This window comes from Macaca fascicularis, chromosome 4, assembly GCF_037993035.2.
Source record: "Macaca fascicularis isolate 582-1 chromosome 4, T2T-MFA8v1.1".
In the NCBI taxonomy this organism is placed as follows: Eukaryota; Metazoa; Chordata; class Mammalia; order Primates; family Cercopithecidae; genus Macaca; species Macaca fascicularis.
The window spans coordinates 124,633,636-124,753,925 of record NC_088378.1 but is presented as its reverse complement, the minus strand read 5'-3'; the positions used below and the strand labels follow the sequence as shown (position 1 = coordinate 124,753,925).

General features: G+C 42.0%; 1 protein-coding gene across 10 annotated transcripts; it reads right to left on the bottom strand.

Annotated features, from left to right (window-relative positions):
- Nucleotides 1-11,648: 11,648 nt before the first annotated feature.
- Nucleotides 11,649-114,197, bottom strand: ADGRF5 (adhesion G protein-coupled receptor F5). 10 transcript variants are annotated; one of them, XM_074039047.1, is made up of 23 exons: nt 113,988-114,197; nt 65,493-65,618; nt 58,807-58,861; nt 47,753-47,914; nt 43,167-43,343; nt 42,628-42,734; nt 41,149-41,207; nt 40,556-40,698; nt 38,907-39,128; nt 37,318-37,521; nt 31,146-31,316; nt 27,967-28,086; nt 27,596-27,805; nt 25,645-25,857; nt 23,764-23,919; nt 21,466-21,674; nt 19,302-19,481; nt 16,727-18,121; nt 15,468-15,509; nt 15,319-15,378; nt 14,579-14,663; nt 13,568-13,634; nt 11,649-12,922 (listed from the first exon to the last, which is right to left on the bottom strand). In XM_074039047.1, exons 2-22 carry the CDS (start codon nt 65,592-65,594, stop codon nt 13,570-13,572), a joined length of 4,137 nt encoding a protein of 1,378 aa, XP_073895148.1. In that variant the 5' UTR covers nt 65,595-65,618; nt 113,988-114,197; the 3' UTR covers nt 11,649-12,922; nt 13,568-13,569. The 10 variants fall into 10 exon arrangements, with proteins under 10 accessions (XP_073895148.1, XP_065400002.1, XP_005552852.3 ...); XM_065543930.2 differs by lacking the exon at nt 113,988-114,197 and adding an exon at nt 80,391-80,628; XM_005552795.5 differs by lacking the exon at nt 13,568-13,634.
- Between the last annotated feature and the right edge of the window lie 6,093 nt (nt 114,198-120,290).

The window sequence follows — 120,290 nt, the reverse complement described above, 5'->3', positions numbered from 1 at the left end:
CAAAATGAGAGATTAACAAGAGTTTCTTTAATGCAAAGGTATAAGAACAGTTTCTAGCAAGTGAAAACAGCACCCCTGAGGGCAATAACTCTCAAACTTGAGGTACATCCATATCCCAGGGAGGGCTGAGTAAAACAGATTACAGGGCCCCATCCCCAGAGTTTCTGGGTCAGTAGATCTAGGGTGGGATCTAATAATGCGCATTCTTAAATGTGCCAGGATCTAACAAGATATAAGAATGTGCCAGAATCTAATAAGTTCCTGGGCCATGCTGCTACTGCTACTGACTGCCCCACAACCCCCACCTCACAGACACCTTGAGAACCACTGCTCTAATGGATAGAAAACAGGTCTAGAAGCCAAGCGTCCTGGCTGCAGGCTTGGATTGCCCATCCAGCTAGCTGGGTAATTTTAGTAAGAAATCATTTAAGCTCTTGATCTTAGTTTACTAACTTGTCAAATGGAAATAATAGCTGACTATCTCCTTCCACATGACTTTACTACCTACAGAGTAGCAGAGTAATACAATGGGATAATGAATATGAACCTATCTCAGAGTTCAATATGCATGAAAATATTACTATTCAATGTTCAGACTAGATAGGAAGCTATCCTGTCACCAGCCCAATTGTATTATCTCCAAAGACCAGCTTGGAAATGGATTCCAGCTTTGTTTCTTGCTGTGCTTCACATTCCTGCAAACCCTCCACTAACCTCACAGTTAGGCCTAAAGAAAGCCGTGCCTTTAACACTCTGCTCAGTATCTGACCTCAGAAGTGAACTCTAGGCTTTGTTGCTGCTGCTGCTGTTATTTTCCTTTTGTTTTATTAAAAGGAGCATGCTGTGGTCCATCTCATGTGGAAAGGCCCCAAACCCAAACCAACGACAACATTTCTTAAATACATGAGTTTCTCTCTGGAGGTAGCAGAAGCTCAAATTTCAAAGACAACGTAGTATTTTCATCTAGTACTGCAAATTAAAACCGCTAGGTCAAAATAATGATAAGGAGGTACCAGAATGGGGGGAAAGCATTTTGATATTTATTTCTCTCTAGATTCTCATCCAGCACCATGCCTACTATCTATGTTCATCAGTTTTGGTGATTAATGGTCACCTCTGTTGATTGATTAATGATCTGGCTCACCATAAATCTGATATGGTATTCAGCTTTTCTTTGAGCCCAAAGCCGTCAGTCATTCCAGAAGGACTAGCAGATACTTTATTCTTTTAAGGTGTTGGCATGGTGATGGCAGAGTGGGCATGTAGGATGTGGAGTGGGTAGAAATTAAGCATTTCATAATCTGTAGGCAGTGTGGAATTCGGGATTTAGATGAGCAACATGAAACATGTGGGAAATCCTCCCTGCATCTGAGTTCTGACTTCTATAACCTTACATAATGAGAATAAGTCATAGTGGCTTCAAATTTTGAAAATGTCTCATGCTTCCACCACGATATCCTTAATACATCCCTATCTGTATCTTTTCCTCCTGTGAACTGACTTGAGCCAATCTGGCCATTCACAAATGTCAGGTTCTTTCAGTAATATCTGGAGCCTCTGATAATTAGAAGTGGGTGGGAACTCTAACCCCCTCTCTAATGATGTTAAAATGAATCAAGATTTGAACTAAATTCTGCTACACATTCATATTTGTTAACCATCAAGCACACAAATAGCCATCCAATCTGTTTCATATGTGTAGGGAAGCCTCTGCTCTGTCCTTTTAAGTGCTCCACCACCAAGCCTCTTGGTTTAAAGATTCATTCTAGACACATGCAGCCAAATAATCTGAAGACCAGCATCAGTCAACTCTCTACCTTAGGGTTTCCAAACCTCAGCCCTGGTGATATTTTGAGCTGGATATTCTTTTCTGTGAGGGCTGTTCTGTGCATTGTGATCTGTTTAGCGGCATCCCTGGCCTCTACTTACTGGATGCTTGTAGCACACTTCCCCAGTAGTGACAACCCCAAATCTCTAAGACATTGACATATGTCCACCTGAGGGGCAAAATCATTACTGATTGGGAGTCACTGGTCTAGTTGGGTCAGCCAATGAAACCTTGTATTAAGTAAGGGAAAACTAGGACCAAATAGAGTTCTAGTCTAAGGTTCTACCCCAAAAGTTAGTTCACTGGGGCCCTGCCAGAGTATTGTACCTATAGCTATCTTGATAATTGTATTTAACCAATGCAAAAATTATTTCAAGCGTCCTTTATACTAATAACAAACCCTCTGGTATGGCTTGCTATATAAATATTTAAAGTTTTGCAACAGATATTTCTCCAGTAGAGACTTTTGATTAGGATCTTTCAAATACTAACTAACTGCTCTTGGAGTGTGTGTTCCTTTTCAGAATACTTTGCATACTATTTAACCTCCCCAGGGTATGGATTGTAGTCCCCCTGCATGCTGTATACAGTGTAATACCTATATGGAGGCATTTACAAGCAAATTATAGATGATCTTACACCTTCCCTTCTTGATCTCCTCCTTTCTCATGAATTATATCATTTGTTTTATGGCTTGATGAAATTTTTGAGATTCCGTATTTGAGTAATCTTGTATTTGGGTAAACTGAGGCAATTCTGGAGAGGATAAGTTGCAGAGCCACTTAATAGCAGAATATATTATTCTTGTTTGACTACAGAAAAGCTTAATAAGATCAGAGGTTTGGAAGGTGCTATAAAATATAGGCTAAACTATATCGAACACTATGTAAAAGTCTTTTTTACTTGGTTTTCCTTATTAGAGATATCAGTTTTATGGATGATTGGTCACCTACTCAAATTTCTATGGGTTTATAAATATGGCTAAAACACCTTTCTTATGTCAGTTTTAATATAAATATGTTTTTCAAAAGTCTCTAAGCAAACAAAAGTTTGAAAGGATTTATAGTTATCCTGTTGCTGTGACTATCATTTAGAAAACTCTTGAAAACCCTCATGCATGGGGGATAGGAGATAATGGAGTCAGGTGCCAGTGACCTCTAATGAGTACTGATGTGAAAAAATTCAATAGGAAAGATTTTATATGGGTAGGGCAGCCCAATAGGATGTATGTGTGGATGTGTGTGTGTGTGTTTGTGTGTGTTTGTACGTGTGTAAGAGCTGCAGCTAACAGTGATATCAGAGTAAAGACAGGACCCATCTCTCTTTGCCTTCCACAGTTTTGCCAAGGACTAGTCCTGGAATCCCAGAATGGATTGAGACATGGGCCTCATCTGGGTCACAGCATCCCTTAGGGCTTAGACAAATTTAGGACAAATTGACCCCATGTGTGGCTCACCAACTCAATGAAAATCATTAAAAGCATTTAAAGATCCTATCTGGTCAAGAGTATAAAAGGAGAATACAAAAATGGGGTCTTAAGAAAGGTATGAGAAGAGAGCAGGAGGTACAGGAGATGTTCAGATGATTAGCCCCCAACAAAAATGGTCACCAACATCCATTCTTCTTTTCTCAGTAGTAGAATCTCCAAACTCCAACTGGTCAAATGGCTACTCAGAGTCTGGTTTACATTCTCCTGCTTCCTTTGCAAGTAGATGGGTGATATGGTTTGTCACCGTGTCCCCACCCAAGTCTCATCTTGAATTGTAATCCCCATATGTGGAGGGAGGGAACTGGTGAGAGGTGATTGGATCATGGGGGTGGTTTCACCTATGCTATTCTTGCGACGGTAAGCGAGTTCTCATGAGAGCCGATGGTTTTAAAGTGTGGCACACCTCCTTGCTCTCTCACTTTCAAGTCTTGCTGCCATGTAAGATGTGCCTTGCTTCCCCTTTGCCTTCCACTATGATTGTAAGTTTCTTGAGGCTTCCCCCGCTTTGCGGAACTGCTAGTCAATTAAACCTCTTTCCTTTACAAATTACCCAGTCTCAGGTAGTTCTTTATAGTAGTGTGAAAATGGACTGATACAGTGAGGTAGTGTGACCAAATTCATGCCAATGGAATGGAAGCAGGAATGTTGCATGTGAGCTTCTGGGAACCTTTCCTAAAGGAGTCTTTGTGCACACCTGCAGTCCCTTCCTCTATCCTAATGACTGATAAGGTGACGTAATGGCCAGAGTGAGAGCTGCCAAATGGGGCCATGCTGTGACCTTGGGAAAAGCAGATTAAAATATAGAAAGTATCTGGATTTCTGAGAACTGCATTGGGCCAGGCTGCCACACCAGTCTTGGGCTGCTTATCTGTGTTAGCGAAATAAACTTCTACTTTAAGTTACTGTTATTTTGAATGTCTGGTACTCATAGAAAACATTATCCTAATGGATATAATTATTTCTATGGGGCCAGCATATGGCTCAGACTACGCCAATCATGATACCCTGTACTGCCATATATACATGTACATTTGGAGAAGAAAAGGGTTGGTCTTCTTTTTAAACTTCAATCTATGGGTCTAAGGACCTCATAAATTTCTCTCCCTGAAGATCTACCTTGGAATGACATAAATACACAAAGAGAGACAACAACCCAAAAGGAAGAGCCAGAACTCTGAGAACACTGTTTGGGCACCTGAATTTAGCTGTACCTGAAGGTATACTAATCTAGTATCTTTCCCTATTATATGGTAAGTGCCTACTTTTGCTTAAATGAGTTTGAGTGTGGTTCTGTTACCTGTAACTGAGAAAGCCTTAATTAGTACCACTGCTATAGTGCATAATTGGTTCATCTGTAAAGAAAAGAAATAACAAAATTAGTTTGAGGATTAAATAAAATTATGTAATATGTAAGATCACCAAAACTGATTTGAAATGCAGACATGAGGAAGTTAACCAGGCTCACACACTTGTTATGTGAATTATTCACCAATTCTGGCTTCATAATGAGCAAGATTTAAACTCAAACTTTGGTAAAGTTATGATTGAGGATATCATATACCTTTGACGTTATTCTCAAAAGCTCTTAACCATGAATTAAATGTGACAATGTGAAAGGCATATGTAGTTTGATTCTGAATAGAGCTGGTGTCTAAATCTGAGTTCTATCAAGATCTATCATGTATTCTGAGTGTTGGATATTATTTAGACACATAGGAAGAAAATATGACTTCTCAGAAATGAAATGTGATTCTGAGACTGTCTTTAAACATATCAAGTGGAGAATTGAGATATTTGCCCTAATAAATTTGGCCAAGTTGTGATGCATGTTGTATATATGTGTGTATGATGCATATCTACTGTAATGTTTATGCATATACAGTATGATGTAAAATAATAAAGACTAAGTTTATTCATCAATAATTGCATGCCAGATATGATTTTGTAGGCTTTATAAGAATTTTATAACAACCCATGGAGCCTGTGCCATTATTATCTCCTTTCACATAGTGCAAATTGAGGCAGAAAGAGTTATTTTACCAAAAGTCAAACTAAGAAGTGGTGAACCTACAATTGAAAAGCACACAGTTTGGCTCTAGAACCAATGCTCTTAACCACCATACCACATTTGCCGAACTGGCTGTCAATCAATGCTGAAGAACAGCCCAATACACCTGTCCATGCAAACTGAAGCAAAGAATGCAAAGCATTCAAGTAGCAAATCAGCTGCTGTTTCAGTCTGCATGTCATAAGGAAAATCATGACTTAGCTAAACGTAATAGGGCAAATGCTCCAATTCTCCACTTGATGTGTTTAAACGTAGCCTCAGAATCACTCTTCATTTCTGGGAAGCCATATTTTCTTCCTACGTATCTAAATGCCATCCAACACTCCCAGAATTCTTGATAGATCCGAGACGTAAATAAAAACAACAACAGTGGTGATTGAGACCTTACAGGAAGCTCACTTAAATGAAGACTGAAGCTGGGGGGTCCACTAGATAGCTAAGTTGATATCTACCTTTAATAAAGCAGCACAGCAGGAATTCTTTGATGCTTCATCAGAGACTTAAAAAGGAAGTAGGCGCACTCTGAAGTTTGCTCAGAGCATTGGTCATTATGTCCTGGGCTGACCCAAGGTAGAATTATAAAGCGAGATGAAGCCTTAACTCCTCCACCCTCTCTGTCACTGTTGTCTTCCCTCTCATTTTGTGCATTTGAAACTCTTCCTGCTATGGAAGCCTACTTTTAAGAAAGTAACTGGCATCAGGTTGCACAGAGAAGCAGTATAAGGTGGTGGATACATGTCCATGTTCTAGGTCAGACACTGCATTTAGATCCTGGTTCTACTGGTCCTCAGCTGTGTGACTGTGGGCAAGTTATTTACCTTTCTGTGCTCAATTTTTTTCCTCTAAAAATGCAAAGAAAAAGAATCTTTAGTTACTTTTGGTTTGGTATACTGTTTAAATGAGATTATATGCATAAAAATCTTAGAACAGCATCAGGTACACAGCAAGAGCTCAAAAAATGTTGGTTAACATAGTTACATAGTTACCAGTCATTTTCATTCGATGGTAAATTTAAGTTACTGTGTTTCTCACCCAGAAGTATATTTGCGTACATTTTCTCTCTTTGAGATTAACCTGAGATTAACCTTGTTAATCTTATCTGTCCTTGAGATTTCGGTTTTTGTAAAAGGAATGTCCAACATGAGGGAGAAGGTGTGAGAGCTATTTCGAGGGGATAGGAGCAACAGGCCAAGGTGTGTGACATCCCCCTCAAACTGGGAAGCTGTCTGCCTCATTACTTAAGGCCAGTTCAGTTTGTCCCTCTACTCCAAGGACCAGCCCTGCTGGCAGTTGGCCCTGTTGACTTCTCCTGGGTCTTCTCGGATCACATGTTAGCAATGTGTGCTCAGAGGCTAGGGTAGGAACTTGCCATCCAGCCTCAGCTGCCGGCTGGACTGTCAGATAGCCCTGGGATAGCTGCAGATTCATCTGCAGATTCTTCATAGATTGAAAATGAAAATCCAGGCCAGCAGTGGCTTTCAATGGATGAATTAGGAAAGGGAATAGGAGACCACCTATGTTAATCCTTTTGCAGCTGCCTTGATGGAAAAACTATTAGGTTCCCATGAAACATGGAAGGCACCCATTTTTCTTCCTCAAACGACCTTCCAGCAGCCTATCTGGAATGGGTGAACTAGATCATTTTCGGGGCTTTCAGCTTTGCTGTTAGTGCCATAAATGAGAGTCAATCAGTGAGGGGGGACAGAGAAAGGAAGGAGCTATCCCAGTGAGTATGCCTCAGAAATGTATGCCTGCCTGTGGATGTGCTAGGCACACTTGTAAACCAGTCTCTGAGACAGGTCTCAATCAACTTAGAAGTTTATTTTGCCAAAGTTAAGAACAAGCCTGGAATAAAGGAACACAGAATCACAGAGACAGTCTGTGGTCTGTGTCTTTCTGCAAAGATATTTTGAGGGATTCAGTATTTAAAGGGGAAAAGTGGAGACGAAAGAGGGAGGGTATGGTCACATCGCTGAATCTATGCCTTGTAGGAGAAAAGGAGCAGCTAGGGGAACAGCCAGTGATCTATTCATCTCAGTAAATTGGCACTTTACATAAAAGGTGAACCTACTGTAGCCATCTGTGGAGATATCTGGCCTTTCATCTAATAGCTATTTGCTTAGCAACAGAAGGAAAAAGCTGTTTCTTGCTTGACTCAGCTTCCATCTTAATTTTTTTCCTTTTTGCATAGTGAACTGGGGGCCCTAAATTTCCTTCGCCTTTCACACACTGAAACTACGTGTGTGAAACTCCCTCCACATTCCTACGTGGCTTTCTGACTACCCTTTCCTCTGCAAGGATCATAATATAAAAGTATTAGGAGGCGGGAGTGAAAGAGATTTTTTTCATTCCTGGTTTCTGTTATCCACTATGCCTTGACCTTCGCTCTGTCCATGTGATCATACTACTTCCTGAACGTAGCTCATTGGGCGCGTCATCCGCGGGACTGATTCGGCCTCCCACGCGCTTCCTGAGGCCGGACGGCAGCGGGGACACCTCCTTTCAAGCCCACCAGGGGGCGCGCGAGCCTCAGGAGACGCAGGCGGTGGTTGTGGCGCTGCAGTGCTGGAGGCCAGCTGTCACTCCGGCCCAGCTGGAGATTCCTGTCGGGAATGCTTGGGATAGGACAGCTGTGAGGGAGCCCCTGGGGCATGGGAAAACCCTCACAGTTCCAGGAAAAAATAAATAAATAAAACAGAAAACGCGTGCACAGTTTTTCTCGGTTAATCAAAGTCAAATTCCTCTTCCCACAACTGCTGCGGTGCCGGCTGGCTGGCAGGATGGAAGACTCAGGATGGCACCAATCAAAATCCGAAAAAGGCAGGGCCCAAAGTCATTCCTGGGTTTTGTTGTTTAATGTCGTCAGAAGTGGGCCGTGACAGCAATCTGCCCACCACTTGCCCAATCAGGTCCTCTTGCCTTTCATGCTGAGAATAAAGCCATTTCCCCCTGTCCAGGATCCTGGGTTTGTTCTGTTTAGGCTTCAATAGTCACTGGCATCCTTCACTTGGCTCTGCATGAGAGAATAAAAACCCTGGGGTGGGAACAGGCTCATGTATCTCCTAACCATGCCCGATGTGTGCGGAGGGACCTGTTGTGGACACTGGTGGCTTTTCAATGTCGTCTCAAAGTTTACAGGTTAAAAGAGAAGGATGCGTGTGTATAAAATCATTTAAGAATAGACAGGACGGCTGTGTCTGAATCGTAGGACACCACGACCAAGGCCCCCACGCCCACCCTTAACACATACAGATGGTATTTGGAGATAAGAACTGGTGTCTGGCACAGAGCGGGCTTCGGGAGTTGTCCCATCTCCCTTCTCTTCTTCTTCTGTCCACTCCATATTCACTAAGAGTGGGAAACTTGGTTTCCATCGAGAATGTGCTAGAGGATAAATAGAGCCCTCACATCCTGTATATTCATCTGTAGGAAATGAGGGCTCTATTTTCAGCTGTCAATGAAAATTCCAAGCCATCCACACACAAATGTTGGAACAGGCATCTCTTTGTTTGCCAGACAATTTGTTTCTGAAAACTTTACTTCAAGGACCCTTGTTTAAACCTTCTATAACGTGATGGATCTTTGCACACGGCTTGGAAGTGCAGATGGCGTGAGGGAAGCCATCAGCCCTGCCAGCCAGTTGAGTTCAGCAGCGAGCTGCTGGCCTCCTCCATGCCTGGAAGATGGAAAGGATAGTTTGCTGTTTGGAAAATGGAGCTGCATTCTGGGTGACATGCAGAAGACTGAGCAGGGCAGCACCACATTGCAAGGAGACACACAATTACTACAAAGATAGCTCAAGAGATCTCATTAGATATTTCATTGTTATAGTATGGAAAGGAAGCATAGCTGTGTGCTGGCATACATGATGCAATTTTAAATCCCAAGTCATAATTTTAGAAACCAATAGAACCTAATATTAACGCTAAACTACCGGGCTCTTGAAATGATGAAACACTATTCCAATTGCCCTTTTAAAAACACAATCAGAAGGTATGTGCCCGGTAAGTTCCACCTTCATTTTGGACACTTGAAGAATCACACTTTTACTGGCCTGGGTCACTGGGTTTCCTCTTTGAGATGAGGAGGCCTTATTTGACTTCACCATCACATGACACAAAATAAATGCATTCCACCTACCTGGCATTTCTAGGACCACCTATTTCTTTTTGTCTTCAAATGATTGTGATTTCCTGCTCCATTCACCTCAATAACTCGCCCACACCTCCTTTCTATATGTACTAATTGCTGTAATCTTTCTCATCTCCATATAACTTTTTTTTTCTGAAGCATTCCAACATGGATCTTTTTGAAATTCTCTATACAAACCACAAAAGGCTGTGACTTCCCACAGTCTTTCTTAATTTCTGACCTTAGCAACCTACATCCTGAAAACCCCACGGACATTTATTTAACTGTTTCCCCATGTAAACAATAAGAAATGGGGGAGGAGGATGGCAGACATCTGGCTTACTCAAGAAATGATGTGTTAGTCTGGACTTAGAATATTCCCAGAGAATATTCCTGTAATCTGTATTAACTGCTCATTTGTGAATGTTCTAACCTCACAGACTCTGACGCATTAGGACAGAGCCCTTTGCAAGAAACTGACTTAATGGAAAGCTCCTAATGCAAGAAAGTTTAGGCCCAGGGAATGGACTTTATACACTGAGAGATGTCAGAAACACAGGGAAGCACTGGGCACCTTACAAACAAAGTAGATCGCACAACTCAATGTGCCTTCATTCTCAGAAATCTGCTACTAATAGCCTTGTAATCATTGCTGATTGAGAGATGGCAACCTCAGGGCCGAGCAAGGTTCCTGCATTCATAAAATTCTCAGCTTCATAGCTGCTCTTCTACAATTTTGAATTCTACTGTTCATTTTAGGGTGTTCTTGAGAAAGAGTAGTGGCTGGGCTAATGCGTATTGCAGTGGGCAGAAAACCAGCAAGTGTTTCTCCAATTATTTGCTTTCATAGCTTTTCTGGAATTTGGACCCAGTGCTGTGGCTTGAAAGGGTGAAAGCACATGCATGTATGTATGTGCACATGTGCGCATGTGTGTATTTGTGTGTGCTGGGGATAAGGGAATATGCCCCAGTTAACGAGTGGAGCAGTGGGGCAGATCCACATCCTGTGTAACTCCCACAGGCTCCTGCTATAATGAAAGTTCCCTTCAGAGGGTTGAACACAGTGATTCCCCGAGGGATCTTGGCTGAAGTGGGTGGAAATTCAGCGTTTCTTGTCCCACTGAATTTTTGAGCATGACAACCACATCCTGCTCCCAATACTGTGTGCTTTCCTTGATTGATCATGTCAAGATAGCCCTGCTAACATTGGGCTCCAAGCCTGGCTCGATTCTTCTTGATATAACTTCAGGAACCAAATCAGTCAAAGGCCTTCTTTCTCTAATTCTAATTCTAATTCTAATTCAAGGGATTTCTCCCAACCCAACCTCTGTCTCCATCTTCTTAGTACCAAGCTCTGCCCAAAGTTGATCATTCCTGAAGAATGTGGCATGCACTTACAGCATAACAATGATTTCCTTTAGGGACTTTTGGTAATGCACCATTCATTTGGGACAGGGATGCGACAATTCTCAGGCAAATGTGGGAGTAGATGTCTATGTCATTTGTGAATATGTAGAAATAAAGAATTCATTTACGTTAACTGTCCCACCTCTGCCCCATGCCTCTCCTTCTCTATGAAGAAAAGAGAGGCAGAAGCAGAATTTAAGTAGAATTTAAAATTAAAAATAAAAAGAAGATATGTTAAAGGATTAAAATATTAAAAGAAAACTCCTTTGAACCTCAATAAAGAAATGGCTGTTGAATCTCAGCCTCTTTTGCCCCATCTTCCTAATGGCTGTGCCCATTTATGTTGCCACACAGCCCACATATCCTGAGTAGTCCCACATCTCTATTTTTGTCTCATTTTCCTTTTGGGATAGGACTTCTATTTGCAATGTAGGGTTGCTGTATCAATAGCACATGGTTATTCACTCTAATATGGATGCTATTAACTCTAATATGAGTTAACTCTAATATGGATGCTATTTTCATAAATATTTATATTTTTTAATGAAATACATACACACCAAAAAAAAAAGCACACATGCAGATAATTCACAATCAAATCCTTGGGAAAGGTTCTGCCATTTGTTCAACAAGGTCAAGTGTCATTAGGAGCACAGAACAGCCAAATGTAAAATTTCTTTCCAGGAGCTTTCTGAGTGGTTGGAATAAACACAACTTAGACCATGCAAAGCTCTTAATGTATATTGGTCTGGGAACTTAAAGATGGAAACAGAGAATACATAGGGAGCTATACAACACACCAAGGGCCATTATCCACAGTAACAATAACAGTGACAACAGCAATAATAATGTACAATGCTATAAGATTATTAAAATCTATACTGCACAGAGAAGTACCTGCTTAAAGCCATTAACTATATGACAGGGTCTGTCTTCAGTGCAATGTATCAAATTTGGCAATTGAAGGGTATGTAAAAAATACATTTTTTGCTTTCAAAATGTGGAACAAATATATAAGGCTTTTCTGATAAACTATAAAAATGTAATCTGCACTTGGATCTAATGACGTATCTTTATAATACTTCCTCCGCAGATACATTCACTTAGTTCAAACTTTAACATACAAAGTATATATGCATGTGTTTAGCGTCAGGAGAATCATATTTCCTTCCATTCATTTCTTATAAATATTATTATCCACTTGAAGTGGTTCTGATGAAGGAATTTCCTCCCTATTTTTTCAGCCTTTTTTCCCTCCTCTTAGCTAAGAAGACATCAGGAAGACACTGCCCAAAGCATTCATTCCCTGTGGCTGACTTTCAGTTTCCATTTTTGGGCCATTAAAAAAATTCTCAGTGTTGCACTATCTGAGTGATTATATTAGATCATTAACATGGAAATCTTAAAATGTGGCCCTTAATGTTGTCTTTATTTGTTCCTATTTTCATCTTTCTCTTTTTCTTCTTTTTCCCTTTCTCCCTCTTTCCCTCCCTTCCTTCCTTCCTTTCTTCCTTCCTTCCTTCTTAGAATTCACTGAAGTATTTTCTAGGTAGCCTTTTACTTACTACGTTCATCAAAGCTTATCTTTGTGCCCAATGTGTAAAAAGTGAAAATGTCTCTTTGAAATTCTATATTACAATATAGACAGAGAAGTTGGGCCTTGGGGGGCTTGAGTTTCACTTAAATACTATACACATGTGGTATCACACAAGGGGGAGGGGGAGGGAACAAACATAAACATAACAATTACTTTTAGTCTGTCTTTACAAAAGAAAGCCTCTTCTCTCTGAAAAAGTCTTTTTGGCATCTGCTCCCGGAAACCTGCCCCAAGAACACGTTCCCCATTGCTTTGCCAGGATCTCTTTTTAAAAGCACATCCACTGTCCCCAGGAGGTCACGTAGGTTGGATTATCCTGTTCTTAGTTGAGCAACGAATAAGCACTGGATGAGTTTTCCAGGGATGAGCTGGTTGTTTCTGGGGTGGAAACATTATACGTTCCTGAAAAACAGAGCAGCAACTCAGCCTTGAAGACAAGCTGTCATGAACTTTGGGCTGTGAACATCTCCTAAGGGACCCAGGGGAGCAGTGGTCCAGGCACCAGGTAAGCTCGGCCATGCCTGGAAACCAACCCATACCTGCCCTCCTCCCATGACCCAGAAATGCCAGAGAACTAACAGAGCTGTCGTTCTCATGCATGCGTGGCAGCCAACAAGCAGTCACTACTTCACATCACACCAGCAGCCAGGTTTCTACAGAGGACAGGAAGATCTCAAGGTGGGAAGCCCTCCACATGCCATCACATGCATGGTCTGGGAACATCTGCATGATGGAATCTCCCTGGTCCACTTGGGTTGTGGTGACTTGGGGAAGCTCTTGGGAGGGACCTGGACGCTCTACCAAAGGTGGAGGTTTGTATAGAGAGTAAAGGGAAAGAAAAGAGAAAATTATAGCGGGAGAAAAGGCAGGACCAGAAAAGAAGCAGGAGTCAGGAATGTCAACAGAACTGCTGAGAGTCAGTGCAGCAAGGAAGGCAGCCCCGGAGCAAGTGCACAGGCTTGTGTCTGCTGGGAGGTGGGGACTGTGCACGGGGAGTGGGTGGAGAGTGGGTGTCGGGCGAGAGAAGGGTTGAAGTGCCCACCCTACCATCAGATTGCTGAACTGCCACCGCTAACAAGGTTTCCATCATGGCCTGGGGGGATCTTAGAGGCTGCTGACAACATAAACCAAAGTGACAGTGCTTACAGAGCCCCCAAACAGGCCCCATTGGGACTTTCATAATCAGAAGTGAAGGTCCACTAGTTTCATGAGTAATTCATCAAACTGAAGCGGAAAAAAACTCAAGTCCTCTGGAGTTTTAACAGTTATAGGCATTCACAAAATTTGCTTGCATATGAAAAGCCTTCATCTGGAATATTGACACATTTCTCAACTCTGCATTTGTGAAATCTATTCAGTTTCAAAAAGCTAGAAGAAATCCTGGGGCTTATTTTCCTGCGGGGGAGGGATGGTGGCCTGGGACAGGGGTTTCAATTTCCTAGAATAGCTGAGATCTGTTGCCCAAAGTTATTAGTTCATTCATTTCATATCTCCAAGGTAGAAATTTAACCATGAATATTTCTAATAGAATAGCTAACTTGGGTGATCTCTTACGTAACACATGCACAGTTCTATGCTTCAATGTTTAACATAAGCCCACTTTATAAAAAGAACAAAAAAGGAAAACAAACCTACATAGTGAGATCCTGTAGTAAGATTTTCTAAATATATTATTTGCTGCCCTATAACCCTGAAACATGACCTATCTACTCTTATTTAACATAATTTGAGAAGAACTCTGTGTTTGACAAGGTCAGCAATTTACAGTTCTTATTTTGATGGATGAAATTTTGACAGACAGCTCTCCAAATCATTGTCTAGATTCTCCAAATCTTATTCCTTATGAGTTATTAAAAGTTGCCCAACAAAGGCAGCTGCCCTCTACACCCACTTTTTGGTGATTTGTGAAAAGGTAAGTTCCTCTATTTAACTTCTACCCCAAAAGAGGACATTTCAGGTAAATGCCATGAGCTGGGTGAAGGAGTAGGGGTGTTGAGGCTCCCCATTTGAGCAAATGTGTTCTGGGTGAACAGGGAGAACCTAGAGGCCACTACTCACCTGTTTTACCAAACAAATTGTTAAATCTCCTTGATATTGGAGAACTCATAGAAAACACAGGTGTGGATGAACCCAAGGATGTTGACTAGAAGAGAGAAAAAGAGGGACAATCACAAGGCAAATTTGTGGGACCAAAGTTGTTTCTATCTCTAGGAGGATTGATTTTCCACCCTCTGTGGTCACTGGCGGCATCTCTAGTCCCACTCCCAGAGGTCACATTAAAATACTGGAATCTTATCATCTGTATTAGAACAATAACTGTCAAATACAAGTTTTATTGTTTGTTAGGCTTCTAGTATTTTCTGACATGTGAAAGACAGTCAAATATTCCAAAGGCAATAGTTGTGTTCGAAAATGAACTATAGAAAATTCTATCCATTATTATTCTTCAATTTGTTTTCTCTAATACCTTGAATCCCCCCAGAAGATTGCTTCTCATTGAACATTTGATTTCAACCTTAAGTTTAGATCATACATTATTTTAAACCCTATTTAAATATGTGGAGTAGCATCTCAACGACAGCTCTGTGGCTCTGTTTAATAGGCAGAATGACTTGAGAAGCAAAAACAATGGAATGATCTATGCCTAACATAGCTGTTGAGGGAGACGGGATTGAGGATGCAATATATTTAGCCTAATTTATCAAAATCCCAAAGAAATAATTTAGTACTCTATACTTCATAATGCTAGTGGAATACATGAGGTTACAAAATGAAAAGTCTGCAGAGAAAAGGTATACCTTTGAGTGCTGTGAAGACCATCGTGACAATGAAAACTTATTCAGCAAAGCTTCCTGTACCTGCAATGTTTAAAAGAAGCTATCGTAACTTCAACATGCCACAAGCACCTCAGGCTTTTCTAGAAACAAGAAACTGTCATTGCTCTTACCTTCAGATCCCAGAGGCATCCAAAGAGTAAAATGAATAATCCCTGAGAAAAAAAGATTAAAAAGAAGTACATTTTAATTATAGTCTATTGTCCAGCAAAAGAGAAAGTACTGTTAACCTAGTGCTAAATTTGTATGACTTCTTTTTCCATCTGAGTTCATGGAATGAGTCCAGTACATGATACTGCTCAAAGAGGCAGTTGGTTCACACCAAAGGACTCTAAATGTTATGATGTTAGGAGGATATTTTCTATTTTCCCATTTTCCTTTAGTTGAGAACTGGAGGTCCTGTTGGTTATGCTATTAGTACACCTCTTGTGTCTACAATATTCCTCACATAGTTATGATAAGAATCTGGGCTGTGGGGTGGGATAACTAGTTCCTTCCAAATGAGGCATATCATGAAGGTCATTACATATGAACTTTATAGCTTAGAGACACAGGCCCAGTAGCAGAAATCAAGGTTCATATGTTCTTGGCACAAGCATCCTGAAAGCAGTATCTCAAATGCACCTCCAGCCTCGGCCTCTTCACAAGCTCACAGTGGCCTCAATCCTTGGGCAGGTTTTTTCCTATGCTTACCACTTCTCCAATGGGTGAAACAGAATTAATCACTTCTTTCCTTGTCCTTTAAAGGCTTGCTAACTATACCTCTGTTATAGTTCTTCTATCAAACTGGCCTGTATTATAATTAGCTGTGTGCTGCATGAGAGCGAAGAAGATGTTTTTTCATTATAGTATAATCAAGCAGATTGTCTGGCATTCAAAGGACATTCATTCTTTGATTTTTGATGTTTCCAGAGAAGCTGCTATGTGATACATAGGATTTATTTCATTCAAACGATTATTGAGAACCTACTCTGTACCAAGGTCTCTATCAGGCATAGGGGTATAGTGATGAATAAGAAAGGGGCAATCCCTGTCCTCACAAAGACAGGATTTTCATCTAGGAGATAATAGACTGCATCAAGATAATCTTAGACAAATGGGGATTTTCCTTTTACTAGTGTAATCAGGGTATCTAGCAGAGACTGGCAAATGACACTAGGTTATAATGTAGGAGATAAAAAGTATGAGGTTCCATAGGATCAGAAGAATGTGTCCTTTCCAACTCATTGAGTTCTCATTATTACTGCTCTTTAGGGCTGAGGCTTCCTCTGGACTGAAATCCTTCCCCATTCCTACTCTTGTTTGTGTTTATATCATTAATTTGTCCTACAGGAATAGAATCTTCCTGAAAGCCCTGCACTGTAAAACTCACCTGGAAGACATTGAGGACGGCAAATATGATATGGAACACAAGGTTGGTCCCTGGGAACACAGTGGTGAGACCAAAACCCCAAGTAAGGCCCAAGAGTGGCGTGAGAACCCCAATGCTCTTGCTGATCTGAAACAAGCTGCTCTTCTCCTGCTTGCATGGCTTGTCTCCAATGGAAGGCCTCAGGATCTTGGTGATGACCACAATAGTGATGGTTATGTTCACCACCACGATGATTAGTGCTGGGATGGCGAAAGCCAGCAGGGCCTTGGTGTCCTCCCAGTTGAGCCAACAGACATTCTTCCTCGTGTAGACTTCTCGGGGCTGGGTGGCTCCCAGCGTGATGACCGAGATGGCAAGCGGGCAACCATAGCCAAGACAGAAGGCAATGGCTTTCTGAGTGGACCTGCTTGTTTCGTGCAGAATGAAAACCAGGCGATAGAACAGCATGAGGCCCAGTGTCAGCATCCAGAAGAAGACGCTGAGGTAGAAGAAGTGGATGAAGAAGGTGGCAGCCACACAGGCTGTCTTGCAGAGTATGTAGTGATTGCCCTGGATGGCAGCGACCACAATGAACCAGGTGTTGGCGATCAGAAGGGAGGCAGCAATATTCACTATGCAGGTGTGGCGCATATAGGAAGTCCGGTTCTTGGTCACTGACTTCCACACCACAGCTTCCACAACTAGACAGGCCGCCAAGCTCAAGATGGAAAAGCCCACCCCGACATAAGAAATAATATCCAGTAGTATTCCCAGGAGAGAACTAGGGTCTGGGGAGTCAGGAGACATGAGGATGGAGAATGACGTTAGGTGGTCACAGATACAGGTGACATTGTCCCCATCACCTTCTTCAACATAGCACCCATTGCTGTCCCACCCTCCTGTGTTGTCGGCAAGCCGGAAGTTCCAGAAGACACACTGTGTTTTGCCACCTGAAGGGCTGTTGTTCTTAAAAGTCATTGAAATCCTGAATGGCATAGTTATATTGTGGTTGACAGTGGTCGTCATCACTAAGCTATCTGCAAAGTTATTTTCCTGGATATCCTGGGCAAGGATGGCTTGGAGAGTTGGGAAAGCCATGGTGACAATAGATGAATCCGACTGCAACTTTTCTAGATAGCTCTTGTCAATGACCACATTGCCCCAGAGGTCAAAGTGTGGGAAAACAAACCTCTGTTGATAGGTTTTTGGGTGGCTGGACTTGATCACCATGCTGCTCATCTGCACATTAGTTCGGAAGAAGGACAAAGGAGGGCTATCTCCTGACTGCAATGCCTGGGAAAATCTTTCCACTGAATGTAGTAGCTGTGAACTCTGATTGGTCCATCGCTGTTGTAAAACCTTCCATGTGTTCAAGACAGGCTTTCCAAGGATGACATTAACCGTAGAGAGCACGTGCTGAAAGTGAAATGGTATAGGGTCAAACTAATCAAATTCTTTCAGTCATAAAAAAGAAAAAAACAACACCTTCCTAGAAACTGACTGTATAAAGGTAAGAGGAAAAGAGAAGACAAAAATGAGACATCACAGGTGGTGGGGATTTATGACCTTCTTACGACAGACTTTAGCAGAGGATGGGTCCCCAAGACTGAAAGATGTCAGTAAATGTTTAGCAATGGTGACAGTGAGAGTCACACCCACTACACACCCTACTCTGTAAGGTCAATTCAGCAGGCTGGCAGGGATATTTACTATTGTATTTTATTTTAAATCTTAAGTTTGTATTTTTAGTAGAGATGGGGTTTCATCATGTTGGCCAGGCTGGTCTTGAACTCCTGACCTCAGGTGATCCATCAGCTTCGGCCTCCCAAAGTGCCTGTAATCCCAGCTACTTGGGAGGCTGTAGCAGGAGAATCGCTTGAACCTGGGAGGCAGAGATACATTTTTCCTGGTGCTCACTGCTCTCCCCGCTCCAGTCCCCTTTGTCCTCAGCACATGTCTGGTTATAGCTCTGGCCTTCCAAGACTATAGCTCCTGCTGACTGGTCCCACCTCTAAGGCTTCAGTTCTCACTGGGCTCTGTTTGCACTATTTCCTCTTTTACCTAAGGGGTGATAATGGCTTCTAAATGTTGCTGGTCTCTGAGTGCTTCACCACCCCTTGTTTATTTGTTTGTTTGTTAACCCTGTCTTTACCTCTGTAGGTATCCCTTCATTAAAGCCTCTACATTTGAACTCTTGCGGGTGAATTCTCTATTCTCCCAGAACTGCTACGCTTCCAGAACCTATCCTCCCACGATTGCTTTAAAGTTCACATTTAGTGCTAGACCTTCGAGAATCTCATCTTGTATATTCTGAAAACATTTAATTCCTAGTTTTTCTGGAAAGCAAGTACAAATTTATTCCATTTTAATGAAGAAAATAAAGCAGAGATTCACTAAGAAATATTCCTAAGGTCGCAAAATGAATACTGGAAACATTTCCTAATATCCTAAAAGCTGTAGCTGGCAGAACTATCCTGAGCATTGCTCTGGAAAAGACAGAGAAGCTGCAATGGGGAGGAATTATGTTTCTTGAACACAAATTCTGAGGGGTGAAAAGGTAAGACCCAAAACTCCTGCAAAGGTTAGGCAAACTCACCATCATCGTTTCTGAATTTACTTCGGTTGGAACTGTCGAGAGCAGATCAAGGATGTTAATAATCGCTCCCAGACTCCCAGGAGAAGAGCTGATTTCATGTTCCGCTTTGTCTATGCTAATAGAAAGATCCTTCAGGTATGTAGGGAGCTTCTCATCCTGAGAGGGGCTCTTGATCAAAGCCTAGTAAAACAAAAGTCAACACAAAAAAATTTACCAGTCAGTTCAGCTATCGAATCCCGCTGATCCACCCCTGGCAAAATCTCTCACATCTGTAGTTTCCTTTTTGCTCCATTTCCATCAATATGTCCCGTAAGATGATGCGCTTATCTCTTAAGCACTCCATGCACGCTCTTCAGAACAGAATATGACATAAGGCCACACAGAGAAGGGGAACAAACCTATGTCAACCTGATAGCTAACTAAAACAAAAAAGGGAAGCTAGATGTGATTGCTAGAGAAGTAGGTTAAGGTTGAGTGCAACGGTCACTTGGATAGTTGGCATGGAAGCACAGTTGCCACTCTTTGGTTTTCCTCATATCGGTTACCCTGCCAGCCATTAAAGTGACTGACCCTTCCAATTTTCCAGGGACTGGTCTGGTTTATACCTTTTCTGCTAGTGTAATTATTAAGAGTGCCCTCTTATATTCTCAAAATGTGTCCCAACTTGGATGATAGATTATATGGTCACCCTACCTATAATGATTACACTTCTGCTTTCCAACTCTCTCTTCCTTATATGCATAGAATAGCTCAAATTCTGTCTTTTATGAAAAGCATTTGTTGAAAGTTCCAACCCAGGAAAGTTCCTTCCTCTGAATGCATAAGTATTGGTTTTATATAACATACTTTCATTTGTGGCATCTCTAGTAGTGTCATCTTGTGTTCTAATTTCAATATTGCTCCAATTAAATTATAAGCTCCTTAACAACATGAACCATGTGCTACATTTCTTTGCATTCTTCTCATTCCCATAATTCCTAACATAGTACAAGTCATATATCTCAGCACACAGTAAGTACCCAGTAAGTATATGCTGAATGGATAAATCAAAAGAAGCATGATAGAGCAGCATGATCCTTTTCCATTGAAAATGTGTGTAGGTATCTAGAATTGGGACTTGGGCCGACATCGAGTTCAGATTACAATTTCTATCTTTCTTTATTGGGATAATTTATAGCCCTCATGCCTCATCCATCAAGGTCCAGCTCTGATGCCTTTTTTTCTTTTCAAGCAGATCTTCCTAATGTATCTTAGCCAAATTAATGTGTATGTAACTACCCAATTCGATTATATTCTTTATCAAATCAGAGACCAAGATCTGATTTGGCCCATTTACCTTGACAGCACCTATAATCATGCTTTGCACATAGTAGATATTTTAATAAATTTGGTGTGAGATAAGAGGCGAGATAGAAGTTAATTAGACAAAACACAAATAAGTATTACCCTTTTTTTTCCAATTATTTTCCTAGTGGTGAGAGGATTTGGAATTGGTTGTCTGAAGATGTCATCATTGGCTATAACATCACCAGTTGTATCACCAGAATTTTTTAAATGTAATTCATGGAATTTTAGAAGTCTAACAGCAAATCAAGTGTGGAGGTACCATTTATTTATGTTGACGGAAAGAAAGTAACTTCTCCCCTGTTACATAGCGGTAACCTCTATAGTAGGTAAGAGAGGCAGGGTAGTTGCTTCTTCAAAAGTACAAGTTATTTCCAAGTAGTGAGAAAATCTCATACCTGTAAGAGCATCAAGTCCAGCTATTTTTTTTTTTTTAAGAAATTGATGAAGTTTGTTTTTTTATATTGCTTCTTTTCCTGAAAGGATTATAGCAATTTTCTTGATACCAAAACTACCCAAAGGAGAGCAATAAGAGAGAGGATAATACTGCTGCCCCCTGGAGGTATGGAACACGTGGTACTGAGAAGTCAAGGTTAAGGTATCTAGCAGGTCTGAGAGCAGAACACATACTTAGTTGTCTTAGTATTTGAATCGAGGCATTTTGTCGTGTGTGTGTGCATTTTATTTGGAAATACACAAATAAACGTAGTTTCGGAGCAACACAAAGCAGCACCAAACCCATTTTCCTAAGTGCTGAGAAATATGATCAGCCAGACAGATTGCCCCACCAAGAGCTCAGAGTAGAAGCTTTTAGGATCACCTTAGCCATCTGGAGCAGACTGTTTACTGGGGCAAAGATGCAGTCATTTCTCTTCTCCTCCCACTGGGAGCCTACACATTTGTAAGTGATGATCCCACCAACAGGACTGTCAGGGCTGCTGGGAATGTTCGAGAACCGGCATAGCTTCTGGATGACTTTCCCGGGCTCTCCGACACCTATTATGGGATCTTGGCATGTGATGTTTTCCCCTGTGTTGGAAACATTGAAATAAAAGGGATAATTGCAAGGAAGAGACAAGATAGTAGAAATACGGTCAGGCCAAGGTCAAATTTTGATGTTTGAATTCATATTTCTCTTTACTTTCAGTCACCTTTTCAGAGCCACCCAATTTCTTAATTTTGCCCCTGATTTTCCAAAGCCCCTCTCTGCTTTCCACGTGAACCTGACTTCTCTAATCTGAATTTGCTTTTCCTAATAGAATTTTATACCTTAATCTGGAGATTCTCAACTGTGTCATATTAGAATCAGTGGGGGAGCTTTTGAAAACACCAGTGTCCGGGCTAAGTAAATCAGAATTGTCAAGGCTGGGATTTAGGCATCAGCAGGTTTTTAAGCCTCCCTGGTGATTCCAGTGTGCTGTCAAAGTTGAGAATCACTGCCATAATCCAAAGACATAATTGGTAGTAGGAACACCAGGTACCCATAACCTGAATATTCTAATCTATATGTTTAAGCATTTGTTCCTTCTGGTTTCCCTTAAAGGTGATTCTATTTCATCTCTTCTTATGACCAGGCAAGGATGGGGAAATGACACTTGCTGTGGAATCTCTCACGTCCAGTGGACCCCATGTGGAATCTCTCACGTCCAGTGGACCCTGACACTGATGAGACCCCTCCCTCACCAACTTTTTTTTTTTTTAACATTAATTAAGATCTTAACCACTCTATACAAATCTTAAATAAGTAATGTTCTACAAGGAAAAAGAAGCAAAACCATATCTGGTATATAGAAAGAGGAGAAGAACAAAGATAAGTGAGTAAAATGTGTTGGCTAAGATGAGTGAGGGGGAAAAGAAGAGGTGACCTTTGTTGCACCCTGGAGGGGCTGTACTTGTGCAAGGCAAGGTCGGGGGATAGTGACTGTAAATGGTTTCCCGTTTTGGTGTCCAGGGGATAGTTGCCAACATATGAGAATGACCACAAACCATTCAGTAAACTCAAACAAACTTGGTGATAATGATCCTTTGTCTATCACAAGTCCTATTACTGGGATGATTTAGGAGCATGAGGAGTTGCTTATGGTAGAAGCCCAGGAACATCATTTATCCCTTGCCTTAACATAAGATCCTCCCTGAAGATGACCTTATATTAGGATGATCTATCCCTCTCTGCTGCTGAGGGGAGCTCCCCAGCATGGGCTAGCATAGCAATGACTCCATAAATCATGACCTTTCACCTCAAAGATACTATGCGATGTCAAGTTGACACAGTGGTGGCAAAGGATGGGAAAGGCAGTCGCCTATTCTTGAGATCAATTGGTTTTATGTAGCCCTGTCTCAGAAATAAAAGAAAAGAAAATAAGCCATGTCCCCTGACCTCAAGGGGACACCTTCCCTTTACTGAAACTTCAGAGGATCTCAACCATGTCCAGATACTGTCCACTGCTATCTGCCTGGTGAACTCCTTAGCCTCCTGACTCAGCTGAAGTCTCATTTCACCTGCAATGCTTTCCTGATCCCTTTTTCCCCACCTGCCTTCAGCAGAGTTAAGCCACCCACAACATTTATATTTAGCTTTTACCATATTACATGTAAGAATATATATATATATAGAGAGAGAGAGAGAGACAAAATCTCTCTGTCGCCCAGGCTGGAGTGCAGTGGCACGATCTTGGCTCACTGTAACCTCCACCTCTTGGGTTCAAGCGATTCTCCTGCCTCAGCCTCCCGAGCAGCTGGGACCACAGATGCATGCTACCATGCCTGGCTAATTTTTTGTAGTTTTAGTAGAGACGAGGTTTCACCATATTAGCCAAGATGGTCTTGATCTCCTGACCTCGTGATCTGCCCATCTTGGCCTCCCAAAGTGCTGGGATTATAGGCGTGAGCCACAGCACCCAGCCAATAACATTTTTTATCACATAGATTTCTCCCCCAGGCTTGAGGTCAGGGGACATGGCTTATTTCTTTTCTTTTAAATACCCCCATGGTGAGCCTAGGGCCTACCACAGTGAGGGTATTTAACATGTTTATTGAATGGGGATGAATGAGGGAGTGAATAAATAAATAAATCCCTGCCCTGACTATAACATCTTAAAGTAATTTAAAACGTTCTTACCAGGAACCAGATTCAGCTTCATAGATGGGCTCCAGACTGAATTATTAGCAGCATTGGTAAAGTGACAATACACATCAACAGTTTTTGAACACCAGGAAACTGAGTTTGCGCTGAAATTGTGTTTGTAGCACACTTGTTTTTTGTTAACTTCTTTTTCTAAAGACAGAATTATTGAAAGAATTAAGTCACAACATGAGTCTCTAATGCACAAATTGTGTTAAGATAACCTAATATGAATAAACCTGCCCAAGCTTTCCCCAGGAATGTGCCACATTCATTTTAACAGGTTTTACCTCTGACTCTTAGAAGTATGTAAGCCCACCTTTGCATGTGTGCTAGCCAAAACTTCTCTACTCTTCATGACTCCAAGTCACACATTTTTGACATTCAGAATGACTTTTCAGCATCCCACAAATCCTTCTTTCTATCTAAATTTCATCATGCTCTGAGTATTTATCCTATTCTGCCTTTACCATATTGGTACATAGTCACCTATTCGTGAGTTTGTCTTCTCTACTAGACCACAAGCTCCTGGAGAGAAAATACCTTGTCATATTTATCTTTCCATCTCCTGGTGCTCAGCTCAGTATCTGACACATAGAAAGCACTGAATGTATGCATATTAAACACAGAATGTTGAAATGTTGCATATGTCAAAATCCAGATTGATTATATCCCTCTACCATGCAGCCTTCTTTAAAGACTACAGTGTTTATTGAGTCCCCACTTTTCTGAACTTCCACTGTTTTTTCAGTCTGTATTATTCTGTTTGGATATTTTATATTATATGCATTGCCTTTTATGGCATGGGCCCTTCTAGATATTAAAATATGTGCCCCACTTCTTTTTTCTCCCTTTCATTGCCTACTATGGTGTCTTGCGTTGAGTAACTCCTCCAGAATAGTTATTGAAAGAATGAATGAGCTTGTAAATCCCTCAAGAAGTTGTCTGTGTTTTGAGATTTTGGGTTGTGAGCTCATACTGGTTGACTTTAATCTCTGGGAATCCCTGGGGATCTGGATTAAGGTCTCCATCTACCAGAGAGACTTTGATTTTTTTTTTCTTCTTTAGCTAGTTGACATAGGGTGCTACCAATGGACAACTTTAAACTTAGGTTGGCACTCATGAACCACATAGGAAATATAAATTCAAAGCCCAAACCCGGGTGATGGCAGGACAACTATATTTCTGGGGGGAAATCTTTTGTCCACCCAGAGATGAGGCCAAGGTCTCAACTCTGGCAGATGAATTTTGTTTTCCTAGCTTAGTCTTTTACTGAACATGTCATTTTTGAAGGTCTTGACATTGTGTCAATGGGGTGGGAGTGCCCAGGTGCTGTTTAGGGAGCACAGTCTTTATTTTTATGCCCTCTGGAGCCTTAAAATCCAAGGTTCTGGGTTTCTGACATTGGCAAATGCCCACAGGGAAGCTCCAGCATTAAAGCATCATTTCTATTTTATTTTCCTTTACTTTTTTGGCACTTGGTTATTTCTCATACTTTCTTACATGCTCAATTATGCCTTTAAAAGGATTTTCATGGCAGTTTTGTGGCATGCAACTTTACAGCATGGAGGAAAAGACTGTCAGAATATCTAGTCTGCCATATTCCTTAGAAGGTATCTCAATACTTTTTTCAACTTCTCCCAGTTAAAAAAAAAAGGGGGGGGCTCCACCATTGCAAACTCCCAAGACTGTACTACAAACCAATGAACCACCAGCCACATAGCAAAACAGAAGATAACAAAGACTCATGGGATTCTACTCTGTTAATTCTATCTCTGATACAGTCATATGTCTCTTGATCCCTATTTTAAGAGTAAATTTTTAGACTCCACATATGTGAAATAATATACTCTAACAATTCAGCAATCAGCATCTTACCAGCAGGAAGGGACAAGGAACCCATATGGAAAGTAACTTTGTAGTCTCCATCCTCCTCTATGCAGCACTTGATGTGATGGGAACCACTGCATAAAACTGTAGCTTCCAAAGGATCAACCATGATGTTCAGCTCTAGAGGCAGCGGGTGAACAACGACGTCTTTGGTTGCAATACTGTATGAATTCTTATATCTAAATATGCAGTGATAGGTTCCTGAGTAGAAGACAGCAAAAATGAGACGGAATGAAATAATCGCCCTTCAGGCGATTTGCTGGGAAGGTTAAGAAGAGCCTTAATTTTCCCTCTCAAGCTTTAGTAAAGGAATACCATACCTTCCTGGACACTGGAGGAAAAAATGCTTGATTGACTCCTCTCCTGGATTCTCCATGCATTTGAAGGACTAACCAATGACCACATAAATATGCACTTACTTTCAAATAAAATTAAGCAGCTTATTCAAGGCCAAACAGCCTGTTAGCGGCAAAATTGGATTTCAAACCAGGTTTTCAATTACTACTCTAAGGCTTTTCTACCAACCGAAGGAATAAATGGGAGTTTTGGTGTGTGCAGGGGTGGGGACTTTTTTGAAAATAATTGTTAATCTGATGGAACACTGTGGTGTTATGACGCCCCTGTCTCCCATCTCTAAGTGAGCAGGCCCCTGCTCATCATGGCCCCAGAGGACAAGTCATCATTTGGGCAGCTGCCATGGAGACACACAGCAAGATTACAGGGCACCTACAGTTAAGTAAGGCCCTTCAATTTTCTTTACATTGCTTCCCTTTGCCCCAGCTCTGGAAAAGTCAGAAGCAGCAGCTAACCAGAAGGCGAACAAGGAAAGAAAGAAAACTCCTTTTAATTTCTGCTGGAGGGAAGAGGGAATTTCAATTGAATATAAAATGACAGTATAGTAGATTTAGGAGAGAATATGACTTTTCAGTAACTGATTGTGGGATTGTTGAATAGATCAATGTGACTGGAGAAACTAAAATTATTCGTGGGTTATTGGCTTTTAGTAGGAAAGAGTAATTGGACAGAGCAGGATTGAGTCAGTCTGGAAGAAAAGTACTTCCATTTCCTGACTGTATACTATCAAGTCCAGCCCAAACAATAACTAGCTATTTCTACAATGTTGCCTCGGCCTTATATGAAAATATAAAGAAGACACAGGACTCACGGAATCTAGACTGATTAATCTCATAGTTAATGAAAGGCTTCAGAGTGGAGTGGCTAAGAGTTGGCCGCTAGAGCTAGTCAATCTGAGTTTGCATCCTGGCTCTGCCACTTGCCAGATGTATAACCTTGGGTAATTTACTTAACTTTACTGAATCTCAGTTTCCTCATCTGTAAAATGGGGTTAATAATAACAGTATCCTCTAGGTTTATTTTTCCACATGAATTAACACATTTAAATACTTTGCATAGTGCCTATCACATAGTTAAGTGCTCAATAAATATGACCTATTATTGTAGCAGTTTTGTCTACCAATTTCTCTTTGCTTTCAAAGATTTGCTTTTCCTCACAAAACAAACAATGGATAGAGGTAAACAGGAAATTAAAATGTGTTCCTTTTTTGGGAACCAGACTTATAAAATCTTTACCTAGCCATCCTAAAGCACAGTTGGGTCAAACACTCACAAGTGTCTAGTGAAAGTACTTTTAAAAACAATCCTCATAACTTCATGGCAAGAGCCCAGGGTCTGGAATTAGAGACACTAGTTCCATTCCTGGCTCTACAACTTAAGTTGTTTGATCATATTTACTTCATCTGTAAATATGGAAATAATGGCATCTTCCCTCAAAGGACAGTTGCATTAAGCGTGAAGACATATTGAATTTAAAGTGACTGGCATAGGCATGTCTCAGAGCAGACCCCACACAGATGGTAACTATTATTGCGTGTTTCCAAGAGCCCAGGCAGCACAATACGGTTTCCGGCCTTCCACTCACCATTCCACTCCCTGGTCGAGGTCTTGACTGTCAGTACTGATTCTGCTCCATCAGGATACCTCCTCGTGGTATAAAATCTTTGGTATATTTTAATTCCAGCAGAAGTATTCCAATAAACCTCATCATAGTTACTCACATCACTGATGCATTTTATAGAAAAGTTTTGTCCCTCAGAAACAGAAATTGTGTCCGGGGTCATTGTTAGATTGGCTAAAAAAAGGCAAACAATACAGACAAAAGAACACTGACAACGAGTTCAATGTGTAGTATCTCTGGGGACATTAACACATGAGTGAAACTTCAGAGAGGGACAGAAAAAAAAAAAAAAATGAACCATCCTGACTCTACTCATGTCAAGGTAGGATTGGTACCTTGCTGCTCCTGGGCTTTACTTGTTTCTAGGCTGTTCCTGGTGGTGCTCTGCACTGTACTCATTTCCATCACATGCCTTAGGACCTCGTGCACTTCACTTTTGTGGCTGGAATTATCTCCTGATGATTAGCAGGGTAAAAGGTTGCAAACTTAGGAGTGTCGCCTTATCCCAAGCTTCCCTCCAACCTCCTCTGTAACATCTCAAGGGAGAACAAATGGCCGGGTTCCTCTAATAATCTCAACCTCTACTCTTTTAAAATACTTTTTAATAATGCCACATTGTGTATTATTTTCTCTCTTTTAATATCTCTCCTCCATAAAAATGTGAGCCCTCAAGGGCAGACCTGTAGCCTCTGTGTCTTTGCATCTCCAGTACTCAATACTGGGTCTAGTACACAGTCAGTGCTTAATAAGTGAAAGAGTGGGCCGGGCGCCGTGGCTCACGCCTGTAATCCCAGCACTTTGGGAGGCTGAGGTGGGTGGATCACGAGGTCAGGAGATCGAGACCATCCTGGCTAACACGGTGAAATCCCGTCTCTACTAAAAACAAAAAATTAGCCGGGCGTGTGGCGGACGCCTGTAGTCCCAGCTACTTGGGAGACTGAGGCAGGAGAATGGCGTGAATCCGGGAGGTGGAGCTTGCAGTGAGTGGAGATCGGAGATCACGCCACTGGACTCCAGCCTGGGCGACAGGGCGAGACTCCATCTCAAAAAAAAAAAAAAAAGTGAAAGTGAATTCTGGAACTACATTTTAAGTACAAGAATCATAGAGCGTATTGCCCAAATATAAGTTGGTTGAAAAGTAATGGCTAAGAACACAATTACTTTTGCACTAACCTAATAATTACACCTGCACTGTCTCAGGTAAACTGGGATGTATGGGTACGTTAATTATAACTATAACTACAGTAATATAAGTCTTTATATGTAATTAATTTCACTATATATATACTCCTCTAAGAAGCTTCTCACAGGTTCATGGAAAATTACTAATCAAAAATATTAATAAGACTATTACAAACATAAAACCTTATATGAGCCTCCCACTATTTTAGTCTAACTGTCCACTTCTCTTTGAGTATATCTTTACATGGTTGATATTTCAAAACACCATTCACTTCAGTCTTCTGTAAGTCGAAAGCTTCATTTTGTGAGCCCACTGCTGCTGGCCTACTTTCCCAGTCAGTGTGAAATCTTATTATTAATATTATTATTATTATTTTCTTTTTTGAGACAGGGTCTCATTCTGTCACCCAGGTTGGCACAATCATGGCTCACTGTAGCCTCAACCTTCTGGGCTTAATTGATCCTCCTGCTTCAGCCTTCCAAGAAGCTGGGACTACAGGCACACACCACCATGCCTGGCTAATTTTATTTTTATTTTTCATTGGTAGAGACAGGGCTTTGCCATGTTGCTAGGGCTAATCTCAAACTCCTAGGCTTAAGTCATCTGCTCACCTTGGCCCTCAAAGTGCTGGGATTACAGGCACGAGCCACCATGACTGGCCTAAAAATCTTATTCTTAATCATAATCCAATGACATCAGGGCTTTTCACAGTTACCATCAGAAGCTGGGATTCAAATGTTCAGAGACAGCCCAAAGCCACTCAAAGAAGGCGTAATGTGTCCCTGCATTGCCTTTCCCAGCCATAGGCATCTTGAGATGGCTCTCTAAGGCTTAGCTATTTCTGTGAGTAAAAAGAAGAAGGCTCATGGAACCATGAATTTGGTCCTCTTGACTCTCTGATGAGATTCCAAAGGACCAGACCAGTGATTTTCAGTAAAGGCTTAACACGTCCCTAAGACAGGCCCCAGTTTTGTGGATAGAGGTAAAGTTATGTTAAATAATTTGGAGAAAGATTAGTTTTATCTGAAAGCATTATTTCCCTAGAAGAGCTCATGAGTATTTTGAGCAATTTGCAGTTTTCTATAGTGAGAACAGTTTTGATTATTTGAACATAACACAACTCTTTGTGTTAAAACTAGGAATGCAAAACTGTTCTACCTGTAGATATATGATTATTATATAGCTATATATTATATATCATAGATATATATTAGATAGATAGATAGATTATGCCCACATAAACATAATCTTGATCTTTGTAAAAATGCTAAGTCACAATAGCAGAAAACAGTTAAGTATTGCTTATATCAGTCCTTTCTCTAAACTTGTTCAAAAAGGGCCTAATGATTAATCTAAATTGTTGATTTTTTGTAAGACAGGTGGAAAAACAAGTCTGAATGTCCTCTTTTTACACGTGGGGTGAAATCATAATGCTTTGATATAAGGAGAAATGACAATTTTAAGAAGCCTACCTAAACAATTAATTTAGAGACTAACAAATCATTCATTCCAACCACAAAATAACCAGAAAGAATCAGATTACTATCCCAGCACTCTGGGAGGCCGAGGAGGGTGGATCACGAGGTGAGGAGATCGAGACCATCTTGGCTAACACGGTGAAACCCCGTCTCTACTAAAAATACAAAAAAAAAAAAATTAGCCGGGCGAGGTGGCGGGCGCCTGTAGTCCCAGCTACTCGGGAGGCTGAGGCAAGAGAATGGCGTGAACCTTGGAGGCGGAGCTTGCAGTGAGCCGAGATCGCGCCACTGCACTCCAGCCTGGGCGACAGAGCGAGACTCCATCTCAAAAAAAAAAAAAAAAAAAAAAAAAAAATCAGATTACTAAGGCTTTCTGCAGCATTGTCTCTGGAACAGGTGAAATGGGAGAGGAGGAATGAGGGAGGGTGTTGAGGGGTAGCGGGGAGTAAGCCAGGATGTTGGAATTCAAGAATGGGAGAACCAGGTAATGAGGGAAAAGGGGAAAATTAGAGACATTATCCTCATTACACATTCAATGATAATAGGGATAACCTGAGTGAGAAACCCTACTTCCCACTCCACCTCCTGCCTTACTCAGAGAATGCCCTGGGGTTCCTTCCTGGGAACCACTGTGTCCTACCACAACCATCCCCAATTGTTAAAACACTCCCTCTGAATTTAAATGGCAGAGAGGGAAATCCTTTTCTATCTCCCATTGTGTGATTTGCCCTAACCACACTACCTCTCTGTCCGTTATTTTACTCATAGATATTTCCATAGCTCATAGTTCAGTGGCAGCACTTATTTAAGGTGGGACTTATTCGTGGCTAAAAATTCTAGGGAGAGTCCTTACCCACAGAGATGAATGTCACTTTTATGTTTGCACTGCCTCTGGCTCCGTAGGCACTGATGAACTCGCAAGTGTAGACGACTGTTGTTCCAGAAGACCCGCTTGGGCACTGGGTTCCATCAGCCTTGAGAGTGTATCTGCTGCAGCTAGAATCTATGTCTGTCTCAGGGGTTCCTGTAATGAGAAGCAAATTGTTGCCATCCCAGCGGGCTAACTCCTTTATTTAGTAGCAAAGAGGTCAAATCATTTTTTTCACAAAAGGAGTTACTATTTAAATAGATTTCTTCTCTGAATGGAGAGGAGGGGTTTATGGTGATTAGGTCTGCAGACTGTATCCAGGTTGCCTGGCTTCAGATCCCAAACTCCATCACTTACTAGCAAGATATTGTTGAGACAGTCACTTAACCACCTTGTGCTTCAGTTCTCCAGATATAAAATGAGGATTAATAATATCACTTACTTCCCAGGACCACCGTAAGGTTAAATGAGATAATATACATAAACTCTTAGAAAAGTACCTGACTGAGTGCTGCTCTAACAAAGACCATGAGCGATGGTTTTTGGAATGTGAACAATGAAAAAGAGAAGCAAGCTGTTTGGGTGTGATTTAACTGGAAGAACACATGACAGATTATTTAGAGTACTATGATCATTAAAAAGAGGAAGAAGCAATACTGGGGCACCTGATATTCATATTATTTGAGCTTTTTTCACAGCATGTTCCCTGTTTAAATCTCTATGTTTTAGTGAAATCTTCAACTTCAACTTCATGCATTCTCAGTTACCAGCAGTTTCCCCTTCAAAATAGCTCCCTTTCCATACCCTTCTTTCCTTTCGCAGAAATACCATGCCCTCCATGCCATCTTTCCTCTTGCCTCAGGTTCTACAACACCTTGTGGCTGATTTTTCCTACTCTAGTCCCTTTACTCTCCCTCCTCCCACCTTGCCTGCAGTCATGCACTCCTAAGGCAATCTTCAAACACTATCAATTCTTCTGAAAATGAAGGAAAAAGAATAAGCCTTTTGATTAGTTCCAACGTAAATGTGTCTTTTTCAGCCCTGGCTGATCAATTATATTTGACATATTTTGATCAACATGTAACTAGATTTTCTCCCTAGACCCCAGAAAGGTTGTTTGAAACACCAAACTGATTTCCCTCTTTATCTATCTTGACTAAAGTACCTCCTAGCTCACAGACACGAGTGTCTGTGCCCATCTCTAAGGCTCACCCCTCCACTTATCTTTTGAAAATCCACTTCTTCCAATTCTTCCAGGACATCCCTTCATCCTTTGCCCTTCCTCACCCCGTGTCTTTAATCTTTCCTCCCAGATTTCCTCCACTTCAACCCCCAGATACACGCAAGTCTCCCTTCCTGAAATGTTCTTTCCCCAGTCTGAATGCTCCCTAGCCACCACTGCATTTCTTCCTCTCTTCATACCACGATGCTTCTGCATTTTCCACCTCCAATTTTTCACTCCCATTTCTCATCAAGTCTTTGCAATTGGCCTTCTTCACCCTCTCCTCTACCAAAAGTGTTCCTTTAAGGCCAACAGTGGCCTCCCCTCATGCTACTTTGACTGCAGCATCCCATTCTGCTGACCCCTTCTCTCTGATTTGGCGTGCTTGAGTCCTAGATGTCTCCTGCCCCTCTTTTCTCCTCATCCCTCCTTCTGGGTCTCCCTCTCAGGCTCTTTTCCTTCATCCCCTTCTTAAGGTTGCCCCTTTCCTCATCTTTTTCTCTACCGTCTCTCCAGGCAATCTCATCTATACCTATTGCTTCTAGAATAGCCCAAATTTGGATGACTCCTACTCTATTTCTAAGAGCAGCACTCTTGTTGGAAACTTTAGAAGCAAATTCCCAAGTGTTGCTCTGACATCTTAGGTACCTTCAACTCAATTGGTCCATTTAAGAACTCATCTTTTTTCTCCCCAGATAAAACCTGTACATCTTCCAACGTGTCCTTTCTTTGCTCTTGGCATTTCCCCAAATAAAAATTTTAAATTACTTGCATGCACTCACCTTTTACCCCTACTCAATTGTAAGAAACTTTTAGATTACTCTTCTGAAATATCTCACTATTGTCTTACCCACTCCTACCCACGGTAACTTGCTCAGGCCCCATTATCTGTTGTCTGCCTATTGCACATGATTGTAGCTGGGTCTCTATTTTCAGTTATTTGCCCCTGCAATCTATTGGCTATAAGACCTTAAAACTTATTTTTCCTAAGTTCGGCTCTCATCATCTGATGTCCTCTACTTTTGAAACCTTACCATTGCCTACAGAATACAGTAAAATCCCTCTTCGCCTGGTATATTCAATTATTCACAGTGTGATTCCAATCTGCTTCTCTTCTCTTTATCTTCTTCTATAGCTCTCTCTGAAAAATTAGATCATCTCCTGGGCCTTGAACACGCCCTGTAGCTTTGTGCCTCTATACCTGTATTCACACCTGAAATATTCTCCTTCCCTCTTCCTCCTGCTGACTCTTACTGATCCTTAAAAACCCATCTATCTCACCAAACTAATGTGCAGGACAATGATCTGTGCAAGAAGGAGTGTATAAAGAGATGTACAGAAATAATGATAGTGTGCAGTGGTTAGGTTCCATGAGAGAGAAGTCAATATATTATGTGGATTAAAGGAGGGATGTTTTAGTTGAGAGATTAGGGAAGATTTCAGAGAAGAGGAAGATTTGCTCTAGGCCTTAACAGACATTTAGGATTTTAATAGATAGAAATGGGGGCTGTAGTTCTGGTATGTGGTTGTATGTGGGTTGTGTGTGAGTAAATCCGTACTCCTTGGAAAACTTGGCATTCCATCAAGCTGCTTCAGGGGCTGGTACTGTGTTGGGCGGTGGAAGGATAATAAACTGTGTAGGCTCCAATCCCTTCACCCTTCTTCTAACGAGAGCAGCTCCACTTTGGTCTGCTCTACACATTAGATGTGCTGTCAACGACAGGCAATTTTGCCTCCCTGGAGGACATTCGGCAAGGTTTGGAGACATTTTTGGTTGTTGCAACTGAAGATGTTACTGGCATCTTGTAGGTACAGGCCGGGGATACTGCTAAATATCCTACAATGCACAGAACAGTTCCACCAGCAAAGAATTGTCTGACCCAAAATGTCAATAGTGCTGAGTTGAGAAGACTTGCATTAGACAGCCATGCAAGATTCTGCTTGAAAAATGGATTCTATTGTTAACTCAGAAAACCACTGCTATAAGCAAAAACACAGAAGCAGCAGCATGCAGGTCTTGTTCAGAGAACAGTAACTACTTCTGTTATGCTGAGATTCAGAGAAAGAGTGGAGAAAGGCTCCAAAGAGATGGTAAACTCAGAAAACACAACCAGGACTTCCAAATTGGCATCACTCACATCGTGTTTCCTACAACACCCTGGGGCTCTGCAACCAGGGGCCCTGCATGGGAGGTACTGAATATAGCTAATAAGTTGGCACTTTGCTTTCTGGAGAAGAGAAGGTATGCAATTACAATTTTGTTATTCAAAGTTAGATGACATCCCAGACCTTCCTCTATAACATGGTGGTGATGGTACCTACTTTGCAAGACTTTGGGTGGGGAGTGGAGAAAAACCAAGATGATAAATGTAAACATTGAAAACAGAGTTGAGGCCAGGTGTGGGGGCTCACACCTGTAATCCCAGCACTTTAGGAGGCCAAGATGGGCGGAGGTCAGGGGTTCGAGACCAGCTGGGCCAACATGGTGAAACCCCATCTCTACTAAAAATATAAAAATTAGCCGGGTATGGTGGCAGGCACCTATAATCCCAGCTACTCAGGAGGCTGAGGCAGGAGAATCTCCTGAACCCCGGGAGTGGAGGTTGCAGTGAGTCGAGATCGTGCCACTGCACTCCAGCCTGGGTGACAAAAGCAAGGCTCTGTCTCAAAAAACAAACACACAAACAAAAAACAAAACAAAACAAAATAAAAAACAGAGTTTAATACATTGAATCTGCCACAATAACTATTTTGTGATCATGGTGATACCCTTAAAGAATACTCCTTCGCTTTTTTCCCATGTGGGAGGAAATCTTCACTGAATTTTAGTCTCTTAAAGTTAGAAATTCTGCCATTGTTGATTATTTCCTTTCTGTGTCATCCTTTTCCAGAGTGCTTTGAATATGCAACGATTTCTGAGAGGTCACTCATTCAGTTCCAAATGCTTTGGGTAAATTCTTTTGCTTGATTGTGTTCTACAGACCTGGAAGAATGGTTGTTAGTAGAACTTGTGGAATTTGGAGAAGATAGTTGCAGAGAGGAAGCAGCAAGGGCAGGAGAAAGAAGGGCAGGGTGCCAGGGCAGAGGCTAAATTCATCAGAGAAGCCAGGTCCCCAGGCGGACAGCCCTGAGGCAGGAAATCCATTGTTCTGCAGTCATTCATCCCGCTCTAAGCATCTGTGCCACAGACTTCCTGGTTCCTTTGCCAGAAGGCCAGGTTTTTCACCTTTCGGGGTTGAAAGCTTCTGAGCCAGTACCACAGGAATTGTGCAAGGTCTTTCTTCCATCTGGCAGTTCCTTCAGGATACCTACACCTCCTCTTCCTTAGAAATCAGGGAAGTGACTGCATGTATCATGGGTTAATATTTTCAACAGTTACCACGTGCCTTTCTTCTGAGTACTTTAAAGTCTAATACAAATGCTTGCAGGTGAAACGCCTTTGGAAATCACATGTGCTTAGGAAAATTTGCCTGTAAATTGATAGTTTCGTTGTTGTTGTTGTTGCTGTTGTTGTTTGAGACAGTCTCACTCTGTCACCCAGGCTGTAGTGCAGTGGCATGATCTCCACTCACTGCAACGTCGGCTTCTCGGGTTCAAGTGATTCTCCTGCCTCAGCCTCCCGAGTAGCTGGGACTACAGGTGCACACCACCACACCTAGCTAATTTTTTGTATTTTTAGTAGAGATGGGGTTTCACCGTGTTAGCCAGGCTCATCTCGAATGCTCAACCTCAGATGATCCATCTGCTTTGGCCTCTGAAAGTGCTGGGATTACAGGCGTGAGCCACCACCCCTGTTCTGATAATTTTTTAAAAATAATTTAATCTATTTAAATAGCTAAGGCTTTGTAAAATGAAGGTTCCCCACACTAATGTATTTCATGGGTAAAGCTACATTTTACATTAAAGACTTTTTCTTTACAGATAAGCACATTATACTGTTGCTTCTTAGGAGAAGAGTTGGATCTTGCTCTATGCAGTTTCTAGGTAGAATACTGTGCAAACTCTGCCTGACTAGCTCATTCCAGTGCTGGCCCACCAGGCATGCACAATATAGTTTGGCCAAGACGACACTGGTTTTGTGAAACAAGACCTTTGGTGAGTCCTAATTCTTTCTTTCTTCTTCTTCTTTTTTTTTTTTTTTTTCATATTTTGACAACCTTGGATAAGTCATATAATCTGAACCTCAATTTCCTTATTTGAAAATTGGAAGTAAAATGTTTCAAATTTGTGGTCAAGCATTTAAAAAGCAGTAACATATTTTTTAAAGGGTTAATCATAAACTGTTACACAAAACAGAGTGAGTATTGCTGTTTTAATTTATTACTATTATTATTATTCATCAATATAAACTGGAGGGTAGGGAACTTTAGGTAAAATTTCAGGTTGAAAACAAAAGCTAATAGGATCAGAAATCATATGAAATGACTGAGAGACAAACAGATCTGCAGAGAGAAAGGGATAAAGCTGGAGGCACAGAGATAGAAAATATTGAGGCATGTATAGATACAAAGGCAGAGAAGTGAGAAGGACCAGACACCAGGAGAAGACACACAGAAAGGAGAAGCTCCAAGTCAGACCTCAATGACAAGTGACCTCATCCTTAGCTCTTTGCTGAGGATGAAAGGAAGGTGAGCACAAGCTTTTCTTGTCTTTTTTTTTTTTAGATCCAAAAATGCCAGGATCCTTCTGTCTTGGGTCTTCTGCTGCTGGGATCTCATCTACAACCAAAGCATGACACTTGTGTGCATATGTTTTTGGAGTCTTGCTCTAGAGTGGCTAAGCTGGAGCTGGCATCAAACCTAATGCCTTTTCACAGTCTGAAATCCAGAAAATAGCAGCCATCTGACATTTCCCGTTCCACACACCACATCTCCCATTTCTACTTGGCCAAGAGGCAAAAACCTATTTACAAAAGGGCTTATCTAACATTCTCACCTGGAATACTTATTTTTCCTTCCTGCTTCCATTCTACTTTGCTCCAATTAACATTACTCTGACTGCAGCAGTTCAAAGATACAGGATTGTTGTCACACATCACCTTCATTTCTTCATTTGCCAAAATTTGGATGGGCATAACATCTATTTTCTTCTTGCCCTCATATTCAAAAATATCTAGTATCAGTTTGCAAACATATTCACCTGCATAAAATACATGAAATCATGCATTATTACAACATATGTGTATTTTCTTAGAGGAATGGTACCCTAATTTCATGGATCATGACAGTAATGACAGGCTTGATGAAGCATCATTTTCAAAAGCATCTGAGACTTAGTCTAAAAATGCCTAAATAACCATTCAGGAATTCAGGAAGTGCAGATATTTTTGATGCCACAAAGTGGAGTACAGAGATGTTCTAAGGAAATAGTAGAAATCTTAGGGACTTTGCTAATAAGGAAGTAGGAAAGAAAAATTGAAAAGCCTTGGAGAATTAGAAGAAGATAGATAATATTGCCATAGTATTTAACCATGTGGTAAATCAAAATCAACAACTATGTGATAGGAGCCATATGTCTATAGCCCACCTCATCATGTAGAGAAAAGGAGATGGCCCCATTGGCATCTGAGTTACAATGCAGTTATTACATTCCAGAATATGTCAGGTACACCACTAGTCTTAGGGAAGAATTAAGCTTTATGCTTGCTTTTGTAGTTGCTTGGGGTGGGCAAGAGGACAGGAGAAAGCTGAAGGGAGGGATAATAGTGGAGAACCAGAAAATTTGGTGAGGGCAGGGAGAATGATGGATATGTTCACTCTCCTGACTGTAGTAATGATTTCACAGCTGTACATGGGTCAAGACTTTTTAAATATGTACAGTTTATTATATATCAATTCCTTCCTCAACAAAGCTATTTTAAATTTTTTTTAAATCAGTTGAAAATTAAATTAATAATAAAGTAATATTATATACTAAAACAAAATAATGACAATAATTATATACTATGATAAAACAATGAAAATAATTAACTTTAAAATTAACAATTACTACCATGGTGATATGGTTTGGCTCTGTGTCCCCTCCCAAATCTCATGTCGAATTGTAATCCCCACGTGTTCAGGGAGGGCCCTGGTGGTAGGTGATTCTCTCATGGGGGCAGTTCCCCCATGCTGTTCTCATGATAGGGAGTGAGTTCTCATGAGATCCGATGGTTTAAAATCAGATGTTTGACAATTCCCTAGACCCTCTCTCCCTCTCCTGCTGCCATGTAAGATGTGCCTTGCTTCCCCTTTGCCTTCTGCCATGATTGTAAGTTTCCTAAGGCCTCCCCAACCATGCAGAACTGTGAGTCAATTAAATCTTTTTTCTTCATAAATTACTCAATCTCAGGTAGTTCTTTATAGCAGTATAAAAATAGACTAATATACATGGGATTAATTTTCAGTTTTGAAAGGCTGAAGCAGGAGACTTCTTTGGGAAGAGAAAAACACTATCTACATGTCTACATAAAACACTATTACATATTTGCTTCTTTACAAGCTCTTCATTCCATTCCTCACACAAGTTATTGAATGGAGACCTACCTGCATCACCCGGAGTGATGTTGCGGATGGTGAGCTTGGACACCGAAGTCATGTTGTTGAACACGGCAGTGTAAATCGAGAATTTACTGCTGTTCTGGATTTCCAACTGCTGTTCTTCATAGCGCCAAGACACATTGGAGGACAAAAGTTCGTTTTCACACACCAGACTGACTGTGTCCCCTTCAAAGATGATTTCTGGTGTGACAGAGAACTTAGTTTCATCTGGAAACCCGAAGAAAAGGTAATAAGATCCCAAAGCGAATAAATGTCATTGATGCTACTCACCAGACACAACCACCACAGAGCTCTCGGAGGTCTTGACAGCATCTGTGGTGCTGAACTGGCTGAGGCAATGTGTCTCCTCACTCAATCCCCATGCAGCTGGCGTCTGAGCCCTGAGGAAGTGTGTCCTGCCACATACGAGGGACAGGGTTTCCTGATTGGGGTCTTTGCCCTGTGGCTCCTTAATGGCAGTAATGGAAATTTTAAAGCTATTTTCAATATTTCAAACAGTGTGGTAGAAAATTGCACATTTACTTATGAAAAAAAAAAAACACAAACTAACTTAAATACAAAGTTTCTGTGCTACAGACTGGAATCATATCAACTGCTTCTTATCAATAACTGATATCTCATGCTTATTGAAAGCTCTGACCTAAGTCTTGAATGATTTAGAAAAGTAAAAACAAATTAATTAATTATAATAAAGTCTGCTTGAGAAATAAGAATTTCCTAATGCTCATGGACCTCTGTAGGAGTGGGAGCTTCATAGATAGTAAGTTTGGATTTGAATCCTGGTTCTGTCCCAACTGTAACTGTGTGGCCCTGAGGAACTTGCTTAGACTGGCTGGGCCCTTAGTTCCCCTGTCTGGAAAACAGGAGCAGTGAGAGTTACATTTGGGAGGTAACTTGGAGAAACTGTAGCTATTATTATTGTTTTGGCAGTAAAAATCCATGGGATCACTGCCTTATCATTTCACAAATAAAAATAAAAACACAGCCAGGCATGGTGACTCATGCCTGTAATCCCAACACTTTGGAAGGCTAGGTGGGAGGATTGCTTGGGGCCAGGAGTATGAGACCAGCCTGGGCCATGTAGTGAAATCCCATCTCTAAAAAAAAAGATAAATAAAAAGTAAAAAATGTTAGCCGAGTATGGAGGTGTGCACCTGTGGCTCCAGCTACCCCAGAGGCTGAAGCAGGAGGATCACTTGAGCAAGGAAAATAGAGGCTGCAGAGAGCCATGATTATACTACTGCACTCCAGCCTGGATGACAGAGGGCTACACTCTGAGGCCTACTGCTCTAAAGTGATGGCCTTCTATTTCTTATTGGTGCATTTTATGAATATTTAAACCTCCACTGCAATATTGGTTTTACTTTTTTAACTTAGTTTTGGATCTGTTAATTTAGAAAATACACAAACCCAGATGGCTCTGTGACCCCCTTGTGCCCCTCTTCCACAGACCCCAGGTACAGTGGCATTAGTCAGATTGGGAGGCGCTGGCATAAGAGGAGGAGGTGGTACAGAACCCCCTGTGCCAGGAAGTGGAGTGTCTAGCTTCCCAGAGGACATTGTAACATAAGCTAATTTCCTAGGTTTACGCATAACCGTAAATAACATGACCATATCTAAACAATTTCACTTACTGCTAGTAAGTGCTTGAAAGGAGTTGTAGTCCATTTTGTAGGTCTGATTGAGGCTCTGTACAACTTGTTCATTGGCTTTATGTATTAACTCAAGTGATGGTGCTGTAGTCTTGACTTCATATGTCACAACCACACTTCCAGACCTGGACGGAGAACACTCAGTTCAGTAAAACAATAACTAACCTGGAAGAGTCTAGATATTTATGGCTTATTTGCTTAGGAAACAAAATGGCACAAACTGCCTGTTGCAGCATGAAAATCTATGGTCCTCATTGGCCAGCAGGATCTTCCAGTAGAAAGACATCATTGCATGGCATTATTTCATTTCTATATTTCTGAACTATTTGGACTACAAACTTATCCCTTATCTTTGCTTCCAAAATTTTTGCACATGTATAGAATGAACACAAGTCTTTTTCTCTTTTTCTTTTAAACAGGTGCATCTGTAAGGGGTGAGATACTTTTTTCTCCTCTACCAAACTGCTCCTGCTGAGAATTCCACATGAACAATGCCTCTCTAGGGGGTTTACCTCCTTCACTACCATATGGATCCCAGCCACAAAGTAGAAATGACCAAATTAAAGTATTCTTACTTGAACCCTGTCACAGTCACGCCCTTGAAGCCTGGTAAAATTCCGTAACCCTTCCGGAACTGAAAAATAAAGCAAGATGAGTGTCATATATCAAAGTCTAGAAATAGGTGTATCAAAAGATCTGAAGCAGAGTAAAAACCACATATTCCTAATCACAGTAGGTAAAATTATCTTCCATTTTGTTAACTGTAGGCATTAGATTTCTGAAGAAATAATTCCTATCTATGTCAGTCTGGGTCCTCCAAGAAGTAGACACTAGATGAAATGGGCAAAAAATTTACTCAGGAAAATGCCTAGGAAAGAAAACGTGGAGGGAGCAGGGAAGATAGAGAGAGCCATCAGACCCCCAAATGAAAGAGAGGGAAGGAAGGTTGGATAAAAGCACCCTAGCCCGAACCTGGAAAGGTTCAATAAAGCCTTCCAAGGAGTCCCAGTATCTGCCAGACACAGATGTGCTGTGCCCCTTCATTGGTAGGGAGCAGCAGTGATGGTCGTGGATTTCAGAAGCAGCAGCTGCAACCCTTGCTCCATTACATGACCTGTACTTGGAGGTCTTGGAGGGGCATCCTCATGGCTGCCATACTGCAGGATTGGTTGGTGTGCCAGGTACCTAGGTGGTTGCTATGTAACTCTCTCTTTCAAAGCATATAATTTAGTGTAGTGTGTGTGTGAGGAGGTTCTCCTGCTGTGCAGACATATTAAATGCCAGAAATGTAAATCAAATATCCAAGAGCTCTTCTGAAGCGGCACTTCATCAAGGCACTCATGGGAGATGACAATATTTGGGTGACATGCTGGGATGAGCAGGAGGCTGCTAACAGCCTAAGGCAGGGCTCAGCTGCCAGGAGAAGGGAAGTCATTATCTCAGCCCACCTGTAATAATCTGTGACACATCCATTGGGAAGCTCTGTTCCAAATATGATAACTCCAGCAAAGTGTTTAGGTTTAGATGAATCAATTCAATGTGAAGCACTTAAGACAGTGACTGGCAGTTAACACTGGTGGAATAGTCTCTATTTTTATGTGAATAAATTTATATCTGTCTTAGGTATGAATGCCTAGCAACCTCTGGTGTAGAGTGGTTTGAAACCCTCTGTGCTCAGCCACAGGTTTGTCTGCCCAAAAGTTAGGAGTTTCATTCATGTGGTATGTGAAGAATAGAAATGCACCAACTGGTGCTTGTAGGCTATAGGTTCTTGGGGCTTTGAATAAGTTTTAGTGAATTGATGCCACCAAATCTTATCTGAAACAGTTCCACACTGGGAAAAATTTATACTTATAGGTCAAGGTGATGCCACACTGTCCCCTAAACATGATTTGATTTGAGCACATATTAATTCACCATCTCAGAGGTAAAAGAATAATAAATCCACATCCGTAAGTTCTGACAGATCCAAGCCACTGTTCACTGTGAATGCTATAGACTCAGTTCAGTCCAAACACTTTGTTGGTTAAGAGGCTCTTGGGGCCAAAACCTACCGCTGTTTCCAAGTCGGTCTTGTAGGACCTATAGAGGGCAGAGGAAGTGTTCATGAGGTCTTCTTGAAAGCCTACATTTAGTCTGACTCTCATGTTCAGGGTAACATCTGTTGAAAAACACAGGGCAATATTTACAAATATTATGTTAGTGTCTGAGTATATACAAACCAGAAACATTTGTAAGTTGTTTTTGTGTGTTCGTTTGAGATGGAGTCTCCCTCTGTCTCCCAGGCTGGTGTGCAACAGTGCGATCTCAGCTCACTGCAACCTCTGCCTCCCAGGTTCAAGTGATCCTCCTGCCTCAACCTCCTGAGTAGCTGAGACTACAGGTGTGCACCACCACACCCAGCTAATTTTTGCATTTTTAGTAGAGGCAGGGTTTCACTGTGCTAGCCAGGCTGCTCTCAAACTCCTGACCTCAGGTGATCCACCCACATCGGACTCTCAAAGTGCTGGGATTACAGGCATGAGCCACTGCACCCAGTTGTAAACTGATGTTGAATAACCACTCAACGCGCATTTAATGAACAGTTACTTACCTTCCTGAAGCAGGCAAAAAGGTCCCTTGGTAGGCAGTTCTTTAAGGCAACTGCAATGGTGCCCCGGGAGGAAGACGTCATGCTCTTGACAAGTGAGACTGTGAAGACACCTTTCCCGAGGCCACCCATAGCCTGTCTCGCAGGAGCACCAGATTTCATTCCCAGCGGGTCTGCAGACTATCATTAACCAGAATAGCAAGGAGAGACAAGGTGGAGAAGGCAGTCACCACATTTGTATTTATAGCCTGCAGGTATTCATTCTTGAAGAAAATCCTAATCTGACTTTCTGTTACCTTTCTGAGAACTTCAATAGCATAAAATTGATGTTTGCATGTATGCATCACCATGCTATTAGCCATGACAATCTGAAAGATGACTGCTGTGACAGTTGAGTGATGAATGGCTAAGTCATCTTTTAGATACTCATGCCTAATAGCTAATAGTCACCAGATGTCTATGATGATAAGTATAAGGTAGCCAGCCTCCAAGATGGCCTTTGCCCACCCCTACCACTAGGTATTCAAACCCTTTTGTAGTACCTTCTTATGTTGTACTAGGATTGGTCTATGTAATCAATAGAGTATGGCAGAAGTGATGGTATGGCACTTCTGAGATTAGGTTATTACAAACACTATAGCTTTCCTCTTGGTTAATCTCTCTCTTTCTCTCTCTCCTCTCACTCCGGGGGTAGTTGACTGCCATGGCATGAAGGCACATCATGGAGAGGTCCACATGGCAAGGAACTGAGGTCTGCAGCCAATAGCTAGTGAGGAACTGGAGCCTGCCAACAACCACATGAGTGAGCTTAGAAATAAATTTTCCAGGCCAGGTACAGTGGCTCACTCCTGTAATCCCAGCACTTGAGAGGCCGAGGCGGGTGGATCACTTGAGCCCAGGAGTTTGAGACCAGCCTGGGCAACATAGAAAAACCCTATCCTACAAAAAATACAAAGACATTAGTTGGGCATGGTAGTGTGTCCCAGCTACTCAGGATGCTGAGGTGGGAGGACTGCTTGAGCCTGGGAGGAAGAGGTTGCAGTGAGCTGAGAATGCAACCACTGCACTCCAGCCTGGGCAACAAAGTGAGACCCTGTCTCAAAAAGAAAAGAAGAGAAAAGAAAAGAAAAGAAAAGAATTTTTTTTCTCATATGCCAGTTGAACTTTCATATGATGACAGCACTAGTTGATAGATTACTTACAACCTTACAAGAGACCTTGAGCCAGAACCACCCATCTAAGCTTCTCTAAGATTTCTGAGCCTCAGAAACTGGGTCTATCTTCTAGTAAGAGAACTAAACTTTTTTTCCCATTACCATAAAAACCCTACTTGGGACACAAAGACAAAAAGGAAGAAGTGTCTTTTTACATCACTCTCGTGGAGAAAAACAAGAGGTCTTGTCTTGATGGAAACCCCAGTGAGGAAGAATAAGCATTCTCAAATTTCAGTGAGAGCCTCTGGCCTGGGGCTGGTTCGTCTCTGGGCCTATGTACCACGTAAAAAGAAGGGTCAACCTTGGCATGGCAGTGAGTGACTTTCATGGCTTTAGTGCATTTTCATCTCGCAGAGTGAGCAAAAAGGACCAATGCTTCCTTTCTATGTTAAATGCAGCAGGATGTATGTTAGAGCATACCTCTATTTGTAGACTATTGTAGATATAGTTTATAGGGCAAATAAGTTTATACCTGTATGGAAGTTTATTTTTATGTTACTGTTAGTACCAATACTTGTCAATACTTCCACCTTCTACATCTTAATTCTTAACAAATATAAATACAATGATTAAAAAATCTCTCAGATAATAAATGTTTGTTATTTTATGATGCTAGGTTTTAGACTTTGTTATGCATCAATAGATAACAAATACAGAGTGCAAGTAAATTTGTGCCTTTTACATATCAAGTTAGGTGTGAACAGCCTACATGAACACTGCTCTCATGGGAGACAGTAAGAAATGTTCTGAAATCAGAGTGCTTTGAATCAGTTTCCAAAGCTGGACCAAAGTCACATCTTTGAGAGCTATTTTTTCTGCAGATGGGTGCCCAGGAAAAGTCCCACAGAGTGACTACCCAAAGGGAAGTTATCAAATAGTTATTTCGGAAATAGGAGGGACAACACGTTCCAGTTAATTCCTTGGATACTGATGCAGTCTGTGTCCCAGCAGTGGGTGGCAGTGGGGCAGGAGAATTAGGAACAGAAGAAACTGGAGTTGCTAACAAAGAAGCTGAGTGCCCACTAGAGGTAATTTGAGGATAGCCAACAGGATCCCAGTTGTTGAAATCTCTCTCTTACTGACATGAAATTCCAGTGCTAAAGCAATTTTGTTGTTGTCTTCTGTTTTGTGAGGGAGCATTATGGGAGGAGTGGTTGAAGAACTTTTGAGTCCCACAAAAATACAAACATGCCTTAGGAGAATGGAAAAAGTTACCACCTCCAGACCACCTGCCATATCCCAGGTATTGTCCGGTGCTTTATGCACATTGTCCGGTTTTAAATATCCTCAGTTTCATTTGCCATTACTAAAAAGGGATCATAAGGCAGACTGCTGGAAAAATGAGGTGAGGGAAGGATGGAAAAAGGAAGATGGTGAAAGTTTGGATGCTTAGTCATTAGTGCCATGGTCAGTAGGCCTAACCTTCATTGCCCTGCTGCATTTAACATAGAACATACATCCTGCTGCATTTAACATAGAAAGGAAGCATTGGTCCTGTTTGCTCACTCTGCGAGATGAAAATGCACTAAAGCCATGAAAGTCACTCACTGCCATGCCAAGGTTGACCCTTCTTTTTATGTGGTACATAGGCCCAGAGACGAACCAGCCCCAGGCCAGAGGCTCTCACTGAAATTTGAGAATGCTTATTCTTCCTCACTGGGGTTTCCATCAAGACAAGGCCTCTTCTTTTTCTCCACGAGAGTGGTGTGAAAGGACACTTTTTTCTTTTTGTCTCTGTGTCCTTTGGGTTTTTATGGTAATGGAAAAAAAAAGTTTAGTTCTCTAATTAGAAGATAGACTCAGTTTTTGAGGGTCACCCACCCCATTCACTTCCTCTTTTAGGCCAACTCCTCTTAGCTCTTCCCTGCTGGTCCTGAGGTCCATGAGCCTCAGGCTTTCTCTGCCACACTGAAATATTCACTTTTGTCAAACCTGTTTCATAGTTCACTAGCAGAAAAGATTCACCCCCTCTATGTGTGAATGACCAGTCTTTCTGGAAGGATAAATTAAACTTTCCAAGGTCAATTGCATTTAATTGAGAAGCTTGTTAACCCAAGTTTTTAAGATGGTGAAGCCTCTTGAAGTCATCCCATCTCTAGTAGAAAAAATTAGAGAGAGTATGTTTATATTCAACATATGGAAGGTAAACTCACAACTAAAGCTCAAGTGTCTATAATCATTAGTTGTTCAACAAAAAAGTATTTTTGATACTTGGTCAGTTTTGTTTACTGGATTCATTTACTAGCACCTACAAAGACACCAAAAGGTTTCTGTTAAAAAATTTGGGAAGAAAAATTGACTAAAATCTATGCAATAATTTATTCTAAAGGCAAAAGATCTGTGCTGGGTGGGAACATAGAAGGGTATTTCCTATGTATTTTCCAAAGTACCCTAGTTTGGTGAGATGTTCTATGGATAAAGAGTGGGAAACACAGCAGAAGCTCACTGCTCCTGAAGGACTTATAATGCACATTGGCATCCAACTGGAAAATCACTAACTCAAGAAAATTAGTACTAATGGTAGGAATCAGTGGGAAATGGCATCCAAAAGGAGTGGTAAGGGAGCTATGACTTCGAGTAGCATATATTAAGAATCAAAAATTAAAATGCATGTACCGACATCAGGATGGACTATTTGAAATATGAGAATTCAAAAAGAATTTCAAAAACAAGAATTTTTTCTTGCTCTCATTTTAGAATAATAAAACCCAACATCTATTAGTGCTTTCCAGTTTAAAAAGCAATTCCCTTTTATCAGATAACTGGGAGCCTTATCTCACAACTTCTACTGTATACCAGCTCTTGGGTGATGGTCTCTGGAGACATAGGGAAGCTAGCATGACATTGAAAAAGAGTTTGCAACCAGAAAGTCCAATCTATGGCCTGAAAGGTTCTATTTAATGCCTTGCTTCTGATGCAGGCATGTACCTCATTCCCGTTTCCTGACCTATAATGCCAAAGAGAAGGGTATCTGGTACTTACTAATATCTTGAACCAGTCCTTTCTATTTTCATTGATATACCAAGGGAAGAGGACACAGGGAAGAGGATCCAGTAGTTTATCTGCCCAAGGGAAGAGGACCCAGTAGTTTATCATGAAGGACCCGGCCATATCTTGGGACCACTTTATGATAAGCATCACATAAACCACCAAGCAAACCTCTTGTCACCATCTAAAATAAGAAACCTCTGGCTGTAGAGTTTACTGATAAAGGCTTCATTCAGGAAGGCTATGAAGTCATAGAATCACACATCAGTCTTGGTGAGTCATTTCACTTGCCTACTAAGTAAAAGATTGTTCTGATAGTCAGGAGCTCAGACAGTCTTTCTCAAGACATCCGATCATTTATTCTTAAGCAATGGGTCTCTTACTCACCTGTTGTCACATTTATGCTCAAAATTTGGTCAGTGTTATTCCCATGAATTGGAAAACTGAGGCTGTTCAAGTAGGCTTTGATAGGATCCAGGAAGGATGCATTTTCAAAACTGATCTCAATATTAACAGTGTATTCTTCAGCTGTAGGACTTTTCGTGGCAACTGCAATGAAAGCACATGAAGGCTGAGAAAACTTACCATGGGAGATGGAGCAAGATCATGATGGATTTTTCAGCAGTTAAAGGTAATGACAGGTACATGTGAATGGTTGGTCTATCAACCCTTGGGAATTTCTAGTGAAACCTTTCAGAGAAAAAGAAGAGTTTATCTACTCACCACCTTGGTGTCCAAGGCCAAGCACTGCTGTGTGAAGTATGGACTGTAATGAGGCAAGAGTGGAAGCAGAGAGAATAGCAGGGAGGGTCTGGAAACCATTCGGGCAAAATATGTCACAGTCAGCAGTCAAAGGAGTGAGTCAGTGTTTCATCTGCAGTATGCATCAGTCAATAGATGCATACTCTAAAGGCTGAACCAAGCATGGCTTGAAGACATCCGGGAAAGGTCACCCAGTTAATTCCCTTTGCCCTTAGCCTATGGAAAGAGCATATATTCTTTGCTCTTCCTCTGAATTTCCAGTGTTCAGAACATGACAGGTGCTCAACAAAATTTGGCAAATTGGAAAGTAAAATAAAATAGATTTTCAGCTCTTCATTGTTTTTCCAAATTGTCTCCAGGTGGTTAACTGGCTGGCATTCAAGATGGATCTGTTCCCCAACACACAGCTACATCAGGCAGGCTAATATATATGTATATGTGTGTGTGTATGTGTATATATATTATATATAGAGTACATATATAGTATATACAGTCTATATATAGAACTATATATAGACTACTATATATGCTATATACAGTATATATAGCACATATAGTCTATATACAGTAGCCTATGTAGAGTAGTCTATATACAGTCTATATATAGAGACTATATAGTCTCTGTATATAGTCTATATAGAGTAGTTTGTGTATAGTCTATATACAGTACTGTATATAGTAGTCTATATAGTCTATATAGTATATCTAGCATAGTATATATCCTATATATAGTCTATATATAGTATGCTATATATAGTCTAATCTATGTTTATATATAGACTATATAGTCTACTCTATGTTTACATGGAGACTATATATAGATAGATAGATAGATAAAGTCTAGCCTGCCTGATGTAGGTGTGTGTTGAGGAACAGATCCATCTTGACTATAGTAGTCTATATTGACTACTATATAGAGAGAGAGACTATATATATATATATATACACACACACACACACACACACACACACATTCTGGGAATTGTTCTTTCATAGTTTTCTATAACATACTGTGTCTGGGCCACTAATTTTAAGCTTCCCAAGAGCAGGAACTGTTTCTTTTATGCTTCTTTCACTTCTCGTAGCCTTACTTACTCCATCTGGCAAAGAGCTTACCATATTATAAATATGTGACCAATCAATTCTTGTTAAACCTGAAACTCTCCGAGTCAAGTCACAAATTCACCTCTCTGTCACTGACAGAACCTTTGGCCTAATCTTGGCTAGAATATATAACCGAAGCCATGGGCACAGTTAATACTTAATAAGGAACCTTCAAGGAATAAGAAGGTTTTACACAGATAGATTGAGAATATTTTTCTTTTTCTTGGGACAGGGTGTCTCTCTGTCGCCCAGGCTGGAGTGTAGTGGCATGATCTTGGCTCACTGTGACCTCCACTTCCTGGGACCAAGTGATCCTCTGGCTTCAGCCTCCTGAGTAGCTGGGACCGCAAGCTCATACCATCATGCCCAGCTAATTTCTGTGCTTTTTGTACAGATGGGGTTTCGCCATGTTGCCCAGGCTTGTTTTGAACTCCTAGGCTCAAGCGATCTGCCTGCCTCGGCCTCCCAAAGTGCTGAGATTACAGTCATGAGCTGCTGTGCCCAGCCATTGAAAATATTTTATCTTGTCAGTCAAATAAGGAAAAAATTAGTGAATACTTATAAAATTATTACTTTAAAATTTACCTTGTATCTGAGAAGATGAAGTTTATTATACCATAAAGTTAACATTCTATGTTAAAAGGGCAAAAAATTTCCCCATAATATTGTAAGATCTAAATATTCCAAGGACTCTTGGTGTGAAATACTAAAGTAGAGTAAGTTTATGCTGGGAAACTCTAACTGTTGAATGTTTATTTCAGAAAGCTGTAACATTTGTCCATTGAGCTTGGTAAACTGTTTGTCTTAGGTCTTTGGTTTTACCCATCAACCTTATTGAGAAGAATTTCATCCTGGCATCATTCAGCTTCTGCAATTAACTCAGCCTATAAAAAAGGTCTGTGCAGATTTTCCTAAAATTAAGAATGGATATTAAGGTATATTTCTTATTTATAAAAATCTACTTAACAAATACAATAAAGTGACTTTTATAAGAATGCAGAAACTCAGCCTGTCACGATAGTATGGCATTGCCTAAAATTTCCTATTGACTTTTGATTCTCAAATGGTTCTGTGATGAAAACAAGCTTCCTGGAAGAATGGTGAATCTTATTTGATGTAATTCTAACTATGGACACACTATGCTGTCCACTGGGAATATTTACGAGGAGAAAGGCTGCATGATATTTACAAGTTCTGCCTTAGTGCACATTCTTTTTCCTGAAAAGCAATGCAGCAATGTTTATATCCTCCAGAGGGTTCACTACCTCCAGGATCCTCTTTGCCATGCCAGTCTACTCTCCTCCCAGAAATAAAAACAGGATTTCCTGGATGGTAGCTGCCTTTTGGATGGGTGAGGTCAGTAACAAATTCATATCATATCCACTTCATTACTGGCTTTGTTGCATCCCAGGATCTGATCTCGCAAAATATCAATGCCTGCCTGAGGGTCATGTCTGGCCCTGAGCCTATTCCCTGTGCTCTTTTCAGTCACAACTGAAGAACAAGTGTGTGCATAGAAAGCACATGGTGATTCATGGACATCATCACTCCCCATTGAAACCGAGGCAGTTCTGTTCAGATTTTACGCCAAAGACCATTTTCTTTTCATCATGCCCTGCCACACCTCAGATGGAAGGAGATAATGAATGAGACCACTTTTTTTTTTTTTTTTTTTAATAATTTAAGTTCTGGGATACATGTGCAGAACATGCAGGTTTGTTACATAGGTAAACACGCGCCATGGTGGTTTGCTGCCCCCCTCAGCCTGTCATCTACATTAGGTATTTCTCCTAATGCTAACCCTCCCCTAGCCCCGACCCCCCGACAGGCCCCAGTGGGTGATGTTCCCCTCCCTGTGTCCATGTGTTCTCATTGTTCAACTCCCACTTATAAGTGAGAACATGTGGTGTTTGGTTTTCTGTTTCTGTGTTAGTTTGCTGAGAATGATGGTTTCCAGCTTCATCCACGTCCCTGCAAAGTACATGAACTCATTCTTTTTTATGACTGCATAGTATTCCACGGTGTATATGTGCCACATTTTCTTTATCCAGTCTATCATTGCCAAATGGGACCACTTTGTAAACTTTAAAGTACTATTAAAAATATGAGTTATTATTGTTAAATGTGTCTTTAGAGCTTGATGTACAATTCCTAAAGTAAATTCTAAAATAGAAATCAAGTTCAAAGGCAAAATGATTAATAATGAATCAAAGAATTATGTAAACCATTGTTTAATTCTATTCAACATAATAAATGTCTTAAAAATTTACATTCAGGGCCAGGCACGGTGGCTCATGCTTGTAATTCCAGCACTTTGGGAGGAAGAGGTGGATGGATCACAAAGTCAGGAGTTCGAGACCTGCCTGGCCAACACAGTGAAACCCCATCTCTACTAAAAATACAAAAATTAGCTGGGTGTGGTGGCAGGCATCTGTAATCCCAGCTACTTGGGAGGCTGAGGCAAGAGAATCACATGAACCCGGGAGGTGGAGGTTGCAGTGAGCCGAGATCACGCCATTGCACTCCAGCCTGAGAGACAGAGCTAGACTCAGTCTCACGGAAAAAAAAAAAAAAAAAAAAGTTCACATTCAGGAAAAATGCATTGTGATCCATTGTCATTGATACTCATGTATTTTGATATTAAGCTTTGCTCTGCTCATTTGTTAGTTCCTTGATTTAATGATTTACCTGGAATTTTACTATTTATTGAATGCCTGTTTTCGAGGCACTGCACTAGGAGCTGGAGACACAGGGTGAATAAAAGGAGCAAAGCCCTGTCTTTGAGGATCTTTCATCCTTATACTGGAGGCAAAAGATAAGTTTACATTTTAATTTAATAAAGGAAGGCAAGGAAACAGAGTGATTGGGGCAACAGGGATGGCTTTTTGTTTGCTTTTATTTTTTTATTATTTATTTATTTATTTATTTATTTATTTTGATAGAATGGTTACAAAAGACCTTTCTCAAGCAGTAAACTTTGAGCAGAGACTCAAATGAAGTAAGGGGCGAACAAGGAAGCTATCTGGAAAATGTCACTCTAGGAAGAGTAAACAGGTGTGAAAGCCGTAGATAGCAACGCTCTTGGCTTGGTTTAGGAATAGCAAGAAGACGCCCTCAATCCCCCAGTACGCACTTGAAATTGGGTCATTTCTTCTCATCTGAAGCCTAGAACAGTATCACGCTCCTCTAGGCAAACAGAACATAGAGGCTGTGGGTGAGCTTTCTTCCCCTGTAATGCCCCGGGGCAACAGGATAAGCACCTGAGGAGCAGCTTAGATGCTCAGGGATCAGCATGACCCACATAGCAGTGGGGTCAGAGGCTCACTCACCTCACTGCCTCAGAAGGCCCAGTTTAGGGTTAGAAATGCCAAACCCACTTGTCCTGCTCAAGCTGAGGACTTCAGAGCCTGGGAAGTGACATTTCTTGTCCTTCCCCAGACTACCAGGGACCAGGAGGAATGAGGACAGTTCATCAACTTCTGTGTGTGTGTTTTGGATGCACTCCCGCCCTCCTCTGCTCCTCAGGATGTCTGACTCCTGGGAGTTTAATGTGTTTTCTTTGCCCCTGGCATTGTTTGTCTGGATTTTTCTGGCTCGCTGATGCCTTGTGTGGAAGGTAGCCAATTCTAGGTGTCATCAGTGTCACAGACAGAGGCCTATCAGCAGGCCCAGGAGGCACAAGACAACCAGGATTTCCCCTCTCCTTTCCCATAAATCACTGCCAGCCACACAGCACTTATCTTACAGGGACATTTCTGGAAAGTTGGCCACAAACTGCAACCAAGATATTTGGGTCTTAATCACAGCTGTTTAAGCAAACAATTCTACTTTTGCCTGGAAACACTAATGGGAACTATGGTTTGTCAGAGTCAGAGCTTAAGTAGATGCATAAATTAACCTCTTGCCTGATAACTTCACCCAGGAAAAAAGAGATTGGTTGGTGTGGCTTCCTCTTGACTAAACAGACCAATACAATTTTACCATTGATGGTTTGGCTCTCCTGCTTCTCCCTGTTGGTCTTAGTAAGTAAATATCAAAAGATACCTACTATTTTGCTTGTTTCTTGACATATTCTAGAAGGTGGCAATTTGGCAGCATTGGCTGTATGCTACTGTGTGATTGCTCTGCAGATGTGGTGAAGGGATCTTATTCTCTCTTCAGGTTTCAGAAAGAGTTGTTTACAAAAGAAAATCATCAGAATCCAAGGCTGTGGGCTACCCGGCAGGTGTAGATGGAGGAGAAAGTGGGCAGCACTGTGTCATCAAACACCAGACTGTGCCCCTAACAAAGTGTCTGGCATATAGTTGCCAGTAAAATAGTAATTCTGATTATCATAAATATAATGATTATATTCTACGCAGATGTGTGCTGATAGGTCAAGACATGCTAACATTAAGGGCGCGGCACGGTGGCTCACGCCTGGAATCCCAGCACTTTGGGAGGCCAACGTGGGTGGATCACGAGATCAGGAGATCAAGACCATCCTGGCTAACACAGTGAAACCCTGTCTCTACTAAAACTACGAAAAATTAGCTGGGCAGGGTGGCGGGCGCCTGTAGTCCCAGCTACCTGGGAAGCTGAGGCAGGAGAATCGCTTGAACCTGGGAGGTGGAGGTTGCAGTGAGCCGAGATCGTACCACTACACTCCAGCCTGGGCAACAGAGTGAGACTCCATCTCAAAAAAAAAAAAAAAAAAAAGAAAGAAATGCTAACATTATTCCTATCAGGCTTCACCTTTGGGATAGTTAAACAAACAAACAAAAAAGAAAAACATTAACCAGAAAAATGTTAAAAAAGCAAAACACTCCCAATATTAAATGTCAAGCTTAAAATCAAACCCACACACCAGCCGGAGAGCGCCAGGTCTTTTATCTCACTCTACCACCACCACTGCGGCTCAGAGCACTCAGGGCCGCATGTCATCACCAGAAAGGCTACAACCATGACAACCCAAAAGTCTGTTCCTCAACCTGGGGAGTTTCCGGCATTTCCCGAACCCAGATCTAAAAGGGCCAGCACACCCAGGTTGCTAGGCCTGCAGAAAGGGCAGGATTTCCGTACTAGCAGCCAGAGACCCAGTCTGGGAGGAACCTTACTCTGACTAAATAGATGTGAAAATGTGAACGCATCCAGGGCAGGGCTTGGACATCCTGAATCCCCCTCTCTCACTGTTTTGCCTCTCATCGGTTATTCCTTTAAAGCCAAAGAATAATCATTGGGGCTCTTCAGCACCAGGCTCCAAGACATACCCCCTTCCCAATTACTGTCAGAAACCTGGAATGGAGAACTTGGCCAGTTGATATTTGTATTACTGCCAACCAGTAAGTAACATCCACTTTCACTCCCCCGTGAAGAGTCCCCATAAGACTAAATTTGGAGCTTAGCTGCAAACCTCCAGAACAAGCTTTTCCTTCCAACTCTGGTCTCTACCTGTGACCTCCCCAAAGCACCATCTCCCAGGTTTGTACACTCCTGCAGAGTCACAGGGATTATTGCTGCCCTTCATCCCCAAGTCACATCTGTCCAAGACCTTTTGCTGTGGTTTTCAAAATGTCTTTGGCGAGCATTTCCTCTGCTTCTTTCCTATCTTACTCCATGGCAGGGTTGCATGTCTAGACTGCCGAGCCTCCTGGCCGGTCTCCCAGGCACTAATTTCTTCATGTAATTTATTTAGCCATAACCATCGGGATACTTTTCATTTAAGCGCATTAACCAGTCACCTCTCTGTGCCAGCCACTCAGCTGATCCAGAATCCACTTCCTGATGGAATTGTGACATGACTCGGGATCTTTCCCCCATTCTTACTTCTCTCTGCTCCCTTATAGCCACTCATTGTCCTAACAGGCAGATCCATGCTTTTTCTTACCTCTAGGTTTCATGCAGGCTTCTTTTTCCTGAGAGAATTTTGAAAGAGTTTTCCTAAAATGCTAACTCCTGTGTCACAGCCTCTGTGCCCCTGCCTTCAAGTGGTACAGAATACCTTCTCTGGACCGGAGGTAGATCAGGTCCTTTCAAATGCAACACTATTTTATCAATAAATCGATTTTCTTTGTTTTAAATTTCTTTAAAAAACTATTAAAAGAAAAAATAAACACCAGATAATTTAATTAACATTTTAAAAGTAATATTAACATAACATTATTTAATCTTTCTAACAACCCTATAAGGTACTAACTCTGAGATATATGTGTGTGTGTGTGTAAATGTGACATACATATGTGATACATACAAATGTAATACATATATGTATGTACTATAATACAGGCAGCCCTCTGTATCTGTGGTTCTGCGTCCATGGATTCAACCAATCTCAGAGGGAAAATATTTTTTAAAAATTGTGTCTATACTGAACATGTACAGCCTTTCTTTCTTGTCACTATGACTTAAAAAGTACAGTACAACAATTATTCATATAGCATTTACATTGTACTAGGTATTATAAATAATCTAGAGATAATTTAAAATATATGCAAGGATGTACATAGGTGATATGCAAATTTATACAATTTAATATCAGGGACTTCAGCATATACACATTTTGGTATCTGAGGGGTTCCTGGAACGAATCCCCCATGGATACTAAGGGAAGGACAACAGTATACACACACACACACACGTATACACATATACACACATATGTATGCATATATATATATATATATATATACACACCCAGACATACACATACAAATTCAAGGGGCCAGTTAGGTTATATAACTGACCAGTCACTTGGGTAGAAATTCATGGTGTGCTGAGAATAAATGTAAGTATTGATCCTATCTTTAAAGATGATTCTATTCCAAATGCTAAAGATTTTGCCCAATGACTCAAAAAAGAAAATTCCTGACCTAATTGTCTTTCTCTTAGAACCTTTGTCTCCTTGTGGCAACCAGGCTTCAGAAAGGGAGAAGTATGTGTATGTGAAAGGGAATAGCACTCTGAAAATCCGAGCCCAGTTCTAACACCTCACTTAACTAACACACCCACCAAGCAGAGCACAGACACCTCCAGGTGGCATCCTGCTGAAGGTAACATTTTCTGTGGCTTCCTTTCATCATTTTCCGGACAGTTGTGTTCTTTTCTCTTTTTTTTTTTTTTTTTTTTTTTTGAGATGGAGTCTTGCTGTGTCACCCAGGCTAGAGTGCAGTGGTGCGATCTCAGCTCATTGCAAGCTCCGCCTCCCAGGTTCGAGCGATCCTCCTGCCTCAGCCTCCTAAGTAGCTGGGACTACAGGCGCCCACCACCACGCCCAGCTAATTTTTGTAGTTTTAGTAGAGACAGGTTTTCACCATGCTGGTCAGACTGGTCTCAAACTCCTGACCTCGTGATCTGCCCACCTCGGCCTCCCAAAGTGTTGGGATTACAGGTGTGAGCCACCACGCTGAGTCATATTCTTAATTGCAACTTACATTCTGGATATCTGGGGTCTAGTGCCTAGGTTTTTCTATGGCCATTTCTTACTTCAGCGATTTTGTAAAAGTACCAAGGTCAATCCGTCTTCTGCAGACGATAGGTTGATTCATTAACACTTCCCAAATGACTCTAGAAGCCCAAGAACACAGAGGACCATGTATAATAAATGGAAAACATCTTTTCATGGTGATTTAACATTGTCATGGTTGTTTTTAATGAAGGCACACCTGGAAAAATTTTGGCATGTCAAATCCTTAGATATAGAAATGGTTTCCTCCCCAGGGGCTATCCCTTCAAACTGTCACCACGGGTCATAAACAGCCTGGCTCAGAAGTGCAGGAAGACATTCCTTTTACAGCTGTAATCACCCACTGCTCCGGAGGAAGCCAGCAGCCTGAGCCCTACAAGAACTTGACAGAAGCCTGGAGCTGGAACTCACTGATTCATCGTTTGAATTTAAAAAGCCAGTCTTTCAAAATCCCAGATGAGCACATCTCTGGCTCTGCTCCCGTCATAGGGTGCAGAAAAGTTTAAAGGGTTGTTGGGATGGGTGGAGGTAATGATACCCATTTTAGAGCACAGAACGTACAGACTGTGCTATAGACCACTTTGGGGAAGGAGGGAGAAAGGGAGAGTGGGATCCCACAGGGCTAAGAAAACGAAGGCTGAAACAGAAAAGAAAAGAAAGAGAAGAGAAAAGAAGAGAGGGAAAACCAACAGTGGTATGATCTTCCAATCAGCATTTTAAGAGCTTAATAAAATGTGGTCAGATTCTCATTTCAAGCGCTGGACAACAGTTGAGTCTGGCCACTGCACCGTGAAAGGCTCGAACAGATGCCACCACTCTGACCTTAGGGTAAGCCTGCCCTCTTTGGCAGCCTACTGTCTCTTTTAGAATCATTAGATGAAGTCGCACATGCCTGAAAAAATGATTCCATCATAATGTGATAGGGTGAAAACTTTTTCCTTCTAGATATTTGGTACAGCCACTCAGCCAGCAGACCCGTCCTGATAGGAATTCAGAAAGGCGCCGTAATGTGAACGTGCAAGTGCTTCATCTGTTTGCTCACTGGTTGAGAAAGAAACGGGGCCTGATGCCAGGTTAGAGATGAGGAGAACTCACGAGAGCTCTCCTCTACTGGGGGTGGCAAACAGGAGGTAAAATAATCACAGTGCTTTGGGACAAATGTTGTGAATGGAAATGTATCAAGGGGAACAGGAACGCAGGAAAAGCAGTCCCTGATGCTCTGGGAAATGGATGGAAGGCCTAGCAGGGCAGGAGTTCATAGGACTTGAGACTTCAGTGCGAGTCTCCCAGATAAACAAAGGGGGATGACGGGCAGGGCGTTGATGACGTGAAAGGGAACAGAAGGAGATCAGGTGGGAAAGGCACGGAAGGCCTGATGAGTCACGAGCAGAGGATTGGCTTTTAGTTCCAAGGCCAAGGGAGCCCATGAAGAGTTCTATGGAGGGAAATGACAAGATCCAATTTGTGCTTTTGAAGGGCTGCTATGCTGGCAGTGGGAGCACCAGGTCCTGGGAACACCCAGCCTGCGGCCCTGCCCTGACACCTGCGCAGGGTCCACTCAGGATGGGATTTGAGGGTCGGTACGTCAGAATTTGCAACTCTTTACCCACCCCTAACCCTCCAAAGGGCTGAGTCTTGTATTTTTCAGATCACTGCTTTAGAGGTGAGTGGGAAAACTGGAGTGAGAAACACAAGAGGAGGACTTGAGCCTCTTGGTCAGATTGCTTCACAAGATAAAGTCCAGAGTGAAAGATGTTCTTCTTTTTTCTTCTTCTTCTTCTTCTTTTTTTTTTTAAGGCAAAAAGAAAGGTTTCTGGATGGTGGGCAGAGAAGTAGGCCATTTGGTGGTGTGGGAGGGCAGCTAAGGAGAGAGCCACAGAAAAATCCTAGGAATGTGAGGAGCAGTGATGGCATTGGGGAGGGAAGGCAGGTTCTTACGTGTTGTTATGATCCAGTTACCGTCATTTGGTAGAGAATGGAGTTTCCTAGTAATTACTTTTGGAAATCACACTGCACTATATGACCCTGATGTGATTGGAGACTGAATTATGTGGACTACAGTGTTTTAAAAAGTTGCAACACATATCGTTTGAGTAGACTTACAAAAGAGATTGCCAAGCAAGAGTTTACATACCGGCTCGTTTTTGCCTCAGTGCCTCTTCACCAGCTGGTTCATATTCATGAAGACTCTGAAAAGAACATTTGAGAAAGTTGTCAATTAAGGTTAGAGAAGTCTTTTCACTGTGGCTCCCCACTTAGATACCCCTAAATGTTGGAGCTGAGCTTAAGGCCACAGCCTTAATGGATACTGGGCACACAGCAATGAAATGGTTTGGAAAATGAAGTGGAGTTGTTACTGCAGTGTGACCTAAGAATTCACTTTTTTTGACCAGTCTCTAGACCAGGAACAGAAGAAATCACCATATCTGACTTTCTCAGAGTTCCTGCAGTTTGAATCCTGTCAAGAAATATAAATTATTATCATGTTCTAAACTTGTACTCTCTGCCTGACTTGAACTGAGTCATCCCAGCGACCTTCGAGACAAGTCTCACGACCTCCTTCTCAACACTCAGCCTGCCCCAACCCCAGTCTTCCTGCTGTATTAGGGCTCTTTAACCACTGTGCATGCTTAGAAATTATTTTTCCTGAGTCTGATCCTTTTTCTCCTGGATGGTTCTATTGCTGGTTGCTGTAGTAGGAACTAAGAGAGTCTGCTCTAGAGTCAGACTGCCTGGGTACAAGACTGTGCCACTCACTTTGTGGCTTTGTGACCTTGGGGAAGTTACTTATCCTTGCTGAGCTTTAGGGTTTTTTTCCTGTACAATGGGAATAATAACAGTATCAACTTCATAGAATTGTTATGAAAACTAAGCAAACTACAGTATGGCATGTAGTAAGTTCTTAATACATTTTACCTATTATTATACTGGGTGGTGATTAAAAGTAAGGACTCTGAAGACATGGAGTTCAAATCCTAGCTCCATCATTAAATGAATGTATGACCTTGGGCAAGTCATTTAACCTTTCTGTGCCTCTGTCCTTACCTATAGAATGGAGATGAATATAGCTTATCTCAGAATGTTGTTACAAGGATCAAATGATTAGTAAGTGTAAGGCACTGAAAGTAGTTTTGGTTACATGGTAAATATTATTCAGGGAGGGGGCACTAAGATGTTCTGGGGGCATCATGCTGCAACTGCCATCTGCCACCTGGTGCATTTCTGTGAAGTTCATCTCCTTCATCGTGTAGCTTTTTTGTTAAAGAATAGGCATTGATCAGTTTCACTCATGGGCTCTTCACCAGTTCCGCAGCTGGTAACAGAGCCTACCTCGTACCTTGACCTGACACGGATTTCCTAGCTGGTCCCTGCCTGCCTGTAGGTTTTCCTGTGATGTGTTTTCCACCCCAAACTCCCTTCACACTCAATAGAAAAGCCCGACCTCTCTGAAGCCTCCCAGATAACCCCGCCCACAGAGATCTGTGCTTTACCCTGACCTGCATGCATCCATGACCGCCACCTGGGGCAGAGCTCATTCTGCCATGGAGGTTGTCTACCACTGTTTTCTAGTTATCTCACATCATCACGATGACAAACATAATACTTCCTAAGATGTATTTAACACCCTGTGCCAGGACAAGGGTAGACGCTGTTATTATCCACATTTCACTAATAAGAAAGCACAGGCACGGAGAGGTCCAGTAACTTGCCTAGGATCATACAGACTTTAATGGCAGAGCAGGATTCAAACCCAGCCGGCTCCAGAGTCTGCACTTGCCCACACAGGCACTGCATCATCTTATCAGCAGAGACCTGGGAAACTGCCTTTGTCGCAGGGAGTTCGTCTCTCTTCACTCAGAGCCGTTTCTCTTTGTCTGTATAACCTCTTCCAATTCCCTCCTCCTTTCCAGTGAACCGTTCCCTTGGCTGGTCTCCCTCCTTTTACTAAGTTACATTTTTAGGAAAAGACCAGATGTCAGCAATTTACCACTCCATGTGAGGTTTACCTGTTCCCCTCACTGATGCCCTTAGGAGGTACTGGTTGAAGAACGTATTAAAGTCAGTAGGAAATGAAACAATGAAAGAACCAAAAATGGAAAGAGGAAGAAAGTACATGAAGTCATGAAACAAGTATCAAGTACTATCCTGTGTACTTGAGAGTTCATAAATATTCTTGAAGAAATAAAGAGAGGAATGATGAATGATGACTGGAACTTCAAAAGCCCAGTTGCTGCTTTATTTGCAGTGCAGTTATTTTAGATGTAATTGAATATGCAGGAATGGAACGTGCAAAGTCAATGTATAGGACTGGTTCTGGCCCAGCTTCCCCTGGAGAATGCTTTGGCTTTCTGCCCAGGCAAAAGGAAGATTCTTCATGCTTTCTGGCCTCCATCCTCTCTGGGGTCTGGTGGGGAGGAGGGAGTGGCCACTGGGAGCTTTCTCTGTCCACACTTCAAGGCAGCAGTTAGGGGACCCAGACAGCACACGAGAACTTGACCACCAGTGGTCACCTTTGGGCAGTTCTCCCAGGTCGAGTTTTCGTTCTCTCTGCTTTCCACTAGGACTAAAGCATTGAGGTCTTGCCTCTTTGTCTTGTCAGTTACATGTTAAAATCAAGGTATATTTCAATTATCTAATGCAACATATTTCAACTCTTTGTGAGAATCAGGATCACTGGTCTCCCCTGCCCCCAATGTGATTCAGTAGGTTGGGGGTGAGGTGCAGAAAACTGCCTTTTCAACCAGCACATCCATTGACATGAGGCAATCTTTTAGAAACACTATTTTCTGAAGATTTTCTGAATCTTTATGGTGACCATCTGGAACTTTCAGGGCACGTCTTTGCAAGTGCTGCTTCCACAGCTCTGTCACCTGCAGCCTCTTTGTTGTCCAGTGAGAGCAACCTACTTCCTATTTTAAGCCCTGCAATCATTGGAAATAATGGAGGAAAAAGCACACTGATGGCAATGAAGCCTCTCAGGAGGTGGGGTGGAGATGGTAAATGCCCTTGACCATCCCCAGATTCAAAGAGGTACAAAGATCTGGCTGCCAAGTCACGGGACCTGGATGTGAATAGAGCAAATGGTCGCACCAAGAAGTGAATCCCACAGTTTCAGAATTTTAGGAGATGTCATTCACTCCCTCGAATCCTCTGTTTCTTACATTATGAAAAATAGTAAGTGCTGAGGCACATCAGATGCTCAGTACAGTCTCTGGTAGTGGCGTGTGCCGTGTATTCTGCTGGCCTGGGGCTCATTGTGGACCAGCCTTACCGTCCTGATTCCTCATGTCATCCCAGTTTGGGGAACTGTGGGACTCCAGCACTTGCCTTTCCTCTTACCCTTTGGGTGCTGAGTAGAACTCACAAGGGAGCATAGGTTTGCCAGGGCTCCCAGTGCTAGGCAGTGTATTTACTTCAGACAAGAAAACAGATCTTCCAACTGGACCTCCCTCTGCCAGCTCTATCTGTGTAGAGGTCCCCAAGGGACTGTCTGAGCCACAGTGGACAGCGCTGTCCAGAGGGAATTTCCTGAAGGCCAAGCTTCAGCCGGAAAAGACAAGGTCACCAATTCCAGGAAGTGCCCCACCTATCGGACCTGATGACTTCACAAATAATTGTAGTGGGGGCAGAGTGGCCTGGAGTGGGGGTGGGTAGTCAGTCAGGAATGAGAGGTGGCTTTTTATTCATGAAGAAGAAAATTCCCAGGGAACAGGATGGCAAACGAGGAGGTAAGCAAAGGCTCCTGCTTTCCCAAATCTTACGCCTACTCGCCCGAGCCCTGCCACACACGCCTCTTTTTCTTGACCTGAAACCTCCAATTTAACATCTTTGCTTCTGTGTTTGAAAACTGTCTGAGCAAGAATCCTCTAGCAAAGTCTGCTCACATAAGCATATTCAGAGGGGTTTATTTGTATCAAAAGTAATCACAAAAGCTGCAATGACTTTTGCACCAACCTAATACTAGAATATTAAAAATAACTGCAAATGCATAGGCACTTGGGCTCTGTGCTAGTCACCGTGCTGTGGGTTGCATGTAGAACATTGAAGCCTCACAACAAACAGATGAAGGAGATGTGATTTATTCTCATGTAGAGGAAACAGACTCAGGGAAATGAAGAAAGTTGACAAAGTTTCCAAAGCTAATGAGAGTCAGAGCTGGGCTTCCATTCAGACGTGACATCAAAGTGGAGCATGTACAGCCTGTAACTCTAAGATGGTTACTGGAGCAGGATCCAGGGCAGCATGTCTGAAAGCCAACATCCTGGGCCCCACCCAGGCATCCTGAGCTAAAATCTGCATTTGAAGAAGGTCTCTGGGCAGATCCATGCCCACATGAAAGCTTGAGAAGCACTGGGCTACATCATCACCCTTTAAAAGCCTTTCACCCCACGTGTGTATATTCATGTTCATAGGAACATTATTTACAATAGCCAAGAGGTGGAAGCAACTCATGTCCATGGATGGATAAATGGACATACAAAATATAGTACATATGTACAACAGGACATTAAAGCCTTAAAAAGGGGGAAGTGCTGACACAGGCTACAACATAGATAAACCATGAGGACAATATGCTAAGTGAAGTAAGCCACCCGCAAAAAAACAAATACTATATGATTCTACCTACATGAGGTATCTAGAATCACCAAATTAATAGACAGAAATTAAAACAGTAGTAACCAGCAGCTGTCAGTAGAGAAGGAAATGAGGAGTTATTGTCAAGTGGGTATAGAGTTTGAGTTTTGCAAAATGAAAAAATTATGAAAATTAGTTGTACAATAATGTGGATACACTTAATACTACTGAACTGTATGACTAAAAATGGTTTCAAGATGTTAAATTTTATGTTAGGCATAATTACCACAATTCCAAAAACCAAGGCCATCACCAGATGTTGCATACATGTGACATTTAAGATGGTAGAAGGTCAGTCATGGGAACTGGGTGGCAGCTTAGGGCAGTATAAACTGATCAGGCAGGCTCAAGTGCACTTTTCCAATGGAAGTCCTCAGCCTTTGGGTTGCATGAAGACATTATAACTTGAAGGGTGGATCTACCAAGGAAAAGTGGGGTCCTTTGAGGTGAGTGGTAGGAGCTTCCAAGGAGATGGAGTTCACATTCCACCAAGAGCCCTAGGTCAACTTATCCCCTGACCAGCCTTCGCCACCAGGCAGATGAAGGGGCTTTGCCAGGCCATCACTAGGAGGGCAGATGTGGCATAGAGAGAAGGCACTGCTGCAGCCAGAAACACTAAGAAATGCTGGAACAGAGGCAAAGCTAACACTACTGCTGAGATCGTCTCAGGCCCTGGCTTTTACCCCACCTGCCTTACATAGCCAGAGCTCTGCACTGACTATGTGAATTCACAAGAAGCTTAAATGTTTCCCTCCTCTATTTAAATGGGCAGGCTATTGTGTATGAGTGTACAGGTTATACCCTGCACACTGGGGTTTGGAAGAGGAGACACACCATATATGTCCCTCTAGTCATGAGAGAAATAAAGAAAAGACAAAGATAACCTAGGTCAGAAAATGAAAGAACCAAAAATGGAAAGAGGAGGAAAGTACGTGAAGTCTTGAAACAAAATCCTGAAGGTAAGATCAAGCATTTTGAAAATGATATCAAATGGGAGCAAAGTATACAAATTTGGTCAAGTTTGGTTTAAAAGAAAAAAAATCAAACACATTGTTTACAAGAGAGTCATAAAACAAAGTGGTATATAAAGACTTAAAACAAAAGGACAAAAATCAGGCAAACACACAAACAAAAGCAGACATGACAATTGGAATAGCAGACAAATAATTAAATTAAAACATACAAAGTAGGACAAAGAGGGACATTTCATAATGCTAAAAATGTACCAGTGAATGTCTAACAACAGTGACTGACAAAAAAAAAAAAAGAACTGAAATATGCAAAACAAAAAAGTGGAAAATACTACTACAATAAGAGAAACAATAACAGTAAACAGTTACATAACATTTATTATGTGCCAGACACTGTTCTAGGGCATCTTATAGATATGAACTAATTTAATTTTCATAAGAATAAAAGGAAATCAGTACTACTATTAGCATCGTTATACAGATGAAGAAATTGAGACAGAGAGAATTACATCAGTCTCCAAAGATTCCCAACCAGTAACATGCCCTGTCTCCGGTGTAGGGAGAAGCCTAAGTAAGGAATAACCTGAAAATTCCCATAAAGAATAAGGGGGTACTTATCCCTCCCTTTACTTAAGTTAAACTCTCCTTGACTTTCCAAAGACAAAACCACCTGAATAATTTGTCAGCAAAGGTCTTATATGATGTCTATGGTCCCTTCAGCTATATCAGTCCGTGATCATCACACATGCACAGATTAATGTCTTTTGGAATGTGTTCTAGCCTGATGTCCCAGTTAAAACAAATCCTCTAAGAACATACATTCTGCTCAATCCTCCAAATCTGCTTTGTTGTTATTGTTGTCAGTTTAACAGAGTGGAAGCCTTAGGCCTAGTGGTTGCAATTTAGAGAAGGAAGGAACCCTGGGAGGTCTCTCTTGAAGCTACATTGATGTTCTCTTGACACCACCACTTATTTCAGAATATAGCAAGTGGTAGCCCAGCAAATACACTGACCTACTGTTTATATTCACCCCTTTTCCTTATATTTACCCTAGGTTTATATTCACCCCTTCTCCTCATTTGCAACATTTTTTCTTATGTGGCAATTATGGGAGGAAGTTTTTTCTCCCTAAACTGTTTGTAGGAACTATTGTCAGTCAGGAAATCATAAAAATGTTGACAAGAAAAATTACAGCACATATGGATATACTCACCAAAGGATGAATAGTAGACTCTAAATTCCAGTTCAGTGTAGCTTTGGAAGAATAAATCACAATAAACATGAGGCACAAAGTGGTTCTCTTTGGTGATTTCATGTCTTAAAGTTTGAGTTGGTTGGCCTGAAATGGAAATATGATAGTTTATTTCTGTATTTTATGCTGTATTTTAAATACAGCAATTTATTTCTTAAACAAGGAAAGAACTCGCAAGCCCTGTCTTGAAGGTCATCCTACACAAGAACCTTTTCAATAGAGACAGAAAACGAAGAAGAAGCATGAAGGAATCAACTTAGCATTCTCTGCCCAGACCTTCGGGTGAAGAAATGGTCACAGTAGGGGAATGGGGGTTGAGAGGCTGAGAATGGTGCCTGAAAATAGGACAAAGGTAGCAGATGTCTGAGTAAGAAATACTTACACATAATTTATGAACAAAAAGACTCAGAGAATACTATCCAGTTTTGCTACATGCAATATACTTCGGTATTTTCAATTCTATCATAGAGTATCTTACCCCATTTTTAATTTAATTCTGGTAGTAACCCATTTAATGGACATCATGACCCATATTAATGGACTATGACCCATTAGTATGAAAACTGCTGGACTTGGTTATAAAAATATAAGTTGTATCTTATAGTATTGTTTCATATTATAGTGCATAATATAGAATATTAGCATCATTATATATCCCATCTTATTTATTTATTTATTCATTATATTTTGAGATAGGGTTTCACTCTATTGCCTAGGCTGGTCTTGAATTCCTGGCCTCAAGCAATCCTCCTGCCTCAGCCTCCCAAAGTGCCAGGATTACAGAGGTAAGTCGTCATGCCTGGCCTTATGTATTGATTTTTTAAAATTCCCTTTATAATGCTGATGATGAAAATAGCTTTTTGGTGATGAGATGAATAATTTTTGCATTTAAAAAGCAGGGTATCACGTGGAATAATCTCCACCCTAGAAGGTCTGGAGACCAAGACAATCTACTTCGTGCACACTCCTCTCCTTATGGCTTTTCTATGCCCATGTGTTGCTGTGAAAAGAATGCTAGACTAAGAGACACAAGATATGAGTTAGGATCCAGGATTACTAGAAACTAACTATGTCCTGTGTAAGTAATTTGTCTTCTCTGAGTCCAAGTTTTCCCGTCTGTAAAATGGGAATAATTGTACCTCTCCTAATTCTCTCACAGAGTTTTCCGAGATTCAAATGAGATTAAAAGGCATGAAGAACTCCAGAAATACAGGCTGCAATAATTATTACTCTGATTGTCAACAGAATCCAGAATGCAACCATCCAGAAGGGCAGGCTTTTGGCTGGAGTGTTGCAGGGAGCGCCAGGGAAGCAATGGCCAGGATAACACACTGATGATAGGCAAGATTTACACGCCAGGGAAAATTGTATTTCAATCGCCAGCTGACAACTGCCACCTTTTCCTCTTCCTCAGTGGAAAACTGGAAAACTGAACCAATTTGCAAATTTGGCAATCAAACACATTTTTTAAATTCTGCAACTCAATGGTTTGGGGGAAATGCTTTGCAATTTAGGTTATAGCAGCTGTTTAACACCAGATGCATCTGCTGTGGGGAAATCATAGCAATGTACTGCTTAATTTTCTATTGGAAGTTTTATCTTCCTTTTTGAAAGACAGTGTGTCCTTGCGGGTATTGAACAGGCTAATATAGAATGAGTCAGGTATTTAGGAAGCAAAGTAGTCTTTTCAGGCCCCAACCTCTGTTGGTTCCCTACTGAGGCAGTTAATCAAGGAGATGAGACTTAGTAACTGAATAGTTAATGAGCCTCCCTTCAAATTTGATAACCAAGGAAGAACTCACATACTAGAAGGACTAGAGCTGGCTCCATATCTTTCTACGATTTCCCAATATTGGCAGTGCATCCTTTTCTTTGGTCAGAGTTATCAAGAATTACAATGTTCCCAAATAGTCATGTCTGGCCCATTTGTATAGGCCATTGAACAATACTGTCCCCATCTTCCCCCACTCCCTGCCTCTGCTGAGATAATTTTTGATAAAGTAACATTCTTATCTATGTTGACTCATTTGTTGACAACAAGATCGCAAGCCAAAAGAAATGGAGATGTAGGAAGGACCCCACCATGGAGAGGCGGGTGTTCTCTGGATGCAGAAGATGATATACAGTCATCAGTTACACAGCAAATATCAGGGATTCTTCACTCAAAAGAAAGGAGAAAGCCACCACTTTGAAAGAAAGGAAATAGTCAACATATTTGACAACCAGTATGGCATGGACCTGACCAATGGGAACAGGGATACGAGCTGAAATTCACTTCAGCTTTCGGGGTTGCTGTCACACTTGGGTAGAGACCTAAAGACAAACTTTTATTTAACCTGCATCATTAATCGTATAAACCTTCCAGCTCACAGGTGTCCATACCTGTGAGGAAGCAAGCAAAAGCTGCTTAACTTGGCCAATGCGGGGAAAAGTCTACATTCATCCAGTTAAAAACACAGAGCAATGTCCCACATTCAAGGCAATTTGTCTTCAGTAGGGCCCCTTTAATCCTAAATTCCCTAAAAGTTCATATTTCTTCTAAAATTCCTGGAGTAAAGGGCAAACAAAGGCTGAGAGACAAAGAGAGAAACAGAGGCAGAGAGAGAAAGAACATTATCAGATGTCATTCCCAATCTCTTTCTCTTTTTAAATTAAAATCCAGGACACTCTCTACTAAAACTCACCAAAGCTGGGAAATATGACCTAGCCTTGTGGCTCTGAGCAACTTCCTGTTCTCCTCTGACTCTATTTTCCTGTCTGTGAAGTTAGAAGACAGGGAGAGGGAAATAAAGCACAGCCTGACATCATATGCCAGGAATAAGTCATCAAGATTCTCAGCAACCCTGCATCTGGAGGATGAATGGTCTGGGTTCCCTGAAGCCACCATTAATGGCGTTCTCTTGCAAAGTGATTATGCACCGGGAATCTTCACTATGGAACTGGCCTGTTCTCACAACTCTTAGAAATAACCAGTGCTGGCTGGATGTGGTAACATATGCCTGCAATCCCAGCATTTTCAGAGGGCAAGGAGAAAGGATCACTTGAAGCCAGGAGTTCAAGACCAGCCTGAGCAAAAAAGTGAGACTCTGTATTGTATCCAAAAAAAAAAAAAAAAAAAAGTATTTTTTGTAATTAGCCAGGTGCAGTGGCACACACCCATAGTCCTAGCTACTCAGGGGGCTGAGGTGGGGAGATGGCTTGAGTCCATGAGCCCTGGAGTTCAAGGCTGCAGTGAGCTATGATTTCATCATTCTAGTCCAACCTCTAACAGAGCAAGATCCTATCTCTCAAAAAAAAAAAAAGAAAGAAATAATAAAGAAACAATCAGTGCTTAAGATCAGCTCTTCTCTTAGAAATCCTTCATCAGCCCTGAGATCAGAAAACTAGGCCTAGAAAGAGTTGAATGTCTCAGAGCTAAGAGATGGCTAGGAGCTGAGTCAGTCAGAACTCCAAGAGATCTACCAATGATTCTCAAAATTTTCGCCAATGACATCCTCCGACAGTTGGAGCAACCATATATGATAGGATTGTGGGTAATAATTGCTGGTGGTTATTAATTATAATTGGTGGGTAATAATTGCTGGTGACACTGACTATAGGAGTCCTGTCTTACTGGGTGCTCACTATGTTCTAGGCCTGCTGCTGAGTTCTCTGCAAGGGTTATGCCCTCTAACCTCTCAAGGAGCCTCTGACACTGCTAAATTACTCCTACTTTTCAGATATGGAAAAGGAAGCTTAGAAAGAAGACTAATTCACTGAGGCCACAAAGCTGATAGACAGTAGTGGCAAAATTATAAACACAGCAGTCTATTCTCCTGAGAACAAGATGTCATGTGAGCTAAGAGATCTTCTTGGTGGGAAATCAATGAACCAACCAACCAAACAAACAAACAAAAATGGAAAACTTTATAGACACCTGACCAGGCAACTGGAAACAAACTTCTAGCCTCATTTTGCCACTAATTAGCTGTGTGATGGGGGGCAAGTCACTTTATCTCTCTGAGCCTGTTTTCTTATCAGTAAATCCAGGGATTTGACTGCACTCAATAATTTCAAAATCCGGATGCAAGAGTTGGTCTCTTGAAGTCCTGTTACTATTCTAAGAGTCTAAAATTCTTCACAGTTATTTCAACTTAAATGCAGGCTCACCCAGGTTAACTTCTGAGAATAATCATAACTATCTTGCATTTATCCCCCCACCTCTGACTTACTACACAGTCTAGGCCTTCTCTGCCCCTCATGTACACCGTGGCAATGGCTTCCTTTCTTTACTTCTCTGCTCCCTCTCTACAGAGATGCAAGATGGATTTTCCTAAAGCACTCTTCTCACAACATTCCCTGTTCAATTTTCCCCTGCTTTCAGAATAAAGGAAATCACTTTCACTGATCCTCAAGGCTCTCCACAACCTGGACTTAAGAGTGAGCATATGTAATAAGCATCTATAATATTTTCACTACCAAAGTCAGTTGCTTTTTCATAAGTTAAAATAGTGCAAAAGATTTTCCAGTGCTCATGCAAAAGTAAAAATGCCAAGTCAATCTTTGAGAATTAATTTTGGGGGTGGACAGGAGGAATTACTGCCAAACAATTTTTCTGTGTTTGGTGAAACCAAAATAACCCTGTCATTTATTTGGTTTATTAATCTCCATCTTTTCCTGTCCCTTAACCCCACACAATCACTGCATATTCAGATTCTACCCATCCTTCAATGCCCAGGCAGTAGGACTCCCTCACAGATGAAGGTTTCCTGATCTGTCCAGTTATAAATAGTCTATTTCCCCTGAACACCTACACACACTTAGACTAGGCCCTTAGCCTTCCTGCTTGTATTATATGTATTGTTATAACTATTGCACAAAGTAAATCTATTTATTCCCTTATCTATTCATTTGTGTATTCCTTTACTGGAAAAAGATTTATTAAGTCCTGTCATATGTTAAGAGTTCTACTGAGTGAAGGGGAAGTAGCAGTAAACAAGACAATGGTCCCTGTCTCCATGAAGCTTAAAGTCTAATGGAGTAGATGAACATTATTAAAGAATAAATTACTCAATTCATTGTTTAACTATGTGAAAGTGCTACTGAGAAGAATAATCATAATATTAATATTTGTTGAGGACTTACTATGTGTTAGGCACTAAACTCAGCATTGACAATATTAAATCACTTAATCTTTATGATCCTAATGGGGTGGTTCCAGTATGATATCTAATTAAAGGGTACAGATCTAGTATGATACAAAATTAACTGAGCCACTGAGTGGTTAAATAACTTGCCTGAGATCACACAGCTAGTAAGTGACAGAGCCAGGATTTGAACCTAGAAAGTCTAACTCGAGAGCCCATCCCTTTAACCATTGCGCTGAACTGTTTACAAAAGGCTATACCAGAAGGACATGACCTAGTCTTGGGGATTTGTGGAAGATATTCCAGGGGAAGTATTTAATTGAGCTGAAACCTAAAGCCTAAGTTGGAGTTAGCTAAAAACAACAGGGCACTTTGGAAGAAGGGGAGGAAGACGGTTCTAGGTGGAAAAAAAAGATCATGTGAAAAGGCCCTGAGGTAAAGAAAGAGCATGACGCATCTGAGGAGCTGCAAGCAGTCCAGAGTGGCTGGAACATGAAAAGAGAGCAGGTGAAGGGTACGAGGCAGAGCTGGTGAGGTGAGCAGAGGCCAGGCTGGGGAGGACTTGTCATTGCAACAATAGGATTAGGTAAGATTGATTAGGGAGGCAATAAAGAGTAGAGAAGGAGGCCTAGGTACAAGTCCCACAGAATTCTAACAATCAAAGATCCAGTTAAGAAAGATGACAAAGCCGAGATGATTGGAAACTGGGAAGTCCTAATTAGGGAAAAAGAATCAGGCTGGCAGGACCAGGGGACAGCAAAAATAAAAAGCAGATAAGCTATAAGTCTGCCCTTCTTCATGGTCCATGAACACATAGCTTTCCTGTGCAAATAACTCACAATCTTCCTGTGCCCGACTTATGACCAGACCCTTGGCTGATTAAAAAAAATGCAAGTTAGCTCACTGCAACCTTGGCATTATCAGTACTACACAAAGCCCTGTTCAGCACACAATAGAAGCAACATTCTATAAAATCCCCAGCAAGACTGTCTTGTTACAGTCAGCTCCTTTTTGCTGGCCTGTCGATGGCATCCTTACAACGTATTTTCATACTTTTTCTAAGAAATTTGCCTTTCTTTACCTACAACTGTCTCAGTAAATTCTTCTTAGTGCTCCCATCATCAGCTCTACATAGTCGCTAACCACCAAAGACAGGAATGAAACCAGAGAGGCAGGAACAGGAGGGAAACAAGGCTAGTGGAATCAAGAGAACCAGGGAAAGTCAAGTTTTAAGAAGGGGGCCGGGCACGGTGTCTCACATCTATAATCCCAGCACTTTGGAAGGCCAAGAGGGGTGGATCACCAGACGTCTGGAGTGTGAGACCAGCCTTGCCTAACATGGTGAAACCCCGTCTCTACTAAAAATACAAAAATCAGCCGGGCATGGTGGTAGACACCTGTTATCTCAGCTACTCAGGAGGCTGAGGCAAGAGAATTGCTTGAACCCAGGAGGCGGAGATTGAAGTGAACCGAGATCACTCCATTGCCCTCTAGCCTGGGCAACAAGAGTGAAACTCCATCTCAAAAAAAAGAAAAAAAGAAGAAGAAGAAGAAGGTGGGGGGTGGTCAACTATATCCAGTGGTGCCAAGAAGTCCATTAAGAAGGAGACTGATATTGCTCATTGGATTTGGAGACATGGTATGCTCTTAGCAAAGGAAATCCCATTGGGATGGTTGGATGGAAATTGTATTGGGAAGAGTTATAGAGTGTTTGTGGGGTGAGGACTTGGAGATGGTGAGTACATGAAACCCACGAAATCTGTTTGTAAACTGAAGTAGAGGGTGAAGGTTCTTCGCACATGTAAGCTGCTTAGCTTTCACATCCACGCAGTAGGTGATGTTCTACACATAGCTTTCTCTTTAAGAAAGGAACTAAGTGTATTAGTACAATATCAAGGGAAATCATACCTCTTACTAAACCTTGGCCTGTAGCTGGCTAACTAGACACAACATCGTAACTTTTGAAAAAAGCCAAGGGCATATACCCTAATGTCCCCCAATCCTTGTGTTCTGGGATACAGACTATGATCAGGCAGCCCTTTTGCAAACATATACTTATCAAAATAGAGACTAAATGAACCTGAAAATAGATGAGCACATATAAGCATTCTACTACTAAAGAACAGAGTTACTCTTAATGGTGTATGATAGATGGCAATGCCAACTTTCAGGAGGACTATCATTGCAAATTTTATTGTGATTATTACTCTGCTCATCTCCATGAGATACAAAGTTGCAATAACGATAGAATGTCATCAGTAACCTACTCCCTGAACTGTAGAAGTACAGATTAAAAACCCTTAAGTGTAACTTTAAGAGCCTGCCTTCATAAATCTGTATTTTCAATTGTAGAGGTGGTAAGACTTATCTTTGCTGACCTTATTTGATTAGATAATTCATCTCTTGCACAAGCAAAAATATGAGCTAAATATTTATTTAACACAAACATGGGACACAATACCAATTAAAGAACTGCCTTGAAGATATTTTTTTTCCTATTTAATTTTCCATTGCCTTGAAATCAGGCCCTGCAGCAGCATTGTGTCAGGGCAGTTCAGTACTATCAGATTACAGGGGAACATTTGTTTGTACACAATGGGATCAAGTTTTCCAAAACACACTGCACATGTGGGCGGCGTTGATAACCTTTTATCCTCTTTTCTTGTTGTTAAGTCACTGTGGGTCTTAGCCTTTAAGCAAAAGATTGCCATCTGTATGAAAACACCGAGTTCCTAACTGCTCTTATCTAGTCTGTCTTGCATTAATTCACCATGTGGAGGGGTTTCCCTGAGCCCTGGCAAAACAATGCCAGGGGTGCATTCCAATTGCAGCCAGAGGGAAGCCCTGTGGAATGAGTCAGTTTTGTTGTTGCTTTTTTTTTTTTTTTTTTTTTTGAGACGGAATCTCACTGCAACACCCAGGCTGGAGTGCAATGGCATGATCTTGGCTCACTGCAACCTCTGCCTCCGGGTTTCAAGCGATTCTCCTGCCTCAGCCTCCTGAGTAGCTGGGACTACAGGCACATGCCACCATGCCGGGCTGATTTTTGTATTTTTAGTAGAGATCGGGTTTCACCATATTGGCCAGGCTGGTCTCGAACTCCTGACCTCAAGTGATACACCCGCCTTGGCCTCCCAAAATGCTGGGGTTACAGGCGTGAACCACTGCACCCAGCCCAGTTTGTTGTATACTCAAATGTTATGGGAGAAAAATTGGCAAAGCTCATTTTACAATATGTTGTTCTCAAGCCTCACAGTTCTGTGGTTCTACCATGTATCAGGTAAGATCCAAAATAATACTTGACTATTTTAATAATAATAACAATTATGGACCAATCAGAACAATCTCTATCCACTGTGCAGGAGCAGGGCCTGGGGGTCTCCTGCTGGGCCAGACTTTAGCAGTGTCGTTGCTGGATCATAGGGAAGTCTGTGGAGGATCCCAGGAAAGTGGGTGGATGGCTAAGGCAGAGGTGGGGAGGCAATCCAGGGGCTGGAGGAAGCAGTTATTTGCAATGTGGCTTAAAATATTCCAACATTACAGTAATTGGCAGGGCCACCTTAGGCTTCTGCACTTCTTCCCTTTATGACCCCCATCCATTCCATCTCTCTGAGAAATGGCTTTGCTGTCCTTAGCCCGTGACTTCTCTTCTAAATCTTCATTTCCTTCTCTAGGGATTTTGTTAAATTTTGACCATATAATGTGTGTACTACTTAGAATGAAAAAAAAAAAAACCAAGTATTACTTTATCCCCCCACCCTCAACCCCAAGAAATACAGTACCCTGAGAAGTCCTTGCTAGTTCAACATTTCCTTACTCTGGACAGTTTGACTTTAGTCCTCACCTCATTATGAAAAGTATCCTGTAGAAGCAAACCCATAACATTTGCCCTAGTCCTCACTCTCCCTGGCCTGTGGTGTGTAACTGCTCCATTTGTGCATGGCCTCCTCCTCTGCAGGGCTCCCTTTCCCTTTCCTGGTTCTCAAGGCTCCTGAACTTATGCCTTTTCTCCTTCTATGCTCCCATCCTCATCATCCTGCAGCTGCCTCACTGTGCGCCCTGCCAGATACCTCTCCTGGGACTACAGCTCTTCTCTCTTGACACCTTCTCATAGTGAGCTCATCCACTTCCATAGTTTTAATTATCAGTTTATGTGAGAACTCCCAGAACTGTATTTCCAGGCTCTGACCTTTATGGCATATTGCCTCTTTTCTTGTCCCCAAAGATATCTATTTCCTCTGCATTCCTATTTCCCCTCTTTGCTAGATATTAGGCAAGCCTTTTCGACTATACTATTTCCACTTGAGTGTAAATTCAGATCATCGAAAACTGAACTTGTCTCCTCTCCTACTGCTCTCTCCTAAGTCATCCCTTCCTAGATTTGCCAACTGCTAGCTTCATTCTCCAGTTTCCTAGGCTCACAGCTTCACAGGTGTCCTTGGACAAAAGAAGCGGTGCAGGAGTAGAAGCAGCAATTCGACCAGGCACTAAGTCATGTTACCTGCTGCTGATGTGCTCAAAGCCCCTCGTTGGTTTGGATATTGTCATCTCACCACACTGGTTTGGACATTGGGCCACCACATTGGTTCGGACATTATCATCTTACATCTAGATGGTTGTAATAATCTCCTGAATGGGCCCCTCCCTCCTTTCTTCCCTGATCAATAATCCAACACAACAGCAGGGAATTTATTTGCCCAGAACACTATTCTTCCTAAATTGTGACTGTGTCATATTTAAATACTTTAAATGTTTGCAAATGCCCAGAGAATATTTAAGCTAATTCACCAGGCAAGCATGATCACCACGACCTAATGTAAAATGAGCTCTATCAATTTTTCTCCCATAACACTTGGGTATAGAACAAACTGACCCACTCCCAGCTTTTATTGTACCTTCTTTCGCCACAAATATTAACAGAAAATACTGGTGGAATGCATTGCTACCTTGAAGCTTCTTCTTACACTATTCTTGGCAGCTGAAATAATCTGTTTCTCCTTTCTAAGCTTTATCATCATTTCAGGTCTTGCTTATTCATTCGGTAACAACAATTGCTATCATTTATCAAGCACTTGCTGTGTGCCAGACACTTGCCATATGGCAAGCATTAGGTTAAGCACTACACATGCACTAGACTCATTTAGTCCTTATAATCCTGTGTTATGAGAAGTATCATCATCTTCATTTTACAGATGAAGAAACTGAGCTGTTGCTAAACAAACGCTGAGCTTTGGCTAAATAAACACACTCGGCAAGTGGCCAAGTTTGTCTCCAAAGTCTGAACTCTGACCTTGATGGCATATTGTCTCTTATCTTGTCTTCCCCAGAGATATATCTTTCCACTGCATGCACTGCATTTCTCTCCTCAGCTCCTCATCTGGTCCTGCCATGTGGATCACTTTTCAGCACTGCGTGTTTTTGTGCCTAGCACAGTAATTAGGCATATGGACTCTGAAGTCAGACTGCCTGAGGTGGAATCCTAACGTGCCTCTATTTGCTAGCTTTTTGTCTCAGTAAATTTACTTAACTTTTCTGGATTCCCCCATCTGTAAAATGGGGAGTATGATTTTATCTGAGGCATAGGATTATTGGAACAACTAAATGGGTTAACAATCGTCTTTATAAAATACTGAGTATGGTGCCTGGCACATAGCAAGTACTCGATAAATATTGTTTGTTATTTCTCCTAATGCTATCCCTCCACTAACCCCCACACACAGGCCCCTGTGTGTGATGCTCCCCACCTCGTGTCCATGTGTTCTCATTGTTCAACTCCCACTTATGAGTGAGAACATGCAGTGTTTGGGTTTTTCTTAGAAATACCTAATGTAAATGACGAATTCATGGGCGCATCAAAACAACATGGCACATATATGCCTAGGTAACAAATCTGCACGTTGTGCACATGTACCCCAGAACTTAAAGTATAACAATTTAAAAAAAAAATCAGTCAAAAAAAGTGTTTGTTATTAAAATTCTCAATGCCTGTAACCTGCTTTCCACTAAGAGTCTAAGCTGATTAAGAAGAGAGGTTCTCTGCCTTTGCAATTCCACGGCACTTAGCAAGTCACTCCAGAGTAGGTGATTCCACTAGGCTGTAATTTTAAAGATTTCACGTTGGTGATTATCTTTTAGGACATAGGGAAGATTCCAATTATTTTAACCATCATGACCAGAGTCACATCATGTGATCTGAAGTGTTGAGCTGATAAGTAACTTGTGAATCATGGTGTGCCCTTAGCTAATATGTATATTTAACTCAACCATCCTTATTAGAGCACCTACTCTGTGCAGAAACTCGTAGGTCCTGGGGAAACTGACAGAAATACTGAACAGGCCCTGTAGCCCTCTCTATCAAGGAGACAAACATTGCACTGACGAGAGATACTAACTTGAACTGTATCAAGAAATGTCAGTGGGGAAAAGGCTGTAGGGGAACATGTTATAATTAAAAAACAGCTGTGACTTATTGTCTATTCATATTTAGTGCAATCCAGAAAGCGGCAGCTCATGCAAACGATAATTAGTATTTCTTTTTTCCCCCTTTCTCTTGGGATTGGGATACAACATGGCAAAATGACCTTGAATAAAAACTATGATCCGATAGTCATCTGGCATTAGAAAAGCACATCCTGTTTATCTAGAACATTTAATCTGCCTTTGTAAAATCTGCAAGTCTCAGGGAGCCTACGTATCTACAGTGAAGTCAGCAGGGATGTTCCAATTAAAACTGGAAAGTCAGTGCCATTGTTGGACGTGTCGGAAATCTCTTCACTCTGACGTGCAGATGTGTCTGCTCCTCCAAAAAACAGCAGCAGCCAGAATTCTAATGACCTGCACTGCTGCTGACACTTTTGGCCCTAATTTCTTGGCTTCATAAACAGCCATTGCTTCTGCTTCTCAGTTTAGCCACTGTATCTCACACAGCCAAGACTCAGTGAATCTCAACCCCAGCTGCCTCATAGAATCACTTTGGAGATTAAAAACAACAAACAAACAAAAAATCTAACCATGCCCTGGCCCCGTCCTCAGAGATTCTGATTCAGTTTCTCTGGCAAAGTGTCTAGACATTGTTTTCTTTTTGTTAAGTTCCTAGGGTGACGCCGACGGACAGCAGGTGATAGAACCTGCTAATATCTGGACAAGGCAATAGTTTAGTCTAACTTCAGATTCCCAGCAAAACATCTACCATGTGGCTACAAAGCTGACAGAATCCAGTCAATCACATTAATTCTCTATTCCACGTGACTTTTATCCTCATAGTACTGACAAAAACAATGGGACTGCAAAGACAGCAATCTGAGTTTCTTCTCATCTCAGTCCTCCACAAAAATTCATTGTGCCATGTGAGGCAAATAAATTAACCTCTGAACCTCTTGTTTCTGTATTCCATTAGATGAGAATAACTTGCCTGCTTTACCTGTGACATGGAGAAAGAAGAGGCATAAAAGTCTTTTGATAGCTAAAAAGTTGCATATAAATACAAGAGATTGAATGCATAATATTTAGGAGGAGACAGATTAGCCTCATTAACCCAGGGAAGTGGTACCCCATGGGATATTTTTTAACTGCTCCAAAATGCCCCCAAGTACCCCATAGCACAGTAAGTGAGGTTACTATATCACAGTCAATAAACCCACACTCAGTGAGTGAGGCAGTGTTAGTCTACAGGGCCTCAGTGGAGGTCTCTCATGTGGCTAACACCGTGCACTACGAAGAAATGATTCATCAGAGTAGCCAGAGATCTGGAGAAGGGACAAAGGCAGGCAAATTTTACAGAGTGTCCAAAATCAGCAAGGCCTAGTGGCCCTATAGTTTGGGGTGGAGAAATCCTGTAAAGAACAAGAAAATATGAAATAGCTACGGAAAGTGTTTGTATTTATTCTTGGATTTGACATTGCTTATTTATACCTTTCTCCCAAAGACTCTCTCCATAAGCTGTGCCAACTTGTTCATAGTGATGTTTTCTTTATTTGCCTGTCTCTTAACATTGTTGGTGGGGAAGGGAAGGCCACCCTTTTACAGAAGACTAAAAGAGATGGAAAATGAACCCATCTCTTAAATGCATTTATTATCCACTGAATAAAAGGGCAGTCTCTCCTATCTTTACCTTCTCTGGGCCACTAGTTATTATCTATCTAGTTAATTTCCTGTTATTTTATTTTCTCCCCTTTCATTTCTAGAGTAAGAAACCTCTGATGGCCTTCAAGGGAAAACCCCAAACCACTAATTGGCAAATCTAGAATTTAATCCTTAGGAGGTTGTTATTAACATTATTAATTGTCAAAGCCAAAACCAACACAAAATAGTAATGGTAAACATGAGTAAAACTCTTTTAGACTTTTCTAAGAGTTAAAAGCGCTATTCATGTTTCCCATGCATCATTTTATCCTTTCACTGATAGGAAGGAGTTTAGGATCATCACATGAACTTGACAATGAGAATTTACTGTACTCCTGTGCCCCGGCTTGTCCTAAGAGCTCAGAAGAACAGAAAATAAAGCCCTTAACTGGTAACACAGAAAACAATTGATAGAGTAATGTTTGGGGAGGGGAAAAGATTGTATATTGGGGGTGCAATTGAGAACTGTTAAGAGAAGACCCGTTGCAGTGGCTCATGCCTGTAATTCCAGCATTTTGGGAGGCCGAGGCGGGTGGATAATCTGAGGTCAGGAGTTCGAGACCAACCTGGCTAACATGGTAAAACCTCATCTCTACTAAAAATACAAAAATTAGCGGGGTGTGGAGGCAGGTGCCTGTAATCCCAGTTACTCAGGAGGCTGAGGCAGGATGATCACTTGAACCCAGGAGGCAGAAATTGTAGTGAACCAAGATTGTGCCACTGCACTCCAACCTGGGTGACAGAGTGAGACTCCATCTCAAAAAAAATAAAAAATAAAACCTACTTAGAGTTATTCTTTTATGATAAGAATATAGTCAAGTATTATTTGTGTAATTCAAAAATAACCTTCATTGAAAAACCAACTACATTAGCCCTTTATGAAAGAAAAAATGCTATAGTGAAGTGGCGTGGCTCGGCTTTCTGAAGTATGAGAAAACATGGTGTAAGCAAACTGCACATCATAGAGTTGCTCCTTTCAAAACGAGTCGGCCTGGCCCTGAAGCCCCCGCACTTTTACTGACCTCCTTCCTAACGCTGACTACAAACTCCTTTCCCTTCAGTCCTCGGTGGGAGAGTGCAGCCTACATTTTACATTTTTAAGGTCATCCCTTGCCCTTTGGAACGACTCTCTGGGAGCTGAGCGAATACCCGGGGCTCCTACTGCAACTTCCTTCTTCAGCCCGACCTTCTTCAGCCCGACCACAGCAATGGCCGCCTGGCCCTGAAATGCTCTTGGCAAGAGCAGCAGCTCAGTAGCTCATGAATGCATTGGTTTTTATAGTATTTTCTGGTTTAAGGATGAGAGAACTTGTTTGGAAAAAAAAAAAAAAAAAAAAGTCTGTTATAAAGAAAATCCTAAAGGATCCCAGCTAGTTGCTCAATACTCCATCTCCTTTAACATAGTCTCATTAACTGGACCAACAGTGTGCACAACAGTCTTGACTGGACGTACTTTACCTTCCCAACATACATATCATAGCTACGCAAAAGAAAAGCAGGCAAAGAGGATCGTAAGTGGAAGATGTCTCAAGAGAAGTGATTTAGGAGCCCCTGAGCTCTTGCTACAAAGGGAGACAGAGTGACAGACCGTAGTAAGAGAAATGTCTGTTACCTGTCCAGCACTGCGGTCCCCCGGCTGGCTCCTGCTCTGATCAGATGCCTAAAAGCTTCCCAGTTTCCACTATGGGGCCATTTGTCTTGCGGCCTCCTGGGCAGGGGGCCTCACGCCCAGTGGAGGGAGAACCAAGCAAGACTCATTTCGCGTTTTCAGACAGGACTAGCAGCTCCGCTCCCACGCTCAGCCTCACTGAGGCCTCCCCCAGCTATGATCCTCCCAGCCTCACAGAGTCATCCCTGAGAGCCGCGCTGCTGTTTTAAAAACAAAAAGTGATTTCCTGGTCCTCTTCCCCGGATGGCGTGTGCGATTTCCCTCACGCCCATGGGAAGTCCTTCAGATCCTTCTTATCTGGAAACCTCTCCACCAAGTGGACAGACTTGTTTAGTCAATGCCCCTAGTTCTCACTTTCCTTTCTCCAAAGAAAAAAATCAGAAAAGCAAAACCAGAGCAAACCAAACATAGGTTAGAGCTAATGAGAGGTACAAGATGCCTGGTTTCAACTTAAAAGATGACCACTAAATTAGATTGTAATTTCATAGTGAAGGAAAATGAAGACCAGCGATGAATTCTTTGTCTTTAGCAGTGCCAAGAAAGCAGAGAATAAAAGAACCCGCAGAAGAGAAGAGATCTAAAGAAGTTGTTCAGTCCTCCCCCGCGGGAGGGCTGTACCTCAAAAATGCCACATTGGAGGGATGTCCAGTTCTCCTAGGTTTCCAGGGAAACTCCGTGAGTATTTGTGTATCAAACTATAAATTTAGTGGTACTTAAAATACCACTCAGTAACACGGATATTTAAAGATAACGAGATATATGGTAAAGGCCTGGTTGGCAGGCTGCATTCAGGTTGTTGGGTTTAAAGATGAATTATAGTCAGCTCATTTTTGAACTGGAAGTGACCCCTCTGATCCTCATTTTACAAGAGAGGAAACTGAGGCCCAAGGAGAAACCTTCCCAAGGTCAGAACGCAGATGGAAAATGCTGTTTGACTCTCTACTCTGGAGCTCTGTCCACAGAAAATTTGATGAATGGCCTGGAATCGGCATTGGAAATAAATGCTTCAGGTGAGTCCCATGCAGGTAGTCCCAAGAGTATCTTCAGAGAATTCTTCATAGTGTCAAAGAAGGGACTCTGGAGTCAGACTGTAGGAATTGACGCTTTAGTCCCACCGATTTTATGTGGCCACGTACACATTACTTGACCCTATTGAGATTCAATATTGTTTTGTTTTTAGACAGAGTCTCACTCTGTCGCCCAGGCTAGAGTCCAGTGGTGCGATCTTGGCACACTGCAACCTCTTCCTCCTGGGTTCAAGCGATTCTTACACATTACTTGACCCTATTGAGATTCAACGTTGTTTTGTTTTTAGATGGAGTCTCGCTCTGTCGCCCAGGCTAGAGTCCAGTGGCGTGATCTTGGCTCACTTCAACCTCTTCCTCCTGGGTTCAAGCGATTCTCTTGCCTCAGCCTTCCAAGTAGCTGGGACTATAGGTGCCTAGCAGCACATCTGGCTAATTTCTGTATTTTTAATAGAGATGGGGTCTTTCCATGTTGGCCAGGCTGGTCTCAAACTCCTGACCTCAGGTAATCCCCTGACTCAGCCTCCCAAAGTGCTGGGATTACAGGCATGAGCCACTGCTCCTGGCCCTGAGATTCAGTTTTATAATGTGTGAAAGTGGGATGATAATTGTACTGAGTTTACAGACTCTGCTGAAACTGAAGAGGAAGAGTTTAGTAACTGTTCATTGTTCTCTGGAGCCCTGGGCTCCAGTGCCTCCAAGTTCATCCTCTCTCCCCTCCAGCTGCCTTCCCTTCTTGTCATGCTATCAGACTGGGGCAAGTCAGCAACCACCAGCGGGACTTAGGCTTGAGACCAGAGTATTTGGGCAAGAAGAGGATGAACTTCAAAATGTTATTATTCCACTTCTAGATACTGATTCTCAGCTGTAGTCTACAGCTTGGATTGGACACACCCTGACTTAAGAAACAGCCTGCTGAGGGACACAGTTCCTGGGCAAATGCTGCCTGTTTTCCTGCTTGTGTTTTGGTTGCTGGGTGCAGCAGGTTCTCTAATATGGAATGGGCGTTGTCAAAGTGACTGTCCCTTTCCTTCTCTGAGGAGCAATTCTTCTCGTCCACGGGTCCCTGCTTGTTGTTAGGAACACTGTGTGCTTGCTGCACACACATTACAATGAAAACAAAAGCAAAAAAAGGGAACCACCATATGGCCTCAGCGGCAACCCAGAATGAACTGTGGATGGATAGACCCTGCCCCGTCGTAGCTACGGCTGGAATTGACTGTCACAGAGGCCGTTTTCCCGAATCCTAAAACGTTGGTGTTGGTGGCTGAACCCAAACTTCTTCAACCAAACTGCAAATGTAGTCAGAATAATTCACCAGTCAGGTTATCTATGTTTCTTAATATGAAATATCTCTCATGACTGTAAGGTACAGTCTCATTAGAGACAAAGCTCCTACTTTCTCATGAAGAAATTTCAGCACCAAATAAATACGTATTTTCCAGCATGTTCCCAGCTGTTTCACTCCTGCCCTTCTTTCACTCTGCCCTTCTCCTTTCTTCACACAGGTAACATTTAGTCTCCTTTTAAGTTCCAAGTGTCATTTCTTCCAAGGACCCTCCTATTTCTCCCAGCCTGAGCCAAGTATTTCTTTTCCCTGATCCCACACTGCCAGATGCATGTCTTTTTGAAGTTACCACACTGCATTCAAACAAAATCCATTTGTTTGAATGCAGCACCTTGAAGGCAGACACTGGTCTCATTTATGTTATGCCCAGCTCCTATTATAGTGCTGGTATATAGTGGGTTATCAGTAAAAGCAAGTGAAATTAAACTCTCCATTTCATTTTCCATTGCTGGTCCTTCCTCTTAACATAAGAATGTCTCATAGCTCAGTCTTTGAAATGCTTCTCTGTTGACACTTATTTCCCAGGTAATCTCTACTAATTTTGGCTTAAATCTTTTTGCTGATGACTTCCAAATGTCTATCTCTATCCCAGACCTCTCACCTGAATTCCTGACTCATGTATTCAACTGCCTACTTGATATCTCCATTCAGTTGTTCAGTAGGCCCTCCAACAGAACATGTCCCAAACTAAACTCCCGATCATCCCTCCCAAACTAGCTATACCATCAGTCTCTCCCATATTAGCAAAGGGCATCTCCATCCTTCCAGTTACCCAGATCAAAACCCTGAGAGTCATCTTTGAGTCCTCCCTTGCACACTTTACATTTAATTTGCCATCAAATCTTGTTAGCTCTATTTTCAAAATACATGCATAATCTGGCACTTCTTACCCCTTCTGCTGCTGTCATTCTCATCCAAGCCATCACTATCTCTTGACTGGATAATTACCGGTGTCTTCCCTGTCTCTGTGCATCTCCTCTTGCCCCTTATAGTCTGTTCTGAAAACTGCAGCTAGAATGGTCTTTATAAAATACAAGTTATATAAAGTCCACCTGTGCTCAACTCAACTCCTGCAGTCAGAGCACAAGTCCTTTCGACAGCCAGAGAGACCTACATGATCTGCACCACCTTCTGTCCCCATTGTTCATGCTGCTCCAGGCACACTGGCCTCCTTGCAGACCAGGCAGTCTGCATTTCAGGGTCTTCATACTTGCTGTTCTCTCTGCCTTCCAGGGATGTTCTTTGTACAGATTTCCTCAAGACTCACTCCGTCGCCTCATTCTCACTTTTGCCCCAACATTGCTGTCTTAGTGAGGCCTTCATTGACAGCCATATCTTACATTTCATCCCTCCACATCCCCCCCACTTGCTTTAGTTTTCCATATCATCTCTGGTACACTATATTACACTTGTAAATTTTGCTGGATGTATCCATCTTGCAGCCCTGCACTAGAAGGTAAGCTCCCAAGTCGAGTGCAGGGGCTCATGCCTGTAATCCCAGCACTTTGGGAGGCTGAGGCGGGTGGATCACTTGAGGTCGGGAGGTCGAAACCAGCCTGGCCAACATGGTGAAACCCTATCTCTACTAAAAAATACAAAAATTAGCAGGGAGTGTTTGCTGGTGCCTGTAATCTCAGCTACTCAGGAGGCTGAGGCAGAAGAATCGCTTGAATCTGAGAGGCAGAGGTTGCAGTGAGCCAAGATTGCGCCATTGCACTCCAGCCTGAGTGACAAGAGCAAAACTCTGTTGCCTGCTTAACTGATTCATTGCAGAGGAGTATTTGAAAGTGTAATGCACAAGTGAAGTTATTAATGCCACAGCCCTGGCCAGCATAGCTAAAGTACATATTAGTTCAACTTGCAAAATTCTCCTACATCCACATCTTGACAGGGTAAGCCCTGCTTTTATAAATTTTCTCTTATTTTTTAATCCATAACCAGATGTTGGCAACCCTTTTGACGCAAGGTCAGCTCTCTTTTGGTCTTTCTACATTGAGGCCAAGAAAGTTCTCCTTTGGCACTGACCTGTCCTTATGCAAGGAAGGAACCGGCAAATAACTGGGCAGTTTCATAGTATACAAATGGTCTTATTCTTATCTCGGGTGTGTGTATTTTGGCAGAGCCTCCACTAATGGAATTGGTCATATTTGTGCTTAGCTGCAGCCACTCAGATTTTATTTGCACTGAATGCTACTGTACCCATTCCACCAATAGACGGTGTTATTACACCTTCTTTGTGTATGCGTCTCTCAGACATTGATGTTGTTTTGCTATGGAAGATTGCAAAGTTTCCATCTTTTGAGCCAACTGGACACAGTTGACAGCTGCCTTCCAGCACTTCTTATGACTCCAGTGATGGCCCCAGCTTCTGCCAGAAATCCAAGTGGGACCGTTTTCTGGACTCTATTCCTAGCACTACCCCCTCTGCCATCTCCTGCCATCTCCTGGGAGAGAGAGAGAGACAGCACCTCGGGTGAGGGGGAACAGTGCAGATTTGAGGTATGGTTCATTGAGGTGTCATCCACACTTCTCTCTTGACCCTTATTGATCTATTCTTGGAGAGTGCTGACCACCAATGGCCTGTGAGCCATCCATAGCCTTCACATTCCACTTTCACTTCTTAGAGATGACATGCTGTCTATGTAGCAGGAAGTCATTTCTGATCCCCATGGCGTGACATATGTCACCCACATGCCTCAGCTGTGATGCACAGAATTTCAGAGTCATCGACTTGTCATTGACTCTTCCTCCCTCAGTCCCCTCCAACCCAGTCCCATGGAGAAGAGCAGGTATTTGAGGACATGGCATTCCTTCTTGTCTTGGCCTAGGAGGGAATCTATTTAGAAGGAAGCAACACTTTTCCTCTCAATGTACACATGTCATTTTGTCCATGCACACTGGGCAGTCACTCCTGTTTTAACCTCTGCTTCTTTACCGTGCATCCTGGGTGCGGGTGCTCTGCACTGGTGGATACCGTATACTGCAGTAACTGCGAGGTTGATCTGCAAACATCAGGCAGAATCCTGGCTTGGGACTGCAAAGTCCTGTCCTCACAACACCATCTCCCATCCAAATTCCATCATTCTATGCTATTTTCAGTGCTTCAGCTTTTCCTTTGACTCCCAAAAAAGTTTCCCTCATTTTTACCTCTGATTGTAGAGATAATTTCCTCAGAATTTATTAAGGCGATTAGTGAACAGTCATAATGCCAAAACCACTAGACAAACATGTACTAAGAGTCATCCACGCCAGGAGAAAATCAGAATCAAATAATGTTAGAGCAAAGGGTGGGCGGAGGGTATAGCTGGTGATCATTTGTTCCAAATATCTAGTATTAAAGTTGAAAGGCTTAACCAAGGTCACAAGCAGCATTAGTGTCAGAGACAGACTTAGAATTTAGATCTTTTGTCTCTGCATCCCATGCTGTTACCTTATGCTCTGGTGACCCCCAGTCCCCACCAACACACGCATTCCCATCCCCAGTTTTCTGGTAGGAGAAATCATGGTTCTAAGTAGAATAAGGACACATGGAGGTAAAGTCCTGTTACACCTCTGTAACGACGAGAACAATAAAAAAATCTGTCAGCATTTATCCCCTCTTTATTTAGTTAACACAAATAACACTTCTGATGCAAGCCAGCAACAGAATTTCCTTGTTAACATTATTATCACAGAAGTAGACCAGCAACAGCTAAGCAGTCTCTTTTCCATCCACAACCCCCAAGTCCCACCCACTGACCTAGGTCCCAGCTTTCATAGAGTACTCAGAACAACATCATAACAGGTGATAAAGGCCTGAAACCTCCTTCTCAGACAATACCCATAAACAAAGCTTTGTCACCAATAAGTCAACAAGCAAGCTTTATTGAAGAAGTTTCTCCACGTTGTACCTCCCTAGGCCAGAATTAAGCTCACATCATGCCAAATAGCTGTATCGCCCTCCTGAGACAGAAGTGTAGTCTATGCTCTGGCTAAAATGCTTCAATTTGATTTTTACCTAATTTTACCCAGGGAGATACTGAAAAGTGGGGTGAAAACCACAGGAACATTTGAGGGGACAGAAGAACTGACCCAAGTCAGATGAGGGTTTCAGAAGGAAGCATAAACCAAATACCTGCTGTGAATCCTGGTCTATCAAAATTCTAGATAAAATTGCTTTACCCCAGCTTGTGGAAGTTCAGAGCCCACCTCAGGGCGCCTGGGAATTCCTAAGGATGTTTATATTCTCCTGGCCCGGTCAACCTATAGAACTGCCACACTCCTAGTGTGTTGTGTCTGTGTGGCTCTAGGTTGGTACGAAAGAAAAACAGCCCCTTTTTTGAATTTCACCACACACCCAGTAAATGTGAACCTAAAGTTTGGGAGTAAAGGAGTGACTAAAGTCATATTTACAACCAGAAAAATAACCAAGTTGTGATTGGAAGGGTGGATGTTACTATTCTATTGGGATATTTTGACCACCTCTTCGCTGAGCATTCCACAGACTCCCACCTTCTCTAGTGCCAGCTACCTACCATCTCGCTGACCTCTCTTCCCTTCTTCCCTGTATTCTCTACTCTTCTCCCATTGGCTCCTCTATCTATGGGGGTAACAAACACATTCCATCCCTCACTTTATGCATGAGACTTCTACTCTCTTAGAGGTCTGAGTCTCAATTGCTTTCTAGGTGTTTATCACAGTATTTTTCTAAAGACAGTTTCTTCCCAAGGAGCACTATTAAGATACCCCTTTCTCTTACCTCTAAATTGGGACAATTTCACAGGTACAGGTTCGGTAGTTATCCATATACCTAATATCTAAGATGAAGTAGTGATTTCTGAGCAGAGAAAGAGGCAATATTAAACTTGGGTTAAACTTGTAGTCTTTACCTTGCGATGTTTGGCTCATGACTTAGAGCAAGAAATGACACTCTAAATAAATTAGCTCAATGTTTCCAGGGCCTATATTCTTCTTATTGTTTTATTATTATTTACTTATTTATTTTGAGATGGGGTTTCACTCTTGTTGCCTAGGCTGGACTGCAGTAGCACCATTCTGGGTCAGTGCAACCTCTGCTTCCTGGGTTCAAGTGATTCTCCTGTCTCAGCCTGTAGAGTAGCTGGAATTACAGGCACTCACCACCATGCCCAGCTAATTTTTGTATTTTTAGTAGAGATGAGGTTTCACTATGTTGGCCAGGCTGGTCTCGAACTCCTGGCCTCAGGTGATCCACCCACCTCAGCCTCCCAAAGTACCAGGATTACAGGTGTAAGCCACTGCACCCAGCCTCCAGGGCCTATATTCTTTCATGGAAGAATGTTAAGTGGTTCTCTTTAACATATTAGAATACAGCTTTTAACTGAAAGTGTAGCGAATGGCACCATAGTATGAAAAATAAGATGCCAGGTGACATCAGAAGCATAAACTGTCACTTCTGTAGCAGGATTTGGAAAGCAACAGAAAAACCTGTTTATCTGCACCTCATTCCTTAAAATTACACTTTTAGAGACAAATTGCTTTAACTGGAGAAACTGCCCCTACTCTGACTCAAATATCTTTGAAATGTTGAGATATTGTTCATTTCCATTTCCAGTGAGTTCCATATTAGTGTGAATTAATTTAAACCAGCAGTTAAAGATGTAACATGAACAGCAGTAGAGATAACAGGAGGACAATGAGGGTAGAAAGAAGTGGGAAATGGTGTGGGGGTGGTATTTCAGACAGCAGTTATTTATAGGCTGGCATGCAGCTTGCATGTAAAAATCATTCTGCCCATTATCAGTGGAACTGTTATGGCCACATAACTTGGCAATCCTATTATTTATGTTAGTTTTCTCACTCCTTGAAAGGGCCATTTCACACCTTCTCTTCTCTCCTCAGTCTTAGCAGTACCCTTGCCTCACATTTCGTTGGAAAAACAGTCAATTAAATGAAACATTTGGCTGGGTGCAGCAGCTCACGCTTGTAATCCCAGCAGTTTGGGAGGCTGAGGCAGGCGGATCCTTGAGCCCAGGAGTTTGAAACCAGCCTAGGCAACACGGTGGGACTCCATCTCTATGAAATAATACAAAAATTAGCCGGCCATAGTGGTGCACACCTGTAGTCCCAGCTACCAGGGAGGCTGAGGTGGGAGGATCACTTAAGCCTGGGAAGTCAAGGCTGCAGTGAGTCATGATCACACCACTGCACCCCAGCATGGGCAACAGAGGGAAACGCTATTAAAAATAATAATAATAAACATTCATCTACCTACATAAAAACTTTCAATCTTCTTGCACCTGCCCTACCCATTCTGGCCTTCTTTCCAGTTTGAGAGGATGATAAGGCCTGCCCCTTCTTCCACTGGGCTCTGGGTGCTGTCCCCTGTTACTTCCTCAGCATCATCAGCACACAGACATAGAGCATCTCTTTGACGTTATGTCTTTCTCTTTCCCCTCATTTACTGCAACATTTTCTGTTCCCCTTCACAGCTCTTAACTAAAGAGCCAAATACCTAGATTTCATCTCCACCTCTTTAACCTCCCTCTCCAGCCTCAAAGTCAGTCAAATCCATCTCCCCTCCCCACTTCTGCATCCCAGCTGCTCTCAGGGAGCTCCCCCAGTCTCCAGGTTGCTATAACCAACGGTTCATTAGCTGTTCTCATCTCCCTTAACTCGGCAGCACCATTTGACATAGCTGGTCACTTCTACCTTCTTATAAACCACAAGACATATTGTGTGTCTTCTGTGACATTCACTCTCCTCCTGCCCTGGCAGTTCCTCCTCTTGGTCTCCTTACGTAGGTGTGCCTAAGACTTGGCCCAGGGGCCCACTGTCCTCTTTCGCCTGTGCTTTCTTCCAGGGTATCACACTTGAAAGAACCTTCATGATTGAAGGCAAAATAAAAAACATTTTTAGTCACATGAAGACTAGGAGGGTCTGTATCTCATTGACTCTCACTAAAAGAATGACTAACACCTGTAATCCCAGCTACTCGGGAGGCTGAGGCAGGAGAATTGCTTGAACCTGGGAGGCAGAGGTTGCAGTGAGTTGAGGTCGTGCCATTGCACTCCAGCCTGGGTGACAAAGACTCCGTCTCAAAAAAAAAAAAAAGACTAAAACAGAATCAATTTTTTTTTTTTTTTTTTGCCATAAACCTCTTTGTCCATTTGGTGAAGGCTGTGTAAGCCTTCTCAGAATAATGTTTGTAAACGCACGAAACAGAATATATAAGATAATAAATGAAAATAATTGTATTGAAATACAGTTAAAACATAATGTGATTTAGCAGGCATATTTTTTACCACGCAAGTTTCTGGATCCCTCTGAATTTTATTCATGTGCAGTACATGAACCTATTTAAGAAAGATGAAATTGAACACTCAAGAATTGATCATTTAAAAATTATTTTTTGACCATGAGTTTTAAAAATTATTAGTTAGAAGTGACTCATGTGGAGGTGAGGTTATAAAAGAAAAGACAAACTAAAATGCTAGGTAACTGCTAAAAGGAACATAGTAGGTGTTCAATTAGTGCTTTAAAAATAAGTAAGTAAATCAAGGACAGATTTTGTTTTACCTCTTATCTCTTTTCACTTGGTAGGATATATACTGTTAGTGGAATCCAGTATACCCCAAAGCAAAGTCACAGCATGGTTGTGGTTGCTACTATATCCACACAAGGGTTTTCTGTGCACATTAATGCCCCCGAAGCCCCTTGTTTGTTAACAGGGGTACAGGATTCCCCCATGCCACAATCTTAGCTACAGTGAAAGTAATTTCTAAGGAAGAGCTAGAAATTCCCAGTACATAACAGATGCTCAATAATTATAACACCTACAATAGAAGGGTGACATCGCTAGGTCAGTATCACCTTCTGGTCAACCAGAGATGAGTCATCCATGTGGTGAAAATTACCATTCTCAAGCATGCATCCCACCTCCCCACAGAGTCACTAGTCCTGGGCTCCTGTTTGATGGCTAATAATCGCGTCCCTATACTAAGACTCCTCGCAATTCCTCTGAGGAATGACATATTCTTTTTAAAATGCCCTTTCAAGAATACATAATATGTCATGCACAATGACAATGTTTGCTTGAGAAAGAAATCTGAAAAAAAGACTGGGCGACGCCAGTGTCTATGAAAAACAACAATGGCTCTGAAATGCATCGCCAAGAAGGGGCCAAAAATAAGATCACTGAGAAGAAGCACAAAGTTGGAGGCAGCAGTGATGGGAATGGAAAACAAAGCATATATGAAAATTAATCAAACTTTCTGAAGTTCAACTCCTTGGGGAGAAGGAAGAATGTGCCTCTTAAAAACGTAGAGATGTGGAATGCTGCAAAACCACAGAGCTTGTGAGTGAGCTTAGGGGAACTAAATATTAACTTGATAGTTAGCAAGGTCTTGGTATCCAAGCGCACCACTTTTATGTTACCTGTAGTGAATCATTTTTAAAGAAAATACAAGGATAAATAATTTCCAGATGCTACACATATCGCTCTGTAAAGTAACTCCTGTTCAAAACAACTTGCTTGTTTTAATACTGGAGAAAAGCACTAGCTATTCACTTCAAGTTGCTTGCCCCTAAATCCACTGAATTCTCTGTCTCCCCAGGTCCAAGTCATGGATATGTCATTACTTTGGTACCCTCTTTATTCACTGGTCTGTTCCGTCTCATACCACAATGGCAAACCCGGAGAGATGGACCAACCTAGTTGGCCTGGTGATCAGGTTGCTACTACTGAAGGTGAGTTGCGCTGCTTTCTAGCCTGAGCTTTCTATTTTAGGAATTTAAAGGGTAAGAGATTGAAGACAAAGGTGTTCGCAGTGGCTGCTACTGCAATTCAAAATGGTCTAGCATTGTACAGATTGTCATCGGGCCTCATGGAAATTGCTCAGCCCTCCACAGCTCCCATGGCCTATCTCAGCACAATGAGGGGGTCCACGTTTCCAAGTTCAAGACCTTTCATAACTACATCACCTTCTATTTATCAGAGTCTGCCTCTCAGGACCACTAAACTATTTTTGGATCTGAAGCACAGTACACAAAACATAGCTACATATCAACAATTACACAATTATTCCAGACCCAGAACCCTTGATTTTGCCTCGTCTGACCTGGAATATTAAGGGAGGGAAAACCACATCTATTTTTAGTTTCTTCCAGAATTCCTCAAATTGTTCACTTTTCCATTTTGTTGAAAGCCATTAAGATCTAGACTTTGTGTTTTACCCAGCAGTATGTGAACACTTTATGGCACATCTTTGTCTGGGACTCTTCATTTGAACCTTCTGGGCTCTCACTAAATATGGGCAATCTTATGAGTGACCTCTTGCCCCTGAGTCACCTGAATCCACTAATGTCTCTCTCTCTGTCTCTCAAAAACACACATACACACACACGCATGCACACTCTTATGCCACATACACACTCACACTTCTGTACGTAAAATTAGAGAGCAGCCAGCACACACAATTCTGGACCATGGAGATATCTAGCAGAGTTGACACTTGGACTAGATCTTTTATGAACTTTCCCCTTCTTTATATGAGGACATTATTTTCCGCAATAAGCCTTATTTGCTTGACGAATTCTTTCGATTTAAAGCAATTGACTAAAAAAGGAAACATTCTACTTTATGCTACTACTAAAATTCAGTGAAATGTTTAAGTGTGAACTAAAATTCGTACATGCCAAATAATAATAGTATGCCTTGAAGATTGCACTCTGCACTGTTTTAAATTTTAAACAAAAATAAAAGGCCGGGCGCGGTGGCTCAAGCCTGTAATCCCAGCACTTTGGGAGGCCGAGACGGGCGGATCACGAGGTCAGGAGATCGAGACCATCCTGGCGAACACGGTGAAACCCCGTCTCTACTAAAAAAATACAAAAAACTAGCCCGGCGAGGCGGCGGGCGCCTGTAGTCCCAGCTACTCGGGAGGCTGAGGCAGGAGAATGGCGTAAACCCGGGGGGCGGAGCTTGCAGTGAGCTGAGATCCGGCCACTGCACTCCAGCCCGGGCGACAGAGCCAGACTCCGTCTCAAAAAAAAAATAAAAATAAAAATAAAAAAAAATAAAAACTCTGTAGGGTCCCATAGAATGACAGAATTGAAGCTACACGTGTTCGGTTTCTTTACAACCACCACGCTAACATTGCGTGTTTTTAATCTACTGTTCAAATGCAGGGATGTGTTATTCTGCAGAGGCTGGAGAGACTTCAGGCAAACTCACACAGTCCCAAACCCTTAGAAACTGACTCTTGGAACAAACAGGTGTAGCTGAGTTCCTCTGTGTCAGGCGCTGCTATATAAACGAGAGTTTTCTGAATTACCTTCTCTGTAGAACACTATTTATTAAAAGGTAAGTAATAAAAGTACATTAATTAGCAGCTTATATTACTGAAACTCACCGGTAATGGTAGCAATTGTTAAGAACTTAGACCTTCAATAGATTTTTTAGGAAAAATACTTTATCACTGACATTGTTTGGGATCACCACCATATGGTGATAGTTCTTTTTTTTTTTTTTTTTTTTTTTTTTTGAGACGGAGTCTTGTTGTGTCGCCCAGGCTGGAATGCAGTAGTGTGATCTCGGCTCACTGCAACCTCTACCTCCCAGGTTCAAGCGATTATTCCGCTTCAGCCTCCTGAGTAGCTGGGACTATGGGCACGTGCCACAATGCCTGGCTAATTTTTTGTATCTTTAGTAGAGACAGGGTTTCACTGTATTAGCCAGGATGGTCTTGATCTCCTGACCTCGTGATCCGCCCGCCTCGACCTCCCAAAGTGCTGAGATTACAGGAGTGAGCCATTGAGCCCGACTGATAATCCTTAAAAATGCTTTAGTCAGTTTTATTGTTGATTTCAAATTCTCTACAGACAATGCACCACCTTATTGCCTGCACTTGAGGGAAACCCCCCACTACTCCACCCTGATGTCACGGATTCCAGAGTGTCTCTTGTGAGCTCTTCATGCAAGCACAGGAGACCTTCATTCAGAGGTGCCTCATTCTCTCTTCATTAGCCTAATTTATTTTATCTGAGAGCAGTACTTTTAAGGGTACAGACCCAAAGAGGGTAGAGGAAGAATTTGCCACTACCAAATAAAAGTGGAGAGAGAGCTCATATTAAAGGAAGGCCACATGAATCTGATTCACTAAGGCATTTCCCAGCTTCTCAGAGGAAGCTAATCTTGCCTTTCTCCTTTTCTCCAAGTCCCTCACCTGCTCCCGAATTCAACTCCATCTGGAAATATCTCCCTGACCCAGAGGAAGGAAGGGCTGCACAGATGTCTGTCAGTGCGGTTCCAAGCCCCCAGGGCCACCTGTAAAAAACAAGTGTGTTGTGTGGTGCTGACCTGGAGTGAGAAGGAAAACAAGCTTTGACTCCACTGACCCTGAAGGAAGGAAGCAGGAAGCCTTGTAGGGGGACGGGGTGAAGCCATCCGGAACGAGGTGTCCTATTACCGCCTGACCCTCTCCCTAATCAGGAATGCAGAATGAATGACTCCAGCCCAGAAAGCAGAGCAACTGCAGCAGTTTCCACACCTATCTCAAAATTAGAGAACTTACCTTGCACAGGAAACAATCCTTATGGCTCCTACTGTTTACACCACCCTAGGTACAGTGTGTTGGGTCCTGCTCAGTCTTCACAACACCGCATTCTGTCCTCATCCCCATTTTACAGATGAGGAAAATCAGTCTCAGAGGGGTTGAGTTGGTCAGGATGGAACCCAGAGCTGTGCCATGCCCAAGGCCTTCCTCCCTGGGATGGGGGCTGGCTGGGGCTTGAACGCTCCCGTGCCTCTATCACCTGTAGATTCTAAAGCATTAACCTTCAGACTTTGTGGTTTTGCTGTTGGTCATATGGTGCTGAGGTCCTTGCTGTATCTTCTGTATCTTTTCTCCCAGATCTGCCTGCCATAGCTGCCTTCCTCAAAATATTCCTTCATGTGAAAGCATTATGAGAAAGGGTAAATCTAACTGTCTGCTATAATAGTGGCAGTAGGTGGGTTTACATCACACACGCTAGGAAACTGCTTTAATCTTTCGACATCTCTCTCTTTCCAAATCATGCACACCTTCATTCCATCATCAAACATTTATTGAAAATCTACATGCCAGACGCTGTTCTAGGCCCTGGGGATAAGAAGTAACGAAAACAACTGTCCCCTAGGAGTCTACACTCTAGTTGCGGGAGGTGCTAGCTAGCCTCTCTTTACCCTCCAGGTCCATCTTCGCCCTTTTCTGTGCCCCAGGAGGCTAACCCCGCGCTCTGCTGTGCCTTGTCTTCTGGGAGGGTGATGGAAGGTAGGGAGAGTGGGAGATCCCAGCGGGATGTTGTAGTATGGAAGCACAGGAGAACCTGGCATTTTCTCCCCCCAACTCCTGGCAGGCAGCAGTTTTGGCAGTGATTGTATTCCTCCCCTCTAGCCACAGATCCTGGGGGATTCCCCTCTCCCACAGTCACAGATCTTGGCAGGTTCCTCTGACGCCTCCCTTACCTCCCCACCCTTCTTGACCCTTTTTGCTTAATGAGATGCAACCCATGGCTGCTCGATGCTGCCAGTTCTATGTTGACTTAACTGCTCTTACCTCTTCTGTTACCCTTTGAAAATGTCACTTCTTTTCTGCCAGGACCTTGACTGATACAGAAATACAGACAATAAACAAACAAGTGAGTTATATGTCTGATGAGCAAAAATGCTATGAAGAACATGAAGCAAGGTACAGGAAATAAGGACTCTGTGTGTGTGTGTCTGTGTGTCTGTGTGTGTGTGTGTGTTGATGGGGTGGCATCAAGCTCATCTTTCTCCCGTGTCACTGAAATTGCCCTTATGATGCTTACCTCATGTTTTCCCAGCCCCTCACTGTCTCAGATTTCATGCTATTGGGTTTTCTACTAAATCTTTTATTTTCTTATCTTAGTAAGCAGAGCAGTTCAGGTCAATTGTGGCTCCTTCCTTAAAATGTGTACCTCAGTTCTCCCAACCATTCATCACCATTCTAGTTGCAAGGCAACACAGTGGTCCCCCATTATCTGAGGGGGATACGTTCCAAGGCCCCCAGTGGATGTCTGAAATCATCGATAGTACTAAACCCCATATATACCATGTTTTTTATATGCATGCATACCTATGATAAAGTTTAATTTATAAATTAGGCACAGTTAAGAGATTAACAACAATAACTAACAATGAAATAGAGCAGTTATATAATATGCTAGCATCACTAATCTTGTGCTTTGGGGTGATTGTTAAGTCAGATAAAAGTCACTTGAACACAGGTGCTGCGATACATACCCTGACAGTAGATTTGATAACTGAGAAAGCTACTAAGTGACTAATGGACAGAAATACGCTGGACAAAGTGATGATTCATGTTCCAGGTAAGGCAGAATGAACAGCGTGAGATTTCATCATGCTATTCAGAATGGCATGTAATTTAAAACTTCTATATTGTTTTTTTCTGGAATGTTCCATTTAATATTTACAGACCCCAGTTGGCCATGAGTGGCTGAAACCACAGAAAGCAAGACTGCTAATAAGTTGGGGATTGGGGACTACTGATTCAGAGTTATCAATACCAGAAATGTTTCCTATTACATGTAACTTGTGAATAAACATGATTTATAGTTTAATTTTAGTGTTTGGGGAAAATGTACATTCTTTAATTCTGGAAAGCCTGCAGAACGAATTCCAGTGTTCATTCTGAAAAGTCTTTGCTAGAAAAATAACATTCTGGGCGCCTTCTACAGCAGTATCCTCCCTTTCCCTTCCTTTCTGCTGGCCTCAGACACTATCATCTGCCATCTCATAAGCAGCAAATCAGAGCTGAATGTGGTGTCTTCCTCCTAAACTCTTTAACCCTTGATAAACACTGTTGACTGACAAATAGCACTTGTCTATTTCTGTATTTTTTGGCTCTGACAATCATCTTGGAAGCCAATGAGAAGGAGAAATTTGGGGCTGCTGTGAAAAAGGCAACAGATTCTGGTAGGTGAGGCCACTGGAAGTGAGTGGTCTTCTGAGCCAGTGATAAAATCTTGGAGTCCACCCCCTTCTCCCACTAGATGAAGGAGCATCTTGGTTGGGTGGAGATCAGCACCTTAATGATCACTGCACTAGGTTGCAGTGATCCACATGGGTAGGGTGCTTAATAACCCTTTGGGTGTCCCCTGAGCAGGACTTCTGGGTTCCTCCTGTGAGTTCCCCCACCTAGAGTCTCAAGGTACAGCCCTAAGATCTTCATCATTAACAAACTCTCCAGGTAACTCTTGTGCAAACCAAATTCTGAAAACCGCAAATCTAGAGATGACCACACATGTTCTACCACAGAGTCCTTCACAAAGCCTCTCCCCAAAACTAGCCTTATTTTTCATTCTTTCTACTTTTCTGATTTTTTTTCTTTTTTTAATGAAGTCTCACTCTGTCACCAGGCTGGAGTGCAGTGGCGCAATCTCAGCTCACTGCAACCTCTGCCTCCCAGGTTCAAGTGATTCTCCTGCCTCAGCCTCCCAAATAGCTGGAACTACAGGTGCGTGCCACCACACTCAGCTAATTTTTGTATTTTTAGTAGAGACGGGGTTTCACCATCTTGGCCAGGATGGTCTCAATCTCTAGACCTCGTGATCCCCTCAGCCTCAGCTTCCCAAATTGCTGGGATTACAGGCATGAGCCACCATGCCCAGCCTTTTCTGATTATATAAAAGCAAAAGTCCCGGGGACTCATTGCTTGCTCCTTTAACTAGTGGTTCTCTTCTACCTGTGGGGCAGGACTCTTGCTTTAACATGATTCGCTGAGTGGCCAGTTTCAGGGTATCTTGATTGGGGCCAGGCAGGGTTGAAGCTTAAGGTGGGCTCAAGGTGTGGAGGGGCACAGGAAACAGGAGGGCACTGGTTTGAGAAGAGTGTAGAGACTTGTGAAGACACACAGTAAATAAGTATGTAAACAACTTAGTATATGTGACTTCAACTAAAATCCCTGTGTGAAAATTAAACAAATGAAGAGAAAGAGTAAGTTAATTAAAATGCATTGTCTTGGCCAGGTGCAGTGCCTCACGCCTGTAATCCCAGCACTTTGGGAGACCAAGGCGGGGAGATCACGAGGTCAGGAGATCGAGACCATACTGGCTAACATGGTGAAACCCCATCTCTACCAAAAATACAAAAAATTAGCCGGGTATGGTGGTGGGCGCCTGTAGCCCCAGCTACTCAGGAGGCTGAGGCAGGAGAATTGCTTGAACCTGGGAGGCAGAGGTTGCAGGGAGCCGAGATCATGCCATTGCACTCCAGCCTGGGCGACAGAGGGAGACTCCATCTCACAAAAAAAAAAAAAAAAAGTATTGTCTCTTGGGTCCAATAGAAGTAATTTTCTGTTTATTTCCTTTACAATCAATATTAATTTCAATTATTTTTAGTAACTTCCCTTTGAACTCATTGTTTCAAAATCCAAAAGTGACTTTCATTAAAGGTTGAATTTTGCTTGTGAGGACATGGAATGGGAAGCTTCAATTAATTAATTTTACTGACATACTAAAGGTGAAAACTTATGTAGTGCTGAAAAATCTTCAAACATATATTTAGCCCATTTTTTCTGTATGTAATAGAGATTGTCAATGGAATTGAACCCACTTTCGATGAATGAGGATTTCCAGCTACTTCCAGATATTCTCAATGGCATTTACATTTTAGTATTATAGATGGAAGAGTTCAGACTACTAGAATGATTATAAAATGCTCACGAGAACTTATTTCTTATAATTTTAAATTACAGTTGTCCCTTGAATAACAGGAGTTTGAATTTCAAGGACCCAGTTTTATGTGGGTATTTTTTTTCAATACATACAGTTGGTACTTGTAGTTCTGTATCTGAAACCAAACACGGATTGAAAAATATGGTTTTCCTTAGATGCTAAACCAACCATACTAATGGTTGACTTTTCCCATATGTGAGGTTCTGCAGGACTTACTTTGGGACTGAGTGTGCACGGATTTTGGTGTAACCTGGGGGGAAGGGGTGCAACTCTTGATTCTTCACTCATGTTAAAGATTAATTCATCCACTTGCTATTATATTTTCCACATCGATCTTTTTCTTCTAAATATTTGTTTTGAGAAATTTAGTTTGTGACCATGACATTAGAGAAGATAGTTGCTTTTTGTTGGATTTTGGTAAGCAAAGGGGAAAATAAGCACATAGGACCTCTTCTTCCCTATCCATCCTTCCAATTCTCCTTCGTTCAAGGGAATTTTTGATTTTCCAGCCTCCTCCTGCCTTATCTACAATGGAGGAAATAAAGACGTTAGGATATATTTCAGCCTTAGCCAGTTGGCCACACTTAGAGACACAGATCTCATATTTCCACCTGTATAACCCATTCTGCAAAGACTCAGATTCACACCATTCTAAAATGTAGAGAAATGTGCTAAGAAGCCACAGCTCTGAAGCCCTCTAACGAGGCAAATGGTTGACTCAAGTGTTTGCTCTCGGCAACAAGTGACTTCCTGCTTTGCAAAGAGAAATTTCAAAGGACTGATTTTTAAAATTCCAAAGAACCCTAAAAGTCCTTATATTTTGAGCTCTTACAGACCAAAATGAACAAAAATATCAGGAATATTTGGGTTGGATTTTCGTAAACTACAGAAATAATTAAAAGTTAAAGGAGCACTTACAACAAAGAAGATAAGAGATTTAGTAATTCTTCCTCCCAAGAATTTTCAAATTTTAGTGCAACCTAAGAATCACTCAAATAGCTTTGGCTAAGTTCTTGGCTTCACACTCAGGGTCTGCTCAGTAGACAGAGCAGTGGGTCAAAAATGTGGGCCCCCAACATTCTGGGATCTTGAAGGAAATGCAAATTCTAGGCCTGCTCAGTGACTCACATCTCTAATCCTAGCACTTTGGAAGGTCGAGGTGTGAGGAGCCCTTGAAGCCAGGAATTTCAGACCAGCCTAGGCAACATAGCAAGACCCTGTCTCTACAAATGATAAAAAGCCAGGCATGCTGGCAAGTGCCTGTAATCCTAGCTCCTTGTGGGGCTGAGGTGGGAGGATCACTTGAGCCCAAGAATTTGGGGCTTCAGTGAGCTATGATTGTGACACTGCACTCCAACCTGGGTGACAGAGAGAGACCTTGTCTCGAAGGAAAGAAAGAAGAAAGAAAGAAAGAAAGAAAGAAAGAAAGAAAGAAAGAAAGAAAGAAAGAAAGAAAGAAAGAAAGAAAGAAAGAAAGGAAGGAAGGAAGGAGAGAGAGAGAAAGTTGGGGGGGGAGAAAGGAGGGGAGAGAAAGCGGGAAGAGAAAGAAAGAAACAAAGAAAGAAAAGAAAAGAAAAGAAAGGCAGGCAGGCAAATTCTAGAGCCCACCTCAGACTTCCAGAATCTAATACTCTGGAAGTGAGGCCCAGTAACCAGTGTTTTAACAAGCTATCAAGCTGTCCAGGTGATTCTGATGTGCACAAATGTTTAATAACCACTGAGATAGAGCATGGTTATTTTTATTTTATTTTATTTTTACCATTGTGGTTCTCACTTTGAGAAACTATTGATGTCTGGTTCCCAGGCCTGTGTCAGCTGTGTCAGAACCTCTGCATACATTTAGAGAAACACTGGCAGATAGATGGGCTGCTAGGTTCATCTGTGGGCCATCTCTTCTCTCCCCACATATAATGATCTTCAGCCAAGATGCTTCATTGTCAGGACTTCTGCCTAAAGAGCCAGCTTCACCTCTTCCTACTCCTTCCTTTTTCCTCTTCAGCTTTACTGAGGTAAAATTGACAAATAAAAAGTATACCTATGGTGCACTACATGCTTTTTTGCTATATGTATACATTGTGAAATGACCACAGTCAAGCTAATTACTCCTTTTTTCTCATCTTACTTTACCTTTCTGAACCTCCTTAGCACCCTGAAAGCTCTGTGTTCTCTAGTCTGCCAACTCTCACTGTCCTTCACGGCCCAGGTCAAGGTCATTCCCTGCAGGAAGCCTCCCTTTGACTCCCTCTAGTTGTGTGTACACCTCCCATCACCTCCTCCCCTGTCAAAGCACCTACTGAACTGCGTTACAATGCTCTATTTATGGGCTCCTCCACTGTCCTGTGATACTACCACCTCGCACACCACCCCAGGGTAGGATCTCATTTACCTACTGTTCTGTGTCTAGCACTTAGCGCAGTATCTGGCAGAGTAGTCAGGTGCTTAATCCATGTTTGTTATGAATGAATCCCTAAGGCGGCACACTATTAGAGCTGCTTAAGAGGGTAAAGCATGGGCTATGGCACCAGGCTGTTGGGTTGAAGTACTAGTTCTACCACTTCCAGCTATTGAAATTTGGGTAAGTTACTTAATCTCTCTGATCCTCAGTTTTCTTATCTTTAAAACAGAGACAGTGCAATTTTCTCATATTAAATGAAGCATTCCAAATTAAGTACTTAGAGCAGAGCTTGGTGAGTACTAAGTCCCCCATGCTAGGAAGAAAATGGACCAGAAGATCCTAAGATGCTTCTGTCATGAGAAGCCTGCACATAGGACACGTTTTATTCATAGTCACTCTATTTCTCTTTCGTCTCCTTTCTTTCTCTAAATATGGTTATCTTATCTCTAGACTGCTAATATTTCTTTCTTCCTTTTCCTCTTTCTTTGACATAATATTTACAAGTCCACAGCTCAGATCCCACATGCATAACCATTAGAGATGTGTGCATGTGTCTGCATGTGTGCATGCATGCACTCATGCATGTGTGTGCATTTGGTTTGGTGGTTTGAGTAATTGGGTTTAAAAATGGAACTAGGGCATATCAGTAAATAGGCTATAGGCACTGACCAATTCATCAGTTATAACTCTTGTTTTTGAAGGATAATCCATTACAATAAATAAAGTCTGCATGTTCCTGAAAATTGTCACAGGAAATTGTTGACTAAAGGTGAGTCTCAAGTCAAAAGAGGAAAAAAATCCTGAATATAGAAATTTACATCAGATATGAAACTTACACATACAAAAAAAAAAAAAAGCATAACTGTCTGCTAAAGTAAGTAAGGGGAACTTATAGACTATCTCTGAGAAAATGGATGAATTTTGCAGGAAGGTGCTGTTTTATCAAGAGCAGCTGAGGTTTGATCTATAGTCACACATCAGGTTGTGTTGGCAGTTTGGTTACATATTTTTATTTTTGAAATCCTATCCTTTTCCCAGTATATGTATTCATATTCACAAATAGGATATTCATTCACTGGACAAATGTTTCTGGGTACCTACTTTGTGCAGAATATTATCTTAATGCTGGAAAACTTGTGGATGATTTCTTTCTTACAGCAAGTTTATTATTGTTGCTGCTGCTGATGATACTATTGCTATTTTTAATTGCTATCTCTTATTGAGAAACACCTCCATCACAGGGTCTCTGCTGAGTGTTTTTTAACAAGCTTTTTTTTTTTTTTTTTTTTTTTTGAGACGGAGTCTCGCTTTGTCGCCCAGGCTAGAGTGCAGTGGCACGATCTCGGCTCACTGCAAGCTCCGCCTCCTGGGTTCACGCCATTCTCCTGCCTCAGCCTCCCGAGTAGCTGGGACTACAGGCGCTCGCCACCACGCCCAGCTAATTTTTTTTTTTTTTTTTTTTTTTTTTTTTTTTTTTTTTTTGAGACGCAGTCTCGCTCTGCCGCCCAGGCTGGAGTGTAGTGGCCGGATCTCAGCTCACTGCAAGCTCCGCCTCCCGGGTTCACGCCATTCTCCTGCCTCAGCCTCCCGAGTAGCTGGGACTACAGGCACCGCCACCTCGCCCGGCTAGTTTTTTGTATTTTTTAAAGTAGATACGGGGTTTCACCGTGTCAGCCAGGATGGTCTCGATCTCCTGAACTCGTGATCCGCCCGCCTCGGCCTCCCAAAGTGCTAGGATTACAGGCGTGAGCCACCGCGCCTGGCCTTTAACAAGCTTTTTAAATGCACAATGTCATTTAATTTTCATGACACTCCATGAACTAGTTAGCTACTCCCATTTTAGAGAAGGAGGCTCAGAAAGGTTAAACAACTGGCCAAACCTGGTTTAAAATCTACATAGATTGAAAGTCTGGCAAATTGAAGAATTTGAGGCAGACTCTGAATCCCAAACCCAGTTCTTGTCACTATACTATATTATGCTTCAAGATAAGCTGCTGAAACATAAACAAATGAAAGGTTAAACATATGATGGTTCGAAGGATGGTACAAAGTGATACAGAATTCTGTTCCAAACCTGTAGTCCCAACAAAGGGTACAATTCAGCAGGAAGAATGTTCCTGCAAACATGAGCCTGGACTGCAAAATCATTAACCTACCCAGAGAAATACAGGGAGGGATCCTCCTGCCACCAGTGTAAACACTTTTCTAAAAAGCTAGTAGATATTTTCTAAACATTGTTTTTATGCCTGACTAAATGTGCATCATACTTTGGAAGTACTTCTAAGGCAGTGATCTCATCCTCTTTGGCACCAGGGACTGGTTTCATGGAAGACAAGTTTTCTAGAAGACCAGGAGAAGCAAGAACAGGGATGGTTTCAGGATAAAACCATTCAGATTATCAGCCATTAGATTCTCATAAGGAGCATGCAACCTAGATCCCTCGCATGCACAGTTCACAATAGGGTTCAAGTTCCCATGAGAATCGAATGCCACCACTGATTCAAAAAGAGGTGGAGCTCAGGCAATAACGCTGGCTCTCCCATGGCTCACATCCTGCTGTGTCACCAGGTTCCTAACAGGCCATCGACCAGCACTGGTCCATGGCCCACAAGTTGGGGACTCCTGTTCTAAGGTGCTGGTTGAAAAATGCATATTTTGCAGCATTGCTCCCTGTCCTGCTCCTACCCCCATCTTCCTACACAGACAGGTTTCAATTTAGTAGGTTCAGGTAGAACCCAGAGGTATGCATTTTGATCAGCATCCAGCCAGTTTATCAAGTACTGGTCTCTAGACCACACTTGCACAAACTGTGCTTTGCATCTCCATGTAAATAACATATTCTATATGTCATTTACAGTTCTCTTATACTAATATATTATACATCTATTATTACAAAAACTGAAAATAGAGATTTTTAAAGGGATAAGATCTTTCAAAATAAAGAGCAGGGCACATACTTTCTCTTCATAGTCCAACAGAGGGTGTAGCATACCATCTGCCACCCAGAGTTGAGTGAACCTCTGGCCTTGTACCCTAAGATACATCCCTGTCTTATGAACTTCTGGGAGACAGGAGGCTGGGTGGAATCTGTACTGGCTCAGTGCTTAGGCTCATTCTCTGTGGCCACCATTGTTCACCTTCAGACAGGTCAGTAAATCAATCTCCATGGCTTTGAAAGAAGAGTAGACAAGTTCTGCAGGTGAGCTGTGGAAAATTTATGCAACACCAGCATCTGCAGTGAAGAGATGATCTTGAAAAATATTACTTATGCTATACCATGGCAACCCCACCTCAGGTGCATGAATATGCAGTGTCACTCATGACACATTTGGAAATTCTCCCTGAGTGATGATTTAAATAAAATGTGAATGAAGTCCAAGTGTCATTCATTTCTGCTTTTAAACGGGAATTAAAAACTCATATAGGAAGTATTAATAATTGTGATTTTGATTTTAAGAAAAAGGTAAAAGTTTGTTAGTAGCCTAAATGTGAGCAAAGTTTCAAAAATTATATTAAAATTAAAATTTATGAACAATCCATCCTGAAAGTACAAGATGTTATTTTACTTAAAGAAGAGATAAGTCACTTAAGTGACACTTTTGCATTCCTAACTCTACATGAAATGCTGAATGTGCCAGGTACTGTGCTAGGGGAGAGGAGTAAAAAGATGAATAAGATGGCATCCCTATGTCCTAGGAAAGAAGTGCATGTGAACAATTACTGAGATTTCAAACACGAAAGGCACTGTAAAACAGGCTTGGGACAGTGCTGCGAAGCACTTAGCAGGGAGATCAGTTCTGCACAGGGATGCTGTGACCTGTAAAAAAGAAGTAATTTGGTGACACTTAAAATGGACTTAGGAGGATAGTTTACTTGACGGATGTGTTAGTCTGTTATCATGCCACTAATAAAGACATATCTGAGACTGGATAATTTAAAAAGGAAAGAGGTTTAATGGACTCACAGTTCCACATGGCTGGGGAGGCCTCACAATCATGGTGGAAGGTGAGGAGGAGCAAAGTCATGTCTTACTTACATGGTGGCAGGAAAGGGAGCTTGTGCAGAGGAACTCCCATTTATTAAACCATCAGATCTCATGAGATGTATTCACTACCATGAGAACAGTATGAAGGAAGCCGCCCTCACGATTCAATGATCTCCACCTGGCACCACCCTTGACACGTGGGATTATTGCAACTCAAGGCGAGATTTGGGTGGGGACACAGTCATACTATATCAACAGAAAAGGCAGGAAAGAGAAATCCAGGCAGAGGAATGAACCACAGCAGGGAGACAGAATGAATGGAGAAGAGGTGGCCCCGGTTATAGCCACCGGGAAGTTGAGGAAATGGCAGAGGGAAAGGAACCTGTAAAAGAAAAACTGAGAAGCTGCACCAGAGAAGAAGGAGTAAGGCCAGGAGCATTGGTGTCCTGGAAGGCAGGGACAAGACTAGAGGAAGTGGAGAGCAGTGTGAAGTCCTGCTGACAGTAGATGAGTTGGATTTGAGGATACAAAGGTCTTAGAGAATTTTGGCAAAAGCATTTGCTGAGGTGCATTGGGGTAGCGTAGACAGAACACAATGTGAATGGTTGGTGATGATATGAAGACATGAATAGCCATAATCCTTTCAAGAATTTTGTGGTGAGGGGAAATGAAGATGGAAGCACAGTTGAGGAAAAATATGGGGTGAGAAGAGCTTCTGCTCCTATTGTTTTAAGATGAGAAGGACCTGAGCATAATTCAATGATAACAGGAAAGGACCAATAAGAGGGGAGGCTAGTGAGGCTATGGGAATAGAGGGCAGGAGTGTGGGAGAGCTGAGCTCTGGATGCAGGGAAGCGTTCCTCTTCTCTTGGGACAAAAAAAGAGGGCAAAAGAGATGGGTATTGAGGCCGATCCTGGCATAGAGTTGGTGGTGAGAAGGCCAATGGCATTATTTCCTCCAAGAAGGCACAGCTGTTTCTTGAGAGCAGGCTGTGTGTGCATGTGTGTACATGTGTATGTGCATGGTGCACACACTTGGCCACGCTGGTGCTTGGAGATTTAAGGACAATGAAGACACCATAAAGATGTCTCTGGGGATAATTGAAGAGTTCCAGGCTGGATGAGGGCCCATGTCCCTCTTCTAATCTTTCCTGGCCTTAGGCCATACAAATATCTGGCTTCTTCGCACTCTCACTTGCAAGACATTGAGTTTGTGTGTTTGTATATATGTATAAATACATGCTTTTGATCGGGCGCGGTGGCTCATGCCTGTAATCCCAGCACTTTGGGAGGCCGAGGCAGGCGGATCACCTGAAGTCAGGAGTTCAAGACCAGCCTGACCAACATGGAGAAACCTCATCTCTACTAAAAATACAAAATTAGCCCCGTGAGGTGGCGGGTGCCTGTAATCTCAGCTACTCGGGAGGCTGAGGCAGGAGAATCACTTTAACCCGGAAGGCGGAGGTTGCAGTGAGCCCAAATCACGCCACTGCCCTCCAGCCTGGGCAACAAGAGTGAAACTCCATCTCAAAAAAAAAAAAAAAAAAAAAAAAAAAAAAAAAAAAAAATGCATGGTCTTGAATTTTCCCGTAGGCAGAATCTCTGGTTTCTCTTAATACCTAGTAGAGTTCAGACACATAGAATATATTCAATAAATAATTCTTGGTTGGTTGAAATATCTTTCAACTCACTATACGCCAGCTTTCAGCCAATAAGTAGACTCCAAAGGTGAAAAGTAACTATAATTCTAAGACGGCCCTTCCCTAGAGACAGGGAACTGAAATTGAGTTACTATTTTTAGCAGGAATGCATATTACCATAAAGAAAGTTTTCTCTGATCTGACCAATGATGGGTGCATGTCATAATACTGAATGAAAACCTCTTAAAATGCAATACGTTTTGTGCTCTACCTATTTCCTCTCCATTAACACACAAACATATGCACACTCATGCGCACAAATGCACACATACGTGCACATCTGCGGGTGCACACCACAACCAAAACCCAAACATCTTTTTGATCCTTAGATGGCTGGTGGCGTGAATTTTCTGTAATGTAAACGAAGAAGCAGTGGGCAGGATAAAGGGTTAAGTAAGGATCTCTAGTAATGCTTCAACTTGTTCTTTGAGGAGTAACAAAGAGAGGAAGAAGCACAGGCTTTGTGGAAGGAAATTCCCAGGCCCCACTTCGGACATTCGCAACCTGCCCTGTGAACCCCTGAGGGGTGTCTGATAATAAACACTTGCAAACAAAACAATCCTAAAAGGCATTTTTACTAACATTCTCACATTCTCACCAAAGAGCTACAACACGTTTTCCTGAATCTCCAGACCTCGGGGTCGGGATATCCACCTGCCAGCAGAGGCCAACAACCCAGTCCCTGCTCAGGCTGGTGTTTGTACGTGCAGGTCCCCCTTGCTCCTTGAGCCTTTGATTGGGCAGGGGTGGTGATGGAGCTGTGGAATGCAGATCACAGACTCAACACCGGACAGGATGGGTGTGGACTGCTGTGTGCAGGCCTGAGACCCACCTCTTCATCTTCCCCAGAGACCCCCAGACATAGCCCTGAGCATTGCAGCTTTGAGTAATAATGCAGTGACCTTCCCTAGGAGTAGAAAGAACTTGACAAAGGCATGAAAAGCTCTGCTTGTAAAGTGTGCCAATTAAGTAACAAATTGGTCTTCTTTTCCTGTAGTAGCAAGACAAACAAATAAAACCCCTGGAGACTTGACAGTAAATATTTGTGCAGAAGTTTGTTGTAAGAAGCTCAAAACATGTTAGGATCAAGAAGTGAAAACTTAAGCAAAAGTCTAGTTTGGGTGAGATTGTTTGTAATATTATACCTTATTTATCCCCAAACTAATAGGATGTGAGATCTGTTATGCCCATTTCATCAATGAATACATGAAGGATCAGAAACTGGCCTAGGGTAATAGTAAAGTTCTGGGCGATCCAGGTATCTGATACTTGCTCTAGTGAGTATGTATGTGTGTGTGTGTATGTGTGTGTTTATTGGGGCTGTGTGTACACAGATTTATGACTTTTTTAACTAAAATATGCTTAAAATACCTTTATTAATTGCAATTCAAGCCAAGATCCTCAAATGGCATCACTGTCTCAGGTCTAGACCAGAATTCACTTCACAGTGCGGGTGAGATTTACATCCTTGACTACAAAAAGAAAGCTGACCCTTTACTTTGAATTGCCGTCACTGGTCTCTGGAATATTTTTGGATGACTACTCATTTGCATCTGTCCAGAGTTGGCAGGCAATCTCCCTCTTGACCCCGGCCCTCAAGACCACATTGATCCAATGAGGTGATGACAGGCTCCAGATTTTACTCTAGGTGGGGTTAACATGAGCCTCTACTCAGGCCTCCTTCTGTCCTTTGTGCTGCAACAATGGGCGGAAACACAGCCTTGTTAAAGGAAATTCCCAGGGCCGTGCTTTGGACATTAGACAGTGGCTTTGCTATGCTGGGTAGGCTGATGTGCATCTAAAAATAAATACACTGGTCTGCAAGGGTTTCTATGATTTTGTTCTGCACAGTTGATTACATTTCAAAGGATTTTTTTTAAATTAGTGTTTTTAAGAAAGCTAATTTAGGTAAGCCTTGAGAATAAAATATATCATGGCTTTGTTTCGGTTTGAAAATATATAGCATTTGCTTATAACTGAAAGGACTGCTGCTTTTTTCCCCCAGAATCTCAAAGTGAGATTGAAGAAAGCAAAGTCATGCTGAGATGCTGCCCAAGCATGGTGAGAAACATGCAAGGGTCCAGAACTGCATGTTCTTTGAGTCCACAAAGGATAAAGTATTAACAGAAAGCTCTGGGGCTGCCTGGAGTGGTTGGTGATGTGTATAGGGCCTACCTAAGCCTAAGTCTCACTTCTCTAAAAGTTTCCATGTCCTTACTTCGCAGAGAGACTGCTCTTCTGGTGGTTCATGTAGCAGAAAAGGAAAGATGGGTAGAAGGCAGTGGTCAATGAACTTGACTCACAGCAGGCAGACAGTTCCAGCCAGCTCTCTTCTCTCCCCAAAAGTCAAATATTCCATTCACAGTCCTTGCAATTTAGAAGATGGTAGAATCAGTTTCTTTTTCACATTTTAAAATTAGATCTCTGAATGGCTAGGAACCCATATCCATGTAGTCGTGTTTCCGTTTTGGCTAGAGGAGAAATCAGAGCCAAAGCTCTGAGTCTTGCTGTTATTTGCCTGACTCTACTTGAGCTGAAAACGTCCAGAAATGCGGCAGTTTTCCATCAAATAGGAATGTGTTTGCAGCACAAGAAGTAACCCACAATTTAGTTAAAGAGTAACCCAAGAAGAGTGGTTTACAGTGAACTTTTCCCTCCTCATTGTTCTCATTTCTTTTTTGCTCTTTCCTGGAAGTCCAGCCTACTCCATTGTTACTAAGACCCTATTTTAAACTTACTGCAGCAGATAGGTAGGGCTAGCTTATGGAAAGTCAGCTATCCTCACTCTAGCCTGATGACTTATTTTGCAGACCTTCTTGGTGGCTTGGATCACTGCACTGACATCACGAGACTCTTGATAGCTTTGAGCGGGAAGGGACCTTCGAGGTCATCACCCGGACTCCACCCAGTGTGGGCATCCCTTTGGGAACACCCTGGCCACTAGTCCGTCTTCCAGGGTGCTGGAACATTGCCCGGGACAAGGCGTTCACCACACCACAAGGCAGCTCACTCATTTTTAGATGATTCTGATGGTGGGTAAATCCTTCCACATATTGAACTGAAATCTGTTACGCTATAATTTCCACTCATTGATCTTCTGTTGACCTTCCCTTTTCCCACACAAAGCAACCGTTCGATATTTAAAAGCAACCCTCATGTGCTACAAGATGTACTTCTTACTTTTAATTGTCCCGTGAATGTTCCTTCAACTATTCTGTGAATGACAGTTTTCTCATTTTCACAGTCTTGGCCAACCTCCTCTTTTAAGACTTGGTGTTTTTTGTTTTTTGTTTTGTTTTGTTTTGAGACAGAGTCTTGCTCTGTCGCCAGGCTGGAGTGCAGTGGTACAATCTCAGCTCACTGCAACCCCTGCCTCCCGGGTTCAAGCAATTCTCCTGCCTCAGCCTCCTGAGTAGCTGGGACTACAGGCAAGCACCACCACGCCCAGCTAATTTTTGTATTTTTAGTAGAGACAGGGTTTCTCCAGGTTTGCCAGGAAGGTCTCAATCTCTTGACCTCGTGATCTGCCCACCTCGGCCTCCCAAAGTGCTGGGATTACAGGCAGGAGCCACCGTGCCAGGCCAACCTGGTGTTTTTTTAAAGGAACCTATTTGGCACTTTAGATAATTAATCTTCTTACAACTTTGTGCACTAAGTATTAGTTCATATTTTCAGAAACAAAACAAAGACTTGGCAAGATACAATTACTTGTTCAACACAGGAGATTAAAAACCAGGTCTGCCTCTTTCTAGCCCACAACATGCCTCTCACTAAAAAAGAAATATTGAGCCAGATATAGTCCAGGCTGATTTCAAATATATCCTGAGATCTGTGGCAGGCCACAGGAAACCTCTCATGCAGGTTAACCTCCCTTTTGTGGTTACAACGTGTGTTTATTGACAGAGATTAAAGTGAACTTGAGTGGGTAAGAAATTACCAACAGAAAACATTCAGCTGTTGAAAGGCAGCTATAGACAAGGTGGGCATGGAGGGGGCCTGGAGGCAGAAAGGCATAGGAGCAACAGCAAGCAAGAAGGGATTCCAGAGGTGCAGGATCCATGTCATTTGGAAGCTCTGGACAATGGAGGAGGAAGAGAAGAAGGCTGGAAGAGAGAAACAGCGGTCCCTTGGGAGCACCTCAGCAGTTTGCTTTAGCCTAAACCTGGTGGTTGTGTCTATTTGCTTTCTCCCAAGGGTCCATGTGCTCTATGGGAGGGCAAAGCGTGGGGGACAATGATACTATGCTCTTCTCCAGCATTTGATTCTAGGTGAAATATGGCTAAGACACAAATCTTTGGGTGGAAAAAGGAGAATACCACATGTAGTCAGAAAGGGAATCCTTTTAGCTGTGCTACAGTGAGGGATGATGTCAGGAACTGGCTATACGTCTACCTGCTTCTAGATTTTTCCTGCACCACTTGGTAGAGCTACTTCCTTCTCTTTTCCTGGCTGCTTTCCTAAAGCACGGATTGCTTAATGGAGGCCCTTCCTCCCTCTTCATCTAACCTGCTTCAGAGCAGCACTATACCCAATGATGAATGCCTCATAGATTCCTCTGAGTTGCAGGACACTGCTCCCCAGGAGTCACGGGCAACTGTGCTCTTGGGGAAGTACCAAAGCACAATGTTAATGTCAATGGCTGAACACATGGGCATAGTAATAAAATGGCTCTCTTAAGATCTCTTCGAGCTGGCTTGACTCAGAGAAATACAGAACTCTGTCTTGTTCATCACTTGAAAAACTCAAGGTTCAGAGAAAAGTTGTGGACCCACCCAAGGGTCACATGGCAAGAGAGTTGCAGGTACAGGACTAAATCTGGGGCCCCAAAGCACAGTTCAGCTTTCTTTCTACTGAACCACACTGACTTCAAGCTTCAAGTTCTCAAGGCCTTTACTTGGATGTGCCAGCATTTGTTAGGGATCAGACTTATTTCAGTTTTCCTTAATACTTCCATAAAAGAGAAGTAGCACAGAGGATGACAAAAAGTAAGTCCTCCAGATGAGAGCTGCATGGAGGCAGGACTCACATCTGTATTGTTTGCCATCACATCCCTAGCACATAGCACACTGCCTGCCCTGTGAAAGGGACTGAGTGAGTCCTTGACTTAGAGTGGCAGAGAATGAGGGGCACCGATAGGGAAACAACTAATGAAAGAGGCTGTCACAAAGACATAAAGAAATAGATTCTAAAAGGCATGGCACATGGAAAGTACTCAAAATATTTGGTGAGTAAATGAATCCAGCAACATTTCAGAAAGAAGAGTGTGGGAAAATGCTATAAGGATTAAAAATATTGTTTGGAAGATTCAAACTATAGATCTCTATCTCATAATTAATTAGGGTTTTTCAGACAATGTACACATTCATTTGCTCATTCATTCATTCATTCATTCAACAAAATTGATTGAGCAGAAGCTATGTGCCCAAAATTGTGCCAAGTGCTATGGGTTTAGGCACAGAAGACCAATAACTCCTCAAGAGTGAAAATAAATATAGCAACTATTATTTAATGTGCTTAGGGATATGTCAAAACATTCCACCAAGTACCAGAAAAATCACAGACCTGAGAATCGCTTAGTAGAAGAGGGATGAAGGGGAATGAAGGTGTACAAACCAGGCCTTAACGGGCAATTGGGTGGGGAAGATGAATAGAGGTATCCCAGGCAGGGAGGACAGCACACACAGAAATAGGAAGGCGTTAGAGTATTCACATATTAGGGAAATGCAAGGTACTTAGTTTAGTTGCAAAGACAGATGCTGAGAGGGTGAGGCTGGCAGGACAATACGGAGCCGACTGATTTTTCTACCCTCCTTAAGTGAATGCTTCTCAAACTTTAATGTGCATATGCATCACCCAGGGATTAAAATGCAGATTCAGAAGTCTGGGGAGGGACTAAAGAATGTGTTCCCAAGTGATCATTTCCAGCTGATGCCTGATGCAGCTGGTCATTGTACTACACTTTCGGTAGCAAGGCTGTAAGCAACAGAGTGCAACAGAAATATTTCACTGAGGTCAGGCACCTTGGCTCCCACCTGTAATCCCAGCACTTTGGGAGGCCAAAGTGGGCGAATCACCTGAGGTCAGGAGTTCGAGACCAGCCTGGGCAACATGGTGAAACCCCATCTCCACTAAAAATACAAAATTTAGCTGGGCGTGGGGGTGCGCGCCTGTAGTCCCAGCTACTTGGGAGGCTGAGGCACGAGAATCATTTGAACCTGAGAGGCAGAGGTTGCAGTGAGCCGAGATTGCACCACTGTACTCCAGACTGGGCAACAGAGCAAGACACAATCTCAGAAAAAAAAAATTATATATATATCACTGAGAGTGGCATTATTAGAACTGCATATTCCCAAGAGCCCTGTAGCAGGGTATGGAAGATAGAATGGAGGGAGACTGTATTGATGTAAAATACGTAAGTGGTAAGAAATTATGAGCATTAGAGCTAAATAAACTAGAAAAGAATAGTAAATGTTCAATAAATAGGTATGAATTGTTTGATATTCCATGAAGTCTGTATAAATTATTTCTCTTAGAGTAAAGGCTGGTTGTGAAGACAAAATGAAACAATAAAAACATAAGATGCCAAAACAAAATCCAGAGAAATACGTAGTGGTACTTAAATAAGACCTGGCTCTTCTCTGAGTCTCAGTGACGTATCATCTTGAGCCTTAACAGTGACCAACAAGAGCACCCAGCTAAGGAGTGAGTACCATCCCTACAGACAACCACCACCACAGCCTCTGAGCCATCCCTGGATATTCGTTGTCACTGCTTGTATTGAATTTCAGGAAACTTCTGGAATAACAACTGTTTCACCACAAATTCTAGAAAATAATGTGGAAGTCCACCAAGTCCACCAGATCCCTGAACAAAGTACTCTTTTTTTTTTTTTTTAACTTACAGCACATAGGCACTCTAAATTAGGAACACCTGTTCCTATTTCTGTTCGCAAATTCTCTGTCAAATCTAGTATTTCTTTAACTGAAAACCTCAGAAAGGAATAACAAAGAAATCATGGTAGAGGTCTATACTATTAAAAAGAAAAGGCAGTTAGTAAAAATTACCCTGTATGCAGAAACCAAAAAAAAAAAACAAACTACTTCTAATGAGATGTGCACTCCAAAGAAAATAAGAATTGACGCCATGATCTGTATACTGACTGGCATTCTTTATCCAAAGCTGTACAGATTTGAAAAATCCATATGTCATATCCCCTCTTTAGTCCTCACAGTCTTGTACATCAGTAAATCTCCACACGACACACAGGTTGAGAGCATGCAGCCAACTAGAAAAGCCACGTGGAAATGCACATCTATTCCAGAGCAGCTGGATTCACATTTAACATGACAAATCAAAACGATACAGGTACCTACCTTTCTCTTCTGGGATTTGCAGGCTCCTAAAATTCAATACCTTACTGCTGATCTGCCCCAAAACCTCTCAGGTGAGGTGAACCTTGAGGGTATCCCATTCAATTACACAGCCAGAGGAGGGTGGGGTTTCACAAGACCAGACTTCAAATGCTGGGGATCTTGCGGGTTCCCAGGCTGTCGGGAGCAGAGGTGAACTGCCTTCTGTTCTCTGCTGCAGGAAGAAGCCGGGAGACACTGAGTGACTGGAGGTAGGGGGCGGGGGCTTGGGGGAGGGAAGTAATACGGGGACTGTAATAAATAAGAGATCCTCGCCACATGATTTCCTGTATTTGGTGGCTGATGCCTCTCTCCAGGCTCCCTAGAGGAAACAAGAAACTTGTCCTCTGGCCATTGGAAAGAAGAGAATAAACACACTGAGAACTGTGAAAAGAAGCAGCAGGACCCCAGGCAAGGAGCTGATGGGCCAGCCAACTTTACCTTTTACCAAGTGCTTTCTTCCTGAAGTTCCTCTAAGTGTTTAACTCTGCAAAAGTCAATGATGTCCTCATCCTCTCCCACTGTGCTGAAGCATATTCTGGCCTCAGGCCAGATGTCATGTTACAGAGCGGCTGGTGAGAGGCAGGTTAGAATAGTCCCCGGAAGACTCCATTCCCAGCCTCAGGAAAGACCCTCTAAGCTCTGTCTTTGGAAAGTCTGATCTTTCTTAATCTTGGACTGACTCCAAAGCCCTCAGGCCATTTTGCCCTAGAGTTTAAAGAATTATCAGGAGGCCACCATCCATGGATTGCGAGAAGTAGGACCCTCTACATTATTTATGGGGTTCCATGTAAAACAAAAATGTGACACCCGGCGGCAACAGAACATTAAAGCAAGTATGGGGACTCTCTGGAGCAACCGTACCAGGTCGCAGACTCCCCAACCCAATTCTGGCTGTAGAAAGAAGGTGGGAACCTCGGGCTGTGTGGATTTTCACACGCTGAGCTGTTGAGAGGCCTGGACAACCCCCATTGTGTTCAGTGGGGTGACAGTCAGTCCTCGAACAGCAGTACACTTGGAAGCTGCTGCAAGGTGGCAGACAGGGAGGAGGGTGGATGCTGGGTTGTGGATGTGAGCAGACAAAGACCACAAACATATCACTGACTTAAAAATCACACAGTGGTCTCCTTGCCCATCTTTTCCCTCACTTCCTATCCATTCTCCTCCCAGCAACCAGGGCAATGTCTTTCAAATGCCATCTTCATGATGGGATTCCCATACTTAAAATGTTTCAGGAGCTTAAGGATATAGGCCAAACCCTTAAATGCGCAACGGCCAATCTCTCCTACTTTCCCTCAAAGCCCACTTTCACCTGCACTCTCCTCATGCCCTTTCTCATTCCCTCCTTCCCCACTTCTCTCCACTCAATGAAGCATGTCCCAATTCCTTGAATCTCACATCCTTCAGAATGCATTTTCCAATTTCTGGGCCCCTTTGGTGTTCTTCCAAGCAAACCATGCTTGTCTCTCTCGTAACACTAAAGCAAGGAAGCCTGCCTACTTGTCTCTCTGTCTGCTTCTTGGCTGTCCCTCTGTGAGGTCGAGGACTGTGTCTGCTTCACCGTTATATCCCTAGTATTCAGGATCCAGCAGTGTCTGGTTTGTGTGGGTTTAACGTTAGGAGGAGGAGCGTCATCAACTACAGTTACTGTTGGGTGTGACGGTGCGCACCTGTACAAGTCCCAGGTACTCGCGTGGCTGAGGCAGGAGAACTGCTGGAGCCCAGGAGTTTGAGACCAGCCTGGGTGAGACCCTGTCTTTACAAAATAAAATTAAATAAATTACAGTTATTACATGTTAGGGAAAGGAGAATATATGACTTAGAGGAAAACACAAGACTGTTGTTACAGTTTTAAAAAGTGGAGCAACTTCGTGAGTGGTATTGCAGAGCTAGTGTTGAATATTATTAAAATGCTGCAGTTTGTAATATGCTGTGTATTGCAGCCTCGCAGAGATTATTGTAAGTAGGCAACAACCTCTATTCCATAAGTGAAGTCTTAGATAGGCTCACAAGAAGGAGGACTAAAGCTAGCAAGGGTGAAGGAAATGGGAGTCTGTTGGAGGTGAGGGGAGAGAGAGGAAGAAAGAAGGGGCAGTGGAAAGGAAAGAGGAAAAGAGGACGGAGGGATATGGGAGGAGGGATAAAGACATGAGAAGTGGGAAGAATCACATGAATGGAACAAAGCTTAGAAAACAGTGAGGTGGTGGGGAGGGGAGGAAAACCCTGGTGAAGTCAGCATTTATCTGGAAGCAGTGCACCACGGGCAGGCTCTGTGCACCCTGCCTGACTCCCCTGCACTTTCTCAGGCTCCCTGATGAATCAAGCCTGTTTTTCAACAAGTCAAAAGGCAAAAGGGGGTCTAGGGACATGGCACTACAGCTCTTAAAACACAACAGTTAGCTTCTCCTTTTTGTTTGGACTTTGAAACATTATTAAACCACATAGTCACTTTTATATTTCATGATTTTGAATACTTCCATGACAATATTACATCTGGAATTTCTAAGCATATATTCTGGTTACTTTTCGCTGTTCCTCTGAATCAAGAGGTCACTTTGTGTGATGATGAGGGCTGCACATGAGTGAGAAGCCCCAGATGAGGCTAGATGATTGGAGTACAAGCTAGAGTAACAAGACCCATACTCTAGCATCTATAAAGGTCATCAAAACATAGGTGATTCTGGTTTTGTGCATTTAATTGTCGTTTAATATATGCATCTATCTAGAATAGGGCAAAGATATTTATTAAGCCAATCATTTGAACTTTATGAAGTCTTAATTTGGTTCCTAATTAATGAATATTACTTCCATTGGAAATGGAAGTGTCAGAGAAAATAGTGAAAGGCTTTCAAATAGGAAAAGATGACTGGGTGTCCTGTCAACAGAGTGTTGAGAGTTTTCTAGCAAACAACATACCGCTGGGGAGCTGAATCTATAGGGGTCTCTACATTTGATCATCTTTGACTGGATGTTTAATAATTCTGAAGGACGTAGAAACTAATAGTAATACAAATGATTTTTGACCATAGAAATGCACATTAGTTTTGTCCAGTAGAGACATAATTGCCTTCTACCCTATAGAAATGGTTATTTCAAACATTAAATTTTAGCGCATGTTAGGATATTAGCCAGTGTTTGTAGTTATTAGCAAATTCAATTCAGCATTCCTTATTGTCTCTATATAAATATATCTGCTCTTGAGATTTCCCTTTGAACAAGTCCTAATGTTTTACCACTCCTTCATTAGTTAATGAGTTAAATAAAATCTCTTTCCCATGTTCATTTTATATTTGTTTGAATCAGGATTTCACCTTTTGAAAATGATCTTTTAACAGAAGGGTAGGTGATAGTGCTGACAGCAGGTTGTATCAGGAATTTTCAATGGCAAAACTGTTTTCTTAAATATTTGGCCTAGTTTTATACATTCTTTGAGTATGTAAAATAAAAACAGGGAATAAACTAAGTGTGTTGATTATGAAAGTAAATGACAAAGCTTATCAGCTGAACAATAGGTGGGTACAGAGTTTCAGTTAGGGCAGGAGTACAGGCAAAGCCCAAAGCAGAACTATGTAAAACAATAACTGGATCCGGGTTTACTAAATATGGTGAAAGTGGACTAGGTTTGGACTCACTAAAACCAGTACCTTGGAGGAAAGAAAACCTTGATAAGCAAAGGGCATACATTTCAGGTGTTCAGTATTTTTTAAGACAGTATTTTTAGGAATTCTTGCCATATAGGCAATTATTCAGAAATGTCCTACTATTAATCAGCTATAGCAAACCCTTCAACATAGGGGACAATGACATTTTGAAAGGAAGAAATCAGAAAACACAAATATATTTGTGTGGTTTGGTTTCTCTTTAATTTTTATATTTGTTGTATTTTTAGTGTATGTGACTTACAATCTATATTTTTAAAATCAAAGATACAAAATAATTTATCTTTAAGCATCAGTCTGGCCAATCAGTTTGGTTTGACTCACTAAAGCTCGTAGTGCCAGATCGGCAGCTAAACATGAGGCCTTTTTGTTTTGTTTAATTTTTATTTTCAAAATGAATTTGCCATTAATTTTGTAATTTAGAGTGGGGGAAATGACTTATCAAACAGCTCAGTGTGGAAGTTTGGATATTTTCATGAGAACAGTGATTCTTGATTTTGGAGTAATCATGAGAACTATAAATGATCAATAGCAAGTAATAGAACAAATGTGATCTACTAGATGCTTAAAGATCACTTCCCACAAACGCACGACTCTTTCTGTAAGAACCATGAGTAGACTTGTGAAGGGAGACTCCGTCACAGACTGACACACCAGCTTTGTCTTCACCCGCATTAGAGGTGAGGCTCTCTCTCCTTTCATTGTCAGTTTTTCTCTGCCAACTACTAGCATCACATTTGTCATTGAAGACGGAGCTCTTAAGAGGGGACTATTAAGGAGCTCTATAACTTTCATTGTTTCACTGAAAAATAAAAAGGAAGTATGGACACTATAATATTAAACCCGTCAAAGAAGGAATATACATGTAAAACATCAGTAGCATTGTTCTTGAGGAAAAAGGAATGTTGGCCTAAAGAAAGGCAACTGACCACTATCATATGTTTCCCTTAAAAATAAAGGTGTTAGGAAAAGAGAGAGAGAGAGAGAGAGAGAGAAGGAAGAAAGAGAGAGGGAGAGAGTGAGGGAGAGGGACAGAGGATGGAGAGAGGAAGGGAGGGAGGAAGGAAGAAGGGAAGGAAGGAAGGAAGGAAGGAAGGAAGAAAAGAAGGAAGGAAGGGAGGGAGGGAGGGAAAGAGAGAAAGAAGGGAAAGAAAGAGAGAAAGAGAAAAAGAAAGAAAGAAGAAAGGAAAGAAGGAAGGAAGGAAAGAAGAAAGACAAGGGGAGGGAGGGAGGGAAGAAAGGAGGAAAGAAAGAGGGAGGGAGGAAGGGGAGAGAGAAAAAAGAAAATGAAGGAGGGAGGGAGAGCGGGAAGGGAGGGAGAGCGGGAAGGAAGGAAGAAAGAAAGGAAAGAAGGAAGGAAGGAAAGAAGGAAGGAAGGAAGGAGGGAAGGAGAGGGGAGGAGAGGAGAGGAGGGAGTGAAGATGAGGGAGGGAGGGAAGAAAGGAGGGAGGAAAGGAGGAAGGGAAGGAGGGAAGGAGGGAGAGAGGGAAGGAAGAGAGGAAGGGAGGGAGAGAGGGGCCATACGTATGTACATAGATTAAACCAAGTGTTTCAGGGAACTAGGGATTCTCAAATCCTGCTTTAGTGTTTTGGGAAGAATTCTACTCACACTGCTTGGTGAGTTTAATTCAGTAAACCACTTTGGAGAGCAGTTTCACAGTGTCCAGGATATTTCAAATTTCTAGTCACATCATACATTCTAGAAAATTCTTGCCTATATATACAAGGAGAAACACAAGAGAGTTCAACTGCAACACTCTTTAAAATAATTATAATACAAAAATATATACATGCATCATAGAAACATTGATAGGAAATTTTTGATATTATTACAGAAATAATAAATTAAGTCTGTATGTATCAACATGGATGGGGAAAAATACATGTAAAAGTTTTTTAAAAAGCCAGCGGGAAAAAGGTCAGTTGTAGAAAAAAATACATATACAATGCTATATATTGAAAAACTACACAAATATAGTCTAGGAGGAAGAAGGCATGAAATAGGACTAAGCAGGGAATAAAGAGGTTTTTCATTGTATTCCATGTCTTTGAAATAAAGAAGAAACAAAAATGTCAAAATACCAATGTTTAATTCTGCATGGTGTGTAATACAGGTGCTTGTTTTTCTCTGTAAGTTGTCTTTTGAAGAAAGAAAAAGAAGTCACTAAAGTATTATTTTGAAAAACAGACTCATTTTGAGTCATATAGTAGACACGTTCTTTTTCACTCTTTACTTACAACTGAGGTAGAACAAATTTCTAAGAAAAGAAGCCTAGGAACAATCATAATTATCTTCAGTCCTTGATGAAATGGCAGTACTGTCCTTGGCTCCATCTCAGATTCACTCACTCTTTCCACGTGAAATGAAACCTTGTGTCCTTAGAGTTAAGGACAAACATCCTGCTTGTTAGGGAAGCTGGTCGCTGCATTTACTGACAGCTTGGGTTGTCTGCTCCATGTACCCTTTACTATTCAACACACAGTGATTTACTGAAGTAGAACAAAAGTCATTGGCATTGGGGAGCTCAAGGAAGTGAGAAATATCTTAAAAGGGAGGATGTTCACGAGAGAATGTGCAAAATCTCGATAACTACACCTAAGCATTTCC

Bases quoted from the DNA above. Each gene is read 5' to 3' on its own strand.
- ADGRF5 (XM_005552795.5), bottom strand. From the start codon at position 65,594: ATGAAATCACCAAAGAGAACCACTTTGTGCCTCATGTTTATTGTGATT. The intron at 41,208-42,627 runs GTAGGTTTTGGC...TTTATTTTTCAG, and splicing joins AGACCGACTTGGAAACAGCG to TTCCGGAAGGGTTACGGAAT. The intron at 40,699-41,148 runs GTAAGAATACTT...TTCTCCGTCCAG, and splicing joins GTGACTGTGACAGGGTTCAA to GTCTGGAAGTGTGGTTGTGA.